The sequence below is a fragment of the Patagioenas fasciata genome, chromosome 14 (assembly GCF_037038585.1).
Source record: "Patagioenas fasciata isolate bPatFas1 chromosome 14, bPatFas1.hap1, whole genome shotgun sequence".
In the NCBI taxonomy this organism is placed as follows: domain Eukaryota; kingdom Metazoa; phylum Chordata; class Aves; order Columbiformes; family Columbidae; genus Patagioenas; species Patagioenas fasciata.
In genome coordinates this window covers 5,889,853-6,010,222 of record NC_092533.1, presented here as the reverse complement: position 1 = coordinate 6,010,222, position 120,370 = coordinate 5,889,853, and the positions used below count along the sequence as shown (strand labels likewise).

General features: G+C 45.1%; 1 protein-coding gene across 1 annotated transcript; it reads left to right on the top strand.

The window, feature by feature from the left end:
- The first annotated feature begins 35,078 nt into the window (after nt 1-35,078).
- Nucleotides 35,079-118,969, top strand: GALNT10 (polypeptide N-acetylgalactosaminyltransferase 10). Its single transcript, XM_065848929.2, has 12 exons — nt 35,079-35,407; nt 73,962-74,064; nt 74,918-75,056; nt 79,118-79,284; nt 95,963-96,148; nt 96,578-96,761; nt 97,640-97,757; nt 106,241-106,348; nt 108,237-108,458; nt 109,100-109,216; nt 111,896-112,045; nt 112,786-118,969. The coding sequence occupies exons 1-12, from the start codon at nt 35,222-35,224 to the stop codon at nt 112,951-112,953; spliced, it is 1,848 nt and encodes a 615-aa protein (XP_065705001.1). The 5' UTR covers nt 35,079-35,221; the 3' UTR covers nt 112,954-118,969.
- Nucleotides 118,970-120,370: the final 1,401 nt, after the last annotated feature.

Sequence of the window (120,370 nt, the reverse complement as noted above, 5' to 3'; positions counted from 1 at the left end):
TGCTAATTGGCTGCAAAGAGCAGATTTCTGTTCAAAATTGCAGCTACTTTTGAACTCCGGACTTGCCTTTAAAATACAATTCCTACGTGGTTTCCCCTTTCCCCTCCTAAACATGGCTTTACTCCTGCTCGCAGCGCTGCCACACAGCACAAGCGGCATCCCGCTCCCATAGCCCTCCCTGGAGGATCGAGGGCAGGTCACACACCCCGCAGGGATCTCACAAGGGCTTTTCTACTCCTTTGCTCATTGCTCTGGGCTCCCCGGCCTCTGGGGCCTCTGGAAATAGAGACCTCTGCAAGCCAGACCATCCCTGGGGAGCATCTCTTGGGCCAAACCTCCAGAAGATGCTGCGGTGTCTCCAGCACTTTGTGCACCATCCTCATGGCTCTGTTCTCCCTGCTCCAGTGGCTGTTTATTCCCCCAACAAGCCTCTTCGATGGCATAAGCGTGGGATAAGACTGTGTGTTGGGTGCTGTGTGAAGCACCTGCATGAGTCACAGCAATAACTGCACTCTGTGTGGGTCCTCCGCCCACACCCCAGCTCAGTCACCTCTGCAATCCAGATTTTTCAGCTCTGCTGAAGCCAGTACCAGTTTGAGCTGCACACGGGGCTGGAGCCTTCCCAGTGCCACACTGCTGGTGGACTCTGGTTTTCCTTCGCTGGGGCCAAATGGGAGCTCTGGGAAAGCCCAAGTGAATCCAGAAGCAGCCTTTGAAGCGTTGCTGAGCTGAGACATCTCCAGGCTCAAAAGGCAGTCTTCTCCAGGGAGACTGGGAAAATCCCATTACAAGACTGGCCCAAGCCCAGGCCCTCAGCACCAGCAGCACAAGGAGGAAGTGGGGAGATGAACAAAACCCCCTGAGCCCTCTTTGGTCATCCCACAGTCTGTGCTAATTAAAACCTGGGTGATGTTCACCTATGCAATGCCAAGGGGGACTTGTAAGGTAAGTAGTTGTGCCAGGGGAGGTTTAGATTGGATATTAGGAAAAAAATTCTTCCTGGAAGGGGTTGTTAGGCATTGGAACAGACTTCCCAGGGCAGTGGTGGAGTCACTGGAGGAGTTTAAAAGATGTTTAGACAAGGTTCTTATGGACATGGTTTAGTGTTAGAGTTCTGTTAGGTTATGGTTGGACTCGATGATCCTGAGGATCTCTTCCAGCTGAAATGATATTATGATTCTAAAGGTCAGTGGGGAGGACAAACGTTTGGGGATGGCGTCTGCACTAACACACACGCACGTGAAACACTTGCCAAGACCCTGTTGCTCAGGAAACAGCCTGAAACTCGCAAGGAGTTACTCGAAAAGCAGAAAAGGTTCATCTCCAGCACATCCTTCACTCAACAGATGTGTTTCAGGTCCTGCTAAGCTGTAAGGAGACTGGCCAAGAGTTCCCAATAGGTGCAGATGAGCTCAGCTCCATTAGCCATCATTAACTGGCCAAAATGTGTTGTCCATCACAAGCCACAAAACCAGCCTGCTGGAGGCAGCCGTGACCAGATCCAGCCCTGCAGTCTGCTGGACACAGGGGAGGAGAAGCTGGACTTGCACAAAAAGTCATGGTGAGAGCACACTCAGTGGGAGCAGCTGAGGCAACTCTTTGGGGTTCCTACATTACTTGATAATTTCAGATCACAGATGGAAATATCCAAGAGAAGCATCTCGTAAATCACATGGTCTGTGGTTTTTCCCTTTTTCCTCGCTATGTTATGATGGAAAATTGCAGCTGGTGTTTCCAAAAGCCATGAAATACCATGCAGGCCCTGGCAAGTTCCCATCCAGCTGAAGCAAACTCCAGCTTGCGGCTTGCCTTTGGAAAGGTCATGGAACCCAACAGCTTCATTTTGCTGAGTGTAATTTGCACCTTTCCCTGAGCTCATCTGGCTGCTCTGACACCTTTCACATCAGCTTTGATTCAACGTTGTTCTCACATGAGCTTTGCACCCCTGGAACACAACTGCAACCAGTGGATTTCTGAAAAGAAACATGGAAAAGGGCATGGGCAAGCAAAAAGGGATTTTTTTATATGATTCTCCAACAAAAAGAGAAAAGACAGGGGCTTTGCTAAAAGTTACCATGCTGTGTCTAGCAAGATGCTTGGGCTAAGAGGACCTTCTCTGCTGCTGCCTCCTTCCGTGACCCGGTGACAGCACAGTGAGCGCTGTGGCAGACACTTCCCAGCACCTGGCATCTCAGCTCCGCCTTCAAAATCACGTTCTCCATCTGCGCTTGGTCTCAGCAGTGCAGAAGTAAATTGTCACCGTCCTTTCCCCAGTGCTGCCCCAGCTGCCCTCACACCCCTCTCTGTGCCTGCGGGCTGCCCCACTTTACCCTCAGGGCTCTTGGCGAGCATTGTTCAGTCAACTGGGAGCAGCAACAGCTTGGTGTTGCAAGCCCAGGGCACGCTGCGGTCCAGGATCTGGCCCCCTGATTACCCTGGAGCTATGCTAATGGCTTTCTATTTTAATTACATGGAAGTCTAAACGTGCTGCAGGGTCTGGGTAATTCTGCACAGCACAGAGGAAGGCCTCTGCATCATCCGGCAGCTTATTTTTTTGCATAATAAATATAAAGTGACACGGGGGACTTGTGCCTTTTATGGTCCGATGTCAGCCATCTGCAGGTCCGGAGAGCTGGAAGCAGGAGGGGAGAGGGGGGAAAGGCAGGCAAAATAAACAGATAAATCCCTGGAACATACGGCTTGTGCTCAGTACCTTTACGCATGAGGCACCCCACTTAATAAAAGTTTAGGATGGAAAAGCCAAACAAAATTGATAATCTGCCCAGGGAGGGTGATTCAGATGAAGTAAGCACATTACAAGGGGGTGACTGATTTACAGTTTTCTTCTATTTGCAGTTTTATGACTATTACAGTTATTCTTGTGAATATAATTCATTACCATGCTATTATTCCCAGAAGTGAAAATCAAAGGTTTATCAGCTGACACCAGGAAGCATAAAATACTGCTCTAACATGCAGCTCTACACTGAAATCAAAACTCCAAACCACCCAAGGAGGCAGGAGCCGAGCGCTCATCTCTCCCCATCCCCAAGTCCCTTCCCGGGATATAAGCAGGGGCAGGCAGCCCAAACCCAGCAGCATCTCCCAACTGGGCAAGGAGGAGATGGTGAACCAAACCCTGAAGCAGCCCCAGCCCAATGGCACAGCCCTCCCCAGCTGTATTCCATGGCCCGTCAGGCTTTGTCACTTTTGCGCAACAGTCTCAGCTGTGAAAACCAAGACAAGTATCTTCCAGCCTCTCTTTGCTCCTCTTTTCAACAAGTTTTTGTCTGAATAACCACCTCCTTCTTTCCCCTGTTTGACTCAATGATGGATCCTCATCCCAAATGCTTCTTTGCAGTGCTCCAGATACTCCTGCCATCCTGCTCCAATGACCACAGATATCAGCTCTTGATTTAAAGAAAAACTCCAGAGGCTAATGGCAAAGAGAGCCCTGCACAGCACAGAGATTCTGCAATAATGCCCTGTAAATAGAGGAGATAGAGCCCAAGATCATAATGTCTGGGTCAGACTAAGGTCCCCTTCAGCCCAGCATCCTAGTACTGGTCCTGGCCAAGAGCAGGTGTAACAGAGAGAGCAGGCGACACCAGGCAGATTTGAGGGACACTTCTCTGGCGCCTACCCATACGGGTCCCAGAGCTTGTCTTGGTACTTAATAGCTTTTGATGGATTTTTTTTTCTTCCTAGAATTTGTCTAATCACTTTCTGAAGCCTTGCAAAGTTTTGGCATTCTCAGTATCTTCTAGTAATAAGTCTCTGGCTGAAGGGCGCGCTGCAGGAGGAGGTTTGTGTGCTTTCAAAGGCTTGGTCCGTGGTGCTGGGATCTAGGTCACGTATGAGGATGTGAAACATGAACTCATAGGCAAAGAGTTTACTGCTCATCTCTACAAAGTGCCACAGTGGGAGCAGAATCTCTGAAGTCTGAATTGCTTAAAAGGAAATAAAACTGTCCCCAGCTGCATTGCCAGAGTCTGTCCTCAGCCCTCTGCTCTGTCTGGGGCTCTAGAAATGGCACATCCCAGAGCAGCCAAAAACAAGCCACCAGGATGAGCTGCAATTGCTGTTTATCAGCTTTAGATCAGGAAAAAAACAAACAACAAAACACATTTAAACAAATGTGCCCATAGCACTGAAGTGAGCTGGGCCTCTGCCCACATTCACAGTGAAGCATGTCTCAGCTCTGATGAGAAAGGGTGGTTCGATGAAGCCAAGAGCTGCAATAGATGGATGTGAACAAACCAGCAAAGGCTCAGCCTAATGACAGCCCCTCCTGCAGCCCCTCAGACCAGCAGAGCCAGCCCAGGACATTCATCCCTATCCCACCACCATGACCAGGCACCAGGCTGGGGCCATCCTCAGCTTCCCCAGTGCTGCCGGCACAGTGGCTTCCAGCCAGTGTTTCGTGAAGCTCCAGCTGGACATGTGCAAAATAAATCCTATTAAGCTGCAAACAGCATGAAATAAAGGCAAATCAGCTGCAGCAATAACCAAGTGCTTTCCCTGCCAGAGTCTGGGGACAAGGGGCAGTGGGGGCCTGAAAGTGCCCCGTGAGGACACAGCTCCAGACTGAGTTAATGGCACATGTGCGGCCGGGAGGCTTTAGCATCACAGTTAATTGTGATGAGGAATAAAATTCCAGCTGGGGATGAAAGTCCCAGTGCCTGCCAATTAGTCCTGGCATCCTGAAGACAGACTGTAATGGGATTATTGAACTGGTCCTATTATGTACTAAAGTGTTCAGGGAACCTCGCCACTGTGCTGCTGCTGAGCTGACGAGAGCGACGTGCACACCAGCACACACTGGGAAGGGCTGTGCAGGGAGCCAGGATGGAAACCAGGCACCCTCCCAGCCCCTACCACAAAAAATCAACAGTTTTCTCACTCCCTGGCTGAAGCACTCATCATGCCAAAGGCGTTTGAGTCGACAAGCAAGCGGTAAAGCTGGGCAGTGACCAAGATTTTGCTGTTTAGGATCAAAATGGATTTGTTTTCTCTCTTGAAAGACAGACTCAAAGAAGCTGCATCAGCCCCCAGCTGAGAATATTTAAAAGCCAGTGCTGATGCAAGAAGCTGTTTGCTTGGCCATCTTACTATAACGGCAGGTATTTGTGATTTGGAGCTTTTTCCTTGGCAGCCCTGCCGAGATTTTGTGTGTAGAACACGACAGGGCGTTTCAAAAAGATGGACCAGATTTCAAATCGGGTCCATAGTTTTGAAACACCCTGCACAATTAAGGGCAGGAGGGTGGGCTCAGCCCACCAAAGGAGCCACTGCCCTCCCAGGCTCACAGGTGACATTTGGAGCCGGAGGGTTCACCATGGCAGACGATGGAGAGAGCATCCTGCAGGCTCCTCCGGGACCTGGGGCCAGGAGCCCAGGCATGGTGGGGACGGTGCCTGCCCCAGGAGAGGACCACAGCCATGGCAGCTTCACAGACAGATGATAGAATTGAATCAGATGCCATTTATTAGGCAATAAAAGGGCAGACTAAGTGGAAAATGGGTGAGGTGGTAGGGGATGGGGTCTGGGCTGTGTCTACAGGAGACATGGCTTACAGGGATGAAAAGCCATTTGATTATTAGAGCAACATTTAGTGGCCATGGCTGCAGGAGAGGAAATGCTGCTGCTTTTCCCCCTGCTCAGCGCAGGGCAGAGCCAGGACTCACCCAGCCGTGCCCGAGGGCTGCAGTGAGGTGGAGGAGAGCAGCCCCCACAGCTGAGGCTGTGCCACAATTCACGGAGAGGTCAGCAAAAGTCCTGCTGCCGAAGCAAGAATGCTCTGCCCACACTGGGCTGCAGTCAGCTTCTCATACAAAAGCATTGCAAATGTCTGAATTATATATCCAATCCATAAAGAGCTTTGCTTTTCTACCTGGGAGCCTGGTGTGAGGTGCCTCAAGGTGGGGATTCATTTCACCTTTATCATCGAGGCAGATGCCCCCAGGCTCTTAGGAAGGCTCTGCCAAGGTGATGCGCACATCTCAGAGCCCAGGGGGTTGTAAGGAAATGCCCTGAGAGCCACCTGGGGCACACAACCTTCCCTGCTGTCCCCAAGAGGCCAAGTGACACAGACAGCAAACAGCCACACTCCGAGTCTACTCTGAACCCATCTTTTCCACTGCATTAATTTCTACTTATTATTGATCACCTTGTAACACACTAGGACCATGCTGTGCTCCACCAACCATGAGTTATGAGCCCATCAATATCTGGCCGTGGTAAATGGTGTGTGTGCCCTTAGGAGCCACCCTCCCCTCACCATATGGAGAGGACAGGCCAGCAGCCAGGATTTATCCTGTGTTAGAAGAGAGCACCTATACACTGCATTCAGTTTGCCTGGGTCCAATTTGCCACTGGTGGGACTCAGACCCACATGCTGGAGCCACTTCTCAGCCTATGTTTGTGTCCCAGAAGCCCTCTCACACCAGCATTGCCCCAGCCACAAGGACTAAAAAGCACACATAAACCTCTGGAGCTCCTTTCATAGATTGGTGCTGTGACCTCTTCCCAAGGATGTGTGTGAGTTATTTACTTTACAAATTTTCCTGCAGTCCCCAAGGCAGGAGAAGGCTCCGGTCAGGCAGAAACAGGAGCAGGAGTTTTGCTGGGAGCAGCGGTTGCAGGGCAGGGGCATCACGAGCAAATGAGCAGGTGCCAGACTGGTCACCATGAGCATCCGGATAAAACCCACTGCTCATTTATCCCGTGGGTGAAGCAGGGGCTTATGACACATGGGAGCACCCTGCAATCCCACTTTGGCACCCAGACGCTGCCTCCAGCCCTGCTCACCCCCAAGTACCCTGTGGGGTCTCCTTACCACGCTCAGCAGCCTTTGCACCTGCTCCCTAATGAGACATGCAGGCAGCAAGGGGAGAGGGGGGAGGCTTGGTGCTGCAGGGTCTCCCAAAAGCAAACAGTACATTGATTTGTTAAAAATTAGATGCTCAAGGGCTCAGCTCACATTTGGGACTTGGATACAAGAGCCATGTGCATGCTGTGAACAAGTGGGCACCTGCAACAGGGGAAAGCACCCTTAGGGCAACCTCTGCAGATACTGGAGGTAGGTGTAATATCAGAAGAGGGGGTTTGCGCCTCATGTTGCAGGGCAGGGGTTGGGTGGCAGCGGAAACTGTGCCCCTCGGCAGCACCTTGTGTGATCAGGTGCATTAAAGGACAGAGCAGCTGCGGCATCAGCTGCTTTGGAGATGCTGGGAAGCAGGGGTGGAGTATTGATCTATTCTCTACTGATGGCTTCTGTGATCAGCAGCAGCAATTCAAGCAACTCCATGGAGGATGTGGAGCCACCATAGAGCACAACCGACAGCAGTAGAGGCAAGACAGGACTTGGTCCGGGTCATGCTGGTGATGCTGCAAGCTCACAGCTTCATGCCCAGGGGATCTGAAGTGTGCACCAGGAGCCCCAGGGCTGTCACTTGTGTCCTGTGGCACCAGGATGGCTCCTGACCCAGAGCAGAGCACACTGGGATGTCATCAGCTCCCTAATGGGGTCCTTGCACTGGGGAGAGGAAGGGAGAGCTGGCGGCCTCCCCCAGGACAGGCAGGAGAGGAGTGGAGGTTGGGCTCGGGACAAGGGCAAGATCAAATTGCTCAAGCAGGCAGTGAGCAGCAGCATTTCCTCCCATTGAATTTGTTCTCATTTGGCTTTGAGTTCCCCTTTCACCCTTTCTCCTGCCCTGAAGGGCTTTATGCACACAGGAGGGAGCTCTTCCCAAAGCCCTTGCCTTGAAATATTGTGTTATTGATCCTCCCAGCATGTCAAGACACCATCTCCCTGCCACACCACAGCAATCGCAAGATCAGCCTGGATTTGAAGAGGGATGGCAAACAATGTCTGAGTGCACAAGGGAGCGAAGGGACATCAGACATGGACAGCCAAAACAGGGACACCCAGGGAGAGAAGGAGCTCGAGTGAGGTCCAGAAAGCATTGGGAATTGCAAAGTTGTCTGCACAGACCATTGGTTTGAGAAGGGTGGATGGGTTTCTTTACCTTACAAGAGCTAACATGCCTTCAGATGACCTGCTGCAAGCTGAGAGATGAGGGATGGGAGGGCTGGGTCTCCTGGCTCTGGGACCAGCACAGCCCCGTAACACTGCTCCTCCTGCCAAGCTCGTACCAGGCTCAGCGGCTGGTCCAGTGCCGGCCAAAGCTGCTCATGCCTCTGGAAACCTGAGCTTATCCTCCAAGAAAGCAGAAATCCCCTGGTGTGGGACACCATGCTGATGGCACGGCTGCACACACCAGCTTCCTATGGGCAATATTAATAATTTTTGTTGTTATGAGCTGCAGATTCAGAAATTCTAGTTTTTTACCTTCGTCAAAAACCAGAGCAGGTCTACATAGATATTAAAACCCAGCACACGTGATTTATCTCAGATCACCTGAACTTCTTTTATCTGCCAGCATCCATCCTGGGGAGCGTTACATAGCTCTGTGTGGACCCCCACTGCATCAGAACCTCGCTGGTTTAGATCAAGTTTCCTCAATAAGACATAAGCTGTTGGAAAAAGAGAGCAAACACGCCACAAAAATGACAGGGAGCCTGTGAGCGCATATGGAGAAAAGGCAAAGCAAGTTTTGGGTTTCCCATCCATGTTCTCTTGAGTGTCCTATTAAATTGCAAACCAACTGGAGGCAGAATGATCCAAAGCCCAGCTGTTTCGCAGCCGTGCAGCGGGAATCGCTTTCAGCCCCATGCTGCAGTTTGTCAAATGACATTTTTATCTTTAGAGGCTCTTAATTAGTCCCTTCATCATTCACTAAAACTCTCTTTGGTTTTGCAGCCTGCACATTGAAATGGAGTGATACTGAGTACAGGATCCCAGCATCCTGGATTATGCTGCCCTATTCCCACAGGAAGTTCCCTCTATAACCTCTATGGAAATGCACAGCAGCACGTCCCTCCAGCCCCCCCAGTATTTTTTTTAAGTAATCTATAAGAAACTTAGAAATAGGCTTAAACCCCTCCTTTTTGGCTCTGTTACTCTAAAACACGAGTGCTATAAACAAACGTCAACAGCCTCAAACCTCTGGGCAGGGGTTCCTCCCTTGGGGGTGACCTCTCCTGAACCAGGCTGCTCCTTGAGGCTGTGATGCTGCTCCCCAAAAAGAGCATGGGGCAACCACAGAGCTCCAGGGGGGCTCAGAGGGGGCTATGTTGTGCCCACATCCTCTGCCAGCCTGTGCAAGGGGGGGACCATGATGTCCCCTTCCCACCAACCTCCAGCTGAGGAGTGAAAGTTCAGAATGAAGCAGGACCTAAAGCATTGTGGGGCTCCTAAGTGACTCGGAGGAGGAGCAGCGAAACAGCGCTCCCTTTATTGATTTATTTATAGAGAATGAGATATTAATGCAAGACCTGTTGTTTGAACTGGTTTCTTCTGGTTGTGCTGCGAGAGAAGCCCTGCAGTGCCCGGGGGTGTGTGTGTGCACGCGTGCAGGCGTGTGCAGTGTGCTAATCCCTGCCCGGTCCCCTCCTTGCTCCATCTGTTCCTTCAGATGATTCGCCTCGACTTCTACACTTCTGTTCCCTTTCCACACCCTGAGCAGGGAGCGGCTGGCAATTAAAATATTAGCAGGGGGGAAACGTTTCATAATGCACATGATTATTCCTTAGTCCAAGGAATTTTAATTAGCTGAAAATACAGAAGAACAAGTTTTGCAGGTTGGACCCTGCAGCCTGGTGGTGAGACCTCACTGGCTGCTTTCTCCTGCCCACAATGTGCCTTAGATGGTCCATTATTACTCGGTCAGAGCTTGTGCCTCCAGATTTTCCTTCAGCTTTATTGTTATTTTTATTACCTGAGTTTTATAATAGACAGGTTTTACAGCAGGGTATATTTTGTGATGGGTTTTTATCTTGGTTTTGGTCTTTGCTCAGTGGCATAATGAGATGATGGGATTTATGGGCAGCTCTGGGTTTTCTGTTACAGCTTTTCTTAGCAACATCATCACTTTTGTCACTACCCTTGCTGGCCTTCCTCTCTGGCTTTGGTGGTCCCCAAGAGACACAGCCCACATTAGTCTCCAGCTGCTGTTCGAGCAACACAAACAGTGATCACACAGGAGTTGTCGTAGCTAAATAAAAAGGGTTTTAAAAATGTTCTGAGATTTTTCTTCTGTCATCCATTAACATCAGCTTGGGCAAAGCCCCAACTTATGGGGGGCAGCAGCAAGAAGTATCATTGCTTGGAAGGCTGAAGACTGATGCAGCAGTCTTGAACGACCCACCAGAGACTGAGAAAGCATTCGAGCGCTGCGGCAAAGCCAGGAGCTATAAACTGGCAAAAGGGTAAAAAACAACTGGGATGTTACTTCTTAACGATGCCGAACTCAGGACCCAGGTGGGGAAGGTGTGAGCCAGCTCCAGCATGTGCCTGAGCTGCTCTAGGACGAGCTGCCTTGTGGCCCAGGAAGCAAAGGCTCTGCCCAGCCACCAGTTTGGGGCTGTGATTTTGAGTGCAGTGGCTGTGAAGCCTGAGAGATCCCCAGAGGGCATAAGCCTTCCTGTGGTTTTGTGATGAAGGGAGAACAAAGATCACCCTTCAGCTGAGATTGTGGTAAGAATTTGGAAAAGCCCCCACTGGGCAGCCAGCAGCCTTTGCAGACTGGTTCTCAATCCAGCCCCATCTCAGAAGCAGGGATCTCAACACACAGCATCGACAGGGTTTTAGCTCAAGTGGGCTAATGAGATTCACTCGTTAAAAAACCCTCCAGCTCACCCACACACCCAGCAAGAGTGTGAGGATAAAGATCCAGCAAAAATCTTCTCCCCCTTGATTTTGTGGGGTTAACACTTGAGTCTTGTGATTTCCTTTAGCTGGTGCCCCAGAGTGGGCACCGAAGGGCAAAGGGATGCTGGTACCACAGGTTTGCTCCTTCAGCATCTCCCAAGGAAGGACAACATCAAAATCACCCTCCTTGCCACTCAAAAATAATTTAAAAGGAGGAATTTCTAGCAGATCTGACGGCAGCATAGAAAGCCTTTCCCATAGCAGGAGCTCTCCTCTCCTCCTCCCTGCAGCAGCCAGGGCATAACAAGGCTGAATCTGCCCTCCGGCAAGATGAGAAATTGCTCATCAGGTGGTGCAAATATTTCAGCCATGTCTCTCCCAAGTATAAGCGCCCAGTCCACTCCTGCAGACTTGCTGCTAATTGCCCGGGGATCTACGCAGAAGTAAAACTGAGCCCCCAGCCCTGAAGTGAATGCAACCAAATTGTCACCAGTTTTCAAGGAAACGTGAAGAAAAGGTGAGTTCGTTCATGCTTTACATGCTCTAAAGCTTGGCCAGGCTGGCTGTGATTTGCTCAGCTCTGCATGAGGCTGAGGCCAAGCTGGGACAAACTGAAGTGAACACAAGCCAGGATGAAATGACTGGCTGAGTGGTACTTTGCTCTGATCCAGCCCCAGAGGCATGGCCAAGGTGATGTGTTCAGACCCTTGATCTGTGCAGCACCAGAGAGACAGACCTTCGGGGACATCATAGACCCATGTCCCTGGGGATGGCCACCATAGACTCTCATGGCTATCCATCATCAGAGGGTGCCTGGGGCTGGCAGCAGCGCAAAGCATCGCCCACATGCTGACCTGTGGGACTTCCCAGTGGCCAAGGGCTGTTAGAAACCACTGCAGGGACACACACAGCCTTGGTGGGCTGGGGACACTTGCCCACAGCCCCTGGGCAGAAGAAAGCCAAAACAGCTCAGCCTGGAACAGAGGAGGTTGAGAGGAGATGCTGGGGTGTGTGTCCCAGCTCCAAGGGTAGTGTAGATGGAGGGGGATCAAGAGTAGGGGAGACCAATACAAATCAGAAATGCCATTCTTAGAGCTGGTCCTGCCCTAGAGATGAGAGAGGATCTAGTGATCCTTTCCTATGCAATCTGCCTGGGAAAAATAAAAATAACAATACTTATCCGAGATTCACCAGTGACACATAACCTACAGCAACAAAGCATTACCACCGCATTAGCAACGCCTCCCTCCTTGGCACTGCCAGGCCAGCAAGACATTTATATTAAGACATCCAATATATTTGGGAATGAGATGAGAATCTTGTATGGCTTCCCTGCAAGAGACATAGCAAATAGGGACCGTTTCTTTGGCAGAGCCGCAGAAGAAGTCAGAGGAGAGGTTGGGCTTTGCAGACACTGGGTGATGTGCGGAGGTGGTGAGGGATGCTGATGGAGCGTGGCCGGGGCCATCTCCTCCCCACGCTGGGCATCTGCGGGACACAGCTGCTGCAGGAGCAGAGCCAGGCTGGGCTGGTGCAACACAACCCCAACCCAATCTGTTAAGCAGGGAGAAATTATATCAGCAAAACGACATTTACAGCTTTAGGAGAGAGAGTGTGTTTGACGGGAGGAGTTAGCAGAGAGATGAGATGCTCAAAGGGGTGCTTGTTATCAGCAAGCAATTAATAAAAAGCGCAGGGGAAAGGATGTGGGATAAAAGCAGAGTTGCAGATGCTGATAAAAGAAATCTTTGTCAGAGGCACAGATCAGTATTCATCTTTCTCAGACTGCTGAAGGACTCGGGCTGACCTGGGCATCTCTATCTCCATCCCACAGGAGACTGGTAGCAGCTCCAGGAGGAACAACGCTTGTCCTCAGCAGCCTGTGGTCAAAATAATAATAAAAAATGGAGGCAGAAGACAAATGAAGCCCAGGAGGGTGAGGTGAATTGAACACCAGGTAGGAATTTCCCAGGAGAACAGTTTGCTGACTGAAACTGCCACTCTCACAAAAATGAAATTTTTTCCTTTGGGAAAAATCTCAAGATTGACGCCAAATTATGAGTTTCTTCTGGGGGAAAGGGTGGGAGAAGCGGAGACATTTGCTTAGTCCCATGTCTGCCTTCAGGGAGAAAACAAAATTAATGGGCACCGGTTGAGCAGTCACGCGTCAAGACAAGAAACCCCACTGAGCTCTCCTAAAGCTTTTTCCACTCATTCTGAATATCTCCTCCTATGTAAAAAAAATAAATCTTATACTGCATTTTGCCCCAATTCAGGTCAAAAAATGGCTTAAAAATCACATTCTTGAGTATGGTATGGGATTTCATTTTCCAGCTGGCAGCAGTGAACCTGCGTCAGCGAAACCTGTGGTCTATGAGGCATGCTCTTCCCGGCCTGCCCCAGTGTCACCAGTTTAATTAGCAGCCATCCCCAGTGCCTGCGGCTCAGCTTAACCTCATGAGACAACTCCGCTGTGCTGGCTGAGCTGGACTCCTGTTTGCACCAGGGAGAAATCAGTGCCTTTCTCCCATTTTTTTTCTCCCGAAAACTTCATACCTGGCAGAAATCAAAACTTGACCTAAGGGAAATGAATCCTTCACCAAGTCTTGATGTACGACTTACCAGGCTGCTGGTGTCTGTCTGGGAGTGGGATTAATACCCATGATGGGCACTCATGGAGGTGAAGAGCATCCTCACCAGATATGGGAGGGTGCAGAGAGAGGCCAGGAGGGCTGTGTGGAGGTAGAAAACACAGACTGGTAAAACTGGGCTTTAGGCTTAAAAAGAGCAGGTTGTAACAAAGCAATAATGGGAAAAGTGATGGCAAGGAAGGTAGGTGTTGGTTCTTCATCCTCTGCTGGGTAGGACAAGGTGTGATGGGATGAAGCATCAGCAAGAACATTTGGGGTTAAACATCAGGGAAACCATTTAAGGGCAGCAATGAATAGTGGGGCAAGCTGGTCAGGGTGAAGACAGACATGCTGTTATGGTGAAGAACACACCAGAGGCACATCTCTCTGGAAAGATGCAGGTGGAGCTCGTCCAACCTGGATGCAGGGCTCTGGGCTGGACGAGGTTTCTGCTGCTCCATTTTCCGCTGGTCCAGCCCAGGGTCTGACCCTGCCTGACTGCCCAGGGGGATCAGTTTACAGCCATTTTTTGTCACTTTAGCACTTGTTTTCCCAAATGAGAGCAGCACCCACCGATGGCTTGGTGGGATGCTATGGAGGGAACTGGATTTACGGAGCTGCAAGGTAAACTGTGCATCCCCATGTGAGCAGAGAGGGCTGGCAGCACTCACAGCTGGACACAGTGAGTGAGGACAAGGACATGGAAAACACCTCGGACAGGTTTGTTGAAGAGAGGTTTTTCTTGGTTGTCTCCATTGACTGGATCAGGAACCTACAACTTGTATCTCAAAGCACTAAAGTTATCACTTGTCCTTTGGATACATGATCAGGGACTTCTCCAAATAGATAGCAGAGGATGGCTGGGATATTTTCTCCCAAAAAGAGAAGCAGTGCCAATGGGCAGGACTGGATTGAACCAGTCTGACCTGCATTGCACCTCACAGCTGTGTCCTGCTGCTTCCCCCATGGCTCAGCCACCAGCTAAGCCATCCATGCCAAAACCATCTCCCCACGGCAATGAGCAGCAGTGCATACAGGGACAGGGTCTCATCTCCCTCTTGGGGTAGAGGAGGGGAGCAGGAGGGATGCACAGGAGGGAGTAACCCTGCTGCTACCGAGTTTACCAGCCTTTTATGGTGCCTGATTTTTGTCATCTGCAAAGCTATCAGCTGAAAACGTCAAATTAGTGCTGTTAGTCCACTGCGTGGCTCTTATCTGCGCCTCTCAGGATGGAAGACACTTCAAGATGATTATTGTTCCCCACTGCTCCTGAAATGAAATCGGCCCTCCTGGAGCACTAAAAGGGGACTGAGAAATTGTTTGCCTGAATTTGCATGAAAAGCCTTGGAGACATAATGGAAGGCGGTGACAGGCCCAGTGTCACCTTCTGTCAGCTAAATGACAGAAGAAAAATTTTCCTTTGCATTTCTGCTTTATTTTAGGGTCTCGATTCCCTCTCCTGGCCCTTTGCCTCACCCACCCCTGAACTCCTCATCCCTGCACATCTGCCCACCCTGTGACCGCCATGGGGGCTGCCTGCTTTGGAGCCTGGGTGATATTTTGCCACCCAAAGAAGGATGTCTGTCCCTCACAGAGACATGAACCCTGTTCCCAGCACCACAACAACGTCTGTGTGCCCAGGGACCAGCTCTCCAACCTTCACCCCAGGGGCAAAGTGGGGTATTCCCTCCTCTGGGACACCCCATCTCGCTCTAATTTTTTCCCAGATTTAGGACATCTGTACACTGGAAAGGGGTGCAGTGACACAAATTCAAGTTCCAGCCACTCCATCATTGCAGCTTGATATTTCTCTTTTGATGCACTCACTTGACTGTGAGTGAGAAATGCTGACACCAGCTCACAGGACAGACAGACATCTGTGTGCTTCCAGGGCTCCTCCTGATTGCCATGGGATCATCAACCCAAACCTGCAGCACCCTGTATGGACCAAGAGCTTAATGACAGGGCTTTCCTGGTGAAACACAGAGGATGCAAAAATCCTCTGCCATGGGGCTGTGTTCAGAGTGTTTAATCCTGGTACCTCACTGGTTGTGGCTTTGTAAGGGACACAGCTGGGTCTGCCAGCCCTCATATGTCCCATTTCCTCACCTCCCTGCCCAGCTGGAATTTATGCCTCAACCTTCCCTTGGGTTTGGGGAGCTCTGAAAGGGTTTTAGAGCACAGCAGCACCTCCCCAACCCCAGTGCAGGGTTTGCAGGGCTGGCCTACGGATGCATTGTGGCAATAAGAGGGATGGGCCAGCACTCGTGTCGCATTGCACTTCTCCTGGGGAAGGGATTCCATCCACAGCAGGGCTCCGAGTGACAAAACACAACGGAGCAGACAGCATGTGCTGGGGCATCCCTGCTGGAGGAGAGCCAATACAGGGTTCTCACCACGGGGACCTCATGGGACATCATCATGTTCATCACTCTCCCACAGCCTGACACATCTGTCCCAGCCCCAGCAGAGCAGCACCATCCCCTTCTCCCAGCTAGACACCTCCCGTGTGCAACATAGGCAGCACCTGTAGCAGACATGAGGTCCCATAGGATGTTTCCTCCAGGTCTCTGCCTGCTTTGGAATCCCTGCGACAGCTTTTGCCTCCCTTCACAGGGACCAGGAGCCCACAGCCCATCTGTGCCGGCAGCATCCCGCCCCACGCAGGGTCACAGGCAGCCTGAGGAGCATCTGCACACAGGAGAAAATACAACCAGAGTCACATAAGTGTCCCCATGCTGCTGCCTGGAGAAACCGTGCTGACACATTCTTCCTCTTCCTTATGTTTTCTGCCTCCAGCAGTGCAGTGGGAGTTTTCTTGCTGTTTCAACTCCCGCAGCCAAATGAAGGTGGGATGTTGTGTAACGGGCACCCCCAGGAAGGGAAACTGAGTCACAGCGTGGGGTTCATGGTCCATCCGTCACTTTGCTGGAAGGAGACAAGGGAGGGCAGTGAGTGAGCCCGCAGCTATAATGGCCAGAGGACCCCCCCCCCCGACACAGTGCTGGAGCACAGCAGCTGCCCCCCGGCAGCAAATCCTGTTGCTATGGCGGGGAATAAACCTGCCTGGGGCGAGAGAGAGGAGAATATGTAAACAGTCATCATATCCCCGGGAAGGCTGATGCGCTGCTGCTGGCTGTGAGAGGAGAAACTCAGATGGAAAAATATACGGCTAGGAATTAAGAGGGAGCTCTCAGAGTCAAACAGAGGGATCAAAAAGCCTGACTACAGAGTCAGAGAAGGAAACGACTAAAACACTGGTGGTTCAACGGTGAAACGAAAGCAGCTATTACAATGGAAAAATATATATGTAGCCGAGGAAAACTAGATAGTGGTTCTTATGGTATGGATGATGTGAAATGTTAAGAATGCAAAAAGCAAGATGAAAATTCCAGGGAAACCCATGCCTGTAAGGGCTAAAGGCAATAAGAAAGGAGGTTTTTTTCATTCTATTTGTATTATTACAGACAAATGCTTAATAGAGATGGCAAAATCGCTAATGATGATACATAACAGGCAGAGACAGGCAGCAAATATTTCTGTTTGGTATTTGGAAATGAGCAGACAGCTATATTTGTCTCACATTAGGCTGCTGAAGCACTTTCTAGTTCATTAATGATGTGGCCTTAATAAATATCATCTACCAGGAATAAACACTGGAGAAGTGGTAGGCCGGGGTGGCTCAGCTCTGTGCCCTGCCCGAGCCGGGTCCTGGGGCAAAGCCCAGAGCCAGAGATGCTGCAGGAGGTAAAGGGGGTGGTAAAGGTGAGTTGACTCTCAGAGAGGGGATGTGGGATGACCCAGATCGGTGCTGCCTGCTCAGCTTTGCCTTTAATCCTAGGCAAAATAAAAGAGAAGCTGATGTAAGATTCAATTAATAAAGAATTAAAGGATAGAAATCTAATTAATGCCAGTCCACGTGGTATATGGAAAACAACATCTTGTCAAACAAAGCTGGTTGGTTCCATGACAGGTGATGAGTCACGTTAGCAGACGTGACCGCATGATGGCTCTGAACCGGCGGGTATCCTGGTCCCCCCAAACTGGTACAATGCCTGTTAGCAAAAGGCACATGGCTGGGATGAAATCTGGGCTATGAGCAGCTCACAGCATCGCAGGGATGCTCGCCCTGCACAGCTGGGACCAGCTTGCAGCTGCAGCAGGCACACAGGGACCCGCTCAGGGACTGCTGCTCTGCCAGCATAAAGGTCAGAATTTCCCATGCTAATTGAGGCAGAATAAGGCTGTCCTGCCTAGTAGGATATACACTTGATGTCCCCCTTGACGGCGAGTGAGACAAAATGACCCCTATCAGCTCCTGCTCTTTGCACAGTCGACCCACCAGCTCATTTCCCACCATTCCTTTTTCTCATTATTCCCATATTGACTGATTCCCCACCCACCTCCACGCTCCTCCCTCACTTTTGTTTAATCAATAGCTTCTTGGGGTCAGGTTTTGGAAGCAAACTAAATATTGTGGGTGCCTCTCTCAGGGGAAGGGGCTGTGTGTATATCAAGGCCAGAAGGATGAGTTCAGCCTTGAGAAAAGAAGGCTTAGGAGAGACCTCGTCACCATGTTCCATTATTTAAAGGGTGGTGACAAGACAGAGACTCGATTTACAAAGAACCACATAGAAAAGATGAGGGGCAATGGGTACAAGTTACTCCTGGGGAGATTTCAATTGGACACGAGAGGGGACATTTTTCATGTCGAGAAAAATCAGCCACTGGAATAATCTCCCTAGGGAACTGATGGATTCGCCAACATTGGGCACTTTCAAGATTCAGCCGGACAGGGGGCTGGGCCAGTTTGTGTGGAATGTGCTTTTGCCAAGTCCCTTCTAATCTGGTGTTCTATGATTCCATGACTTCACAGTTCTACTGCCCCCATTGGGGTGTGCAGAAGGATTTTGGGGTCTGGAGGGGAGCACTCCCTCTCTGCATGAAGAGCTGGGCTGCAGGGATGTGGGCTGTGACACTGGTGGCAGAGACATCTGTCCACAAGCAGCGGTCAGTCCATCCTCTCTCCTTGCCCCACTGACACACGCATCCATTCGCAAGGGACTGCGCATTTCTGGCACTCTGCATGTCACTGTGCTTCACTCTGGAGGAGGAATTATCCTTACAGGAAAATACAAAGATATGCTACACCAGCTGGTCCAAATACAGCTGGCACCTCACCTTGAGGCACAGCACTGGAGGGGGACTGTGAGAGCTGCTTGCAGAGCAGTGCAGGCTAGAAATGTCTCTTTATCAACAGGAAGGGAATGGGGAGAATAGCTTCTGTTCAGGGCATGTGAGCGGAGGAGAAGAGGGAAACATCCTGGAGGTCCCAGTACACCTGGGAGCATCCTGGTACCATGAGCCCAGCCGGCCATGAGCTCTGTGAGACACTGTCCCCATATGCCTGTTGCCTCCCAGGGAGCCATGTCCCCAGTGGGGAGCACAGAGATACATCTGTGTTGGTTTTATCTGCGCTCCAAAGCTCAGCCCATTTCAGCTTCGTTGCGATTCCATGTCCTCATGGCATCTCCTGACACTGGATCATTTACAACGCCCAGGAGGCAAATACAATGACTCATTATTATTAGTTAATGAAGCATCCAAGCACTAAACCCACAGTCTGCCGAACGGATAAAGAGCCCAGGCTGAATCCGATTTACCACACATCTCGCTGGCTGCCCCGGCAGCAGCAGAGGTGTCGCCCGCTGCAGCTCCCCAGCCCCTTCCCCACCGCTGGGGATGTGGGCAGGAACCTGGCACCGACAGGGAGCGGGGCTGGGAGCATCCATCCCGCTGTAGGAGCCGATGAGTGGTGCTGGCTGTCCCCAGTGTGTCACCTTGCAGACCAGGGACCACCAGTAAGGCGCTGGTATCTCACCTCCTGCAGTGCCATGGGCTTACAGGGACAAAGTCCTGACACAGCACTGGGGATAAGGAACCCCAGGGGACAAGGGACCCCAAGGGACAAGGGACGCCACTCTGCATTTCACACCTGCACCAAGGGGGCCAGGGGATAGGGGCAGGGGGAGATGTGAAGGACACAGCACGTCCTTGGCTGGCCACATGGATAACACAGAATCTCTCAGCAGCTTCTCCCTTCCCAGAAGGATAAATATTTGATAATAAATTACTTTGAAGATAATCCACTTAATCCTTTGCCATGTCTCCAGGTTTCACTGTAATTAAAGTGTGATTAATTTTCTAAAGAAAAGCTAAAACCCCATGTGTCTCCTCGCTTCCCCTCCCCAGGGCACAAGGGATGGGCTCAGCTCTGTGACAGTGACGATGGGGTCTTGCCGAGCCCACTGCTGGTAGCCCAACAAAGCCTGGAGTTGGACCCGCACACATTCTGCACAGTTCAGGCCACTCCTTTGCAGCCGGGACATGAGAACCAGTCATTCCTCTGGCATCAGGAAGGGCTGACACAGGCACACAACCCCCAGGACCAACTCACCCACATGTGTCCCTGGACTGGGAAGGCATTTTTGACCCCCTGTCAGCTCCCTCCAAAGTCTTTCCCCAGCCCCTCAGCTCCCTTAGCCCTTGTCCCCTGCCCAGAGCAGCCGATGTCCCACTGGTGTCCCAGTTTTAAGGCTGCGGTCTGTAGAGTTGGTAGGATACCCACTGCATGCTCTTCTGCATCTCCCAAGAGCTGGTGCAGCTCCACACTGGGGGTTTCAGATGCTCAGCCCTTTAACCCCCCCACTTAAGAGAGGCAAAAATGTATCGTTTGCTCGTGGTGGGGAGCTCCTGGTGCAGAGCTGGCGTGGGCCGGGAGTAAGGCAGAGGGGAGGTGTGTGGGTTGTGCCTCGCTGATGGAGCAGCACCACCTTTCCACTCCTTGAGCACCAAACCCAGGGTTGACTCAGCTGATCAAAAATAGAGAGTGAGGGGAGGTGTGAAAGCCAGAAAAAAAAAAGAAAAAAAGAAAAATTCAACTAACCTGACTAAGGCAATTTGCATCAGGTTTCACCTCCTCCAGGGTCCTGGAGCCTGGGGAGGGGGACCTGGCTTGTGTTGGGGTATTTCTGAGCTGAGTGATACATCTGGGGAGCCATGCTGATGCCCCTGGCTGTGGCAGTGCTGGTCCCCATGGCGGTCCCTCTCTCCCAGGAGCATCCCTCGTTCCCAGCTGTGTCTCTTGTCCAGGAGGCAGCAAAACCAGGTTGGATTTTCTGGCTTTTTGCTGGTTGCTGTTAAGTGAAGTGACCCAGGAAGCCTGAGCTTCCCTACAGACCATTGCTGCCCCACATTCGAGCAGTGTCCCTGGGGCAGCCGCAGCCCCATGCGTGTCCTGTGGCCCTGCTGTCCCCTGCCATTGGGGCAGAGCAGAGGAGAGGACAGAGACAGCCCTGACTCCTGGCACTTAAATATTCCCCTTCCCTGCAGCAGAGCAGACTTCCCACCAACACTGGGGGAATGGACCTTGCTGCATGCAACTCGGACTCTTTGTCCTGCATGAGTGGTGTCACCACCTCTCTGTCCCCAGGGAATTTCCCAGGACTGGGCCAACTCCTTTCAGCCCAGGGTTTGAGGCTCGATGCCCGGAATTGTTCCGAGCCCCAACAGAGGCCAAGTGGAGACAGACAAGCAGCCAGGAGGCTAAAGCTGTGGGGGGGTTTTGATGGGAGCTGCCCCTGCTTGGGGACATTACAGCACAACACAAGCATGAAGCCACAACCCCTGGTTCCAGGCAAGCCAAGCTGTCCATGCTAGCCAGGGGAAAGTTAATTTGCTTTGCCCATATATAATGAGGGCATGAATCCTGGCTAAAATTAACACCATGCCTTCATTGCACGCATCCGGGGAAGGGCTTCCCTTATTATCTGTCCCAGGATAGTCGGGTCTTCAGATCAACCCTGTGAAGAGAATCTTTGGAGCTCAAGACAATTTATCTTAGAGTAAAACCCCCCTGAGCACAGGGAGCATGGGAGAGCATCAAAGAGCCGCACTTACCAGATACTTCAGCCCAGCGCCGTCTCTAAGGACACAGGTAAAGCTGCATTATTCATAATATCAGGTTTTGCTATTGAATCCCAATAGCTGGCCAGAGCTTTTGAAGCAGCAGAGTGGACACCTCACTTCAAGTTGGTTGTTGCCCTGGAGCTGCCTCTGCAGCAGGCACGTGTGCATAGACGTGAAAATTTGCTGAAGAGCGGGAGCCAGTTGGCGAAGGCTGCCAAATTGTCAATGAAAAAAGAGTTACACTGCTGAAGGATCAGTTATTCAACAGAGATGGCAGCTTCATTGCTGGGATGAATCAAAGAGCCGTGGCAGCCCGTGGCGGGGGGACTCTGTGCAGCCACTGGGGTATGTGCTGCTGGAGCAGAGAGTTTCTCCAATAACACACCACTAGCTTTTGCATCACGACGTCTGGGGTTTTCATTAAATTATAATATTAAGGAATAAAACTCAGCACATTCCCAGTTTTTCATCACGGTGCAGTCTGCAAGGCAAGCGATCTCTGCGCTGTGGACTTTGCCTTTGCTGTACCCCAGGGAAACCCTGAGGAAGGGAAGGAACAACTGCTTTCACAAGCTTTCCTCCCTTCCTCTTTGCTCCTCCCCTTCCCCCCGTGGAATTCAGATTCCCAAAGAAAACCAGGAAAAGAAGCTCCCACGATGGTCATCCCCTTCCCCGGCCGCAGCAAGGAGCTGTATTTTAGGAGCATCCCGCTGGGCTTTCTGCATGTCTCTCTCGCCTTACAGCACCTGGACAAGCTGTACTGCGAAAGACCATGGGAAAAGGAGATGAAATCACCATCTGCCTCAACCAGCACCTCCGCAAGACACTCAGCAGCACAGGAACCTCAAAAGCCCCTCCCTGGTGACATGCAGGGGACAGGCTGAATGTCCTCGCTGTCCCCTGAGTCCTGGGATGCCCCCGAGGGCTGTGCCCACGCTGAGGCATGTCAGGGTCCACCCGAGGCAATGCCAGCCAGCAAGTTTTGTGTTTATTTCCCTTGAAAACATCTCCTTAACAGGCACTTAACATTATGCTTAAGTGACAACGAATTGCACATTTTATTTAAGAGTAGGCACAGGGAACAGCATAATTCCCTGTAGACTAATGGTGCATTTCTCCTCACAGACAGCCAATTAAATATTTAATCAGCAAAATAGCCAGTTAAGTATTGTATATGGGCATAAATACAACCCAATACATTTCCACGCCACATTAAGCTGAAGCTTGTAGACACTTTTCTCCCCAGCATCAGGCATGACAACTTGGCCAGTGCATCCTTCAAAAGCAGATTCTATTTATTTTCTGTCATATTAAGTAGGCATCATTTCTATCCTGTCCCAGCCAAGCAAATTAACTCTTCAGCAGCACTATATGAATAATCTGCATCAAATTGTGGATTAGAGGAAGACTGCTGCCGTCCTGTTCGGCAGCTATCTGTGAGCTGACTACAAATTTCCACTAATAATTCCTCTTTGGGTCGCATATTGGAGTTGTGGCAGTGGCTGGGGAGCCATTGTGCTCCGCAGTCCTCAGATGCTTTAGAAGAGACAGAAGATTTAGCAATTACAGACACAAGCTAGAGAAAAGAGGAAAAGAAAAGAATTCTGCTTCTTGCCATTCAATGGAGAGGGTTGAGGTTAAAAAGGCATTAAAAATCAGGTTTTCAGAGAGGACATGACTACAAGGAGGGAGGGACAGGGCTTACTGCACCCTGCAGGGACACTCGGGGACTCTCAGCACAGGGTGATGGAGCAGCATGGGCTGCAGCTGTGGGACTAGTGGGGTTTCCCATGAGGAGCACCCCAAGGCCCAAAGAGGAGGCAGCGCTGGATCCATGCATGCAGGGCTATGCCCACTGCAGTGTACAGAGAGAAACACTCCTTCTGTTCTCCCAGATGTATTCATTCCACGAGTGTCTTCTTTAAGCCTTGATTTCTGTTCAGCTTTCTTTCACAGCCTCCACTTCCCAAGCTCTCATAGGCTCGATTATCACTGTAAAAATAAATCTATTTACGGCGCATTGTTGCAAAGTGAATCAATAAACCCGAAGCAAACACAAATCCTCAACAGCTCGAGTGGGCGGCTTTGTGTTGGCTGCACTGGGTGCTGCCTCCCGCGTCCCCCCTGCATTTCTCAGGATCTTTCCCCATACAAAAAGTTAAGCACAATGGATAATTGACAGCTGATTTTCTCTCCTGGCTTCTGAGTGATTTCAGATACGAATCAAAATCCTCTTCTGAGTTCTGCAAGCCATGGTGATCAGTGCTGTTAAAGTACACGGAGCAATATGAGACCCTGCTCATGGAGATAAGCTACTCTTGGAAAAAGGGTCTTTGCTTCATTTCAAGCACATAACACAAGGCATGCAGTGATACAGCACCTAAACACAGCAAAGACTGAACAAGAATGGGATATAGTGTTAGACAGCACCTTCCCTGCTCAGGGCATTTCTAGGGCTTTGCAAAGCACCATGCTGGCAAAACGCTGGTGGTGGAAGCAGATGCCAACTGCCAGCGCTAGGATGGAGCTCCCAAACATCAGAGATCATCTAACTAGAGGGGTACAGGGTAAATCCTGCAATATGTCCACGTAAAAAGGCTTTTCAAGATTTGTAAGTCACATTTGGAGAACTAGAGACTGTGAAAGGGTGGTGTGTAGGGAAAGATTAAACTACAGGAGGAACACCAGTTTTTGTTTAGTTTTTCTCTTAGAGTAGTTTCTATAGAAATCTGTTACATTATGGACAGGTTTTGGGAAAGCGAAGGCTGTGTGTCTTGCCGGAGACCGATGAACAGACTGAGCAGCCCAGGACCAGTCTGGCCCCATAACCAGCACTGGTGGGCTTGGCTGTGCTGAGCAGGTTCACACCTTTCCAGTGAGGTGTTGTGACCAGACAGGGCCATGACTACGGGCTTCATGACCTCACGGTGCTTTAATCTGACATGTTATTCCACCCTTGGCGAGGCTACGAGCATGCTTCTGCCAATTACATCATCTCAGCTGAAGCACAGTAAGGCTTTAAGCCACATGAATGCCCTTGCTTCTGCACCCATTGCCTTAATTACAACCTGTATTCCCTCAAAGGTTAATTTGATCCTAGACCTGGAGAGCAATGGAGCTGGGAATCTGCCTCCAGTATGCCCAGCCACCTCCACTGGCTTCCTACTAATAAATCTCCTCCTATTAGGAAACAATAGGCAAGTGCTAAGGGTGGTTTCCACTTTTCTGTCTCTGTTGCTCTTAGTTCAACCTCTGTAACAGCTGCCAGGAGTCATAAATCTTGTAAAACAAATATCTTCCAGATTTTGTAGTGCCTGATGCAGGTTACAAGCTGTTGGTTGTCAGGTTCTTCCTCTTCTCTTCCATTTATTTCCCAGCCCCACGTCTCTGCTACTTCTTCTCTGCTATATATTTCCTGTTTATTGTTATTTCTTTCCCCCCTTTGTTTTAATAACTCTTTTACTGTGGATTCTTGTAAAAACAGCTGCTCTAGCTAGTAAAAAAAAATATTATAATATCTGGAAACAGATGCCCTGGCATTGCTTCAGCTGTAATCTTCTAGATTTATAATTCCTCTTCAGTTCAATATTGATTCAGAATAAAGCAAGTCAAAACACACTGGCAGCTCACAGCTTTTTGTAGTTGTCTTCTATATTTCTTTTTCTCTGCCGTGACATTTCTTTTCTCTTCCTCCACACAACTAAAACATACAGAGGAATGCAAGCTGATAAGGGACACCCAGGTGCCTATAGAGAACAGGGTTTATGTCTGTGGAAGCTCAAAGGAATGTTGTCAGCTCATTTTTTATTGTTTTAATGTACTTTCCTCTTGTCTGGCACTATCTACCTCCTCTCAGCATCCCCCCTTAAGTCATTCCCCTGTGTTTCAGGGACTCTGTGAGTCCCTAAGGCTCACGGGGAGGTGACGGCAGCCCAGCAGCCCTGGGACAGGACATGGCATCTGCCATAGGATGTGGTTGTGTCCGTCTCCCTCATGTTCTGGGTGAGGGACCCTAGGGGCTTGGTTCTGCGGATCCTTCTCAGCCTGCCTGCTGCTGAATGGCAGTGCAGGGGTTAGCGAGCCCCTCGAAAACACGTAGAAATTGAAATGATAGCATTTCCCTTTGGTAAAGTGCCTCAAGGGCCCTCAGAGAAGAGCAGGAGAAAGTTATTAGCATATTTCTTTTGGGTCTAAAAAACTCATTTGGGGTGCATGCAGTAAATATGTACTCATATCCCCACCAGCAAGCACAGACAGCAGGAATGCCTGCAGCCTGCCTGTAAGTGGCTCGAAGGCCATACCATCCATCCACCACTGTACAGACATCTTCTGACTTACCCTGTGCCGATGAGACTGCACCTGAGTGCAGAGCAAAAGGCTTGTTTGGAGTGTAAAGGAGGAATCTGCTCCTTTGAACATCTTCCCACACGTCAGAGCATGCCATCGCTCTTTTATGTCTCAGTTTCTCTCAGGGCTATCTAGTTTGAAAGGCCGGGGCTATTTATGCCCAGTTCTTTTCTTCCAAGCCCAGTCCCCCATTGCTTTCTCCTGACAAAGACTCTGCCAGCCCTACAAGTGGTGTCTTCCCGGCAGAGCTCTCATTTGGGTACTGTAAATTAGCCTATTGATTTCTCCTTCAGCAGAGGAGGTAGCCTGGGTTCTCTTTAGCTTGCAAAACCCCAGGTGGTCTCCAGTTATCACACCTTGCCCAGACACAGTACCATCTGCACTCTCCGAGGTCAGCATAGCCCTTTTGGTTCCTTCCAGGTCCACCCCCAAACTCTGTCTGCCTTCACCTCTGAGGAGAAGGGACCAGCTCAAGGACAGCACACAAAACCCAGCACCACATATCTCAGTGTTCACCTAAAGCCAGGCACTAAGAGGCACAAATTCAGGAAGTGGAAGTAAAGAATTGGTCCTACGATAGGCTGAGAAACATCACTTCTAGCAGAACTACACTGTTGCGGGGCATTTAATTTGGGGAAACAAGCTCCAGCCCTCTCAGCCAACAGCCAGGCTGGCTGTCTCAGTTAGGAAAGAAGTTCACCGATTCCCTGGGCTCTGCCACGAGTCAGCCAGGAACTGGGAAACCGTCAAGTCATCGTTTACTTTGCTGTGCCCAGAATGGCAGAGATGCTCTGTGAGATGCTCTCAGAGATCCTCCCAGAGGCTCCACATCAGCAGAACAGCTGCTCTTCGTGCTGTGGACTGGGGTGTCCTGTCCTACTCCATGAGGAGTGGGGCAGCATGGAGAGGGTTTGTACACCCCCATAGCTGCCGTGCCAGGAGCTGGCAGACCTGCTGCCAACCGATATGGGGTTGTTCTAACTTGAAACATGATTTCCCAGCTGAGAGCATCTCTCCTCCGGCGCAGGACACATTTACTGTGTGTTGATGAGGTCCTGCTTAATCGGCAGCAGCTAAAACACTCTCCAGAGGAAGGAAGGGCAGATCTCTCCAGCTCTGTGTCAGCAGGAGTGAGCAGTGCTGGGGCTCTGCCAGGAGCTGGCAGGGACCCAGAGTGGCTCTTGAACTTTGGTAAATCACAGCAACTCTTCTCCCTTCTCAGACAGCCCAGCAGCAAAGCAAGATGTGGCTCTCTGAACTCTGGTTCACCTGGTTCTACCCTCACTTGCTCACCTGAGGAGACCCATGTGTCAGGTCCAGGTTGAAAAACAGGAGTTCCAGAACTGAATTTTTTTTGTTGTTTTTTACTTTTTCTTTTTTTTTTTTCCCCGCTTTCCAACAAATTAATCAAGCAAACACCAGATTTGCAGCTGGGTGTGCTGGGGCAGTGCAGACCATGAACGCCTCCCCTTTGCCTCTACCTTCGTAAAAGGGGGACCCTTCCGACCCTGGCCAGCCATGACAGTGACCACACGGCTCAGGCCAAGGGGCTTCTGTGGCTGTTGCTTCCCCTCTGCTCCCTCTCCATGATACAGGCAGGGCTCAGCATCAGGTTTTCCTGGAGAGATGAATTTTCCTGACTCCTCTGAAGCTTTTAGGTGTGTTTCCCAGGAGGGAGAGTCTGAGGGAACCCCAAGGGAAGCGCTTTGTCTTGCAGTGCTATGTACTGCAAGATGATGGTTATTAGCACACTTGAAGAAGCTGCCAGTGATCCTTCATCCTGCTGTATCCCCTGGGAATAAGACAGAAACCTCTGCACAGCACCTCGCTCAATAGGCTCGAGTATTAACCACAGGGCTGCTGAATTACAAATCCTCAGCAACAGTACAGTGATGTGATACAACAGCCATAGCCGGGGATGCCTCTGGTGTCTCACGTCAGCCCTGCAGACTCACCTTCTAAGTAACACAGCTATGGGACATGCAAAGTTTTGCTTCCCAGGCTTCCTCCAAAGGTAGCATCATCCCTCCTCCCTTCCTACCCCCTCCCCAGCCCAGCACTGGTGCCTCCATGTTCTCCTCCCTGCAGAAGGAGCCCAGGCAGCACAGACACATCGCCTGCACTGAGAGCTTGTCACAGCGAGTTTTCCTGATGGCCCCAGGTTAATCCCTGTCTCTCACGCACACAGCCACTCAAGATTGTTCTTTGCTGCCACAGGAGACTTGTGACCAGCTGGACTACATCACAGGGCAGGAGGAGAGGAAGGAGAAGGAGGAGTATGGGAGGGATAGACTGCAGAATGCAGGAAGAGGAGAAAGAAGGATGTTTGGGACCTTCAGGATGAAGGCAGCACTCTGCATGCTGAGCTTCAGCTCTCCAAGTGTGAACGTCTCCAAGTAAGCCACCGTGACATCTTCTGTAGTCAAAAAAGGAAAAAAAACACTTCAAAGGAGCATCTGGCTGTTAGAAATACCTGTCAGGACAGCATCTTCTAGAGAGACGACTGCCTCTTCATTGACATCCAGATAGTCTGTGTGCACTTCCATATATTAGAGTTAAAGAACAATGGGATTTCAGTTGAACTATAAGGTTCAGCTGATGGGAGGGGAGCTGTACAATTCCTTACACAACGCTTTTGTGTGCCTCAGAGGCCAGAAGCACTGAAAGACTCTGAAGCAACAGAAAGGACGAAAGCAACCCTGGGGACACTGGGCAGGAGAAAGGAAACAGGATGGTATCCAAACCTCTGGCTTTATGATATGAGTTCATTTCTAAAAGATAAGAAAATGGGAAAAAACACCAAGTGGCTGAGCAACTCCATCACTCTCCGATGGTTACCTAAAGCCACACAACAGGCTGGAGGGAGGCATGAAGCTCCTTGAAGATGAGGAGGACCATGTCTTTGAGACACAATAGAAGTGCTGACCTGACCTGGTATGGGTGATCCCACGGGCAGGGGCAGCGAGGTCCTGACAGCAGAGAGCTCTCGGCTCTCCTGGTGCATCGCCACAGGTCAGCACTGCAACACCGGCAGACACCTGCCCTCCCAATCTCATCTTCCCCGCCCCATCCCACACTGCGTCTCCCTTGCTTTTCTGTTTCTCAAACACTGGTTTTTCAGCCTTTCATTTTAAAGACAGAAAATAAAGGACAAAGGACCTGGTTTCCTTCTGGCTCTTGAACACAAGAGCCCTTGGAGAGGATGTATTTTAAGAAAGGAGAGCCTTCCCCCCGCTGGAAAAGCAGCTCAGCAAGGGCAGGCTCAGTGCTCTGCCCTCCAGTTGGGCACTTGAGACACCTGCTAGCAGCCACTTCAGCCGCCAGACGCTCATCCAGCAGAAATCAATGTCTGCAAGACGTGCTCCATCAGGATTCATGTGTAAGGTGGGGAGATTCATGTCCTGGGGAGAAGCCCTCCCCGCATCCCCCCTGCACCGGTTCACTGCTCAAGTGACATCAATGTCACCTTCTCCCTGGGGTGGGCACCCCATGGGCCATGGGCAAGGGTACCTGCTGGGTGGTTTGAACCCCTTCCAAGGCTGAACCTCTCATGCTTTCAATCCACGGGGCTGAAAAAGCAGGAGGTTCCTATGAGAAGAGCTGCTCAGGTTCCCCTTGCAGCTGGGATTCATTTTTTTGTTCAGTATGAAAAATCCTGAAGCTTATTTTATGGCTAATGCAGAACACAGGATTCCACAGGGGCCATTTGGCACATCCCACTCTGCGCTTCACCCCAGGCTTGTGCTCCAGGGACACATCTCACCTTGGAAAGCTCTGGTATGACTGCTCCGGCCACTCCCTGTGTTTTTGATTCTCCAATGGTGAAGGTGCTTCTTGACATCTGTTCTGAATTTGATTCTCCTCTACATTTCATAGCCCTTGCACCTCTCCACTTGGTGGAGCTCGAGATGATATTATCTGTATCACTTAAGTTTTTATGGACTTCACTTAAATTTTCTCATAACCAGATTTATTTTTCCCTTTCTCCTGGCTGTCTTCAGCACTAGATATTATAGTGCTAGGTTAAGCATCTTTATCCTTCTTTCCCCTTTCCAAAAGGTTATTTTTCAATCTTACGAGCAGAGTTTATCACACTTAGCAAATACCTTGTTAAAGGAGATCTTGAGCACCTAAGTGTTCTTGATTTGTTGCAGAAGAAGACCTTGGACCCAAGTGGTGCTCCTCTCATCCCAGGCTGCATCTAGCGAGCTGGCAGAAAAGCAGACCTTTCCTCCAGGTTCAGCTTGGTAATGCACAGACTATTCATGTTCATAGCAAAGCTGCAAACCTTCCTCAAAATCAGCTCTACATTGCTCTCATACGTGCATTGGAGAATCTGCTTTAAGTTTTGCCTTGCTAAAACCACGCAAGCTCATGGCAAGCACAATTTGAAAGCTGATACCTGTTCCAAGTGCTAATGGCTGCTATGGGAAACAGTCAGAAACATAAGGCTGAAGGCTAAGGTGTTCAAAGCTGCCTTTATTAGAGCATGAGCTTCCAAACCCCTTGAGAAGAGCAGAAATTGTTGGCCTCAAAATCCATGGTGTGCTCAGACAAGTGGGAGCCAGGGAGTTTTGGGGACATCTTGACTGCAGTCTGCCTGGCTGGCTCCACCGGACTTGGAATCAGTCCGATTCATTGCAGCAGCTCTGAGTTCAGAGCAGAAGGAGCAGACAAGGCTCATTGCCTATTCCAGCCAGAAAGACTGCAACAACATTTGCCATTTTCATTCTTTTTAAGTAAGGTTCCTTGCACAGATGGCCAGCAGTAGCCCCTCTGTCACCTCATCCCCAAACTGAGCCCCGCTGATAATTGAGCGCAAACTATGAGGGCTGCTTCAGGAAAACAGTGCTAGAACTAAGGCATCCTGATGTGGTTTTGTGCAAGGGTTTGCAAGGAGAATTGGGGCCCCTGCTGACCACCAAAGCCCAGAGGGAAGAGCAGGGACCATTCTAACCCTGCAAAGTGCAGCAAGGGCTTTTTCTCCTCAACCACTGATGGTTCTGGCCCAGAGATGGGCTAGGAATTCAGGCTGATCCTTGGGAAGAAGCACATTCCCATGCAAAGTGAATCTCTGGATATGTTGGTGCAACTGCTTACAATGTGGAACGCATGAGGCTCACATCCCTCCTTGCTTCACATTCTGTTCCAGTGTATATCCTCCCAGCAAGCCACCGCTAGCTCGTCCTCCAGGACTGTGCTTCAACTTAGACATCAGCAATTTCCCCTGCCACAGACCATCACTGAAATTACCCACCTGATTTGAGGCCAGGGGAGTTAAGAGAGTGTTACACTCTGGGAAACTCTGCCAACAGCTTGGTTGCTTTTGCACCCCTCCAGGGTACAGACGTACCCAGCTGCTCCTTCCAACTTTGCACCAGGTTGGAGGAGCAACCACCAGCAACGGCACCACTTTCCAAGCAAGGCCCTGAGCATCCTCCACCAGCATCCAACTTCGGCCGCCTTCTCCTACCCCACACTGCTGGGCTCTGCCTGAAGAAAATGCAGGCAGATTTCCCTGTTGACCGTGAGTATTTTGCTTGCTGATGTAGATCCACCGGGAATACCAGCATTTTAATTGTATTTATTTTTCTGCTAAAAACTGTGCATAGCTCTGTCCTATGCAGATAAACTCCCCAGTCAGTCACACCACAAATAACTCCCTGTCTTGCTTTCCAGCCAGGGGACAAGGATTCATAGATGTTGGTGCTGTCTCTCTATCCCTGACAGAGACAAGAACGCGGTTGGATGCCCTCCTGCAGCGCCAGGGCTTGCAATTTCTTTTTAAAAGCCTGTAATCATCCTCATTTCTGTGAGCTATTTAAGCATTTGCATTGTTTCACAGCATCTCGAGTGCCAGTCAGAAGCAGATCCCAGTTTTGGGGGAGCCCAGCAGGATTGCTGGGGGGGCCATGCCAGCAGACACCCCCTGCCAAGCAGCAGAGGAGGGCTGTGCTCCTGCCAACAGGGGAGCCAGGTCCTGGGCATTGCTTTTGATCAGGAAAGAAAAACAGAGGAAAAAAAACCCCAACAAATCAGTTATGTCCACATGATATTTGAGCTGAACTTCGACCAATAAACACTGCAGAATGAAGAAATGCTGTGGAAAAAAAAAAGTTCTGTTGTGACACAGCCACAGCTGAGGCTCATTCATTTTTTAAAGATTGTTCTTGTTTTTCCCCTCCTGGTCAAAAATGAGATTTAGAGAAAAGAGAAAGCATCACCAGCACACACACATCTGTCCAAAAATCCACCCAAAGCGTAAGTGGAGGAGTTGACTTCCCCTATGGGTGCAGCCATCAGACACAGGGCACAGTGTGAACACAGAGACCTGGACCAGAGTTTCCCACTGCATCCCCTGTAGTGGCAACATGTACCTGCAGCATCCACGAACCCAAGATAAACATAACAGGCTCTTGTGTGGTATTTTAGTTCTCATTTCCCCCTTGCTATTAGAGGTAAATATGTCCTCCCTCCAGCCGTATCTTCCCGCCTTGCCAACTCATGTCATGGCACAGCAGCTGGGGGCATGCAAGGCCAGGTCTTGTCTCACTCATGAGCACTTAGCAAAAGAGAGGGGATCCCATAACTGTTCAGCTCTCTTGCAGGAATGGAAAGGACCCACTGCTTTCCATTTCCCACCCCCACAGGAGTCGCAAGGCCAGAGTCTGGTCCTTCTCACAAATCAGCCTTTGCCCTGAGGAGCTGAAGACAGAAGCACCAGAAGGCAGGAGAGCTCTGATTCCCAATGTCTTTTCATGCTGTCGTGCCATCTGTGGGCTTCACCTCAGGAACTCCTGTCACATCCACTCCCGTTAGCATTTTGCAGTGCTCTCTTGCCCTCCTTGGCATCTGCTGACCAAGTGCCCCTGGCCACCCCTGCTCCTCATCCTTCATCCAAGGCTTCATCGCACCGCTACGCACTTTTGCTGCGCTCTGCCCTGCAGCATCTCAACACACGAGCTGCAAACCAGGCAACCCAGCTTTCTAGCAAAGAGAGCTTCCAAGTGGGGATTGAGATGCTATTAATTTATCCTATATTTGTTTTGAAAAAATGCCTGGGAAAGGTACACCATTTCCCTTTCCAGTTAGAGGCTTAACAGCCACAGGCTTTCTTTGTTCTCAGAAACATAAATCCGTATCTATTTTGCATGTACCAAATTAATACCCAAGGCATTGCATCCAACAGGCCAAAATCAGAGCTTCGTCTCCACCAGAACTCTTCAGGAGAAAGAGGAGAGGGAAAACTGCTGGAGCTTTAATAGAAGAAACATTTATTTATGTAGGACTGAGGCAGCTCACGGGGTATAAACGATTTTACTGGGTAACACCAACAGGATTCAATTCATCTTAAAATGTGTAGGAAGGACCTGGAGCATCCATTTCCAGCATGATCACCAAGAAGTAGTTGGGCTTTAATTCCTACAAGGCTCTTCAGAGAGTTTGATTGTTGAGGCTGTTCTCAAATACAAAATACTGATCTACCTGCAGCACCGGCCATATTCTGTTCCCAGTTAAAACTTGTGCACCTCTGCTGAAGTCAATTTACGAGGCAAACATTTAATTTAGCAAGCAGGCTCACAATCCTAAATTTAAACATATGTCAAGCCAGCTAGTAGCTTTGTTTTAATTAACTCTCAAACTTTGTGGCTGTCATTTCTTTGTATAAATGAGGATATTCTGCCAAGAGCAGGCTGTAATCCTATGTGCATACCTACAAAACCTCCTGCTATTTCACAACCACTTCTCAAAGAGCTCTAGCAGAGGCAAGAGGATGTGCATGTTATTATAAGGGTCCATATGGCAGCACGTTGGCACAGCAGTATTAAATCAGAGATATTGTAGCTTTCCAGCCTAGATTCTCACAGTACCAGGTAATGTATATGTAGCTTTATTGTTGTACAATTTTAGTGGCTATGCATTATTCAACAGCGGCCAGAATCTGTGCTGGCAGAGGCGATTCAGGGATGATAAAGGGAGTACGTTTTGCTCTAAAGGCACGAGCAAAGGGATTTCACAGGTCAGTATCTTCTCCACCCACAAAGGAACAATGCGAGCACTAACATTTCTAGTAAATAAATCAGCTGCTGACAAATTCTCATGGATAATTAAAATTAAATGACAAGCTGCCTTAACATGTAGCTAGACATAGGAACTGGAACCTGCTCTCTAAATTAAACGCTTTGCTTGATAATTTGGCTCTGGAAGCCAGCACTGAAATCTGCTGGAAGGTGCCATCTAGTGGGTTATGGAAGTTTATTTAAGTTTAAATTCACTTGCTGATGCGGGGCAAGAGTGGCAACAACTGCGAAAACTAGCATGTGTAATGCTTTTCATAGACGTTCTGTTGTTGTTTTTCTAGGAAATAAAAATTTCCCTGCGGGGGTTTACATTGGAAGAAACCTAATATTTATTTTGCCAGTTTCCCCAGCAGGACACTGGATTGTCACAGCTTTGCTGCTGGCAGTAGCCGAGCTACACGGCTGTTCCGCTGGCAGGGCATCCTCTAATCACTAGGGATATTTGCTCTTCTTTTAAGAAATTAATCCACTCCTCATTTCTTTTTGGAAAAGCTGTACCACCGGTTTTTCCTTCCTAAAAAAGCCAAACCAAACCCCAAAACCAGCAAAAAACAAACACAGTATCTCCTGCCTATAAATCATCTAGTTTATGGTACGGTAGAAACCACTTAATCGGCACCCAAATGAATAACATTCCTTGTTAATGGGACCCATCACTGGGGAATGGATTGGGAACAATCCCACCCGTGGGTAAGACCAGAGGAGATCTATGGCATCTCCATCCACGGGGCCTTGTCCCCCCGGTTGCCGTGTGTCCATGGGGCGAGCTGCAGCCCCTTGGGGAGCATCCACAGCCCTTCACGCTGCTCTGACCCCTATGTCAGTGCCCGAACCCGACCCCGGGTGTCGATCCACTCTCGCCGCTGGTTCCCTGCGGTGCCAGCCCCTCCCAACGTGCTTTGCAAACCGTTGATGTTTTTAGGGAGAACATGAACCAGTGCTGAGGCCCGGGCAGCCCCTACCGCAGAGGCCAGCGCTCAACGGCCGCGGGTGCCGCTGCCGGGCCACTAATTGCCGAGCCGCTAATTGCCGAGCCTCCCCCAAGCAATTAACCACCTGCGTTCTCCCACCGACGGCCGCTTCGGAGCCCGCTCCCTGCCCGCTCCCGCGGCGCCCACCCAGACGCCCGCCGGTGGCACGGCATCCTTCGAGAGCCGTTATTAGAGAGTCATTAAGGGAAACTCATTAGCGGGGAGGGGAAGCGGAGGAGGGGGCGGAGTCGCCCCCCCGGCTGCGGTGGGCGTGGCCGAGAAGGCCCCGCCTCCCCCCTCGCGCGGAGCGGAGCGGAAGTGCCGGAGTTGCCGCCCGGCGCTGCCGCCGAGTGCGGGGGAAAGTTGGGCTCCCTCAGCACGGCGGGGGCGGCCGGGCCGCGCTCCCTCCTTCCCTGCTCCACCGTCTCCTCCTCCCTGGCGGTGGCTCCGATGCGGCGGAAGCAGAAGCGGCTGCTGCAGGCGGTGGGGCTGGCGCTGGCCGCCCTCGTCTTCTTGCCCAACGTGGGGCTCTGGTCCCTTTACCGTGAGCGGCAGCTGGAGGGCGGCGGGGCGGCCGGCGGGGAAGGAGCCGCCGCCGCTGCGGGGCTGCCCGGGGCAGCGGCCGGCGAAGCGCCGGTGAGTAGCGGCGGGGGGGGGCTGCGGGCAGAGGATGTGGATGTTCCCCGTGTGCGTGCGGGGAGCGGGAGGTGCCGCCGTGGCGGGGCCGGAGGGGGTGTCCCTTGCTCCCGTGACACAAGAGCGAAGCCTCGGCGGGGACTGGGGCAGGGGGCGAGAAGCAGCAGTCACCCGGTTACAAAGGAGGACTGGGGGTGGCCTTCTGTGCACCTCTTCTCCGGCGTGTGTTGGGTACAGGGGAAATGCGAGCACTTTCTTGGCAGTTTGCGGATGCAGGGACTGGAGGGGCTGCTTGTCTCTTTTTTTCTTGGCTGAGCTTGGGAAGAGAATGAAGCAAGGTTTTTTGCCCCTTACTCCAAGGAGTAAGGAAGGGGAGCTTGTCCCATCCTTGCAAAGAAACTGACAGTAATTCTGTCTCCCAAGGGTGTGCCTTCTGTGCCATTTCTCTTTACCTGCCTTGGAAAGGTATGGGGAATAAACATCACCCATAACCTCTGGGTATTTGTAGAGCATAAGGCCAGGGCTGGCAGAAGGTACCAGGGTGAGCCTGAAGATTATGTCTGTGTGCTGATCATCCTTTAGGAAAAGAGGAGTGGATAGCTCTCCTGAAGAGAGGCAGAGGATGCCTGCTGGATACGTGGCCTGAAGGGGTTGCAGCACATGACCATGCTCCTTTCTCATCCCACTGGTGTAGTGGTAAACCATCTGGTTACTGTGTGAGACAGGAAGGTTAGATCACCTAAATTAGAAGCTCAGTTTAGCCGTGTTTACTTTTGTCTACATAATTGCTTTATCCCCTTCTGGGTTTGGCTTTGTACCATTAAGAATGATTGGGACTTGAAAGCCTGAAATGTCAGCTGTTGGTTCAGCTGCCATTCTACAAGGCTCTGCTTGTTCAAAACCACTTAAAACTCTTAGTTGTCTAATTCTTTCCCTCCATGGAGACTTGCGGCTATGAATGCACCATAAAGGTGGAGAAATGTACTGTGGTGATTTCTGCTTAGAGGGAGAGAAGGCTCTCAAAAAGAGGTGTAGTCTAAGGCTGAGCTCTTCCTTCCCTGAGGAAATGGGTTTTTTTCAAATTCAAGCATTTAGTGCAAGTCTAGGTGTAAACATGATCGTACCCTTGTAATGTCTCATGCTGGTAGGCAAAGAGGTCAGCTGTTATCTGCCATAACACATACATTTGTAGCAGATGCTTAACCTGCCCAGAAATCCTTTAATATACACAGTGATCGTTACGTGCTTGGAGTTCCTAATGTTCCTGCCTTTTGCTTGTATTTTTCTGTTGGATGCACTGAATCTATTTTCCACGACTGATAAAAATCAAGCCCTTTAGTCCACTGCTCCACAGCTTCACATGGTAGGATGTTATGGTGAAATAAAGACCATGATAAAATCACGTGTCTTTCAGAGGTTATAAGGACAAAGTTGGTGAATATCCTTAGGGTGTTTAGAAGTTCCTTGCTGTAAGGAGTAGTTAATTCTGATTAAATCTATAAAGCATGGAAAAACAGTGACAAGCTGACTTTTAAATTTTGGTCTTCCAAAATTGTCCTTGTTCTGTGAGCTTTGGGTAGCTGTAAGCGAGGTAGTTCCTACAGTGCAGTGCATTACTGCTGATTTTTGTGTATGTTCAGTGTTCTCGGTGTTTAGTTATCCTATATTGCCCGTGTTGTACAAAATGTTGACTCCATTTTCCTTTGTATCTGTTTGAAGTATGGCAGGTGTCAGTAAATTAAGATCTGCTTCTGTTTTGATGCCGTGTTGAGCTGGGCAGGAAACCTCTGTGCAACTTGCAGGAGAATTTGCAATAAAACCTTTCTGCACTTGTGTAAATCAGAGTTACGGGGTTTTAGGCTGAAGGCTTCATTTTCCAGTCTAATTAACGTGGAGTTATGGGACACAGTGGATCTGGGAGTGAAGATATGCCTGTATCATATGCCTATTTTTCTGAAGGATTGAGCACTGAAATGAAAGCTCCTGTTACACTGAGCAAGGGAAAACATACCCTAAAGGACAACTGCCTGTCTTAGTAGAATTAATTTCAGATGAAGCAGAATACAAACCAAATGTTTTTGTGGTGTGTGTGGGGGGGGTTGGTTTTGTGTGTTTGGGAGTGTTTTTTGTCTTATTTTATGTATGTGGTGTTGGTTTTTGTTTGTTTGTGGTTTTTTGTTTGGTTTGTGTTTTACTGTTGTCATAGAGTTACCTGCCAGCTGACTGCAGAGAGTTTTTTGGGCATCCTCACATTCAGTGGTTCCAGCCTCTCTTCCTTGGTCCTCACAAGCATTCATGAATTTTGTACTTAATAATCAATTTCCAGCTTGTAAATGAACATGCTGTTTGTCTGCTTGTTCACAAAGCCATTTGAAAGAGCTAACCTCTTAATACCAAAACTCTGGATGATAGGAGGCTGTATCATGAAAAATTATGTTCGTAGTAGTCAGAAAATACTTCCTTCTGTTTCTGGCTTTAATTTGCCTTTTTGTGCAGGCTAATCTTTGAATTGGGGACATTTCAGATGTGCTGCAGAAATGAGCTTTTCAATGAAACCTCTGTCCAGGCTCATTCTTTCTTTTTAAATGATGCCTGCTGTTTCAATCAGTAATTTTATCTTTCAGAGTAACAGCAAAAAAGGGGAAAAGGGTTTTAAGAAACAGCTGAATTAAAGCTATAAAGCAATTCCTAGAATGGAGAGATGTGATGCTAAAATTTTAAAGTTTAAAACCTACTAGGAGTTTGTTTCATTGTCTGTCTTGTGCTGTGTGTTACCTTTGAAATGGCAATATATCAGTGTAGAAGATTTTGCCTCGTTTAATCTTTCTAGTGCCTGAAACAAATGTGTCAGAAAATTAAGCAATCAGAAACCGTATAAATATATTCTAGGAAAGATTATGCTAAATGATTTTTGCAGAAATGCTTAGGCAGCTAATTGCTTCTGTATTTACACGTTCAGGGGAAACATTACACTAGCAGGAAATGTATTGCTTTAATAAGGTGGATTCGGTCTGTGTTCTTTCCTTCTGCCTTCGGGTTTGTTCTTTTGCAGCTCCATTGGGTGCTTCTTGCTCTGCAGAGGAGGGAATGGCCTAAAGTCATCGAGGTCTTGGCCTCAAGGTCGTGCTGCAGATCTCTTTAGAAAAGCTGATGCACTGAGTTACTCCTCACTACAGCTGCACGCTCACAATTGTCCTTCCTCCCTGTGTGTAGTTGCTCAGCAAATGATATCAACTGGGAAGGCCTTTTTTTGTGCTGTGGCTAACAGGTTTGGCTGGTGTCGTGGCTTTAAATGGGGATGATGGTGTCAAGGTACTGAAGTGTTTCTGTTGGTAGCAAAAGTATTAGCTTAGAAGCTTCTTATACTTCATGATTGTACTTTTTTTGCTCACCAACATGCCTGTTATCTGGATGCTCATGTAATGCACATTGACTTATGCATAGTTTAATCTTTTTCTAACAAGTATTCAATAGGTAAAACCATATGATCTGTAGGTGTGGAAGTAGGAAAAAGCAGGAGAAATGTAGCTATTCCTGTTGTCTCTTGAATCTCTACCGTCTGCCTCGGGGGCTGCTGGGCATCCTCAGCCCAAATGTTTAATTGATGTGTAGTTCTACAGTACGTAAAACACAGATGAGTTAATTTGTGGGCTGGTGGTTTATGCTCGGACTAATGCAAGGATTTGTGTGACTTGTAATGCTCTGCAGAGATACCGCTCTGGAGATCCACACTCTGCTTGATACCTGGTGGCATGGGAATGTAGCGCTTGAACTTGGAGACATACTGAGCTTGAACATGTCTATCTTTGGATTGCTGGCTAGAGACATTGTAGCAAATTAGCTGTCTTACATTGCATGTGTTTCTATCTGATATGATGCATGCTTTATGGAGTCACCCTGTAACTTGTTGTAGTAGTAATTTGTGCTCTATAAATTCACTTGCAAGCATGATGGAAGCATATAAATCACATAGGTGATGGTGTGGTGCCCTCTGCTGCCAGCTGGCTGGAGTGAAGGCGGGGGGGGTTACCTGCTGGTACGTTGAGAATGAGAAACCAACTGCAAACTTGTGATTAAAAAATAGTTTGTTGGAAAGTTTGGGTTTGTAAATGTTGCCTTTAGTGTAATTAAACTTGAAGTTTCCAGCCCCTGTTGCTGAAAATGTAGCCCTAATGGTGAGCTTGAGTGGGCAGCGATCCTGTGCTGCCTTCCAGACCACTGCTTGTGTCTTCCTCAGCAGAGGAAGATGATCGGCTTTGCCATTCTGACCCGGGGGCAGCTCTGAAGCTGTCAAGGATTGTCAGCTTCATGTTGCAGCTGATGAAAGTTAAGAAGGAAGAGGATGGTTTAGCAGCCTCTGTGCTGCCAAGGCTGGGGAGGGAGGAGAAGGGCTTGGGAAAAGCGAGAGGAAAACCTTTCTGCTCTCTGCCAGCTAGAGGTGAATGGAACAACTGACTCACTGTCCTTCCTAGGCCTGGTTCTTCAGCAATTAGGCTGGTTGTGCCCTAGACCTTGCAGCTGCCGTTGAACTCTGGAACCTGTCTCCTTGCAGGCCTCTTGGAGACATCTGTGCTGGCAGTTGTATTTGCTAGTGACTCATCAGCTGGTGGAAATGAAAACTTTGAAAACCTTATTTTGGTAAGCATAGTGTAAACCATTGGCATCTAAGGACTGATGTGCAAGTGCTAGAGCTGAACAAGCCTGTTTTAGTGTAAGAGTGACTGATTTCCAGTCTAGGCTACTCTGAAGTCTGTCACTTCAGTGCGCTTGTGAAACAAGGTTTTCCTGAACTAGATAAGTGTGGACTGCACTCTGATCAGCAAAGTGAGCTGAAGTGAACATGAAGTGGCTGAACCATCTCACAGCTGTGAAATGCGAAGTAAAAATTGGAAAAAGTGTGTCTTAAGGAACTGGAGTTTTCAGAGGTCCTCACTGAGGGCCTCGTTATTCCCTCTGGTGATCTTCACTGGAACAGCAACACGGAGCTGAATGAACAAATGGGCTGTGTTCTAGGTCTCCTATCCTGTGTGAAAATAAAAGGTTTATTATGTTTGCTGTTCTTTAGGGGGGTATCTCTGTTTTCAGACAAGTGATTCTGTGTTTCACCATTCAAACATACTCCGTGTGCAGCTCTTAGCTGCAATGGTACCTTTCTTCACGGAAGGAAGATTTCAGTGGGAAAACTTTTTGGCTCCAGGCATTTAGGCTACTTTTTAGGTCACCAGTGAGAACTATAATCATACAGTGATCTCCAGAGATGTGTGTGTTTTTTCCGGTATGAATATGGATCAAATTCTGGCAGGCAGTGAGATTTAAGAACAACTGTACTTATTGATTTAATGGCAGATAACTGCCATGCATCTGAGTGAACTGAGAAACTAATGGAAAGTTTCTTCCATCAGCGAGGAGCGTTGGTGAAATTGGGCAGAACAATGCTATCTACCAGACTTTGTTATGTTGTATCATCTTCTGTCCCTGTTTAAATACAGTTACAGGTATCGCTATAAAAAGATAAAGAACTGCAGTTAACCTTCCTGTCACTTTTGTGTTTGCTTCCCTGTGGAGCCAACTGTAACCTTGCTTATGTTAGATAAGAACAGACCTTGTCTAACTGAAACTTTGAGGAAATGGTTATCCAGGTGTAAGAGCAATCTGTACTCTGCCTCTGTTCCTTTGCCCCCTTTTCCTACACCAGGTATTGCAGGCAGGGAGCCGTCAGCCTTCTGGAAAGTGAAGAGCTGATGGGGTGTGTTAGGAGTTTGTAGGAGGTATTCCACTGTGTGCTTGAAATATCACTAGGAAAAAAGAATTTTCAGCCTACTGGCTCGATATCATGTTGGCTTTAGCAGAGGAGTGGTTGGCAGGCTTTGATGGAGTGCCACGTGCTGAGTTCCATGGCACTTCAGGATGCTGTAAATGCCATGTAAACGGAGCTGCTGGGGTATTTCCCCTTGGAGGACACTCCTCCTCTCCAGTGTCCATCATGCTTCCTTTTTGCCATCCTGTTAACTCCATAGAGTAACCTCTTGAGTTCTGCTGCCATAAATTGTTTGATAGTAACGTGCATAGTGCATGACACTATGTGGACACAGGGAGAGAGGTGGCTTCAGCGACTTTGTGCATGTGAAATCGTTTAATAGTAAGAGGTACTCTCAGGTTCAGTGACTTGAGCGTATGTGTAGTTTTTCTTCTGGATCACCTTTATTAGAAAACTGGAAAGGGATTTTTTGATGGCTGAATGGATTAAAAACTGGCTATCCTCATTGGACGTTGTGATGGCAAGCAGACATTAATGATTATTTAAATATTATTTAAATGTTACTTCAATCAGACCGAGTTAAGGCTGAGTAGTTGCTTTTTTGGTTAACTTTTCATCTGTCTATTCCTGTTCTGGAATCAAATTTGGAGCAACCTTTTTGCCCTACAGTTGCACTTTGTCTTATCCTGAGCTCATGTCCCCAGACAAAGTTTCAGTCAGTCCTGGTACAGTTTGGCCATCCATGTATTCTTCCTAGATAGAGCTTGGCCTGGAGTTCCTCTGTGTCCAGAGAGGAGTACAAAAGACACTCTGACTTGACTTCAGGTCCTGGGTGGTTTGCAAAACTGATATCTGTTGGGGATTTTTAGTAGTTAACAGAGAGTGTGAATCTGTTTGATTTCACAGACTCCTGAACAGATCCTGATGCTCGAGTCAGTTCCAGCATAACAGCATGATGCTTTATTTCCAAATCCAGGGTTAATAGCCTCACCTTTCTGATTTAAAATTTTTACGTTCTACATTTTGACTGCCTTTCCTCTTGTTCGCGATGAATAGGCTTTCAAATTCCCTGTTATCTCTTTAAAAGTCTGCTTGTGGTTTCAGCTTCACATCTGGCATGCTGCTTATGACTTCTTACAACCCATGGAGTGAGGAAGTGTTGCTGGTCCTGCTTTATTCGACATGAAGCACAACCTCTCAGTGGTAATGGTATCTTTTCTATCAGTGTAACCAACACTCGTGGTCCTTCCTGCGTTTTGTGTTACCCTGGCTAGATGATGGATAACTAACAAGGATGGAAGTGTTTATCTACACAGCTTGGTTAAGGATATAAGCAGTACTGGATATCAAATTATGGCTGACTTGTCAGACTGGGCCTCTTTTGTTAGATTTAAAGGGTCTGGCAAAGGATTGGAGAAAATTACAGATAAGTAAATCAATATGTAGCACAATAAGTTAGCAGTCAGCCCCTCCTGTTCAAATGCCTGGGTAGAAGAGTTACTTCTGCTGTGTCTGAGATCTCCTGGCCTGTGCACTCCCTAAAATATGACAAATATGTCACTTGGCATGTCTTCTTATTGTTCATAAACGTGGTAAAGCTTTAAATCACAGCTCCAAAGAAAGGAGGGCTGCCATTTCTTGGTCCTTAAGTTTGCTTTTCATTCTAAATAACTACCTCTCTTCTCTGCCCTTTTGCAGTTCCTCCATTTTCTCTAATCTTAGCTCCAGGGTTAGAAGAGAACTCTCTAGAGCATGTATCTATAATTAAGGCTTTTTAAGCACAGTTACGGTGGAGTACAAGCAGCGTTCCAGTGGTGCTGTTACCCAGGGAGAAACTTGGTTCAGTGTAAAAGCCGGTGCTGCTGTTGTAACAGAACTCTGTGCTATCGCAGTCATGGAGTTTCCTCTGATGCTTTGTGCCTTCCTGCTCTGATAAGTTATCTTTCTAGGGCTGGTGACCATTAATGGCACATCTTCTGTAGCCCACAAGAATAAAAATATTTATTCTGCCTGGCATTTTCCTGGAAACACAGCCTGCCAGCTATGGTGAGTAGTGTCACTCATGAGTGTATTTAGAAAGCTTGAGGAAATGTCATCCAGCTCATTTCGAAGGTCTGACTTCTTTGGGTGTTTCTGCAACTCTCTCCAGGCATCTGAACTAAAACACAGCTTTCACTGACTGTCCCGATGGTTGGTGGCGTTCAGCAGACTTTCTTCTTTAGAAGGTCATTATATAAACACACGAATGTGTTGCCACTGATGTGAGTCAGGGATGAAATTCCTCACTTAGCCTCTGTGCTCTCAGAGGTCTTACAACTACAGCGGACAAGAACAGACTTAGAGGCAAGTGCTGAACAGTAGCCGATGGCTTAAATTTGCACCCTACAAAACTGGGTTTCTATTACTACATCCTTTGCTTTTCGGTATTATGGAGTTAAACTGTAATGATAAGCAGTTTAAACATATTAAGGGTTTAAAATAGAAACCCTATTTTAGGCAAGTCGGTGTAGCTCTTGTGGGTATTATGATTCTTTCCTTGGCCAGAAATAGAAAGCAAAGGAAGGAGGGTGGAGTTAGTGACTGTTTGACTGTGTAGCACTGCAAACCTGGTAGAGAAATTCACTCTTAATGTTTATTTGGTGACTTCATTTACCAGTCTTAGCTCCTTATTAATTTTTCAGCTGTAATACTTTTTTCTTCCCAATTAGCACAAGTAGCAGAAAACAACTTCTAAAGTCTGTCTTTCAAACCAGGGAATGCTGCCATCCTTCCCTGTTATGCTGAACATTGCCCCTGCAGCGAGGTAACTAATTTTGGTTCAGAGTGTCTCCCCTTAACACTAATACATACTTCTCATGTGTGTGTTGTGTAGCTGATGTAGCGGTGACCTGACGTGTTTCCCTGATGTAGCTTTCAAATATTCCATGTGGTTGTGGTTTGTACGGTGACTGCTGAAGCCAAACTTCCAAAAGACATTGCAGAGTATTTTAATGCACAGAAACTGCAGCTGTTTGCTGCAATAATGATCAACCAGAGGGGTAAATTTCAAGCAAATGTTGAAGGGTGGTTTTCCAGGTGCAAATGTTTCAACTTGTGTCTTAAATTTGGATGTCTGTAAATGAGCTCTGTGTTACTGCTGTAGAGCTACTTGGTCAGAAAAATAAAGGATTTGCAGAATAACAGTAAATCAGTCTGTCTCCTGCAAGAACTTTCTGCATGAATGAAATCGACCATGTTGTTTAACTACTCTCCCTTTCCAAAAATCTGATTAGAGTGATGTTTTGTCTTTGTCAGTCTAAGTCTTGTGATGTTTTAGGCATTTACCAGATCTTACCTGGAACAGTGTCAGCTGTCCCTCCTACACGTAGAACTACTTTGCTTCTGGCCTCTTGAACAACTGTTTCGACAAGATTAAGTTGTTATGAAAAGTTCTGCTCTGCTTTATCTCTAGAGCCTGAAATCATTTGGTTGCAGTTACATGTGCAAGCTAAGGTGACTTTTCAAAGGACAGTTCATCCTCTTCTCCATCTTTGCTTATGATTATTTGGAAGATCTAACATTTAAAACCTGTAGTAGCCAGTCTTGCTTTTTTTCAGTAGAGGATTGCATAGGCTTGTCTTTGTATAAATGACCTTTATCTTTGTTCACGTTCATTTGGGAAGCTACTTTTACCTGGTTCATGGCTCCAGCCACAAACCAGTTTTTCTCCACGATGGAAAAGAGATAGCTTTTGCTTTTTTGAGCTTACGTGACATTTCTCAGTCTTCAGACAAAGCCCAAACAAGAAATTGTCACAGGGATTTGTAAATATGAACTGTTGCTTAATAAATAAAAAAGGTGAAACAGACTTTGAGTGTTTTTAATGTTTAGACCAAAGTTTTCCAACACATTTTAGAGTGTGATGTTCCTTTGAAAAAGAAAAGTCTTAGTGACTTTGACCTAGGGTATGATACAAAAATAACCACATAACCAGCTCTGGCATCCCACAAGCTTTTTTTGATTTTCTCTTTTTTTATATTATTATTATTTTTAAAAGAGTGAGCAACTCCTTCACTTCTGCTCAGATTGGCTTTGATCTTAACTCTGCTTCCTTGAAAGTGGTTCTCTTAGAGGCTGTGCTTCCAGCTCAGAGAAGCACAAGCAAAGTACATTCCTTCACTAAAGAAAATCAGAACCCCAAAAGCTAGATAAATACAGGCGTAACTATGTTGTAAGGGCTTCAGTTCAGCGAGTAAGTTATTTTCTCTAACATTACAGAGGGTCACTTAAATTTAGCCCCACTGTCAGTTCATGTTAGCCACTACATAACAGGATTATTCTGGACCTCAAAAAGAAGTGAACCCTGTGATTATCTTCAGTCTTCTCATTTATCTTCCAGGTGGCCTATTGCCAGGGTTTTGTGTATGATAGCCACGTAATAAAGTATAACCAATTCTTTCCACTCCTGCATATGTTAGTTTTGCTGATCCACCCAATACACTCTGGACTGGCACTTTGATTCTCAGCCTGCAGTTTACTGTGTTGGAATTAGCTAAAGCCCCTGTGGAGGTTTTAATGTTGTGTGGTGCCTTTATTTTTGTGTCTGTTTTGGAATCTGATTCAAGGTACTAATTTAGCCTGGGGGAAGAAAACATTTCTCCCTTTGGAAAACTGGCATCTGTTCCCAGTGGCAAAATTATATTGGTACAATTAAAGTGTTTGGAATGGGACTTCTCAAATTTATTTTGCCTGCTTCTGAGGGCACAGAAGTAAGCTGCAAAACCATCTGCAAAGTATTGGGATTTTGTTATAGAAACGGGCAGAAGGGTGTTTGGATATATGTATGGAGGCCAGAAGACTATCCAAATCGTCATGGTTGCTGTTCCCCTGCTATTGCTGCTGACCTTTCAGAAATGGTTCTTTCCCCATTCTGCCCCGCGTTGTTTCTGATCCTCAGCTGCAGGTTGTGTGCTCCGCGAATGGGAACGTGGAAGATAGGAAAAGTCTTATCTGCAACGTGCAAAGGTCCTACTTGTGTTGTCCTTGATTTTTTTATTGCTTAGTATCTGTGTATAAAATACAATAAGTTTTCTTTCACCGTAGTTGCATATTTTCCACAAACAGGAACTTGAGCCAGCTGATTACAGAAAGAGAGTCCTTGGCAAAGCAATTACAAACTAACAAGACAGTGTCGATCCTCAGGCTGTGCCAAGACTCTTTTCCTCATATTTTGACTGAAGCTGTAGTCAGCATAAAGTTATACTGGTTACCATGGGTGAAAGGCCCAGGCTCTGGAAACAAGTGATGTCTTGTGGCTTCCTTAGTGCTGATATTTTTATAGTAGAAGTGCATCTGAGAAGCTGTGAATTGATGCACATGAGCAGAGAGCGCTGGTGTGGCCAATCGATCAGCTGGGAATTGTCAGTCATGTAAAAGAAATCGCATATTGACTTAACCTGAAGATGTTAAATGAAATCTAAAACTACAGATTTTCCTCTCCGGATATTTGAAAACAATAACAAGTCATCTGAAAACTTGTTTTTTAAAATTATTTCTAGAGGGTATGAGTTTTTGAGCCTGATGCAGTGCGGTCTATTTTTATAGTCCTTGAAAACAAAACCTGACAGAGCATATTTGCCAGCACTTACGTAGCTCTGGTGACAGCGCTTCTTTTAAAGTGTGCCAGAGGAAACGCTCCGTGCTGGAGCATATGGCAGTGATTAGTGGGACCAGTGCTGCGGGATGAAGTGGGAGAAATATGGTTGTGTGTAGAAAAAGCTGAATGGACAGAACATGAGAAATGTATCGGTTTATGGGTTGGTTTTACAGTAGGAATGGAAGAGAGTTATTTTTAGGGTTGCTTGTAACTGAGATGCCGTCTTCCACATCAGTGGAGGTTTAACTGAAAAGACAACTGGTGCCTCTCTATGTATATTTTCCTTAATTTCTTCTTTGTTTCGAAAACTGTTCGCCCTTTGTTTATATAATGCAGGTATTTGCATGGTCTGTTTGTGCCAGAGTGAACTGAAAGCCCTAGGAAGTGAGAGGCTTTGGTACCCGACTCTTTCTGTGGATTTAGGCCTAAGTGGCTTTAAGGGCTCAGGCTGAGGGTGATCCTCGGAAACCGACCGATGCTCTCCACATCTGACATCCTCCGTCCAGGGCTCTGGTCAGTCAAACCCCTGGGGTGCGTGTGCTCATGTTTTGCTTCTAGTATCTCTTGCCACCTCCTTTTCCTCCTTGCTGCCCAGCTGCTGTCCTGAGCATTGACAATCTCTTGTCAAGGATGCAGCTTAGGGACCTGAGTTCTGCACAAGCCGCGTGGGACTCCAGGTATTTGCGTTTGAAAGGTTGGGGTGGAGAAGAGGGGAGCATGGTGTCCTGCTGCCCTTCCACAAGGAGCGTTGATGGCTTTTACTCGAGGGTTGCAGTGCAGTAGCTACATCACTCAGTTGAGTTGGCCTCCCTGCTTGGGCCACACTAAATAATACCCTGTTCCTGTTTTAAAGGAGCAGATCAGGCATCAAAGTGTGCAAACAGGTATGAGTGATTCTTACGGTGGCCACCTTGTATGCAAGGACCGTGTAGCCAAGACCTGGAGAAATCACAGGTCAAAATCCTGCCTTACCCAGTTGTTTTGAATTTGATCCTGAAGGTGCCTACAGAACCTTGCTCAAGGACACAGACCCCACTGTGGGAATCACAAAGCTGGAAGTTGAGCTGTGAGATGCACATCACTGCGATATCAACGTGTCTTGTAGATTTAGCCCCTGACATCATAGGTAGTCATCATTCAAGTGCTGTAAAAGGTGTTCTGCTGCCTTACCCTGTGCTTCATATTTCGTCAATTATGTTGGAGTCTGCCGATTTTTTTTCTATTCAATACAGGCAGGAGCAAAATGAAAATGCCCTGCTCCATTTATCATATTTGATGTCTGTATTTGCCAGTGGTTTTTTATGAAAACTGCTTGTTTTCCCCTCTGAAATCTTCTTGTCAGAGCAGCTCAATACAACTTGGACTAAGGAAAGTCACAAGATGTTAGAGAATCCCTGAAAACTAAGAGGAATGTATCAGACTGCTGCATACCATCACCCTCCTAGTATCAAAATTGGACTGTGATTTTTTTGTAGAGTTGACATTTAGATATATTAATATTTAAAGAAATAATGTAAAAGGCCAAGTTATTTCCAATTAAATCCAAGTTATGAAATCATTGTCTTGAGCTCACTACAGCTGTGACTTGCCTGTTTTATGCTTATTTTTTTGTGTGTAGCATTTTTCCCTCACATTTAAGAGTTTTTAAAGCTATTTTAAGTCTGTTTTTTGCTATCTTTTAAAGTTCTTGCTTTTGCTTAACTCGTGAGATAATTAAGAAGCCAGAATTAAATTCTTTGTGCCCTTTAGGGGAAAGGGATGGCTTCATGAGGACTGATTTGTTTGTATTTCTATGGCATGGAGGAATCCTAGTCAGAAATCTGCAAGGAGAATGGGACAGCTGGATTTTCACTGATGACTGAGTCCGGTGTTTTAAATTCTTGGGCATTTTCAGTCTTTTGTCTCTATAAGTTTTATGGTTGCTTTGTACTCGAGTCTGCTGGCTCAGGCGTGAGACTTCTGGATCCAGCTTCTTCTTCCTTAGCTTGTCAGAGCTGTGAAAGGATCTGACTTTGAAACCTTGATTATTTTAAATATCTTTTTAATTCCTTACAGCTCTTAAAGGTCTAAACATTTAACTCTCTGCGTAACAGTGAATTTCCTGCAAAAGATCTTAATCTTAAGAAATAACTGATACTTGAAAAAGCAGGGAGGGAGAGGCAGCAGTTGCAAGGGTATCCCCTGGTTTCTTGAAGATCCTGAAGTTTTAAGTTTATTCTGTGGTTCAAAGCAATCTTGGCTTTGCCTTACATTGTGAAAATTTCCTCCTTACTAGCCTGCAGAATGGCTTGGACAACCTACAGTGAGTATGGGAGAGATTACTGGGATTTGCAGCCAAAATGGTGGAAGCGTTAAACAACGCTGTTTAGCAAAAGAAGTGTAGATTGGCTTTCCAAAGAGATTTACTGTAGCTCAACCAGTAGCCACAAATTCTGGCTTATGTCCCTGGAATGCTGAATGTTTGAGAAATGGCAGAGTTTGCAGCAGGAGTTAGTCACAATTTAGTTTGGGTATGTCCCTACCCTGTAATGCTGTGGCATCGCTTCAGTCAATCCTGCAGTATTACAGGTTTTAGCTTCTTTGCTGTTGGCTTCTGCTTATTAACACTGACTGTGCTGAGAGGTGACACTGAGGGAACACAAGGAAAGCTGCTGAGCTGGTTATCCTCCGACCGCTGCACACAAGATCTTCGTAATTCATACATTCAGCGTTGAAAGTGTGGGCAGGGAAGGTCGTGTTATTCCTTGAATAGTCAAACTGTTAGTTTTCCTCCTACACCCTTCACGTATGGCTGTGTGCGCAGCCTGAAATGGATGCCGCCTTAGTGATTCTTGTTCTTCATGGCGGTTTATGTTCGAGCCCAACATCAACCAGTAAGAGAACTGATGTAGTTCTTGCTGGTTGCACCTTCCCTGACACAGGAACTGTGACCTGTTCCACCTGCATAGGCTGATGTGGGAATGAGACTGAATGTGCTTCTCTGGAGCAGTGGACTTCAAGAGAAGGTGAAGCAAATGTCCATTTCTTTGTCTTGTCCTCAGACAACATTCTATCCCAAACCCAGCTGGCAGAATGGGCTGCACTGGGCAAAACACTTGGCACTAACTCTGGCAAGGCTGGTGGTTCTGTAGCACTAGGCAGCTGGCATCCCAGCTGTTATGTGACAGCCGACACAGTGCTTGACATAACTATTAATCTATGATAATGAGATTGCCTGAATGGCCTTTATTTTTAATTGTGGAGTCAGCTGGGTGGATGCTTCAAGTCTGTGGGACTGAATATGAGCTGCCGAGGCACCCACCCAGCTCCAGGCTGGGAAGCGTGTTCTGGTGCAGCAGGTTGATGTGCGGCTGCTGCAGGAGCAGCTTACGCCGAAGCAATGGGCTTGGACCTGATGGGACTGTGTGTCCTCTTTGTGTGTCAGAATAGTCCTGCTTTTCCTAGTGGTCTGCAGCTTGAGATTGAAAGGAAATGTCTATTGTGTATATACACTCTTGTTGTATATATACACTGTTGTGTATATACAACAAAGTGTAAATGTTAAGGTGTTTTGGTATCTTGCAGTGTAATGTACCATTTAGAAACAGAGTGCCATTGGTTGGATGGACAGCTTTCAGAAAGAGAAAAAGGTGTCTCTGCTGTGACTTTTGCTGATGCATTTTTGAGTTTCTGTTGCTAGAAGGAGACCCACTGTACTTTGGAAGGGTTATAATTGAAAGAAGTTAAAAACAAGCACCCCAACAGGAGATAATTGCCTCAAAGTAATCTCTTGGGAACTGTGCATACTTGATGGACATTTCAAGGCATAAGCCTTCTCTAAGAGTAAAGGAAAGTTCATTGGTGTCCGGACAAAGACCCTTTAGCCACCTGGACTTGACTTAGATGTTGTGTGCTGCTTGCTTGTGGATGAGGAGCTGCTGTCTGAGCTGTGGATACAAGGTGCTATGCAACGTATTTTAGTAGCATTTAAGCTCCCTTGACCTAATTCTCTTGCTTTTTTACTGGAGCGTGGATTAGCAGTGGCTTGCTAGTGTAAAAGTAAGCAGCAATTAATTCTTGTAAGTCAAGTCCTGTATGACTGTAACTCGGGTAATGCCATCTTTCTGGAAAAAACGGGGCAAACTCCTCAAGTGAATATAATAAAGGATAGGCGGGGGGCTGATCCTGGTGCCAAATATTGACATGACGGGCAAACTGCGTGTTAAAACTTGGATGGTGTTTGCTGCTTCCTACTACTGCTTTCCTTCCCTTAGTCAGGACTGATCTCAGGCCTTGGCCAGCACCAGCTTCCCTGGAGGCCTTAACACATTCCACAGGATTCCAGATTGTTCGGAAAGTACTTTCTAAATGCTGTCTTAATTAAAGATTTCTTTAACTCAGAATTAAGTTATTAAAATGTTTCTAGAAGTCTTTGAAAGCTGACTGTACATTCCTTTCAAAGTTGATTCTCCTGCCTGTTATGGATTACAAAGTAAGATTGTGCTGCTTGTGGGTTACAGATAAGTTCAAGTAAGCATATGATGATTTTTTTTCTTGCAGCAGTTTGCCTTTTTGTGAACTGACGCTGCCATTGAGTTGCTCTTTAGGATTTAGAAATTGTGTAGTTGTGGTCCTTTAGCAGTGATGCAAGAAAATGTCCTGTGTTCTTGCAAGGGCATTTCCAAAATCCCTGCGGGTGTCAGACTAGATAGTGCTGTGTAAGACAATAGACTAACAGCCATCTACAATGCTTTCATTTTGTTTTGCAGAACCTGTGGCTGCTTCTAAAATACTTGGTAATGATATGTGATAGGGTTTGTACTTTACAGAAAAATTGCACTGTGTGGTGGTGTTGGAAGGTCACACGGCTGTGATGCTGCAAGTGTTTAATGTGATGTTTAGGTGATTTGAAGATAACGAGTGCTTAGGGAGATGAGCCTTTAAAGACAAACTGTACTGTCCTGGGTCTGTCCCTACCAAGATCTGTGAGATTCTCTGCCATTAAAATAGTGATTAGAGCCTCAAACTAAACTGTGTGGTACCAACATGTATTGAATGCTTCTGTTGGACTGTGCTGCTGGTTTGCAGTTTTAATTAAAGGTTTAGGATTTTAAAGACACACTTTAACTAGATGTATTCTGTGTATTTAACAGAAAAGGGTGTGTCTTGGAGGGAAGTGAATTTCTGTAGCAGTAAAGCAGTTAGCTTACAAGATGTGTTTGTAAGAGAGCCTTGGGGCTGCCATCTTACCAAATCCATGCTCTGCAGAGGTGATGTTCTTGCATTTTACAGGTAGTTTGGAGCAGCTCGTGGCTTCAGAAGAGTTGTCACCTTTTTGTGGCGCGTGCAGGTCATTTCTGCAGAAGATGATGTTCAATCTCCCCTTATTCAACCAACGTTAGGAAAACTTGGCTGCTGGTTTGAAGGTGCAGTCGGTGCAGAGTTGTCTTTCTGAGCTTGTAGTTGGCCTTTGACATTTTGCCGCTCAGCTCTATAAAGTTGCAAAACGTTTAAAACAATAAAATCACGAAATTGTCAGTTTATGTTGCTTCTGCTGGCACCCATGATCAGCTGTGAAACTACTTATCAAGTTGATGTTCAGATTCTGACTGGAAATTGTAAAAGCATGTCAGACTAGAACTCAGAGCCGAAACAAATGTGTGGTTATAGGCTTGCAATTGTCATGTACGTCATCCCAACACTTTTTTTACAGAAAGTGAAATGTTAATTTCTATTTGCTTTGAAATCTTCTGATGTATCAAAAGCCATGTAATTTTCGATTTTTATTAAAGGTTCTGCCATGGGAATGGATGACTCTGCCTCCATATTTGCTGTGCAATTACTGTTAAGTAAGAGGAAAGCCTGCTAAGCGGTCAATCAGCAAAAGCATTACTGGGAAACTACATGGCTATTGAGCACTTAAAAGCTGAAGATGAATTTTGAAGTGTCTTTTGTATTCTGCAAGAAGGATGGGAGGCAGTTTTTATGAACTTTGCGCTCTGATCAGAGACTCAGCAGCAAAGGCAATAAGTGAGAGCACTAATCTGTGGGGCTGAGAAAAAGCATTTCCTTCCTAAGGGAGATGAACAGCCCCATCATACTTTGTTCTCTTAGGTTTCTCAGGAGATGGGAACCCAAAATATGTTGCGCTCAGCCTCTTCTGTCACTGTACTAGATAATTTCTTTGTAAAGCGTCTTACCCAGAGAGGTCAGTTTTCTAGCACAAGCCTTGCTCCTCTGTCCCTCTTCTGTCCTTGAAAGCACTTTGCAGCTTTGCCCTGTTAGCGAGTGGTCCTTCCTCTGGAGCAGCACGGGTGAAAAGTGATTTAGAGCTGCCTGCATTGAAAGGAGACAGCAATAACATAGTTGTGCGACAGCTGCTTCTGTCTGACCCACAAAACAACATATATTGGGAAGGGTTCACGTAGTTTTTGAACTGCTCCACTGCGATCTGCAGCACAGGTTCTGTGTTTATTCTGGGGGTTTCCACGTGGGGTAAATCACTCTCCCTGTGGTGGATCTGACCAGTGGGCTGTCCTCAGGGTGTTGGGGCTCTTTGCTACCAGACCATGAGATTGTGCTGAACATTTGGAGCTGGACGCACTTGCCTGCCTGTTGAGCAAGTTGTTTCAGTTGGCTCCAGCCTTCCCATACAGGAATGCCTATTTGGGCCATAGCAATAGCTGAAATAGCTGCTTTTCCAGAATGTTTTGCGTGAGCTGTCCCTAAAGCCAAAGCCATGGAAGGGTTCTTAATGCAGTAATTTGGCATGAGCGAATGCAAAGTTAAAGTTGAGCTGGTGGCAACTGAGGGCTTGTACAGAAGTGCTGTGTAAAGAAACGATGAAGCTTTTCAGAGTGGCTGGTTGTGTATGCGGAGCAGGGAACCTTTGCCGGTTGCAATGCTGGGAGTGAATCCACAGCCCAGCAGGTCTCACCTGTCCCTGTGATGCACGCTGCTGTGCTTCTCCAGCCTTAGTGTCTGTGCACTGTATCTCTGCACTGACTTATAGAACCTTTGAAGCAGGAAAACACTCACCTTGTTTGAATGGTGTTAGTTCAGAGGGAGTGAAAAACCTGGGGTGAAACTGAGCTTCTGGCTGGATTAAAACCCCTGCACTCATTCACTTCATTTGGAGCAGTAAGCCACTATTTATTTGAAATGGAGTCTAAATTTAAAAACCACAATGTAAATTACTCAGGGATGTAATTTTGTGCACCTGTGGTGGTGGTAGCTTGGCCAAAACAATCACAGGAAACTTATTTCTGGGAGATATTCTCTGGGCATGGCACTTCTGTGATACCTTCTAGAGCTTATGCCTCTTACCAGAAGTATTTTGGATGTTTGACTCGTACAATGAAAACCAGCTGAACTGTGGGAATTTGAAGGGCTTTTTTTAAAAAAGCATGTTTTAAAAAGCCCAAGAAGTCCAATTAGTAGAATTCAATTCATAGTAGTTTAAAAATTCATGGTAAGTTACCTTATAAAATATAGATCATTTGAGACTAAACTAAGAGCGGGCATATGGTTTTGATTTTTTTTTTCTCTTTTTTTCCCCTCAAACACTGGCACGGTGCACAGTCCAGACAACTTCATTTTTCTGATGCATTATAACCAGCTGCAGATGTTTTAGACATTATCGCTTCTAAATGGGCTTTGACAAATGTCTCCTGGAAGCCAGCAGCTCTAAATAGCCCATGCAGTGTGTTCTGGGGAAATGTCGAAAATAAAGTTTTAGGAATTAAATGTTCAATATCTGAATCAAGAAAATTTACTTTATGCCTTTGTCTCAGGGGATTTCTTAGCTGGAAACATTCTTTTGCAAGACACGCACAGGTGTTAGTTGGGACACGTATGGAGATTGGCATAAATATTGCCATGGATGGTCTTGCCTGGTGTGTTATTTACTGGCCCTCTACCAATAATACTGGAGGGTGGACACTTACTTGATAGGGTACTTCACCATGTATCTAAATGCTGGACTGAAATTTATAACAGATATGCAACTCCTTGGCATTAAGGCAAAAAAATTGAAGTGTGCGTTTAAACATATGGAAACGTTATGTTTTGTTTCAGCATGGCCCTCTACTACAGGAACTTTGGTGATATTTCAGTTACTCTGTTCAGGATTAAAGGTCTTTTTGTGCTTTTTGTCTTGGCTGTGTAGCTTTGAATTGTACATTTGCCCAGAAGGGCATCTTCATATATACATATGACAAAAATGTTGCTGGCATATTCAAATATATGGCTCTGGGGTAAAGAGGGCCTCTGTGATTATTGACATGGGAATTGCATCAGGTGTCCTTGACTTCAAAAACTTAGACAGCTTGATTCATCACTACATAAATCATTCACTCATTTTTCCACATCCTGAGAAAGGCTGGGAAAATACTTGTGCTTTGCTGTAGATGCTTCATTAAAAATGTGATTTAGTGTGCAGCAGCCTGAGTTCTTAGTCTGGTCAATGTGGGAGGAGAGAGGAGATGTCCTGAGAGAATGGGACAGGCTGAAGGCTCAAAACTAGAGAGTAGAAATACCAACTTAGGCAGGGATGTGCAAAACAGGCAATATGTCTGATAAGGATTGTTCATATGTTGGCAGTTCCTCAAGTAACGGTGGTCCTAATTGTGTGAAATTGTTGGGGGTTTGGTCAAAAATATTTGTAGAGAGTTTTAAAGGGAAATAAGGATTCCTTAAGTGTTATCGGTAGCTGCTTGTGCAAGGACTTTGTTGGTAAAAAGGTATTTCAGGACAAGGGATGTGTACCTTCATATATAAAGGTTAACGATGCATCTAATTCGTATCAGGCAGGATAACCAAGAGGAATCTCCTTGCCCGTCTGTATTACCTATAAAGAGCCTTCCTCCAGCTTTGGACCAGTTTAAATATAATCCAGCTCGTGCTTGTTGAAATCCCTGGAGTCTGCCTGGCACTGGGGAGCAATTCCAAGAGAAGATTAGAGGTGGAAGCATCAATGGGGCACTGCTTGAGCAGGACCTGCGTGCTTTGCTGGCAGGGCCATGGCACACTGCCCTGCAGTGGGGAGCCCAATCGAGCAAATGCAGGTCTAATGATTTGGATTTTGCTACTTCACATTAGTGTTTAAAACTGCTTAGATATAATCCTCCTAGTAAATCTCTCCGTGCTTTGAGATGGCGAACATTCACGGCCGCACACTGATTTTTAAGTATGAACTGGTTATACTGAATTCTTGTGCAGCTGAACAAAGGCTCTCACTGATGCCAGGCAAAGAGAAGTTTTCATGTTTGATTCTGTTTGTACAGGAGCATAAAATGGTTCTTTGTATCAGTGGGCTATAACAAATGAAACATTCAGCCAAAGGTTTGGTTTTGATGCTTCCCAGTTGTGTAGTGACTCTGGAAAATGTATACAGCAAATACTTGGGGGGCAGAATTCTGCCAAGTTACTGTAACTACTGGTTGCATGGGTTTAGTTGGGCATGTTTTCTTGTCTTACAAACTACTATGAAAGTTTACTTTAAGTTTGCTGTTCATAGTATCAATCTTTTCTTAGTGGTTGCTCACCTGAGCCACAGAGAATTCTTTTCCCCAGTCACCCAGGATATTTCTGCTGTCTTTAGATTTGCTCTGGTTTCTTGCTGTGATTACATCAGAAAAATCTCCTAGATGGTGTGCGCCCCTCAGCTGCAGCCGTCTTAATGGATTTACTCAGAGATCCCTTGTCTATCCCAAAGCCCTCACACATCTCATTAAAAGACAAGCCACAGTTCGTTTTCTGAAACATCAATCAGAAGCATGCAGTATTTTTATGCTCACTTGGAAGATTGATGAGAATACTTTGAAATCGGTGGTAGCTATGAACTTTGGCTTGTATCTTGTAAAGAAAAGAAAATGATCCTACTTTTAATGGAAAGTAGCAGAAAGTTGGCTTCTATTTAACTTCAAGGAATTTGGGATGGTTTCTCCTCCCTTTGGTTGAAATGGAATATCTTGGCTTGTCTGAAACAACTGCTGCTTTTTGGAAATGCATTTAAAGGAATTGTGGAGGTTAAAGTATTTGGTTTTTCCACATGTACTATAGTTTCTTCATGCTTTCCCTTCTTGGGTGAAGTGTTTAGCTTCCTGTAGTGAGAGCTGCTACGTAAATTGTTCCAGACAGTCAGACTAGTTCTTCCTGAGGATGGAGGATTAAGTGATGAAGGCTTTTAGCTACATAAGCGTTGGATTTTTTGCGTGCAGTGATCTTTCTGAAGGTTGCAGAGATTACTTAAATAGACCAGTGTTGCTGTGAAGTTGTAGTTGTTTAATTGGGATCTTCTTTAGCTGTCACTGGATTAAAATGTTAACATGGGATTGCTGCAGTTCTGAAAACTAAAGCAAGTGCCTGGTAAAAGTTTTATATGGGGAAGATGGGTTTAAATTGCTGCAACCAATTAGATTCACCTGTCTGGAGATGTTAAAACTAGGTGTATTAAGCAGCCAAACCTGTTGAATTTACCACCTGCTAGTAAGAATTTATTGATTCCTGTAAGGCTGGCGCTGAGGTTTCCCTTCATTTTTTACATAAGCAGCTTTTTACTTGGGAAGATTTTAAACTCTTTGGTTCAATAAGCCTGAAATTTGGGGGAAAGCGGAGATTGATGCATGTTCCTGTATAAGAGAGTAGCAATTTGAGTTGATGAGTGGTAGAGATAGCAGGAAGAATAGTAAATAAATTGTCTGAATATGCTCTCCTGCCTGACAAATAAGGATCTGGTAATGATACAGTGTGTGTTACCAAGGGCTTTGACACAAGTCGACTCGGTAATAGAGGCGATTTCATGATCTTGCCCCCGTTTTGCAGCTCCAGTGTGGTGGTGCAGCTCTGGATGGGCACCTACTGGAAACCACATCAATGAGATGAGCTGGGTTTGAAACACAAAGGCTTTTAATCGAGCTTTGCTCCCAAAGATTATGAATATAAAACAGCAGTGTAATTCAGCAAACTATATTTGCAGATCTGTGTAAGGGAAAGAGGCTGTTGTTCTCACCAGTTCAAAGCATTTGCAAGGATTTACTTCAGACCGTGGACAAAAGTGTCAGGATTTATCAGTCTAAGGTTAGTTTTACTTCAAAGTACATAGAGCAACCTTGATTTCATTTGCTTTGTTATGCAAATTGGAAAGCAATTCCACTAAGTTGCATGTATTAAGAATCTTTTGGCAAGATTGACATCTCGTCGTTACCGTAATGTTATGGTCCTTCCTCTTCCTCATGTAATTGGTGAAAATCCAGTCCTACACAGGCTGCTTCTGAGCAGCCGTTCCAAATGGGATTACTGGAGCGGTGACATTTTTCTGAGCTTTTTACTTTTATAATTCATAATAGCCAACTGCTCTGGCTTATGCTTTTAGGGATGGTGAACTTGTCTTGCCTCTCTGCACAGCGGTAAATTTATGGAAATACATAAATATTTCTTAGTCTGGGAGTGTCATATGGACACTTAAATCTCAAATTCTCTTTTCCTGTTACTTCAAGTTTCAAGAGATGTTCTTAGAAGTGGAAAGAACTAGTTCACTTAATGTATGGCCCCTAGAGTGTTTTATAACATGAGGCACAGGAAAATAGGCCTGGTTGGAGGCATCTGTGAAGTGATACTGAGAGAGAAGTAGAAGCTTGAGGAGGGGTGAGAGAATTTCATTGCTCTGTATGTGTTTTGAAGTGAATTCAGATGAATCTGGAAGACCACTCTGCTTGGCAACTTGCTGTGCAATACCAGGCTGACTTTTACTATGTGTTAGATATGAATTATTAAGTGATCCGAGTCCATATTCAGTGTGCATCTCTTAATGGCATAAAATTATTCAAAGCTGAGTTGTTTCCTAGCATTAAATGCCTGGCATGTTTATGATTCTTGTGCCTTTCTAGCAAAGGTGGTGACTTTCACATGTAGCATTTTCAGAAGGCAGCTGCTTTTTTATATTGCCTTAAAATATTTAGCTTGTCTCCCAGCCATCTCACATGTGCCAGCATCCAGAACTAGAACTGTATGTATTTAATGGGTTTAGTTTGGGATTCAGGCTAACATGTTGTGGGGGGAAGCTTGCCATGTAGTGTCATATTCCATGGTCTCATGGAGAGAGATTGCTCGCAGGTTTAGGTGTGGCTGATTTGGGGTTAAATAATCTGCCTACTTTTTACTGCTAGTTTGGGTAAAAAAAACATGATGAGTTTGGTTTTTTTGTTCCCTGAAGCATGACAACCATGTGGTTCCACTTATAAAATCATCTTTCTAACCACAGCCTCTATCTTCTGTGCATCCCTTCCCTAAGCATAGCACCACAGAGATGATGCTTTCCACAACAGGTCAGTTGATCACATGTTACAAATTACAGCTACCTGGAAAGAGTTGCTCTTGTCTTTCATTTCATAGCGCCAAGTTACTCCGTTTTAAGTAAGTGCCAAAACTCTGTGTCTCCCTTTTGTAGAGCTCATTTGATGTGTCTCACCTGTAAATTTGTCATCCCCAAAAGCTCTCTCCTGTATGGTGGGTAGAACAGATGTTTGTACCTCCCAGAAGATGCTTCAGACACTTGCTACAGGAGATGGTCACAGGGCTGTCAAAAGCAATCTTCATGGGCAGGCTGGTCTTTCACAAGGAGATGTGTTTATAGAGCATGAAATCAACAGTTTTGCACGAAGGCAAATAATTACTTACAATGTAGACTTTAGTAGCAGATTTCAAGCTCGAATGGTTATTAGTAAGGTCAGGTGGAGCACATAGTGATGTCCACCTCCTGAGCAAAGTCATTCAGAACTTTTTAGTTGTTCGTTTATGCTGAAAGGTTTTAAGGTGATGTAATGTTCACGCCTTGAGCTTGTCACTTCTGATAAGGACGTGTAACAAGCTGTTTTGCTGTATCTGTGTACGTGGCATGGTTCCTCAAAATCATTCTTGAATGGAAAACCATTTTTTGACTTGCAGAAAGAGGGAGTGAAACCTCATTCCCATTATCTTAGTCTTGAATGATTATCTTGTAGTTCTCTAATGATAGCAGGGTTTTTAAGAGACTTTGCATTAAGTGTCTGTAAAATAGGCCATTGTCACAAACAAGAGGGTTCTGTGAAATCTTTCTGTGCTCAGGATATGAGGCTGAAGGGCAAATAGGTCTCTGGTGGTGCTGGCTGTCCGAACTGCTCTGGTTAATGCTCCTACTCCTCAGGCCAGGGCTTTTTCTTGGGCAGTGATGAAAAACTGTTTCTGAAGAATGGATATTGGCAATATTAATCAGATTGATTCTTCACTTATGACACAGATTAAGTCTTGAACTTCAGTCTTCTATGGTAATAAGACCAGTTCATCATCACTAATTGCATCTCTTCATTCCTGATTTCCTTGGCCTGCTTACTCCCTCAAGGTGACTTCCCCACTCACCAAGTGTGCATGTCTGACAGAACGTGTAAAAACCACTGAGCCTGAAGTAGATGAACTTTTTGTAACAGAAATTCTGTTCCATTGCAGTTAACCACATCACAGAATTTATTAAGTCTGACTAATGTTCAATGTGTCTCGTCAAACCCCACAGTGGAGGCAGTTTTTCCTCTCTGCACACCACTTGTAAATGGTGCTCAAGGCTTGGAGCGCTCAGTCTTCAAAGCATCTGTTGTTCTTCAGGGAGGTGGAAGGACAGACAGGTGTGGAGCTCAGTGTTTCCGCACCATTGCGCAAACTGTGCAGTAGCAGTTTCGCCTGTGCTGTTGTTGCCATGAGATGTTAACACCACGTGCTGTCAGAGGGCAGAATGTTCATACGGTTAATTACTCAGAGGGTCTGTAACAATCCTGCTAATCGCTTGCCCTCTTTGAAATAGTTCTAGCAGTGTAAACTTTTTTCTTGCTGGTTTATAAGACTTGGTGGAACAAACACATAAGCAAATTGGAGGAGTTTGTATTCATCGTTCTGTGCTGTATTTTATGTACGACCATGCATTTTATTTCTTCATTGATTTTTCTTTTTTTGTCAATGCTTAAGCAGTATTCTTTTGATACAAAGTGAGACTCATAAAAATACTGAATATAAGATGTTCAAGTCAAATTGGGTACTTCTTTATTCTGGTACGACAAGCTTGAAAATCTCTTTCAGAGAATGTCCAGCTCTGCAGCAATTTTTCTCAGTCCTATGGAGCTTCATTATAGCGAGGTCAGACTATGTGCCATAGAGAAGAGAATTCATATTTTATCGTAGGGCTAACTGCTGTGTGCTTGTAATGACCCCGAAGGACAGCAAATGCTCCAAATAATTCAGTTTATTTGGAATATAGTTTTGCTGTTTTATAGGAGCTAGAGTAGATCTAGGAAAATAGAAAACATTTTTGTATACTTCAGTGTGATTCCCACTGGATGCTTGTGAGACTGTTCAGATCCCACAGCCCTTGGTTATTTTAAGCTTCCAGAAAGTGGACAGTGAAGATTTCTGCAATTCAATGTTTTCAGTGTGCTCCCAAGGGAGAGACCTCCCTGAGGACCCTTGTGGTAAAGTGAGACTCCTCAAAGTCTAATTGCCTCTTGGCCCAAGATGGAACTTATTAATTTCTCATGCGGTTGAAAAGCCTTTTCCATAATTTCATGTGTTGTGCTTTTAATTTTATGTCTTTTTGTTTTCTTCTTTGCAGCAGCGTGGAAAAGTGTGAGGGCTATTTGTAATACTTGCCCTTCCTTTCTGCCTTGTCATCCCTGGGCTGGTCAGCACCCATTATTTTGCATTTTTCCATGTATGATGTTTCTGTAAATATCTCAGAATGAAGCTTTTTTTCAAACAGTAGGACACAGAAATTATGATAAACCAGCTGCTGAACACCTGCATAAAAAGTCACTCGAGTCTCTCATTTGTACAGTTAATGCCTTCTTTACTCACCCTGTTGAATTGTATCCCAGATTCTGTTGTCAGGACCACTTCTAAATTTTAATCCTGTTCTCCACTTAGCTGGCAACATCAGCAGATTTAACAAGCACGCTTTTCACTGCAGTGTTGAAATCAATAGAATTTGCAAGGTCTAGAAAGATTCCGTTAAAGATCATTTTTACATGATCTGAATGTTTGCATCAAAATGTGAAAGTTTTGATTAGATTTGAGTGAACTGCAATTCGGATATTAACAAGACTTGGTACGCTCAGGTTTGCGTCACTGAGTGGAGCAATGCGTCTTCTCTCCCATGTCTGCCCCGTTGTTACTTGTCTCAGAAGCTGCTTGTTTCTTAGTTTTTTTAATCCTGACACTGCTGTCATTAATAGCACTTTGTCACTTTTAAGGTGACACCTAAAAGTGATTTGTCACCTTGTAGGCATGTATGATGTTTTGCTATCTGCATCCCCAGCCTTGCTTTCCCTCAATTGCCCAGAAGTGTTTGTCATCTTTCAGTTATTGGAAATTTCATGTGTATTCCACAGGTACTTGGAGATAATGACCCTGAGACCATCAACCAACTTCCTCCCAGACCCAACCAATTTATTGTACCAGTTCCTATTTTTCCCTGTTGTACCCTAACCAGGCATAGTGTTCCCTCTTGCTACACCGTCACTACGAGGTAGTTTCTTGCCATACTACAACTTGCAGCTGCCCACATCAAGTGGCGATCACTACTGGACAGTATCCCTAGGAGGGACCAATGTACCTACACAGGATCGAACCTCTAGATTCAGCATTTCAATGTCGATTACTTTATCTCTTCCTGGCCTTGGGTCCTCATCTCAGCCCAGGGTGGAGGCATGGACAATTAAAAACCTTGGGTTGGCATGAAGATGTGTGATGGTGACAGTTTCATGCTGTATTCCAGAGGGGCAGATGTGGACCCATTGAGGAACTTGCTTAGAAGAGGAGTATTAAACCTGGGAAGTGTGACCAGCTGGCACATACGGTGCACACAAGTATGCAGGGAGTTCTGCCAATGCTTCCCTTGTGGAGGGAGGAGTGGTGAAAAACTGGTAGACGCTCTCTTACTGTGTATGTACGCTTGGCACTTCAGCTCTTAGCTGGTGAGAAGTGTCTGTCCATTACTGTGAACACGATAAATTTTTAAGGTTCCAAATGCTTTCCATGGGATAACCTTCCCCATACGGTTCATGGTGGGGTTTTAGTCCTTAGTTGTGTGGTGTGAACATTCTGCAAGTCACCTTTGCAACCCATCTGTGGTGGCTTGGTTTTCTAGAATAGCTTGAAGACTAAAGCTGGGGGGTTTGTGCTTGGCTTTTTGTTCCTGGTGGGGAAAACGCAGCTTGTGCCAAGTCTCAAGGAGAGGCTCATGCTTCCTGGTGAGAACCATAATGACACAGGAGTCTCTTCCAGCTGTTTCCCAGCTGTTGTGTGCTCCTCACCACCAAGGGCAGGAATTGTGCGTGCTGCCTGCTATGCTGGGAGAATCCAGAGGTGCAAACCAAGCACAAATAGATCAAATGAGCTGACAGGGTAAACATGGGGAAATTGAGGTAGCGTGGCTCTGATGTTTTTTTGAGTAGCTGGAGTAGCAGTACGTCTGATCCTGAGAGGAGAGTAATTAATCCTGGCGTAGATCTGTGTGCTTGCTGTTGCTGGGTGCTGTGTACTGCTTGTCTGAGCAGCAGTTAAATAACTTCTTGGGAAGAAGTGACGTGTTAAATGTTGCTTTTTAGTGCTGATGTTTTCACTTTAACATAACACTGTCAAGAAGCATCAAGGCTGATCGGAAGTTAGTAGAGAATTTACTTCAAAAATCCTTAAAATAGCTAAAAGGAGGATAGTGGTATTTCACTGCTGAAGAACAGGAAAATGTGTTTTTGCTGCATCGCTGCTAAGAAAAAGCTGCGCTGAGACTGATGTGAACAGCGTGAACCGGGAATCAAGGCAAAAGGTCGGCTCCTTCAGAGCACCACCTGATGTAATTGTAAATGTCTCATTGAAAACAATGATTTTCGAAAGCTGTCATGGTGATTGTTGTGGGTACTGTTGGTTGCCCAGTGACTGGAAGGCAAGCAAACAGTTTCAGCACTAAAGTACGAAGTGAAAAGTGTGGAAAATAAAATAGAAAAATGCTCGTGATTCTCTTTGCTTTATTGGAGTTAGTGGGAACTATTTCGCTCAAGCAGTGTTTAAGTATTATGTGAGCATGGTATTGTTCCTGGTAAGAGGAGACAACTGGGGGAAAATAACCTCTGAAAATACCTGTAAACCTCTTAAGGTGTCCGTACAATCTTTTTGGGCTGAGTCTTTATTCAGCAGGGGAGCTCCTGCGTCAGCGGCCACGCTGCAGGGACAGATTGTTAAACTGCAGCTGCGATGTGAGCGGGATGAGCTGCCGCAGTGTGGCTGGGGACCGGGTCCTGTGCCACTGGGAGATGATTTGACATCATTAGGTCTGATTTTTTGGCAGGTGACAATGTCCTCCTTAATCAAATTGTGCCTGCTTTCAAACTTCAGATAGGTGAGATTTCATAATTTTATGTGTAGCTTCTAATGATGGATAAGGGCTCAAGAGAAAAGCTAAAATACGGAGGCTTTTTTCTGTATCTTTCAAAACTCATTGGTGAAAAAGCAATTTCTAAGTTTGATATGCAGCTTGCTATGGGAAGCTCTCTGTCTGCTGACATAAAACACAACATCTCAGTACCGGGCACACAACTAAATGGGAATTATGGTTTTTATTTTGGTTTTTGAGTCGTATCTGTCACATAGCTTGTCTATGGATTGTATCTAGTTTTCAGTAGCAGTAAATGTTGTGGGTTTTTTACCTTTTTGGAGCATCTTGGAATAGTGGTATTGACCTTTCTGAAGTCAGTGCTTTTCCAGGCAAAACCCGTATCACTTCTGTTAACTATTACGAACTACAACTCTTGACAAGATTTCAAACTGCCTCGCTCATCTTACCTCAGAAAACGTAATGCAGTCTCTTGTCTTGTGCCTTTCTCTATCACAAAGTGCAAGGCATCCTTGTAGGATAGTTTGTACATTGGAAAGTTCTAAAGTTGAGTGGTTTTCTCTTAATTTGTCAGTCTTATGGAAAATGTTTAGGCTTTTTCCCTGGGGTATCTGGCAGGTGGGTTTTGTCCTGCCCTCAACCCAAAGATTGTTGGAGCATTAGCAGCCATCTCCTATTTTATACCAGTTACACCAGCTTGTACCAGGAGTTACACCAGGGTTTCCCAAGGACCCGGTGCCCATCCAGATATGTTCCATTTTATGGAGCATGCCAATTGTTGTAGGTCTTTCATAATGCAAATCATTACAAGTGCTGTTTGTTTGTCTGGTTTTTGTTTCTTTGTTGATTTTTGGGAACTAAACAAAGTCAAATTTGCAGTCAGACATTTGCCAGGTCCAACTATGTGCAGCACCAAGCTTAGGTGTGATCTTGTCCTGGTTGTCTAAGCGCTGTGAATGTCACTTCTGTGTAGTATTTTTGCATTAAGGATATATGGGATTTTTGTGGTTTGTCGTCAATGAGGTTTCTGAATTTTTGCTGGTATGGCTAGTATTCAAACTATTTGGAAGTTGTGTTCAGCTGAGCAATCCTTGACTGGCTTAGCATTCCTATAATCTGATCAAGAGTTTATAGTTTGAGTAGAGGGAGGTCATGGAAATGATGGAATTACTGGCTTTTGTATCTTGCATTTTTATTAAATCTTAATGCAATTTAGTCAAGTGTTGCTGAATATGCAGCATAATCTGTAAATCTAATTGGTAAATCAGATTTCAGAAATGGTGTTGTGAAGTGTGTCCTTATAGGAAACCACTGCAACTTGTGTGCGTTTGCTCCTGTTAAATGGAGCGTGGATACATGCAGACACCTGGAAGGTTCTGCATTAAATGTCTGTTTCTCAAACTGATCTCCAAATGAGCTTGTTTGCTCTTCTTTCTGTGAATGTAAGGCTGCTTGTACTTAAGACAGGTTCAGATAGCACTGGATGCTGTGGAAAACAATGTCCACCTCTATGGATTTCATCCTCAGAGCTTCCACCAGGAGCTGCGGTCAAAAACCAGCTCTTGGAGCCATGATAAAATGCCACATGTACACTGGTTCCTCAGGAAAGTTCACCTGGTTTTAAGTTTGCAGAAAGTATGTGAAGCAGAAAGGGAAGGTGGAGGGGTGGGAGATCTTTAATCTTGTTTGGAATGGCAGTTCAGACATGACTTTTGCCTACATTTTCCTACTTGATGTATCTGATGTCAAAGCCTCAGTCTGGGTGAGTAACAGGTTGTGTCTCCCATCCCGACCCGAGGGCAGCCCAGGGGGTGATGTCTTGTCTGGGAATTTTATAATGCTTTGCTGTATGTTAAAGCAAGCTCAAAGAAACACACCTGTCGCTTGAGAGGGAGCATGAGGAGGTTTCTGATGCAACTAAATGCCTTCAGGAGCTTATTCCACCGTTTTGTGCAGATCCCTGAGACGCTGCTGTGTGGGAAATGGAGCATTTCTGATGGGAAGGGCTGTGAGCATTTTGGTGAACAGCAAAAATGAGAAAGCTGTTGTGGGCAAATTAAAGCAATGGCTCCTGTCCTGAAGTCTGAAATGAGACCAGCTGGGTTTTTAACAGCTGAAAGAATAGGCGGGAGCTGCTGTGCTATCACAAGGTGTGTGGAAACCCCGGGAAGAACTCACTGCTTGGTGCTTGTGCCAAAACTTTGGAAAGACACTGTGCATTTGAAGGCCTGGATTGAATTAGTCGAACAATAAGTTCAGAATAGCAAACACTGAAAGACCATAATATTATTTCCAAGGGAAAGTGAAGAATAAAGTGTGGGGTGTTTGGTAGAGGTTGATGACCAAGCTGGATGTCATGTTGCTGTCCTCATTTGATGTCTTCAGGCTTTAGTTGGCTGATCTACCAGGACTTTTTGCTAGATAAAATTGTGCTAAGGGTTTTTCAGCAAATGCAGTTGAATTAAACTTGTTAGCTCAAGGAATTTAGAGAGAGGTAGAAAAGTTTCAGTTGAAGCACTGCGCTAGCACTTGATACAAAAAGCTTTCTGCATTAAAAAGCACGGAGCCAGGTAAAATCTCTTAAATGCTTAGGCAATAGGTTGTCCTGTTCACCAAGGAGCTGCGTGCTTGATGTTCTGCAAGGAACGTATTTGTTCAGTCTCTCTACAAGCAGCTGCCAAGTGTCCCTGGGTGTCCTTCAGAAAAGACTCCGCATTGTGTCCGTGCACGCTGCCCTGTTCAGCTGGTTCTGATGTAGCTGTGGTTTATGGTCTGCCACGGGGTGAGGGCTGATCCAGAAGTGCCTACAGTACTTGTGGCTCTTTCTGGAGGAAGCGGGCAGATTACTTCCTTGCCCCAACGTGTGGTTTTCTCAGAAATAAAAGCACAAATCTGAACACATGGATTTCAATGCCACTCGTGTTCCAGGTGGGAAAGAAGAGGATGATGACCAAATGGTAACATCATGGCATTGTGCAGGAGACTTTTAGGTCTGGTTTGAACCTGTTGTTTGGATCTGAGTCACAACACAGCTGTGAAGACATACTTGGCTTTTTTTGTCTTTGAAAGCACTTAATCATTCCACATGATGTGCTGCCATTTAGTCCTGTGTTGCCTTTTAATAGTTCCTGAAATGCTGAAGGTATGGATTATGCTAATGTAGCTTTTAAATTTTTGATGGGCTAAAATAGCTTAAAAAATTAACCTTTTGAAAACATTTGGGTAGATCGCATGGCAAGGCTTTTAGCAGCTTGCTTTTTATAGTAGTACGCTATCTCCTGTTCCAGTAAATGACGTGCTTTGCCCACCCCAGGTTATGCTCATCTTCCTGGCCTGGGTCAAATGCCTCCAGTCGATGTTGGAATACGTTTTATTTTTCATTAGATCATCTGAAAGTCTCAGCTGTTTTCATGTCTGTACGAAGGACGGAGGCTGTTTGCACCGTGTGGGTGTTGTACCAATTTGTTGTTCAACACATGCTAATAGATCTCTGATAAACCAAAAAATATTTCTGTTTCTTCATGGTGCAATAAGACTTGATATCTATTTATTTATGAAGGGGTTACCTACATTTACCATGGATGGTCCCACCATCATTAAAACCTGGGCTTCTTGCTGCAGTGAGAGGGGCGATTCCTCCCAATTTCTGCCAGACCTGGCTTCTCTCACGTGTTCTGCCTTCTAAAACCTCTCGTGCACTAGGTTTTGCAGGGCTGAAGAAAAGCTGGTTATATATGTTTCTTATTTCTGCTTTGCTGTGGCACAGATTGTGACAATGAGGTTGCACCCAAAGTGCACACACTGGAGGCTTCCACTGAGAACACCTAATAAATAGAGGAATGGCTTCTATTTGCTGTGTCTTTTTCTGTTGTTTTTCTGGATTGTTTTGTCATCTTTGGCAACTCACTGTAGGATATAAATGCAAGATATACTTGCTGAGATGCTGGGGTAAATGAAGAGACCTAGGATGGAACAGATGCCCCCTATTTACACTCTCCGAAGACCATAGCTTCTTGGGTCTGATTATAGCTCCTTGGTTTTTGTTGGTTTGGTTTGGTTTTACAGTGTTTGAACAGTGTTTGAAATGTGTACAGCATTATGATTAGTGTGTGCACTTCAGCAAATCTTTTTGACTTGAGTACAGAAAACTCCTGGCTTACATCTCCATCCATTCTTCTTTTATTCAGGCTGGAGCCAGGCGCGCTAAATAGTGATTAAACAAAAGATTAAAACTCCATTTTTGTGCATTTGGCATTTGAATGCTGATCAATTGCTTTGGCGGCGTGTTAAGTAACAGCATGGTAGACAACAGAAGGGGCTTGTTTACAGCAATCTGTCTAAATCTATTTTTGATGTATTGCTTAATATGCCTTTCTACTTTAATTCATTTTCAGTTTTTAAAAAATGAAGGATGGAAACAGACAGGCGATTAGTTTAAGATATTGCTGGGGAAGTAATCACTCCTTAGTGGTAAACAACTTCCAGTTGTTGAGGAAAAGAAACTGTGCGTGAGCTGAAATAGAACTCATGGGCTTGCTGTAGAAGTTAATGGATAAAATTCAACGGCTTGTGCGCTTTCATAGCTTGACTAATCATAATGAACTCTTCATGCTTTGAAATCTCCTTTTGGCATTGTTTTTTACAACTGTCCGTTTCAAAAAGTGAAGACATTTTTGCAAAATGAGAAGCAAAGGTAGAACAAAGCAGAAAATTGCGAAGGCGACAGCCTTGCTGGCCTGTTTTGTAGGGACAGAAATCCAGATCTATAATGCGAATTTACCCTAACGATGCGGCGTTGATAACTGCGCTGTCCAAACAGTGGTCACCATATTCCACAGCTAAAACACAGACAAGGGAGATGCGCTGGTGAGGTTTGGAGAAAAATGTTACGCCTCCTGCTATACAACTAGAATTATTAAGAAATTAGCATTGAAGTGCAAATTGACATGCAGTACAGCATCACAGGTAAGAGGTAGCTCCCCATAAATGAGATGCTTATTTAATAGTTAAAGCAAAAGTCAGTCCTGGGAAATTTGCTGTGTTTGGCAGATTGAGATATCCCAGTCTAGAGCATCTGTTGAAGGGGTATCATCAAGTTAAGCAATTTGCATAATTGAGTCAAATCCCATGCAGCATCCCTGAAGGAAACCACTAAAAAAAGCAACATTCTGGTCCCTGTGTGCTGTGTCTGGGTTTCTAGAGCTCAGACATGTTTTACAAAGAGGGGAAAAAAAAGAAGGGGGGGGAAAAGAAGCTTCCAAACTCACATCAATGTCATCAACCTGCCCATTTTCCAAGCGCTGAGATACGCATCTTCCCTTTGCCCATGGTGGCACGCTGCCCACAAATATACACACTGCTCCGCTAGTAGTGATGACATGAGCATAAAAATTGCAGTCGAGAAGGGGAGGGCAATGCTTTGTCATTCATGCTGACTGTTTTTGGTGGTCTGCTGGAATTACGCTGGTCTTGAGAGTGTGATTCTTAGCAAGAAATACGATGCTAATCAGCCTGCTGCCGCTGCACCTTCCCTTCGGGGCCGTGCAGATCCGGGGTGCTGACAAGGTCACTGAAGCAGAGACACTGATATTAATTTTCTAGCACTGAAAGTCACTTCAAAATTAACATTCAGACATTGTTGTTAGAACCTGTCAGTGACTCAGAGCAGACTTGCCAGATGTGTTTTAATAGCGACCTGCAAAACCAATGTAAGCCTTAAAAGTTTGCTTGCAAGGGATGCAGTTAGAAATACTCAACCCCCTTAACATTTACCCAAGTTGAATTAAGTTTAATGGAACATTTCTGAATTGGATTGACTAATATAATTTCTCTACCAAAGACCAAAAAAGCTCCAGAATGCAGCATGTCTGTCACAACCATCTGCAGCTACATCTAGCCTTCAAGATTTTAAAAACCATTTAAGGAGAGGTATGTCGATCCAACGGAGATTAATGTTGTGCTTATCTTGTGTGAGTCTTGTTTGGTTTTAGTTGTACAGGGCAGTAGCATCACAAGCACTGCAGGCAGAGGAACAGATAATAAGTCACCCTACGCAGTCCTCATTTTATTTTGCCAGTGCAAACATGAAGAAAAGTCGGTCTTTCTAAGTCTCGAGGACTGACAGCTAAGGAAGAGGCTCTTTACAGGACTTAGGGATCAATAACTCTTACTCTGTGTGCATCCGAAGTCCAACACTACAGTTTGGAAAGGTCTGGATAACTGATGCGTGTACTCCATAGTTTCCCCTCTTGCTTAGTTTAAAGTTCACACATGACTGAACTCTCTTTTGATGTGTGTGCTGGGTTCCTGCGTGTAGAGTGGGTGTCGTGAGCCTTTGAGTCCCAATGTGTATGTCTCTTTTTTTACACCTAACCCCTAGACACTCTTACAACACTCATCTTCAGCGCTGGGTGGGATTTCTGCAGTGTTGTAAACAGTTCTGGTGTGCTCATTCGGTCCAGAATGCTATAAACAGGAGACAAGAGAGACTTCAAATACTGAGGTTTCAGATTTGCCAGCTGTTCCTGTGCCCAGTATGACACTTGTGCACAAGCCTAGTGCTCAGAAAGTTGCCAAAACTCTCCTGGCAAGGGGATGCTTGGTCTGCAAGGGTTTTCCAGGACTTTTCCTGGCAGGGGAGTATCCTGGAGAGGAAACTGAAAAATTAGAAACCACTGTGGTGGCCAAATAAGTAGAGGTGTTGGACTGTCACAGCAGCACAGGGTGACTGCTTCGTGGAGCTGAAATTTTGATCCATTTTACATCAAAAATAACAAAGCTACTGCTTCTACTGTCTGTCATGCAGCTGTCAGACCTGCTCACAGAGCTGGAATGAGGTGGCAGAAGTCAGGGTTTGCATAAATTACTCATGCAAGCGTTCGGCCAGAGCCACAGGTGGATGCTGGACTTGGTTCGCGTGCCCCTCGCCCACCCTGTGCCCTGGCTCACCGCACCCAAGGGAGCATCTCAAACCACCGCTGTGCGCACCCGCTATGCAGAAGCAGCAGCAACCCCCTGTGGTGAAGCAAACATGAGCTTTCTGGCTGGTGTTGGCATATCCCTGGTATGTTTTTCAAGGTGCTCTGTGGTCTTATTGCTGACACCACCCTCAGGTTTTCCCCAGAAGTGCTGCTGCCTGCTATGTTCAGTTTGCCCTCCCAGTGCCTTCTTGCACATTTAGTTCCTGGCTCACACACTCATCTTGACACTTAAAAGTACTTTTGCGCTATCAGTGGGTAGAAATTCATATAAGAACAGTGGTGTTTAATGGAATGGCTAGCAAATCACAAGGCAGGATAAGCAATTTAGGCTGGTATTTATATCTGTTGAGTTCAGGGGTGGTCAAGAACCCCTCCAGAGAAGGGGAGAGTGGTTCGTCACCCCAGCTCTGCTGCTTTGGAGCTGAACTTGCCTGTTCCTTCATGATGGGGATCTCAAGACTTTTGCAGGGCCTCTCATGAAACCTCTTTCCCTCAACAACTGCAGGCCTTCAACACATGCGGTCAGAGGTGAACTGAAGACATTGGTTTGCTTGTGGCAATCTTCATTTTATGTCCTAGTTCTTGTAGACTGAAATTCAGGACGGTACCCTGCCAGTTTCCGTACTTGAACAAAAGGTTTCAGAGGAGTTCATGGGCTGAAGGGATAGTAACTAACAACATAAAAATGAGTTATTGCTTTTCATTCATATAACTTCATCAGGGTAGAAAATAAAAGAACAGATAATGAAAAAATTAAGGACTCATGAGGTAAATGAAAGAAATCAAGTACACCATCAAAATATAGCTCTGCTGAGGTTTTTCTTAAAGTAGTCACTTTTTTCCTGGGTCTAACTGTCCTTTCCTGCTAATCAGCCTTTTCTGGAGGTTGTCTGGTTTTCACCACTGTTAATCACATCCCACAGTGTGGTCCTGCCCTTCCCTTGCCACCCTGAGAGTTCTTTCCCCTCCTCCTTCCTACATCGTAAGTATTTTTCAGAGAACATCCTTGTTAGCTGCAGGTGGCACAAATGGAAGTTTGTTAATACTTGTTCCCATCATGAACTAGCTGTGTGACTTGTGGCTGATTTCTTGTCTATCCTGAGCACCCATCAGCTCTCCTTCAGTGAAAATAAAATTACATGGCAGGGGGCAGGAAGGGGAGTGCTCTGAGCATGGATGGTAGTTAATTGAGATGTGGAACTGAGTGTCTGGTTTCGTGGATGAAACTTGACTTCTGCCAGGTACGTTACTATCTGCACAATGCCAAGAAGCCAAGTGTAAATCATTTTATGATCGATGTTTGAAAGGATCTAGATTGATTTAAAATCTCTTATGTAAGAAAATAGTCCAAATAGTTCACAAGGCAGCTTTTAGTCAGATGGAGCTCTAGTAGCTTCAGACCACTGGTTTACACTTTGGCATGGTAGTAACCAGCACAACTGCAGGTTATCATACAGTTCCTTACTGAGGGTCACCACCCATTACAGCATCGGAGCACGTACCTGCGTTCAGCCGCTCTAGTTCAGTTGGACATCTCTCCTGAAACCTGTCGGCACTGATGGTTTTGGAAGGTAAAACACAGGGCTCCCTTCCTGCTGGCTGCTTTAGAAGGGGGTGATGACATGAGGACAACCTGCAAAACCTTCACAGCGAGGTTCACCAGAGCTCACCTGTCAGGCTGCAGCCAACTGTGTCAGCCTGAAGTCTGGTGCCTTGGAATAACAAGTAAAATGTCTGAATGTCCTATTTTCCCAAGACAAATCTAGGCATGAAAATGAGTTTGTAATTTAACTAGTCAGGCAGATGATGTCTGTGTCCCAGATGCTAAAGATGCTTGATGATCTTGCAAGGTTACTATGCCAACCATTGCTTTTTGGTGGTTGTTTGGTTTGATTGACCCGCTACTGAGACTTTAAACGTCTTTCCCTCCAAGGAGAGAAGCTTATTTTTGGTTTCTAGAAAGTTCTAGCCTGTGGAGTTCTCTCTGCAGGTCATGAGGAACTAAAAGGGAAAAACCTCTATATTCTTTGTAATGCTACAAATGACTTGCATTTAAACTCTACCAGCATATTGCAACATAATTGAAAACTCCTTCTCAGAGATGATGTTATTTTCTTGACCCTAAGACCTACTTATATATTTATATTTTTCCTTGGATTTTAGGCATGTCAGTGTTTGAGATGTATGATGGTTTTCTTTCCACACGCTGTAGTCTCTTTGATCCCGAATTCACCTCATCTTTCATTTGCTAGCTTGTTCCCAAAGCACCCATTGCTTTTGAATTTAGGAACAACATCATGAAAAGAGGAGCTCTAATTGGGTTCAGAGCAGACTCATGCCTGTGTAAAATTTGCTTTTAAGTTGAGCAGCAAGAGTCTTAACAAGTGACCTTTTAAATCTTATTTTGATTTTATTCAGGTATAGTAGTGTACTCATTAATAATGATCCTGCAATAAGTCTCCAATTACAGCTTTATTGTTAATTAAATAGGATGTGAGTTGTATTGGATGTTTTCAAAATGAAAATGGGAGGTTTTAATAGATTCCCTGATTAAGAATACTGGTCTGCATACAAGATGGTGCTCTGAAAAATATATCACTTAACAACTATAGATAAAGTACTGTTCTGAGGCAAGCAAACTTTGCTTCCTTCTCACCCCTTCCAGGGTAGAACTACTTGCTTGTCATGGTCTTACCATAAGGAAGATGCTTAATCTCATCTAACAGGAAGGGGAGGATGTTAAGGAAAGGTTTAATGTGTTCTATATTTAATATATCCAATCTTTTGTTTAAAAGGTATCATTCGTGAGGCAAAAGAAAGACCCTTACTTTGGTGATGGACAAAGGATAAAGGACTGGCATAATAAAGAGGCTATAAGGAGGGACTCAGAGCGTGTAGGTACGTAACATTCCTATGAACATGTTTTAATACAGTTGTAATTTACTTGAATTTATTTGGTAGACTGAATGCAGAACAGCGTGTTCAACTTTCAGGGTCAAGATGATGTTCTTGACACGATTGCAGTTATTGTGTGTTAATCCCGATTAAAGCCTTTCCCCTCAAATCCACATTAACCATTTTGGGGTGAAAATGTGTTGGTAACATCTTAGTAATTTTAGAATAGGTGCAGTATTGATATTTTATTTTATTTGGTTTTTAACTTACCAAACCCCACCTACCTGTACCTCTCCCAAGCCCAGGAGATCCAGAGGATAAGAAAAATGTTCTAGACTATAACAAACGTGAAAGTTTTATTCCATAGTTCTGGATTTTTTTTTTTCCCTGAGTCGCATAAAAGGGCTCATTTTGAACATGGCAGCTTTACACTGGTGTGTCTGCAAGGGCTCTACCTCCTCTGTTCAAGAGCTCACATTGTTCAATATACATGTCCATCTGTGCTGAAAAAAGCAACAGTGGTGAGGTGGTCATGTGTATTCAAAACAAAAAATGTTCTATAGGTCCTCCACAGTGTTGCCATAGCCCCTTCATCCATTTCTGATGTTAGAAGGAAGACTTTTAGCTTCTACAATTTACACAGCTGAGCGTTTTGTAGCAAAACTGCTTATCAAATAAAGTTGTTAGGTTGACATGGTTGACCCAGTGCTAAATATGACACAGAGTACAAAACTAATGAAGGGATTTTCAAATGGTTATAAGATGACTGCTCTTCTCCTGATATGTGAATTAGTTTCTGGCCAGTTAAGTACCAATTAGTAGTAATGATGCATGTTTATTTTCTGTCTATCCATAGGAAATGGAGAACAGGGAAAACCTTACCCAATGACTGATGCAGAGCGAGTGGACCAAGCATACAGGGAAAATGGCTTTAATATCTTTGTGAGTGATAAAATTTCTCTGAATCGTTCCCTTCCAGACATCAGACATCCAAAGTGAGTATCTAGTTTGCATTTCTATGAGTGAAAGTTCGCAAGTGCTAAATTACCCCATCTGCAGGAGTGTGCTCTCTTTTTATTAGGGACTCTTGTACCTTTGTTCATCACTCCTTTCACAGCTGGGTCCTGCTGTCTCCTTACTAAAGGACAGTGTATAGTAATTGCAATGGGAAATACAGGAGACTAAAACTGGGGGGGGGGGGGGGGCGGAACAACAACAAAACAAAACAAACTTCTGATTCTGAGACTTAAAATTACCAAAAACTTGCAGCCTTGTGCAGAAGAGATCTTGAACTTACCCCAGAGCCGGCTGCTTCCTTCAGCTCTCCCAATGTGACCGTTCAGTTCCTGAGCCCGCTGACACAGCCAGCAGCTTTGAGCACCTAATGAGGCAGAGCTGGTTCTTTCTGTAGTGGAAAATGATGTAAATGTCTTGTGATGACTGTGTCACTGGACACTCTGTCCAGTTCTCACATGGGCTGCTGGCTGGAAATGACCATGAAATGCTCAGGAGCAGAACAAGATTTGAGGGCCTCCACTCAACTGTGTATGAAGAGTTCTATCAGAAGTCCTTCTGATTTATGGATTAGTTTCTTAGACCCTCTTTCTCATAAAAACTTCATCAGGTTTTACAAGTACAAACTAGTTCCAGTTGAGTGCTGGCTTTTGAGTTCATCTATTGGATATTATCCCTTTGGATGGTGTCAAACTGGATTTTGTGCAAACCAGGAGGTTTTCATTAGCGAAAGTGCTTCAGGTGAGACTTAACCCTTGTTTATGCAAAGCTGAGAGGTTTTTTTAGATACTATTTGTGCAGTTCTTAATCTGAAAGCATCATTAGATACTGGAACAGAAACTTGGTTTGTGTAAAGCCATTTTTCTGACAATTTAGTGAATCTGAATTCAACATCTACTTTATTCATGAGAGATTTCCAGTATTCAGGTTTTATAATTTGTTAGCTGCACATTTGAGAGAATCCCTCTTCAGCTGTCACAGCAAACTAATCAAATACTCTACCTTGACACCTTTTCTCAATATATGCTTATGAACCAGAACAGTGTGTATAGCTCCATAAATATTTTAGGCATGCAGTTGAAATGTTTAAATGTAGAGATAAATCAGGTAACTGAAGATGCTTGTTGATCACCCCATACTCAAGTTCTAGGAAACACAGTTTGAGCTGGCTGACCGAAATTACACCTGGCCTCTATTTGCAGGGGCTGCTGTGGGCGCTGAGAATTTAAACATCAGGCAATGCCAGTATTTCTTTTTAAAGAGTATTTGTTACACCACATTCCCCATTGTTTCCCAAAGTTGCTGGCTCCTCATTGCTAATTCTGCTATGTAAACTTTTTTAAAATGTGAAGCTTCTAACTCCAGTCCCCAGTTAAAATTAATAAGTGTCTGGGTTGTCAACAACTTAAGCTGTGATTAATGATACCACTACAGCTGGTTTGTTTGTTGCTTGACACATCCTTTCCCCCAGTGTAGCGAGTCATAACTGTGGAGGTCTCAAGGAGAGGATAAACAGCGTGTGTATAATAGATGCTGGGATTAACTGGGCAGAGAGTGGAGTTACATATAGTGGAGACTTGCAGTAAAGGAACTCATGGCTCAAAAGGTCTGTTGTTCATTCCTCGTGCCTAGTAAATAAAAATGCTTGAAATGGTATGTTTTTTGTCATTTAGGAGGTTGATGAGGGCAATTTGTAATGAAGTTAGGCTGAGATGAAGACCATGAAGAGCGTTCTAGAAAGGAGCTGTGTTTCAGGGCACTTACTTTACCCAGCCTTTTACATATGGGAGGAGATAGTAGAAATGATGTTGTTTGGAGATGTACCTGCAGACAGCATGGAGTGTAAGGAAAAGGTGAATTGGGGAAAAACACAGCAGCTGTCCTGTCCTAAGCTTTGGGGCTAGAGCTGCAGTTCTCCCCAACAGCTGGCCTGGGTGGGGAAGGATAGAAAAGCTGCCAGTGTGTTTGCTCACTGCTGAGATGGTTTGTGTGGACCTTTATATAGCAAATAGTGTGTCATCTCTGCTTTCTGTTAACTGTGGGAGTCGAGAGGCTGGGGGAGGGCAGGTACTGGATCTGCCTGGTGCACACATACAACACTTTAACAGTCATGTCTTCCCCTGTTAACATTTCTAAGTGCTTCTGGGTTTTTTAATATTAAATACTAATTTTGCAGGTCTTGTAAAGCAATTGTAGATGTGGTAGCTAGAGGGAAACAATTTCTCTCCATGCTTAATGGTTAAACTTAATAGCTAAAGTTTCCTACTTGTTAAAGTTAGTTGTAAAATGAGAATTTCAGTTTAAGAAGACTTAGAAGAGATTTGGGGGCTCTTGTTTCATATTGGAACAGAATTATCGTGGAAGAAGGTTAAGATTGCAATGCCAAGGGCTGGATGAAAGCAGCCCTTGCAGCTTAATTTTGCATCTTGCATCTGTGTGTTGCAGCCAGAGCCTGCAAGCTCTTGGCAGCATCCCAAGACAATTCATTAGACTCAGAATAAGCTACTGTCCTTTCACGCAGGCACCGGAGTAACTTCCTGTAGCCACGGATATATTGAGCTTGTACAACATCTATGCATCCTTCTCCATTCCCTGGGAAAGGTACCAGGAAAAAAACTGCCGCTTTCCGTTCCCATCAGCCCTTCCGGAGAACGGGGGGGAATTAAAGCACATACGTGTGTGTGCTCTGTGCTGTGCACGTAGCGAAAGCCTCACTGGGTGCTGGCAGGAGAGCCTCTGCAAATGGGCTCTGGTGCAGGCTGGGCAAGAGGTTTGGTGTTGGGCAGGGGACGCAGCCTGCCCTGCCCGCAGCATCATCAATGTGTTCTAACAACCTTTCTTCGTGCAGCCGCTTCTGTTCTGCACTGAGTACGCGGGGTTGTAGGAGTAGAATAGATTTTTGCCCAGTGGTGAACAGCTACTGGGTGGTTTTTAGCCACAGTTTGCTGCATGGCCTGAGTTGTTACCTGTTTAACAAGGTTCAAACTCCACTTGGGGCCACACCTGCAGGAAAATAAATACTGCACTTGTTGCTGCAGTTCCTATTTTCTTCACCAAGCTACCTTGAAAACGCACCCACAAAGCAACCGAGCATTAACCCTGCTTCAAAATCAAGGATATTAATGCTGTGGGGAAATACTCTTAAATTCAAGGAGTGTCGATGGGGTGTCTGCAGACCTAACTCCCCAGCTCAATCCATGTTCTGCGGTGCTTTGTGTTCCAAGCCCAACCTTCTTCCCTTCCACCTGCAGAACTGATCTCAGGTGTCCAACCAGTCCTGCTGAAAAAATGAGGAAGACAAGACCAATTGTTTAGGAAAGTCTGGTTTGAATAATTGTCCAGCATGACAAAGGAACCCTTTGGTAGAAGTTGATCTGTTACTGAGACAGGTGCATTTCTTTATTGAGCAGTTCTTACCATGGAATTATCCTGTCTCTTCTGCGTATTTTTCACAATGTCTTGGACTTCTGGGACTGTTTAGGGAAGGTGCTGTCACACAAAATCCTTACTTCCTGCGCCTTTTGTTTAAAAATATTTGGACAACAGTTATACATGTGATTAGAGTGGTTTGCTTCTCTGAAAACTGAGAATAAGTGAGCTAAACCCGTGTATTGATAATGCCTAGATTAGATACATTTAACTTCTGAAACAACTTTGTAGAAAATCCTCTTCCTACTGACCTTTCGGGAATAAGGACAGGGAAAACAAATATTTTAGGGACTTTTGTATCTTAAGCTATGAATGGAGTTTCCTTTAAAAGCGGCTTCAGCATCTAATATATCCCTCTGTCTTCTGTGTTGCTAAGTGTCACTGGCCGTTAAGAGTCCTCCTTTCATTTGGATGTGTGTTTTTTTGCCCAGTAGACCAGATCAGGGAAACACTGACTTAATAAGGCCTGGAAGCTGATGGGTTTTTTTTGTGGGGGGGCACTTTGAATCAGTTTGAGGAGTAAAGAATGAACTAAGTTACTTGATGATAATTAATACAGAAGTGCTGGTGGGTTTGGGGGCACTGCCTTTTGACTTACTCTGTCTATGTCCAGCTGCAAGAATAAGCTGTACCTGGAGAAGCTGCCGAACACGAGCGTGATCATACCGTTCCACAACGAAGGATGGTCCTCTCTCCTCCGGACAGTGCACAGTGTCCTCAACCGCTCCCCTCCCGAGCTGATAGCAGAGATAGTGCTGGTGGATGACTTCAGTGACAGAGGTATGATCATTTCTGTGTAACATCTCCACCATGTTTACCTACCTAAGGCATCAATGAACTTGCAAATATGCACGTAATGACTTTATTATGAAGTTTTTTACTTGCCAACAGCAGAGCTCAGGTGAACCTTGCTCCAGTGCATTTGAAAGGCCAAAAGTCTGGCAGAAAACTCATGTTCCACATTCAGTGTGTGCTGGTTTAGCCGCTGATGGTGTAGGCTGTCCTGCACTTTGGATGACGTGGATAAACAGAAAAGCTGGTTTTAATGTTGTGCTAAGGGCCTGCACAGGCCATTTAACCCCAGGGTTAAATGTTTGACGCTTGGAATACCAAAACAAAAAAAGAGGAGGAAATTGCTCACTCCTCGTGTTCTGCTTTTTTTTTTTTGTTCTAGATACAGAAAATGGTAAAAGAAGCCTTGATAAAAGGTTTCCACCTCAGGCTGCCTATGATTTGGCTTACTCTTCTCCTGTTTGTGCTCCTGAAAAGTAAATCTGCGACATCCAAAGCTTTGACTGCTCTGACTTGCTGACTTGCTTGCAACTACACTCCTCATTTTGTACTGCATTGCCTGGAGTAGCCATCTGGGATTCAGTTCAAGTGCTACACACAAAGATGTGTTGTTGCAGGCATAACGTATCACCACAAATGGAAAAACCTCTAGTAATTGCAGCTGCCGTGTGTAGATGTAGTTGCCGAATTTACTTGCTCTGTGGCAGAAAGGCAAGGGATCTTTTTCTCTGAACCATTTAAATGCTATGTGATATAAATTAAGCTAGAGTTTGTCTTGTAGTTCACACCCTTGCTATAGTGGTAAAGTCTATCAAAGAAAGGAGAAATTAATGTCTTTATCCTGTAGACATTCTATAGCTACAAGGATTACATGGAGAGTCCTCTGGAGTAGCTACTGTTCTCCTGTGTTGAAGAGGGTACAGTGACTTCAATGCGTTACAATCAGATCTAGCAACTCTATTTTCTCCTTCAAAATTACTGAGACTATTTAGCTTTATCAGCTGCAGAGTTCAAGTCGTGCCACTGAAATTACTCAAATGGGGAAAAGAGCTCTCTACACGGGTACTGAAGGATACACCTCCAAAAATCTGACATGTAAGAAGCTCCTAAAATGAATGTGGAAAGAAGCTTGTAGTTAGTGTTCTGACCTATACTGACTTTCAAATTAGCACCATCCAACAACTATAGTATTTGTTCTAAAGTATGCCTTTAATTAGTTTGCAAGCAAGGCATGCCGGTTTGAACAAATCAATATTAAAAGAAATAAGTATTTCTTTAGAGGATTTTTCAAACTAAGCTGGGGAGGATGAAAAAAAACCCACCATCCCAACAAGGTCTCTTTATTGCTTCTCAATATAGAAGTAAATTAGACAAGCTCAGACTGTAACCACAGCTGAACTGTACAAACAAGTTTCTTTTGAGAGAAGTGGAAGTACTGAAATCTGGTTTCCTGTGGATCTGTTTCCTTGTTCTCTAGATGTGCCCTTCTGACCAGGCAAAAGCGAGCGCTGCTGGCTGCCCACCCCGCTCCTCCTCAGTTCCTACACGTGCTGTTTGTCCAGCTCGCTCTTGCTCTGTTCCACCTGCCTCTGATCAGATGCAAGCTCTTCTCCATCAGTCATCCATCTTTCATAGAAAGGTTGCAAGAAGTAGATAAGATTAATTTGTGTGCAGTGTCTATTTATAGATGAATGTAACAGGCTACTGGTGTGGGACAGTGAGCTAAATTGTCAAGGAAGAGAATGACACACAGGCAAAGAGTGCTAATAAATTAAAAAAAAAAAAAAAAAACAAACTGTTTTCTTGCTAGTTCACTTGATCTATGCATCTTAGGACAATTATTGATTGGGGTAAAACATGTTTTCACTGCCATCAGCTCTGTACCTGCGCTATAGCCTTTCCTGTTGGCTGCTGCTTCTTTTCCAGCAGTCAGCATTCATCCTTCACCACACCGGGCTTGGCTTCCACATCCCTCCCTGGGTTTACATAGATCCTCAGTCTTCAGGAGGCTGTTAAGCCCTAAACATTTGATCTTGACTTGAAATGCCGCTGGTTACAAATTTCTGGTTTTAATTTATCCATTGTATGTAATTAAAAAAAGCCCGGTACCTGGGAATTGATCATTTAATGCATCAAACTGAACTGCATGAAGGAATGGGAAGCTCCAGGAAAAATTTTCTTTACATTTTGTGTGTTTGGATTTGGATTGTTAGGCCACTGCTCTGCTTATTTGTTTCTCATTATTAAATTAGGCAGGTAATAAAAGCTCTGTGTCTGAGCTGATGATCATCGAGACTGTGCCACAGAACCAGTGAGCAGTAAAAAGAATGAGGACAGTTTTCTTGTGTTTGTTTTTTTAAATTGTATGTTATTATATTAGTCCTCTGTCTGCAAGGTGACATGTTGTGCTTCTGCTTCAAATGCTAGTCCTGTGAATTTGTAACAGCATCTTCTAAAATCACTGTTGGATGTAGTGATAGTAGAGACCACATCTAAGATCAGAGAGGCATAGTATGAACAGTAAATGTCAGCTTCTTCCCCAAAGAGGTCAGTAAATAGTCGTCATAAACTCCACTGAAAAGCAAAAGATGAAAAGGATAATCGCTCAATAAAAATCTATTATTTTCTTTTATCGAGAGGTTACCCTGACAAGATAAAATATCAGATATATTCCACTATACCTCATGATGGCCTTTCATTGGGGGTTGTCTCAACAGACCTCTAGCACTTTAGTAACTCTTTAAAAAGAGTAACCTTCAAGAACTTGGCTTTCCCTGGCAAGGAAACTGGATCCCTGTTGCTGGCATTTCTTGTGTACTGACCGGTGTGGGGGTTAAACATACTGGGCTTTGCCAAATTCCCCTTGAGGTTCTCTCCGAGTCGTGCTCTCGTTCTGCTGTTGCACTGGTTTCTGTAGATGGTGACGTTTGTGCCAATCTATCAGCTTCTTTCATCCCTGTATCTCATCCGTGGAGGATCTTTGCTTCACATGCAGCAAACAGGACTTTGCTAATAATAAATAGTAAGTCTGGAAACCTGGCAACTGTGCACATCAGTGATTTCTCTGACAGATGTTACTTTCATCTGTTTTTCATCTGTTTTTAAGCTTGAGAAGTAAGAGGTTTTTGATGTGACTATGAAGAGGGCTGAGAAGTTAGATAACAAAGTGACAGGAGAGTGAAGACAGATTTCTGGGTTAGTTGGTGGCTGCTGTGGCCTGCAATGCACCTGAGAGGCAGCTGTGCTGCTTTGCATTGTCGGAGCTCTCGGACAGATGAATCAGCATCTGGAAGTGTCAACTGCCATTTGTTCCTTAATTTGTTTGAGAGAGACAATTCTGTGACCTCTAGCAATAAACGTTTTTCAACCAGAAGGGGCTGTCCTGATGACAGCGAATCTTAACAGTGAGAAGCTGGATTCCACATCAGCCACAGAACTCTGGGAAAGGCATCAGTCTGATGCAGGACAGTGGTGGCATCCAGTTTGCCTTGAGGTGAGGACCATACTGTCACCTCCAGCTGCTGTGACTTAAATCTTTGACACTTGAATCTTTCTTTGTGGGGATTCCCTTGTTAGGCTGGGTTAGCGCAAAAGAAGCTGCTTTCCAGCGTATGCCATTGGTCACAACAGGGTAAATCTTGTAGGGCTGTTTTCCCCTCTCTCTACTAGGTGTCTCTGTTCTCAACATCATGTTCCCATTAAGACTGCTGTCATAGTCTGTGGGGTTTCTTTCCCCACAAACTTAGTTGGAATGTCCATAATATAAGGACTTTCTTCTCCTGACCAGAAGCATTTCAAAGTAATTGTAGGGGTTTAATGTGCAGAAGAACATAGGTTATGTTGAAGAGGGAGGCATCAGTTCAGCAGACTTGTTGGAGAAAAAGAATTAACCTGCCTGGTGTTTTCTGCCCCTTCCTGCATGGTATGGAAAAACTGCTAAAGACCCACAGATGCTACAGATTAACCTCAGCTATTCCAGGGTGGTCTGAAGTAACGCCTACCCCTTTGGATAAGCAGAAATCAGAATGCAATACACGTGAATTATGACCTTAGAATTCCTGATCATAAAAACATTTAGCTGTGGCAGTCCTGTGTGGATTTGTAGCTTCACTTTTAATTTCTATAGCTGTTCTTTAGTTCTGATGTCAGTTAAATTAAGCCTTTTCATATGCTGGCTTGCAGGGTACTAATTATATCCCTCTGAGCTTGTTGTTACCAGAATGGCCCTAAGTAAACTAAAATGCTTTTTTCATGTATATCAGTTTTCTCCTGGGGACTGTCAGATGTGAAATTTGTTTGCTTTTTGATTATTTAATTACAATGCTGCTGAGTGGTGACTGGGTTCTGTTATATTGTAGAAATGGGAGGAGAGGAAGAGCAGTTGAAATGCAGATCAGTCTGTAACACTGCAGGCTTTTGTGTTGGCTCTGATGGCATTTTATTATTGATAGCAGGCAATGAATAACAGGCAGTTCATGATTCTTCAGGACCTGCTTTGGTCCTTAGACCTACAATCTGAATCTGGCTGTGGTTGTTGATCTCTAGTCTGTCTTGTACGAAGTGGATTGTTAGTCTCCATCTAATTCATGTAGCTTGTGGACACCTCTGCTGTCCAGGCTATCTCTATATTTGCATGAACAAATGCAAAACTGTCCTTTGTCTCTTGCTAGGTAAATGAACAGCCTTAAGCCAATGGAACAGAGCGCAGAGAATGGCACATTTTCTTTTTGCAGGCTGCTTGTCTAAATGTTCTTGGCTTTTCACCTGATACATATTTAGTAGCACTGTACAGCAGTGGAACATCAGTATGTTACTGCTGGGTGAAAGGCAGAAGTCAAACTCTCTTCTGTCTGTTTTGGAGAAGAGATCTCTTTGTGTTCCCATCCAGTCTCCACCCCATACAGAATCACAAATGGTTGAGACTGGAAAGGATGCCTGGAGATCATCTAACCTGAGCTTTGAACATTTCCAAGGATGGAGGCTCCATAATGTCTCTGGGGAACCTGTTCTGCTGTGCTTTGTGCTGCTGATTACAACCCTTCGAGCTCAGCCAGTTTTCTGTCCACTTCACCGTCTGCTTATCTGGCCCAGATTTCATCAGTTTGTCCATTAGGATGTTATAGGAGGCAGTGATGAAAGCCAAGATGCCTTTTATAGGTAAGAAAAACTTAAGAATGAGGGAATCCAAACATATTGGAAGAGTAGAACTAATAACATGGTCTGTGCAAGCATCCTGTATGCCCCAGTGCCCTTGTTCCCTTGTTGAGTCACCAAAAGGTGTAACTAGGGAACACTAATACCTCTTAAATGTAAACTAATTGTTTGCGTTTGTATGTTTATCTGGAACAAACCGATATGATGTGTTTTTCAGCCCTTTCTTTACTGTAAAACAGGGTAGGGTTTCTACCTTTTCACCCGTTGCAGCAATTGAAAATTTTGAATTATTCAAGACACTGTAAACTTACTGTGTGCTAGAAGGCTGTGACTTAAGTACCGATTGTCATTTAAAAGAAACATCTTGCCCTGTACTTGGGGCTAGCTCTGTATGGAGAGGAAAACATACATGTCACGCAGGTAGTTCAGAATTACTTTGAGTTTATCTTATTTATGACTTAGCTTGACAGAAATCAGTGATTCTGGCTAGGTGTTTAAATTTTGTATAGAAGTCACATTTCAGCATTCGGTTATTTGCATATTGACTGACAGCCTGTTCTTACACATTTTTGAAACTACTTTTGTCTAAATGACAGTGTTTTAGAACAAGCGTTGTCCCTTGTTGAAGGATGAGGGCCGCAGCATCAGACAGCCCTGAAGCATCTCTTGCATGCAAAGCACTGTGTTGATACAGTAATAAAGTCAAATGTGGCAGCACTGAAAATACTGCAGTCTCCCAACATCAGGATTGTTCTGGAAGCATTAACCCTCATGGCACTGTGTGTCTGTGCAGTGGCAACACATGGAGACTTTACATCCTTCTTACAGTAACCAGTCAAAATCTGCACCTGTGTCCAGGAGGCAGCAACAGGTTCAGCTGAAGTACTTGGATATATTTAACCCAATATGACAATGACATTTGCAAAGTCAACGTTCTGGCTTTTAGATTAAACATGGTATATTTTAGGGTGTGGTTATCCAAGAGACCTGTGTACTCGGCTAGATTTGCTTATAACAATTTTGTCCTCAAAATCAAAGCGTATGGGATCTCATTTTCCCTTGGCAGGTTGTTAGGGAGGTTCTGGATTTTAGCTCCATCTTTCTTCCAGGACTACCCTGTATCCTTTAATTCATGAAAATTTAGGATTCCTGAAATTATTTATTTGTTCAGCCATTTTTGATTTTTTTCACATTCTTTCTCCACTTTTACTCCTTTTCTTAGTTGTCTGTTTTCAGCAGGACTTTGAGCTGCTCTTTGACGTTTGAGAGACTGTGAAACATGATGAGCCCCAACTCAGAGATGAGCAGCAGCCACATGCCAGAAAGACCACATGAGGCTTTTAAGCCTTTTATTAAAGGAGACCAAGGAGTGTTTTCTCCAGGCAGTGTCATCTCAGTCTTTGGTTTTGACCAACTTTGTTGGCCCTTTGTTGTTTGACCAACTTTGTTGACCCTTGACCCTTTGTTTGCCCTCTCCCCTCACAGAGGACCAGTCAGATCCCTTTGTTTTGCACCATTGTGCCATCCCCGCACTGTCCTGTACCTCACTTGAACATTTACTGGCATGGGGGTCTCGGAGCCACTGAATGTCAGAGGGAGCAACAGCCAAATCCTCCTTTTCCCCCTTTAAAGATAAATCCCTATGACTTTTTAAACCTCTCTTTATATTGCAGTACATGTAATTCTGGAGGTAGCCATATGGTGTCATCTGAATGGAAAAACAAATGTGGGTAAGGCCACTTGGCTGAACCACGAGCAGCGTAATTCGGTGAGAAGGGCAGAAGTCGCTAAGTGGTGTGCAAAGGGAGAAGGCGAGGGGTGATTAATGTGTCATTGGTGCAACATCAGGTATGTAGCAAATACAGCTCTGTTCCAGTAACCACATCTGCCAGGCTCTAATTGAAAGAAATCATGTTCTTATTATCTGAAATAGAAAAGGGTTTAATACTTGAAATTTTTGATCTTTAACAGTAAAGGATTTATGCAGCCAAAGAGATGATCTTTTCATCCTCAGGTGCATGCATTGTAAAAGTCTTTTTTCTCTTAAATGTGCTCAAGTGCATCTGGTTAGTACATCTCTGAATATGGAGTGACTGTGCCTAGGACAAAGCGGTGACAGTTTTTCTTACTGAATTTTGAATAAGATTCCTTTAAAGCTTTTTAACTTATTTAAACAAAAAGAGAAAGTCACACTTTTCTGGGGTAAATACGCTTTTCCACAACCTTTTCTCAAACGTTGCTTTCAAGGTCTCGTGTAGAAGTTATGGTAACTGTTGTCTCAACCAACCAATTAAAAGATTATTTTTATAAATAAAGACACAGAACAAAGAGCTTTTTTCTTTGCTGTTAGAATTCTTGTCAGACCATCTCAGATCTGTTCAGACTGTCATGAATAGTGGGCAGCAAGATCTCCCTTTGGGTAAGTGGGAGAAGGTTAATTCTTATAGGTGGAGAGACTTGAAAGTCAGAGAAAACAAATGCACTCTTTGCTTTCAATAGAATGAAATTCTCTGTCACAAAACATACTCATTTTGATGTTTGTATCCCGTTAAATCTCAGGCTCTTGCTGATGCTCAGTTTGTGGGTCTGGTCATCAAGTCACGCTGAGCAGTTCTCAGGCTATGGTCAAGTTCTAAGAATTTCACTATTAAAATGCTTCTGACGGAAGCCAACACCAATGTCATTTTTGGGAGTAGAAAGTGACTTGGCTTTGGTGAATATCACTGATTCCGGTAGTGGCAAAAATATTACAGAGTGAAATAGGCTTCAAAGTCACTTAAGTGGTTGTGACCCACAGTCTAGGTGTGAAGTTTGATACCCAAACTCCAGTGTGACATCCAGGGAGCACAGCAGAACATTTTGACCGGTGTAAGAGTGGAGCAATAAAACAAAACCTGATGCAGGTGTCTGATTTGTGTTTATGAAGACAGTAATTTGTTATTCTCTGTTTCTGGCAGTGTCTTGTGGCTGTGCGATACTTTAGACAACTGTTAGCGGCAGAGCCTGCTTCGGATCTGTGGTGGAATGTGGATGGGGTTCGATTTTGTTTTCCTTTCTTGAGTATTCATTTTTAATCACCATTTTTGTACTTGTGTATTCCCATCATGAAGGGATATCTAAAACCTGCATTGCTCGTTAGGCAATGGCTGGAGAGCATTAAAAGTATATTCTCTAGTGTTTTAAGGGACCTGAGGACCCATTGTAGTTGTTTACTTCAGCTTTTTCTGTGACAGCCTAAATTAACCGGTTTACTTTTCATCATCTTATATTTATTGCTTTAAGAGGAGTTGCTACGGCTGAAGGATCCTTCTAGAAAGGAGATGAGGTGGCTTGAAAAGATCCAGTTTACTGTGACCTTTTTCTAAGCTAATTATTGTGTAGGGAAGGATGTCTGGCAAACTAAAGTTTAAAAAACATAAATAATTGAGGAGCAGAGCTTCTATTACAGCTCATTAAATAAATCTAGCTGCATTGCTTGCTACTAAGAAACCCTATGCATGTAGCATCTATTAGTGGGAGTTTGCAGGAAAACAGCTTTTATTTTATTCTCTTCACCTTGAAGTCTGTGTCATCACCTGCTGGGAGTCAAAAATCGAGATATGTGCCAGCTGCAGTGCAAATCAGCATTTTAATGCTTTACAGCTGCTTCTCTATAGAAGTTAATTAGAAATGTGATCCAAACACCCTCTGCCAGTACTCGTATATACCTATTATTTGTAATCATAGTTTCTGCTGTTTAAGCATGCGTTTTGGGTGCTATTCACAAAGCAGCTATTCTAACATAGGAACTTGGAGAAAGGTGGAAACTTCTTCACTGTGAGAAAATTGGAAGGTAGTGCTGCTGCAATTTAAAAATTGGATAATCTAAAGCATGTTTCTTTTCTATAAGTTTTAATTGCAGTGATATTTTCTTAATAAAGAAATGCCACACTCTCACACCATAGCATCTATTCATAAATGTCGAGGACCACTGTTACCAGTAACTATGTATGCAGTGATGTGTCTACTAGAACATGGTATTTTACCATATTGAATGGTGGAAGCCAAGGCTCAAGACTTAAAAGCAGGGCAGATTGGTACTATCCTCTCCCCTCCATCAACCAACTAAAATGAATGTGTCAGGTGAGAACAGTATTGTCCATGAGAAGTTCTAATTCTGGTATCAGCACAGCTGTGAGCAGTCCTGGATTTGTGCTTCAGGATTGAATAAGATTTATTGGCATTTCTGGCAGGTGTCCGTGACTTGTTGTAATAGTTGCATTTCTTGCCAATAAACTAAATGAGCATTGGGAACTTACAGTGAAGAGTAGAGTGTAAGTTGTAGAATATACTTCTCACATGCCAGAGTATGTTTCTACAAGTCAAATGTGTCTGTGTCCAGCATCTCTATTGGTAACTTTTGTGTTTGCCAAATAGTTCATTTTCTGTTCTCTGACACAGACTACAAGACAAATGTTTTTGCTTTGTCATTCATGGTTATCAACATGTGAGAATTATTATAGGAATGAATGATTATCAGTTGGTTTTCCAATATTGCATTAGGCTGCAACACCAAAGCAAAATTTTTATCAGTCTGTGCTGTTAATTTTAGGCTCCATAGTTGTTCTTCCTCACTTAGATGCTTGAGCTCAAAGCCTTTGGACTCCAAAGGGCTGCATTCCTACCAAGTCAAAGCAACTTCTCCGTGGGTTACATCTTGGGCCTAATGGTGTATTCACTAACAAGGCAAAAGTCCAGAGTAGAATTTTCTGTTAATACATGTATTCTTTCTAGAATCTTTTGGTTTTTGTTGTTTTGCACAGAGCAAATACTTTCAGGCCAAGAAGTTCTTTGTACGTGAATGCTGCTGATGAAGGCAAAACTGAATTTCTGAGGACTAGATTGTTTGGCCTTTTTTAATTTTAATTTTTAATCCGGTCTCTCACGATTTTTAACTCTAGTATGGGAAGCAGAGTGAAAATATGCAGGATCCTGGGCCAGTGTGTGGTGTATCAGCCTCAGAGTGCTAGAGCTGGTGATGCCATTGGTGGAGTTGCTTGGCTTCATGGTTTTCAGTGTTTTCACCTGCCCGTAGTGTTTATCAATGTAGTAGGAGGGTGTTGTTATAGCCTCGAGCGGGAGTGCTGACATTCCCTTTGTTAAACAACTGGATAACCAAAACCACTTATTTGGCCTTAAGATGAGGACACAGATTCCCCGTGTAAAAGGGCAGCATTTGGGACAGTAATACCCTTCCTACCAGTCACCATGGCTACATCAAGCTCGAATGGAATATTAAGTGTGCTGCAAGGAGTTTGCTCCTGTTTCAGCAGCTACAAAGGCCAAAGCCTGCAGCTGTCTAGTCTGTGTGTCAGCAAAGCTTTCTCTCTGATGTTTAAAAGCAACCGGCAAGGAAATGACTGAGAGTCACAAAATCACCTTGTTAGATCAAATGTAGATGTCAGAAGGGGAAAAAAATCTAAATGGGTCCTTTAATCTCAATACATATTTAAAGAAATGGGAAGGGAGAAGAGTAAACTAATGAGAATGACTGTACCCCCTGGGAAAGATGAGTTATGGCCCAGGAGGAAAAATTGATGTTGTTGATTGACCAGGGGGTCAATGCAGGATTTAAGAACTGATGCACACACTACAGGTTGGCCTCAGTGCTCCTTATGAACAAAAGATGCTTACGCTTTACAGCATGAAGAAAGGATGCGTAAATGAATTCTTCTGGATTCCCTCGGGAAGAAGCAGTTGGAACAGACTTTCTTTACAGATGAACTTTCCTGAGAGATTAAGAGGTTATGCTGTAACTAAGGTGATTATTCCCTGTGTATTTCCCTGCTTGGAAATGCAGCCTACTAAACTGTCCCTGGGGTCTGGGTGTATTTACATGCTAATGCCAGTAAATGTGAATTTTCTCATTTGAAGATTACACCTTTGTATTCAGTACTGGTATGTCCTGAAGCTATAAGTGAGTGGGGTTTGGATGTCTGCTGGAGGATGGAGAAAGCTATGAGAAAGTTCCCTTTGCAAGTAATTGATACAGGCAAGGCAGCAGAAGTTTTTGCACTTGAGTTTACAGAAGCGCACAGCACAGGCTCGCCCAGGTGGGCTTTGCCCAGCACCTTGCAGTCTGGCTTGTTTCTTAGGTCACACACTTTGAGTTTTGTGCACTCATTGCACCTAAAATGTAAGCGTGGTTTTAAAACATTTAGAAAGTGAACAAAGTCAATAAGCTTTCCAGAAACCTATTTCTTTTAATATTTGTTGTAATCTAAACAATGATGACTGCTGCATTATTAGCAGCAAGTGGGGTGGTACACTGTCAGCTCTTGTCCAATGCACAGAAACCCTTTTTCCCCCCCAGTTTTAGTTATTAAAGATGTGCTGAGACCCAACACTGATGGAGAATGAGCAGTGGAAGCTGAGCCTCCACTCTTTAAAGAGTCCACCATAGAACTGTAATCAGTGAAGCAACGGATATTAGTTTTCTCCTTTCCCAGGCTGCCTCCTCTTTGTAAGATGATTCAGCCTGGAAGGCTGTGATCAGCTTAATCAGTTTGCTATTATTGGGGCTGGTGTTCACAGTACAACTTATTAAATCAGTTTATTATCCTCCCAACCAACCTCAGTGATCAGAGAGTGAAAACATTGTAAAAAAATTAAAACTAGTGTAAGTGCTGTCTGTTTGGATAACAGCACATTTTGCTATTTAAAAAGATTACTCATCTGCACCAAAACAGGGAGAGATGGTAATTTCAATGATGTAGAGCTTTCTATTTCAGGGAGGCCTGGCTTGCACATTGTGATAGATCCGGGAGAAGTATAATTCATTCTTAAATTGTTAAACAGCCTGTTAGGGCCAAGTGTCTTAAGTAAAGACGAATGGATTCATTTGTAACCTTAAACAAGCACGTCTGCTTGTGGAGGGCAGGGATGAGAGGCTGGGATAACCTGTAAATAAATGCCAGCTGAACAGTTGCACTTCAGGTCCTGGTGGTTGGACATGATCCAAAACAACCTGCAGGGAAGGGAAACCAGCCCTACCTTCTTGAAAGGGAATTCTGCAGATCCTCCCATTCTCTCCTCCTGTACCATCTGCCCTTCAGCAGGAAGGGGAACGATCCCTGAATTTCCAGAGTGCAGCGGCTCTCCCGTCTTCAGGTCATCTTCAACTTTGAGTGTAAACTGGAGCAAAACACCTCAGCAGGAGCCAGGATGCTGTAGGGCAGAGGGAACTTTGGTTTCACTGGTGGCATCTGAGTAACACGGGAAGGTGTCTGTGAGTATTTCTGCAGTGCTGTTCATCCTGGATTGGGTTGATGGTACTCATGAGCAAGGAGACTAGAGTCACAGATGTGCCCACAATTCACTGCACCCCGAGGTAGACGTTGTGTTAATCATCTGAGCTCTGAAGAGTCCCAAAGTGCCACCAGAACATGGGTCTGCTCTAAAAGAGCCCAGTGACTTCTTCAAAACAACCCCCATCTTTGCATCTCAGGAGAGAATGACCTGAGCCATCAGTTCCACATCTTTTAAGCCGCGTCTCGTGCTTAAAAGCAAAACAAACTCTCAGGTTCTCAGCAGACCTGGTGCAACCACTTTTCTTTAACTCACCCAACCCCTGGGAAGCAGCCTGGCATGGGCATCCAGTTTGCCCAGGGAGGGAGGCGCACACTGGTTGCATGTAGCAGTGTCTTTTATAGATGTTTGTGGGGAAGGTGAACCACCCTATACCCAGTTACCTCTTAGCAGGTGCTTCAGGTCTTGGCGTGTGTTTTGGGGGAGAGAAAGGGGCACCAACCAGGCCAGGCTTGAGCTGCGTGCCTCCAGTGGCCTGCGGCTCTGCAAAACTGAGCTGGGCAAGCTCAAGAGGAGGAGGCTCCTCTCTACTGCAGAGCAGCTCTTGAGAGGAATAGCTGTTGAACTTAAAGCAGGCAGGCAAGACATTATTTAAAAACATGTCAGAAACTTGAGAATTGCTGGTTCTCTTCCATCATGGGAATATTACTTAGGTTTGTAGCGTGTTTTGAATGGATTTGGCTCTGACCAGTTGATGATTTTGCAGAAACCTCAGTGAAGATGTGGCAGAGCCGACAGGATGTGAAAGACGGGCAGGGTCTGAGCGGTTTGCAGTGAGGGGATGCATTGAGTGACTTTTGCTTTGACTTCAACAGCCAAGCCCCATGGACCCTGTGACTGCAGCAGTGCCATTTAATCTGCTCTGGCTCTGCAGATCACATCTAAGTTGCCTTGTTTCTTGTGTATTTGTCTCTTTAAGCTCTAAAAAAAAAAAATCCATCCTAGGAATTCAGCCTAGGGATAAAAAAAGTGTTATTTTTTGAAAGATTTGGGATTGCTTATGTTCAGCAGGTCTGCTCTTGAAGCTTCTCTGCTATCTTTACACAGTTTTATTTACAGCTCAAATTAAAGCAAGCAGTAGTTTTTAACTGGTACTGTTAATGTATGAGCTGTATATCAAGTTTATCATGAAGTCTGTTAGCAAGCTACTAGTCTAGTTTTTAATTTGCAGATAATCCTTCTCTCATTTATATGTTTGGGCTCTATTACTTTGGCCAGGGTAGGCGCAGCCATTGGAATCCATCCAGCTCACCTAACAACTTTCATTAAAGAAAATTGCCCTTGTAATAAAGATTACTGAGTGTGACAAGATTCCATAATATATTTTTTAAAGCCTCATAAAATTTTGTAGCAGTTAAGGCCACTTATTTGTTTTCTTTCAGATTTGCTTTTAAAAGCAAAAAATGACTTAATTGTGACAATATTTGCAATAGAGTGAATAAATATTTTCTGTTTGGGTGTGTAGGGGCCAGGGATAAGGAAATAAGAAACCCTTGTCTTTGAAAAGTAGATTTCACTGTGTTTTGTATGTTGTTTGTGAGATTGCGTGGAAATCTGTGATTCTTCAGTAAGGGGAAGGAGATGCAATGAAGTCTGCTCACTTGCAGTTCATGACACATAAGTCTTAACCTTACAAACCGCAGTAATAGAGTGTGGATGTTTCTGCAGCAATTCGGAACAGTGTGTCTTCGCATCATCCCTCCCGGCTGCCAGGACAGCGCTTGGTACGCGTGTCCCTGCGGCAGTGAGAACACCTGGGGGCTGGGGCAGCACCCGTGGCTTTTCCTCACTTCTGTCTGTTTGGCAATAACAGCCCAGAGGAATCGGCTGGGCTGCCTTCAGCTGTCACCACATGTGAAATTGCACGAGAGACCAGGAGAGTTCAGAAAGGTGTATGATGCCAAAATGTAAAAGGACCATCACACAGGTGGAAGACAAACCTCTGGGATCTTTCACAGTCTCGTATTCGTGTTTCTATCAAAATAAATCAGTTACAGAAAGTCTATATGGTTTTTTTTTTTCCATTGTTTTGGAGTGTTTGGGATTTTTTTAAGACTTTCCAGTGCTGTGTAGGTCTGGTTTACATAACATAAGTATTGTGGGGTCTGATCTTGCAAGTGTGTGTGGCTGCTGCTTGGGGAGTCGGACCCAGAGCTTCTGTCTGACAGTCACCTCCTTTATTATAACAAGCAGCCATGCTCATGTTTATCTTGTCTTGGGTAGATTAACTAAGCTGTACCTCCTGCCTTGGGCTTGGCTGATTTGTGCTTGAAGCAAGGATTGATTGTTCTCTTTTCTGATGAACTAATCTTTTGTGATAAACTAACAATGGCAAAGGATGAGCTGTGATGTTAAACAGTGGTGGGTTTTCTTTTCTTCTTTTTCTCCTCTTTTTTGTTGGCTTTTCAAGTCTACCCACTGCCTCGGGAGGAAGGCAGCTGCACTGATAATATATCTAGTCTCTATGGAAGGCCCTTATTTGAAAAATCTGTAATTGAGTGGACGAAATTTCTGGTTGCTTGAGAGGATCTATTCAGAAGAGACTTGAAAAGGATGAGGGAAAAGCGTGCTAGACAGCAAGAAGTACTAAGGGCTCTGTTGAGCAGGGAAACATATGTAGATATTGTGGGACAATTAGACTTGTCAGGCAAAACACTAAAATGCATTTGTGAGCAAAAAATCCTGGGGAATGTTAAATAAAGCTTTGAAAAGGGCATAGTGCTTGCTAGGAATACCTTAAAAGCAAAGAAGTTGGTTTGGGTGATCTTTGAAGGAAGGCAGGTGATGGCTGCTTCAAAGAGAAGGTGCAGAATGTGTTAGTCATAGGGATTTTGCCCTTTTTTTTCCTCCCCTGGCTAAAACCCTGAAGCACAATTGCTGGGTCAGCAGCATGGGGCTGAGTTCATCACTTAGTTAATTTACCCCTATGCTCTTTTTAGACAACTATTCCAATACCCAGCTTCCCTGGTGCCCTGTTCAGGGTACTTTCACACTGGTCACCTTTTCAGCCCCTGCCTTTCCTGCCTGCTTTGGAAGCCAAGGAAGACTCTGCTACACAGAACGCGGTGGATGTGTTCCCGATAGTCAAATCAAATAAACCTATGAGGTTGTTGGTATTTGAGTGACTGCCTCTATTTGAGTTTTGTTGTGTGAGATTTTAAGATCGGTTAATTGCTTAATTTGACAAACCAGCTTTTGTCTAGCGAGGCTTGTTTCCTCAAAGGTTGCCGATGGCGCTGGATCACAGTGCGTTAATGAGCAGTCCCCGGCACGCTCTGAATGGGGTTTGCTGTCAAGTAGGTCAAAATTTCAGATGCCTGAAGATCAACTCGCTAGTGATTAGGCCAGCATCAGCTCTTTGCTTATTTTTAGGTTTTTCTTTGGTGTAAAGACAGCTTTGTGCCCCTCACTCTTTATATAGACCAAGCTTTCTACATTCGTATCTGAACAATCTGTCCACTGTTTTGATCACTGCAGCTCTCCTGTTTGAATTCTTGTTAATCATGGTGACTGCAAGTGTCTGTGCTAATTATTCAGATGTGGCTTCAATCCATATTCAGTAGCACAAATATTTCAGTATTTAATTGCAAATATCTCCTCTGATAAGCATTTAACATAGGCATCCAAACATACACAGTGGCTGTGTCGACCTTGCCAGCTTGAAGGGATGTGTGCCGAGGCTTTTTGCTCTTTTTTATTTAGGTGTGAGTGGATGGTCACATTGTGTGGTTTGAAGAAAACAAACACAAATGCACTGATTGCATTTTACTTCTGAAAGTAAATTGTGCCATGCCTCTTCTGAGCTTCCCCAGTTTTCCACAGAAGTGTCCAAGAATCCCTGCCCTGATTGAGTTCTCCCATAGGTCTGCCAGCTGGCTTTTGATTCCTTCTGCTGCTCCTCTGCTGTTTTCTTCCCTCCTCCATCTTCTCCTAGTTCCTGCTTTTTTATTCTTTCTAAGGTTTTAGAACATCTTCAAAAGTCTTGGTTAAGCAGTTATGTTTAAACCCTGGATATAAAATAAATTGTTCTTGCTTTCTTTTTCCTGTTATTGCATTGGTTAACTGTTCAGGACATACCTCCAAAGCCACCTCCTCCTGGTAAAAAAGGAGCTGTGTTTTTAAGAAACCAGTTGTTACAGTGTTTAAATTTCTCATTTTCATACAGAACACCTGAAGAAACGCCTGGAAGATTACATGGCCCAGTTCCCAAACGTAAGAATCCTCCGAACCAAAAAGAGGGAAGGGCTGATAAGAACGCGGATGCTGGGGGCCTCTGTGGCCATAGGGGACGTCATCACCTTCTTGGATTCCCATTGCGAGGCCAACGTGAACTGGCTGCCTCCTCTGCTGGGTGAGTTTTGGTGCCATACGTGGCTGAGGGCTGAAGGGCTAAGGAGCCGGCAACAGGTGCTGGTGTTGAATTGGTTTTACTTGCACCTGCTGCTCTCCCCTCGTGCTGTAAATGGACAAAAGGAAGATGAAATGTCTTAAAAGGGAAAACAAAGAAAAAACAAACCAAACAAACAAAATAAACAAACATGTGGCTGTGTCCTTCTGTTCTGCTTCTGGTGGTGGTCACTGTCGCATGAGTGCCTGCTGTTTCTATCTCAATAGTTCTAGCTTGAATTAAGATAAATTGGAACAATTGCCGGAAAAGGAATGAATGGAAAGAATGAGTGTCGTTCTTAGACAACTTCACGTTTTGATGCTCTTTTCTGTAATTTCATGGTCAACGAAACCAGCAGGTACAGGTTTTCTAACATGTTTCTCCAATCTTCAGATCGCATCGCCCGAAACCGCAAGACTATCGTTTGCCCTATGATTGATGTTATTGATCACGACCACTTTGGATACGAGACTCAGGCTGGAGACGCAATGCGAGGTGCATTTGACTGGGAGATGTACTACAAGCGGATCCCTATTCCTCCTGAGTTACAGAAACTTGATCCCAGTGATCCCTTTGAGTAAGTTACTGAAATGCAGCACGGTAAAGGCTGGCTGACAAAACACCCTGTTACAGGTTTGGTTTACATCTCAGTGTAGTAAAAGTCAGAAGCTGGTGTTAAGCTACTTGCTTTTTGGCAGCTGTTTGCTTTGTTGGTTTAAAAGAAACGTGTTACGTAGTAGCTGTGAACACTCTCCTTTTCATTGCTATTTTTTGCCACCTTGATTCCTGCAGAAGTTGACATTTCATTTAAAACTGGTATGTAACACTTAATGTGGTCATTTATTACCAAGATCTTTCAGACATAACTTAGTATCCCTAATGCTCTGCTGAAAACAAGAAACCAGTGGCAACTTATATGTCATTCCCAGGTGGCAGAAGAAGAAAACCTAGCAGAATAATTAGAGCAATTTTGATTATTGCAGTGCATTGCAGAAGTAAATCTGTGGTTATGTTCTGCTGTTGCTGTGTTTGCCAACATTGAGACAGTTCTGCTGTCCTTTACTTCTGCAGTGTTCAAAAATAACCCAACAAAACACTTTTTGAGGTCAAGCTCCATGACTTGATCGGACTACTGAGACAGAGCATCCCCTGTGCAGCGTATGGGTCCCTCTGGGAGAGGCTTTGTCCTGTCACCTGATGGTGACTCTTTTTGCCTGTTTGGAGGAGGGACATTGGCTGCTTCTGAAGGGAGCCTAGTCTGATCCTCCTCATTTGCAAGTGGGAAATTAGTAGCTAATGCAAAACCAGCTGTTCAATGCTCAACAGGGCTGCAAACACACTGGGAACACTGGGTGGTGAAAATATTTGTCAAGTCTTGCTTTGTTTTTTAAATGTTTAGCTAGAGATCTGTATCTATGAATGTGTTTGTAATATGGAGTCTGGTTTTTCCTTAAGGTCTCCTGTAATGGCTGGAGGACTGTTTGCAGTCGATAGAAAGTGGTTCTGGGAGCTGGGAGGGTATGATGCAGGTCTGGAGATATGGGGAGGAGAGCAGTATGAAATATCCTTTAAGGTGAGCTATGTTCTCTGGAAATTACTTTTGTTTTGAAAACTAAAAATTGTTCTGAGGAACAGAATGTGAATGATCTATCTTGTCCTTGCTTTTGCGTGTGACTAAAGGTGAAAGAGCTGGGAGTAGTTTGGTAGCACACAGAAGAAACAGCGATGATGTGACCAGTCATTTGTGAGGGTCAGTTTTGGAGCATGATTAGCTGGGGTGTCCCCTGATCTGTGGTCACAGCTTCAGATCCATACGCTCTTCCCAGCAAGGGTAAGTCAGCTTGTGTGCAGCTCTCTGACTGTCAGGCTCCTTAGTCCTCACCCTGACAAGATGATGAAATACTCTCCTGCTTGAAGGAAGGATTCAGGCAGCTCAGTATTTGCTCAGTTGAGTACGTCAGTCCTGAGTTTGAGTTCCCAGAGATGAGAGTAACTTACTGTCTGCAGTCGATCCATCTGACTCCTGGCTGCAAGGAACCGAGACGATTAATTACCCTGCAAGAAATCCTCAACAATTGGAATAATAACGCTGTTGCTGGCAATGACTTCAGATCATTATCTGCCTGGCTTGGGGACAATTCTGTTACTGATTGCGCAAGCTGTTCAGTTGAGGGCTTTAAAATAAGAGTTAGCCAGCCGACCAGAAATGCATACTAATAGTAATGAGTCACTGTGACCTACGAAGATCACTGGTACCTGGGTTATCTCGGAATATGGCAAACTGAAATCGGTTCTAGGAAACCCACTGGCATGTCCCAGACCACTGACAGTTGGTGGTTTGTCTTGTGTTCAGTGGTGGGAATCATTTCCATAGCCTGGAGCAAACTGAGTAAAGATTTCTACATTAAAATCTGTTTGGGCCACCACACAGTTTCTCTTTCAGAGGTTGCGTATTTAATTTTATAGGTGTCTGGATGCCGCTGAACTAAGCCATTTGACCTCAGCACAGGGTGAGAAGATGGTAGTGATGCTAACGTACTGCAGTTTAGCTTCAGCATCTGAAATTCCTCATGTCTCCCCTGATAAACAGGTTATAGATGATCTCTTACAAAACAGATTCCTAAATCTCAATGCCTCTATGCATATAAAACTAGATTCAGCAAGCCATATTACTGTACATACGCACCATGTGCTCCTGTACAGCAAACAATGGAAGAGAAGATGTTGTTTTCAAGACAATGTATTTTCTTCCATTGTTTGCTCACCAAAAACACACACACACACACACACACACACACAAAAAACCACAATCACAAAACCAAAACTAATTATGTCATATTTGAGGTCCCTTATCCTCTGTAATGGTGGCAGGAAGGGGTGGCGGGTCACCCTTTTTGGAGATGCCATTGTGGTTAGAGCTATTTATTTTTGTGTTGCATGTAATGAGATGGTGTAACAACGTCATTCTCTGCAGGAGGGGCAGGGGCTGTGTTTGGCCTCTTTGCCTTGGCCCTTTTAGAAAGCGCTGGTTTCCCAGAGCGATGACAGCGGCTGGGCGAGCCCTTTGTCTCTAATGCCACAGCCGACAGTCGCACTGCTTGATCTGCAGGAAATAAGATGACTGCATTCAGCTGTTTGCTTATCCTCTCTGAAACACACTGTGGTTTATTTCAGTCCAGAGATGGTAATTTATGGAGGGATAAATTTGCTTTAATTAATCTCTGCAAAGACCCCTTTTTTCTTTCATTGTGCAACAGAAAAATGAAGTTTTAACTGAAAGAGGCTCAGTGTATTTTCAGAAATTAAGATAAATTGATACATTCATCTGTGGCTGATAGATTTAATAATTCTGCTGGAACTGCAAGAATAGAAGGTTTGTTCATAGAATTTATGAAGCTATGACATTTCCTGGCGAGCTTAGAGCTGCATTTTTACCTTTAGAAGCAAACTGAGATTTTTGAAGTTAAAGGGGCACTGTCAAATAATTTAAAGTTCTGGTTTGAGATTTGGGATACCTGTTTTCACATAATTTATTATTTAATGGGAATTCAGATTCTAAGTGTGTCAAATGCACAGCCTTTGGCTTTGACAAGGGATCCGTTCCTGTGCCTGGGGCTGTGGGTGCAGGTGCTCTTTGTGCTGCTGGTTTTCATCCATTCCAGCAGATCTGGCCTCCTCAAGCCTCACCAGGAGTAGATATTTTCTTTCATTTTCTTTTTTCCTTAAGCATATTCTTTTTTTGGCCACATATATATGGGCTGTGCTTTACAGTTTTTTTGCCTTTATTTTAAAATCCAGGGCTCTGTTGCTGAGAGACTGGAAGTAAACAAGTTTATTTAGGAGCCTCTTGCCTTTCTGTTTTGAGATGGTGCGTATTTCTGTCATCAGCTGGCTCTGCTTCCTTCTGTGAAGAAACTTCGAAGCGGAAGGCAAGCCAACAGAGAAACCATCAGTGTTTAGCACCTCAGAAAACATTTAGCTGGAGGATCGAACTCTATTAATAGCCTTGCTCCTTGTATAAAAGATGTACACTAAACATCACTAGAAAACATAGCAAGCTGGAGGGACAAAAAATATAGGTGAACTTTAAATTAGAAACAAACTTTCTAACCCAAACTACTGTGTCTGGGTCTTCTCAATCCCTTAAAACAGAAATTTCTAGACTAGAAATGGAGCCAATCTATCCGTTCCATATTGAAACAGAAAACACACGCTGCTTCTTTTTCTTTCTTGTGTATACCCAGAATAGCTCAGCCTGTAACCAAGGACTTCTACAGGTCAGGGATCTTCCTATTTCAGGTCATCATCCGACACCACGGGAAGGTTATGGTCTTGAGTCTGAGTCGCAGGTGTTACGCTTGTTCAAATGAGCCTCGCTGCTTCAGGAACCCTGTTTGCAGAATGCGACGGGCAAACCGCGCTGTGAACCCACGTGGTGTGAGAACCGTGGTGCAAGAACCGTTCTCCTCCCTCTCAGTGGGGGTGCTCACCTCGGAGTGCATTCCTCGGTTTTGGAGAAAGGGTTAACAAGCACACACAGCTGTTTGTGTGTGGCACTTGTTACCGTTCCATTCTGCTGCCCCCAACTACAGCCATAGTTTCTCTGGTCCGTTTTTGTGGGGTTTGGGAGCCACTTCCATACCCCTTCTTTTCTACAGTTTTTTCTGTCTTTTTTATCTTTCTGCAATGATGTGAACAAAACTTAATACTTTACCTGAAGTGACAATGTGTCTTTTCTAACCACAACTTCATAGCTCTGATTTTCTGAATGTTCCTGCATACTCCACAAATACCAACATTCTCCTGCCTCCATAACCTCTTCATTTTCTTTGAGATTAATATATTTAATTTGGAGCATTACATATGAAGCATTTAAACTGTTCCTTTCTGCAAATGCTGCTTTGTACAGCACTTATCTACGCTTGGTTTTATTTGCAATCATGGTGCCTCTTTTCCAGTATTTTTGTGGCTTCTATTCGGTTTGACTTATGTAATCTTCACTAAACTTCTTCAAACCTCTCTTCCATAAATATATAGTCTCTGATTTTTTGGATGTGGGGGAACAGAAGAGGAAAAATTATGTCTCTGACTTGTATAGGCATAAATATAGATGTACTCTGTACCTCAGGTCTTGAGTGGTGTGGTTCTCAGTCTTTTAATTGTACATTGCACTTCAAGAGCAAAGACTGAGAATCTGGAGTGTCTCTCACTAGGTGATAGATCACTTCAGTTTTAGAAATGTTTGTCTTGTAATTTAGAGATTGTGACACCTTCATAAAAATGAAAGGGCTTCGTGCAAACAAGCCATATTGACAGGTGCCCTGAAAAGAACAAGTAATGAAGGGCAAAGGGATGGGTAGTACTCGTGATCTTTACTCCTTGCTTCAGCAATAGGAAACATCCACCGCACTTACTCTGGTGATCGTAGATCACTGCATTATTCCAGATCCTTTTCCCAAAGTATCGACAGGGGTTGCTTCTCCTGATTTCCATAGCTGAAAGCACGTTGCGTGTTTTCCAACAATCCCAAGGGCTCCGTAGCTTCTCTCTGCGTATCTAACGCCTTCATCTCCCTTGCCCACATCGGCAGCAGATTCCTGATTCACATTTTGCCACCGGCCTCCTGGCAGGTGCTCACTTAGGACGCAGCTGCCAAGGGTTCGCTTCTGACAGCGTCCACTGAAGTTAGTGCTGACTGGGAGCCTCCAGTGCTCATTCCAGGCACATCCTCACACCGCTCTCCAGCGGCTCACGTTTGCCCACACTGAAACAGGCCAGGCATTCTGCTGGTTTTTTTGTGGTTTGGTTTTTGGTTTGTTTTATTTTGTTTCTAAGCCAGCACATGCTGCTTAATTCTCAGGCTCTCAGCTGCAGTACAGGGTGGCTTCTTCCTCCTTTCCTATCTGCTGATGCAGATATCAGGTTCAGCCCATTGACTTGGATTTTTGGCCTCTGTTCACGCTGGTGTGCTTGGCTCAGGTTCTGAAATAGCCTCCCACCAAGCAGCAGCAGGAAAGTGAAGCCTGGAATGTGATTTTTTTGGGAAGCGTTATCATTCCTCCGAAGTGCCCCAGACAGTAAGGAGGGGCTGTGCTGGTGTATGTTGTATGAGCGAAGGTGTTGTGCAAACACACAGATCCCAGTGCTTTTTGAGCTACTTTAATCTTTTATAGAGCAGTAAGTCCCAGCTGCAACAGCAGCTGATGCTTACAATACAAAGGATTATTATTTCCCTGAATTATTGGTTGTCCTTGCTTCTATCCTCTCACCTTGTTACGCAGAGAACCCCCTTGACTTCCCCACTGTGTCCTTTTCTTGCCACCTTTCAGTGTGTGCTCAGACAACCAACCAGCTTCTCTCCATTGGTCTAACCCCTGGTCTTTATCTTTGTTGTGGCTTGCAGAACCAGCTTTCTTTTCAAGGTTTGACTCTTTCCTTTGTGTTGTTTTTCTTTTTCCTCTCTTGGGAAGCATTGGCTCAATAAGGTTGCAGTCTTTGGAAACCATAAACCTTGTACACCCAGATAATTTGTGTTCAGACACCAACCACGGTATTGTATTGTGTGTTTGAGAGTAGAGGTTCGGCTATCTTACATGACATTGTTTTCTGAAATAGCAGAGAGGGAATTGGATCAGCATAACATTCCCATGTAGAGAATAGGTGACATATTATCTTGTGCTTTTCTAGCACACTGGCTGAGTCAAAGGCTCTGGAGGTGCTTTATGAATAGGGAGTTACAGGTCTCCATGCCACTGAGAAGATCACCAGTGTTGTTACTTTATTTTTTTTGCATATGGTTTTATTATTAGGATGAGATTATGGCCTTAGAAAAATCTCCCGCGGTATCACTTCAGTGTAGCTGAGATCTGTCAGCTGCTAGGTGCCTTGCTCAAAATGTAGATTGGTAAAATTGTGCCTGAGGAAGAAGAGAAATTTCCTGTTCTCTTGTAATGAGATCTGATTAGATCATTGTATAAAGCACTGCCTGCCTGACCAGCTTTAATTCTTGTTCTCACGGTGTTTTACTAAATGGCTGATTGAAATTAAGCGTGTCAGGCTCAAGCTCTGATGTTTACTGTCATGTCAGGGAGATGAGGCACCGTCTCACCCTTCTGTAAAACAACAAGAAGAAAGTGGCTCTCCACGCCTAAGGAGAACCCAGCAAGTGACAGCCGGTGTTATGTGAAGGCGCGAGGTGCTGCCCCACGAACAGCACCGGTTCAGCTGGTTGACAGCGCTGTATTTTTAGCAGCGTAAGTTCTGGCGTGTCATGCCTGTTAACTGTACCCTTGTTTAAAAACAACCAAGTACTGCTCACTGAGTGGAAGCATTCTCTCAGCTAGCTGGCACACAGCTATTTTGGGTTTGCTTCACTTGCAGTTATTCCTTGACAGACCCTTGGATGTGATTCCCCTGACCTTTAACTTTCTAAAGCTTTTGTTAGCAGTGTTTTACCAATGCATGTCATGCACTTTCCCTCTCCCCCTTCTTCCAGTTTTATAGATAAGGACTGGTAATTGTCTTTATGGAGGTTGTAATGAGTTCTGTCACCACACAAAGCAGCTCACTAATAAAATAAATCAAAGCAGCAATGAATGAAAGGGAAGCATGCTTTTAAAATTAGATTTGTACTGCAAGTGCCACACTGTCACTTGCAGCATGAGACTATTAAAAAGGCGCTGGGTTGGCAAAGTACCTTGACAGGGTCACTGAGCAGGGATTAGGAAGCTTTCCCTTGCCTCCACACAGCACTGGTAATTGAAGCATCGTTTGGGAGTAAATATTTTAAAGTATGATTAGGAATAGAGCCTGCAAAGCTGATCTTAGATTTTTACTTGTTCAGTAAGTCAGTTAAGTAGCTTTTCTTATCATATCATTACATGAGTTTCTGTAAGATCATCTCCTGTGCCTGGAGTCTTGTACCAGCTTGGAGCTCTTGTCCCAGCATATCATCAGTTTTGTCTGGGTCCCCACGCCCCCCATGCAGCACTTGGTAGATCAGTGCTGTCCCCATTGCCACCTTGCAAGCTCCGCAGTGCCAGGACCGCGCTGTCCTCATTTCTTGGGTCATTTAGGAAAGTTGTGTTTTCAGAGGAGACATGTTCACAGAGGCCTGTTCGAAAGCCTTTCCGTAGACATCAGGGCAGGTGAGGCATCCTGTGGGTAGGCAGCAAAAACCTGCTGTTTCATTCAGGCTTGTGTTGCACTAAAATGCAGCTGCTTGTGGACAGACGGGGCTTAGGTGCTGCAGGGTCAGAATTCGGGTTGTTGAGGAGCGTGTGTGCCCTGGCAACTGAGCTCTCAGCTTCTTCAGCTCTTCCTACAGTTTTTTTGTAGTTCCAAGATCTGTGGCAGCTCTCACAGCCTTGCACAAACCGTTTGTGTCATAGAAACACAAAACATCCCCAAATTCTTGTTTTCTCAGCCTACCTGTTAGTTTCCTAGCAGAGAAATCATTCAGTGGCCCTCTGCAGCAAAAAGCACAGCAGCTACGGAATAAGCAGCATTTCTAACTCCACTAGAAACATCACAAGCTGAGTGCCAGTTTCTTTTTCCATCTTCATCTCTTCTGTACCAGCCTCTCAAGACACAGCTGGGACAAAAAGATTGAAATTCTGTGGAAGGAGTGTTTGTCAACTTTCTTCTTGTCTCTCTCACCAAAACGACATGTAATTAAGTACCTTGAACTGTAGAAGTTGCCTGTGAAAAATATTCCTCTAACTGAGAGCAACTAACCTCCATTAAGTTACACGCAGTCAGCAAATGACTGTAATTGTAAGGGCCAGTAGACAGAGCTGAAACTCCAGAGGACTTTCATGTCAGAGCTAATAATTATGCAGCAGCCTTGGCCAAATATTTCTATTCCGAGCTAAGTATTTAATATTGTCGCTGTAGAATATTAATGGAATTGCCTGCTATGTGCGAAGCTGTTGACTAAGCTAATTGTACAGTGAACTGCGGTGGCTCAAATTAGCCACAGTGAATGGAGCGATCAAGAACACTGCAGCAGGCAGCAGCGCCAGCGGAGCTTCTTAAATACTGCTGCCTTTGGGGCGGTAACGTCAGGTCTAGGGACAAAATGAAGGGCAAGACAGTGTCGTGCTTAGAGAACTCAGAAAGTCATTTGTCTTGCATGCTGAAGGATACTTCTGTAAGTATTGATTAGATATATCTGGGAAGCGCGTATGAATCTATTTCTTAAACCTAATGAAGTAGATTGGCTGGTTTGGAAAACATCCCCTTTGGTTTCACTTGGACAAAACTATTACATCCGTGCTATAAATAAAGGATAAAAGAAAGTTGTGGCAGAGTGTTGGCACAAAGTGAAATCTTCCCAGATGGGGAAAGAAACGTCTGGGCCTCATCTCGACATGAACCAAGGCTTGAGGTCTTCAACTAGCAGTGTGTTCCAGTGACTTTCGGAGGGCTTTTTTAGAGCTAATTGTGCTTTCACCAGGCAGGGATTTCTACTGAACTTGTAAGGCTGCAAAAGCAATGAGTGCATGTCAGCAATGAAGGTACATGAGAGCAGTCATAACCACGGGGAAAAAGTAGCAGTTTCTTCTGGTTTTTGGCACTTGAACAGGCTCCTGAGTTCCCTGGAGTGTTTTGTGTCACAGATGACCCGTGCTACAGAGGTGCGTTCCCTTTTACAGCAACATTACACAACCTACACCCAGGTATTTTATGGCAGTGCAGTTTAACTATTGAGGTTACTATTGCTGTAATAACATGTATCAATTTAAAATGTGTCACGTGCTGTTCTCTGGGTGCTTGGATGTTTTCTTTTTTCCCGTTCTTTTCTCTAAAGAAGGCAAAATTGAACTGTTTAGCCATTGGACTTGATAACACTGGTGCTAAATCAAGGCTTGCTGCATGGCTGGAAGTGGGGAGTTATAGGATTTGAGACTAAGGCAAGGAGGGGAGGGTGTTACAGAGGGACTGTACTTTAAAGTAAAAGATCTGGTTTAAATTTTTTCATGACTTGAAAGTATTTCTCTTCTTCGTTTTTCTCCACATAACCAAGAGTGAACCTGTATCTCTGCTGTTCCACAGGTATGGATGTGTGGAGGTCGCATGGAGGACATCCCGTGCTCTAGAGTTGGTCATATCTACAGAAAATATGTTCCATACAAGGTTCCGACAGGAGTCAGCCTGGCAAGAGTAAGTGGCAATGACATTCCACACGACAGATGTCTGAGTGCAATGTGACCATGCTCTTGTCTCCTCTCACCCCACAATGGGAGGCAAATGTAGGCTTTGTAGTCAATAAATTGTACTTGTACAGTGCTCACATGAGCAGTTTTGCAGTGGTGAATGTGTAGCACAAAGTGAAGAGAGCCCAGGGGAGCTGCAGACTCGTGCAAACAGCTGCCGTGCTCCAGACATCAGCCATTCTGGGTGCTGGGAAGGGGCTTTGTGATCAGATGCTGGCTATGGAATCACCAATAAAAACAAGATATGGCTTTATTTGTCCAATACTTCAGTCATTTTATGGCTGTGCTCTCCAAGAGCAGCAGGCTTTGGCATGGTGATTGTGTTTTGGTGATTGAAAGACCTCTCAGCTTCAAGCATCACAGACCACCGAATGAGCGAGCTGTAATTTTCCACAATGTAATGTTCTGTGCCATCTTATTTCTCAATCTAGTGCAGCCGAAAGAGGAAAGAGCTTTTGCCTTTCACGCACTAGCTTTCTCCAGTTAATTTCCAAACTGAGAAGGGATTGCATTGCCCTCTGGTGGGAGAAAAAAATCATAAGAGTAGGAAGGCTGCAAAACTGAAAAAAACAAAACAAAACACAAAAAGTACCCTGCTGTTCTGCAGTCTTATGGCTTGCACAGTGTTAAGATGTTTCCCAGTTTGGTAGCATCACCCTAGTCATAGATTTGGATTTATTACTCAGCCAAACAATGACCTGTCAGAGCGATAGAGTGCTCTCCTATCTCTGCCGTCGCTTCAGGAAAGAGCTTTATTTCTTGTGATTCGGTATTTGGCTCTCACACACTCCCACAGCGCTGGAAGGAGATGGTGAACAGGTGTAGGGAAGGCAGTTACTTGGCATCTAAGTGCAGCACCTTGAGATGAACACCTGCTCTTGTCGTGCGCCAATTGCATTTGAGGCAGGGTCAGCACCCTGCTCATTCTTAACATGTCACTTTCTTTGGTAGTAAATGACCCCTGCTGAACTGACCACCTCTGTGCAAGGTGGGCTGTGCTCCTGAGTCACTGCAGTGGTGACTGCAGGGGACACCTTACTGTGTGACACCAAGAACGTACCTGAAGTTGCCAGAGAACAGTCCAAAGTCTGATGGTCCCTGGAGTGTGCTGGGACAGGCGGTGGGGCGGGTGTCTCCAGAGCAGGCTGTTCTTGGCTGTCTTGGAATTGCACAGTGGATTAAGCTTTACAGTGATAGGTAAAATATACTGCTGCCATGAAGGAAACCCTTTGCTTCTCTTCTGAAAGGTCATCACCTGAAAGTTCTCTATTGCTGTGGTATCTGAGAGTTTCTTTTGAACAGCTTTTTTTAGCCCAAAAAACAGAAAAATAGTGGTAAGAAAGACTATTGTAAGCGGAAGCTTTCCAGAAGGGAGTACTGCAGATCCCATTCCTAGATGGGTATAAAAGATGCAATAAGAAGGATTTAAGAAAGCGGCTTTTTGTCAGGGACCTTTCAATGTCCAGTGGTATTTACCAGCATCATTTTCTGACTAGCTTCTTTGCAGAAGAGGAAAAAAAGGGGGGGAGGTTGGAACCACACAACAACTTTTGATTAATGTTGTTTTTCTTAGCCACAAGGAACTAGATATAATGGCCAAGTGCCAGGATTCTGTTTTGACCTCAACTGAAAATATCTTTCTAAAAGTCCCTTGGAACTGGAGAATAATAAAAATAATCTTTGTCCTAAAGCTGGAGAGAAAGAGTGGATGTGAATGAAAATCCGTTCTGAGCAAAAACATGAGAGCTGTTCTGAATGCTAACGTCGGTAGTTTGTGCAGAGGGTTCTGACGTGTTTTTCTGGCACGTTTTCACATGCGGCTGTTACCCACACAGAACTTGAAGCGTGTGGCCGAGGTGTGGATGGATGAATACGCAGAGTACATATACCAGCGCAGACCGGAGTACCGGCATCTTTCTGCAGGGGACGTCACAGCTCAGAAGGAACTTCGCAACAACCTCAACTGCAAGAGCTTCAAGTGGTTCATGAACGAAGTCGCCTGGGACTTGCCGAAGTTTTACCCACCAGTGGAGCCTCCGGCAGCTGCCTGGGGAGAGGCAAGTTTGTGCTCGAAATCTGCCGTGGGCAAACAGACTGCGGTTTGGTTTTTTAAAGTTGGTTTGCTGTAAGTAAGGTGGGAAAACAGAGTTTAAAGATCCTGTTTGATATGTTTCAGAACACCTCTACCATTATATTGGCCTGATAAAAGGCGCCCACTAGGCAGACGTTGTGAAGTTAGTAGAAGGCAGAACATGCCAGCAGGGAGGACTAGGGAGAGGTGGCAGCTGAGCAGTAGTAGAAATCTTGTCTTTCCAAAGGGCTACACAACTGTGGTGAGCTACTCTGCTCCTTAGCTTTTCCATATGAAAGCCAGGAAAACCATCCCTTGTTTTGAAGTCAGCTGTGTTCTGGGAGAAGAATCGCTCCAGGGCGAAGCCGTGGATTGTTACACACAACAACATAGTGGGTTCTGCGGCCCTGTAGCTAATGGGTTTTTCTGTGTCCTGGAGGTTGTTGTACAGCTGCTGATGGTTCCCATGTTCTTTCCTGGCTGTTGTCTACCAGCTGAGATGCATAGTTTAGTGAGGAATTGTAAAATTGTTTTCAAACGTATAGTGCTGTTACTTGAGGCAGTTTAAGTCTTCTTTTCTGTCACTTGGTAAGGGTAGGAGATTCAGCGACTAATTTACTATTTCAGATACGCAATGTAGGAACTGGACTGTGTGTGGATACTAAGCATGGCGCCCTGGGATCCCCACTGAGGCTGGAAAACTGTGTGAAGGACAGAGGAGAGGCAGCGTGGAACAACGTGCAGGTAACTGTCCCTCGGTAGATCATTGGCCCCTGAATAAATCCGCAGAGGGAGAAGTTATAAGCACAACAGTTTGAGAAGGAAGGCCGCTGCACAACTCTGTCAGGTGAACAGAGGGTGCTGTGCACCGCAAGGCTCGTGTGCTAATTACATTTGATGGGCTTGTAGCAGGATGTGGCTTGTGCTCGTAACGAGGTCTGGAGCCTTGCAGGCTTGGTGCTGAGCTTTTACCTCCTCTTTGAAGTTCTCAGAGCAACAAAAGAAAGCAGAAGAAAACAATGTGCCAAAATAATAAAAGAAACCAGTAACAAGGCAGCTGTAATATGTAACAAAGTGAATATTAACTTCAAAGGTTGTGCTGAAAGAAGTGATGGAGGAACATCATGCATATTAATGAACCTGCAGGAGCATTCAATAACCGCTTACTATCATCCCTGTGACAGGAGGCAAATGCATTATAAACACCCAGCTATTGCTGGAGAGAGATGAAACCGGCCAGGCTATAAATTCACCTTCTCAACATATAAGGTGCCAGAAATGACAGCTTTATTGTAACAGAAGGGAGGGAAATATTAGTTTGTCTAAACTGTAGCAGCTGAGCTGAGAAAAGATCAAGAAAACAATGCCTCTATTACAGAGCCATGCATAACTCTTCAGGGGAATGGCTTCAGTGGTAGGAGACAGAAGGCTGTTGCATATCAATTTTGATGCATGAAAACTAGAAACAAAACCAATTTACTCAGGCACAGTCCAAAACTAAGCCTTTGTTGCATCAGGAGGATCTTGAACAATTAGTGTTGGCTTTACGTTTAGAAGGAGAATGCGTTTTGAACTTCTATGTATCATTGAGCCTAAACGATTGCAGTAATTTCTCTCGCAAGAGAAGTTTAAAAGAGAGACAGGAACAAAGTAGCTTCTTTGTGCAAAAGTTTTTGGCCATGCTACTTCAAATAGTAGCACCCTGCTTGTTACTGGTCTTCCTTACTGTTCCATGAGATCTCTCTGGAGAGAGGACCATTCCTCCCCCTGGGTCCAAAAGGAGTCCCCAGAACAGCCCTTCCCTTTGGGGACTGAGAGGCACATGTGGTGGCTGTAGCCCTGCAGAACCACGCCGGCTAGTGCTGGTCACAGAGGACACTTGCAACCTTGCCAGAGAGGCTGTTCTTGTCAAAGCAGAAAGCAAAAGCTGGACATAAGTGCCTGCCTTTAAACCAGTTTGTGTTCTGTGAGATTTGGTCCTACGGTGCTTAAAACATGTCATAGGCCAAGCTCTGATCATCAGGTTGACAATGCAGCTGGACCACACAACGGTCTCAAGCTGTGGCCGAAACCAAATGCCAAGAGGGCAGGGCAAGGAGCAGAGCATGTGTGTGGTGGTAGTTCCTCCAACTTTTCTACCGTAGTCCAACCCGGTGGCTCAGGGTTTCCAGGCCACATGTGCTCACATCTGGTGGTGTTGTGGTTTAACCCCAACCGGAACCTAAGCACCACGCAGCCGATTGCTCCGTCCCCGTGGGACGAGGGAATCAGAATAGTAAAAGTGAGAAAACTTGTGGGCTGGGATAAGAACAGTTTAACAGGTAAAGCAAAAGCTGTGTGCACAAGCAAAGCAAACCAAGGGATTCATTCACCACTTCCCACGGGCAGGCAAGTGTTCAACCATCCCCAGGAGAGCCAGGCTCCATCACATAAAGGTTGCTTTGGAGGATGAACACCATCACTCTGAATGTCCCCCTGTTCCTCCTTCTTCCCCCAAAATATATACTGAGCATGACATCATGTGATACAGAGCATCCCTTTGGCCAGTTTGGGTCTGCTGTCCCGGCTGTGGCTGCTCCCAGCTTTTTGTGCACTCCCAGCCTTCCCAATGGCAGGGGCCATGTGAGGAGCTGCAAGGTCCTTCACTACTACTAAGCAATAACTAAAACATCAGTGTGTTATCAACATTATTTTCATTCTAGATCAAAAACACAGCGCTCTACCAGCTAGAAGGAAGAAAATTAACTCTATCCCAGCTGAAACCAGGACAGATGGCTTTCATCAAGGCCACAGCATTGTCAGGCATAGGTTGTGCGTGGTTACTAGAGCTAAAATCCTTTCTATTTTTTTTGTAGTATCCTTCCCTTCATTTCACCTGAAAGTACTGAGAAATCACTGCAGGGTCAGTAGGAGGGAGCTCCAAGAAGCATTTCCCCCATGTTTGTCCTTCTGACAAACATGAGTGAGTGGGGTGGGGAGCTGTGGGCTCCTGTCCCAGAGGTGTGGGACAGACTCTTCCCAAGGTGGCTGCAGGTGGACCCATGTGATTACCACTGGCGTTAACTCAGAGCTCCTGTAGCACTCTGCCTTTTTTGCTACCTGTGAAGTGCTGTAATTGGTCAGCTGCTCATTTAATCCACGATGTGTGTCTGCATTGCAGAGACATTCACAGCTGCTATCAGTACCTGAGATAACCAGCACGGCTGTTTGCAGCAGCACACTCATTTAGTGGTGCAGCAATCCATGGAGTAGCTGGTACAGGCTCCCCTGGTCAGCAGTCACTGTCCCCAGAGGTTTTTCTCTAGAAGATGTCATTTCCGTGAAGCCATCCCCACCCTGTGGGCAAAGAAGGGAACGTTGTTCTGCTGGTGAAAGCACCATGTGTGGTGTCAGCCATCCTGAGTGTCCTGTTTGTCCTGGCAGGTGTTCACGTTCAGCTGGAGAGAAGACATCCGTCCTGGGGATCCTCAGCATACCAAGAAGTTTTGTTTTGATGCCATTTCCCACAGCAGTCCTGTGACCCTCTATGACTGTCACGGAATGAAGGGGAACCAGCTCTGGAGATACCGAAAAGTGAGTCTGCGTGTGTGTGCATGCACGTGCGTGTGCTCGTTTAAGGTGCCAAACTGCCTGTAGGCATTCAAGTTTCCTTAAAATGTCACCGCTCACGTTTTATTCCTCTGTTCATGTAGCGGTGCTAGGAGAATCCGCAGGCAGTCTGTTGTCATTGTGCCGTTAATTGCTCTTCCACTGGTTAGAAATGGTGACGACTGCTTCTCCAGGGCTTGCTAAGCAGAAGGACACTCTCCTTGCGGCTCTGTCCGCAGCTGGCACTGAGATGATGCCACACGTTTGCAAAACCTGTTTGCAGAAAGGTGTGGTGTGTCTATTGGTTTGTTCTAAGCACTAGAAGTTATGCCCGAAGTAGATAAGGATTTATTTATCCTCCTCCTAAGCTATCCTTCTGTGGGCAACAGGAAGTAAATTCTTGACTAAATGTCTTGTCCAAGTCCCTGCAATCTGCATGCAGGTGCTGTGGAGTGACTGCAGCAGGATGAGAGCCTGGTGGCTGGAGAACCTGGGTTTAGATGTAGTTTTCCAGCTTCCCCGTGCAGATGGGAGGATTGGGCTGGGTTCTGTTGCAAGGGGTGGGAATGGACCCTGCTACTTGCCAACCAGTGAATTGTGGAACAACTTCACACACATCCCAGTGACAAAACAGCTTGCTTTGTTTTTTAAGACTTCTCTCTGTTGGTTTTAGAACAGCTTTGCTTCTCTGCTTAGCAACCTCACGTCAAATTTCTCTTCTCCAGGACAAGACTCTCTTCCACCCAGTAAGCAGCAGCTGTATGGACTGCAGTGAGAGTGACCGAAAGATCTTTATGAACAGCTGCAATCCTTCATCTCCAACACAGCAGTGGATATTTGAACATACAAACTCAACCGTCTTGGAAAAATTTAACAGAAATCTTGATCTTTAAAAGACTGAGAAAACATATATATTTTACAATTATAGTTTTTACTGGGGAGGGTTACAAAAAATTTTTTTAAGAATACTTTTTTTTAAACAGTTAATGAAGGTAAAAGGGAGAATCTCAGGAGAAGGTTACCTAGCAGGCCAGTCTTTATTGTGAAGATGCTGCATCCTTCTCTTCTGAGGATGGTGAAATTTCAAAGGCTTTGCCAGAGCCACTTCTGTGCTGAGACTGGAGCAGAAACTCTGTTTTTAGAGGAGTCTGAATGTGATTCAAACTGCTTTTTGCTTTTGTTTTTTTTTTCCCACTGTTGTGTTTCCCACCTGGGTCCGATGTTAAATGATTTTCGTATCCAGGAGCCTCCAGGACCTTCTGTAGCTGCTATATCACCCGCTGAAGTGTTCCCACATATGTGTTTTATCTCCCAAAGTCCACATAAGTAAAATCTTGAACATGAGTTTTAGTCCTTTGATAAAAAAAAAGCCATCAAAATGTAAAATGAAGTGGATTTTTTTTTTTTGCCCTAAATCAAGATGTATTTCAAACAGATTGAATATTATTACTTTCCAAATCGTAGCTCTGATAAAGGAATGAGCTCTAGTGGAAGTGCAGCCAAGTGTTGGGAATATCACTGTAGCTGTTAGTGATGAGAAATCTGAGTTTCTGGTCCCTTCACTTTATGGTCAGTTTGTCGCTCACTGTTGACTCTTCAAGGTGAAAGGTGAGCAGAGGGTTTTTAACTAAGCAAGGCTCTTATGGGTGAAGATTTTTGCCAAGAGCCTTTGGATATCAGGTTCTAAATTGACCTCTTATTCAGAATCTTTTTAACACAGACACCTCTAGGGTTTCTCAGAGTTAAATCTGCTACATGAAGGCAACTTCCATTTTTTCCTTTAGAGTTTTAAAGGCTAACTTAATTTACAGTTGGTGTGAGCAGATTAATTCAGGATAATTAAGTCAGGGTTGAGATTAGCCATTGGTCTTTACCCGTTAGTCCATCAGTCTGTAGCTTGTTGCGGTCACGAGTCCTGTGGTCAGTAGTGTTCTAGGCTTGTGGGAATGTGCTGTTAATCTCTCCTTTTTTCCCCAACATCCACAGCACTGTACAGTTTACTGTGACTGGAAATCTGTCTACTTAGGCACAAATGTGGGATTGATGGGCCCATTTCACTGGTGCCCTGTCCCTTGTGTAGTCAGTTAGCAATGCCGAGGTATTACCCTTCTGGTTTGGCTGCAGGATCTGCCAGACGCTGAACCAGAGCTGTATCTGAAAAAAGGTACTGCCACTGAAGAATGAATGGAGGGCCCTTGGTTTTGAATCTATCTGAGCAAGTGTCTAAAAAAGAAAACCCACACTGGTTTAAAATGAAGTTGTTGCAAAAACAGATTTACTAGTTCATCTGACTTAGTCTTAAGGTGAAGGCAGCAGTGGCATTTTTTAGTAAAAGCTGTGAATGATGGTGCAGTTAACCATTTGCAAAGATCCTGCGTAAATCAGTAAAACTGGTCTTTTTTGGCGATTGCCCAGTTCCGCGGTTTGTCCCATTGCCCATGCAGGAGTGTTGCAGGAGTAGGTGGAGTGCAGGCAGCTCTGGGGTGCCAGGCTGAAACACTCTGGGGGGAGCAGGACCCCCCTCTGGTGAGAGCTGGAGCTGTTCAGCCTGGAGAAGAGAAGCTGAGAGGGGATCTTATCAATGCTTACAAGTGTCTCAAGGGTGTGTGTCAAGAGGATGGACCAGGCTCTTTTCAGTGGTGCCCAACGACAGGATGAGGGGCAATGGGCACAGACTGAAGCACAGGAGGTTCCATCTGAATATGAGGAGAAACTTCTTTCCTTTGAGGGTGCCAAAGCCCTGGACCAGGCTGCCCATAGAGGTTGTGGAATCTCCTTCTCTGGAGACATTCAAACCCACCTGGACACATTCCTGTGAGATCTGCTTTGGTGAACCTGCTTTAGCAGGTGGGTTGGACTGGATGATCTCCAGAGGTCCCTTCCCACCCCAGCCACTCTGTGATTCCATGACTCTGGTGTTTTTGAGGATGTGTAGGGCTGTGTCTGTAAACCAGGAGCAGACTGGGACATGACCTCTCAGGTCTGATGTACTGACTATGAAGTTCAAAATCGTTTGCAAGTCGCTCATCCCCACAGCTCAGGCCATGCCTGACCATTTCTGCCAACTTACCTGGCCCATGCAGTCACGAAGCAGAGGAAACACGAGTGCTGTGTTGCAGCTGGGAACCAGGCTTCCCAAATATGTTTGGTGTCTAATATTTTGGGAGTGAAGAAAGAGGAAAAAAAGCTATAGGCTTTGCTTGTGACAGTTTTGCAGCACTATTGCTACAGAAGTGAGACCAGCGTCAAACAGAGTTGACATTTTATGTTCTCTGTACCTACAATATGTCTGTCATTAGGATCCCTTTTCATTCCTATGGGAGGCAGAGCCACCTTCCAGTGTTTTGTGTCTGGCTGTTGCTTTCCTTAAGTTATTAATGCTCTCATTAGCCTAGTAGTGCTGACAGTGGATTGCTTGATGGCCTGACCAGATGTCTTTATGAATGTTTTAATACCTGTGGAACAAGAAGCTGTTTGTCCATGAACAGTGCTAGTTTTGTACAATTGGGACACAATCAACAAATGATATAAATGGACTGTAGGTTGTTCTGCTTGCAGCTTGCAACTTTGTGTGTCTTAGTTTTCTAATGAGAGGATTAACTTCCGTTTCTAAAATGCATGGCTTGCTTTGTACTTGGGCTCACCTTGTGAAGAGAGCCCTCGCTGCTCGGCTTGCTGGACGCTTGCTTCAGAGAGAACCGCAGTAACGAACAGGTCTTTTACCACTTAGTGATCTTAATTTGGAGAGAATGGACGACTCTTAGCAGTTTGTACCAAAAGATAGGTAACGGTTGAGGCGATTCCTGTTTGACAACCAACCACCAGTACATGGAAGCTGGAGTTTTAGTGTGAGTGGTCCTACTGGATCCTTCTCAGTATGGTTGATCTGATCTGTTTTCTGAAGGTCTGGGATCTGAGTGTGGTAAGTGCCCCACAAATTCTGTACACTTCTGACTGGCTCACTGGGCCTTGAGCTATTAGTTTATTTGCATCAATCATACTTTTCAATACCCTAGAGGCTTTGCTGACTAATGAGAAGACTTAATATAGCCAACCATCCACTGATTGAGAAATAGAAGCTGTATTTCATCATCTACATCTTTAATTGAGCCTTTGCTGCGCAATTTGGTTAATTATTCCAATTACTTTTGGTTATTTGTAAGCAAAATTGCTAAAGCATGAATACATAAGCAAATCTTCACATCTGCATGCAAGTCAAGACTGGAGATTAAATACCAGCGATTATCTAATGCAAAATAAATGTTTTCATATTTTTCCCCAAGAATATTCAAACCACCCTTCTCTCTGTGGCTGCATCAATTCTGCTGCTTATAAGTATTAGAATCCCAGACAACAGGGGGATCCCTGGACGTGTGTTATGTGGCAAAATAATACTTTGATTTGCTCGTGAAGCTGTTGTTAATTTATACTGGTGCTAATTTCTAAGGCCTACAGACAGAGTAATAGGTTTGGGGCTCTTCCCTGCTCGTGGTGTCTTTTTTTCATGCCTGGGAAATTAACTTTATTTTCCACACCACAAGAGAAGCGCGGTGAGCCTTACTGAAGGGGGAGTACAGCATCATTAAAATAAAGACGTGCCTTTTTAAATGTAAATGTACAGCAAATGCTTAAACTTGAACCATTTCCTAGTGCCTTGCTGGACAAGAGAGAAGAGGAGAAGGGGTTGGGAGATAAGGATTTGAGAGGAAGCTTGACTTGTGCAGTGTTAGTGTGTGTTTCTTAAAATGTCTAAGTACAAAATTTGTGTGAACAGCTAATTCAGAAGCTCCTGGGTTTCCCGTGTTAAATCAACAGTGTTAATGGCTCTGGGAGGGTGTGTCACTCAAAGGCTGGCAGGTTCCTCCTGGTCCTGTGTAGCAACTAAAGCTGGATCAGAGGATGTCTCTGTCTCCTGTTGCGCGTTTCACCTCATGGTGAAGGCTCCTGCATTTCACTGGCATGCAAGATCCTGCATTTTGCTTTCTAAGTATCCAAATCAGAAATCACAAATAGTCCCAAAGGGATATAAAATCTGCAGCAGCAGTGTCTTGCAGAAAGTCGATGTCTTCCATCACTGGGAAACTACTAAAGGATATGTTCAAATTTCTCATACAGAAGTAGCAAGAAAGCGATTTTTCAGCTCAACTTCAGTCCCAGTTTGTTTTACAACAGCCTGTGCACAGGGCTTTGCTTTACTGGAGAGTTCCAGTCAGCAAACTTTCCTCCTTACTGCTGCATTGAGACATCAATGTATGGAAAGTCAAGCAGGCACCACCAACAACCAGCATTGCAGAACACGGTGCTAGTGTAGGATCATCACAGTAGCTATACTGGCTTGATGTATTGAGGAGAGCAGAGGCATCTCCTACAAGTTATATTGGGCAATCATGTAACCGCTGGGTAAGAAGAGAGAAGCTTTTATTTTATATGGTCTTTCAAGATCTGGGCAGATACTTGAATGGTTTTGACTGGAGAGGACAGCTGCTGGCAGTCAGCCTGTCATGCTTTAAGTCAAAAACTCTTTGGTAAAGTCATGTCTGAAACAGTCTGGCTCTGCTAGGACAAGGGATTCAAGCATACTTTGCATCCCATGTCCACTCCCAGCTGCTGCCCTTCATGTTCCTACTCACCTGCTTGCAACAAAAGAGCCTGGTGGTGCCTCCATCAGTCCTTATCTGACAAGCAGCAACCTAGGTTTCCATTTCAACAGCCATTTAGCATGAAAAGCTTCTTAAATAGTTAGGAAACTGATGCCAAAATGGTGAGTAGGTTAACGTCAGAGTCTGGAGGGGTAGGATTAAAAGATCTTTCACAGGATGCAGAGTGAAGGGGGAGCTGGACCAGGAGTTGGGAGCACTGGGTGCTGCTCCCAGTCTACTAGTGCCCTATTACTTGATCTTGAGGAAGGCAAGTCTGCGTGCTCCAATTTCCCAGCCTGTGTAAGATTTCAAGGGCTTTATTTCTGACCTCATAAGTGTTGAGTCCATATTTAAAAAAAAAAAGCTGCAAATCCTCACCTGATTTGAATGGAGAGGAGAGATGCAGTGGGTGGAGAATGGGAAAGCTGAGATCTGAAGTTTCCATCAGCATTCAACACACAGTTATCAATTCATTTCATATTCCTTGTTAACCAGTCCAATTGATTTATTCGTGTTATAAATTTAAAGCGTAGCTGAAATAAACTCACCTCCTCCTCTGATTGTTCCTTCGTAGTGTCACGCTCTAACTTGGAGGTCTGTGTATGAAGGGAGGCAATGATAGATTATGGAAATCCTAATAAAAATCATGTCTGGTTTTTGACTCTGCCTCTGCCAGCTGAGCGTGTTCCTTTATTTGCTGCATTTGAGCTTTCTTGATGCTTCTGTATGACCCAGAAGGCTTCAATGATTCCAGCAGATGTGAGGGATTTGGGAGTTTTATATAAAGCCACTGGATCTATGTGGTCTTAAATCTACTAGTTCAACTTTAGGAAAAAAATAATCCCAATTAGTGAGCGAGCAAATGTGAACTTCAACACCAAACAAGATAAAAACTGATCAAGCGAATAGACTAAAATGTTATCCTTTATGACAACAATAACAAATAGCTTTAGCCTCTAGGGTGGAGAAGGGAATTGGTTTCAAAATGCGTTCTCCAGGATCTCGGTGATAAGGTCCAAGTTTGTCTGTTCCTGTACTGCATGCATTTTATCTGTAAAACTGGATGGTGCCTCTTGAATCAGTGTGTATTTATTTCTGTGTATATTAGGACCAACAGCCTAATATCTGGGGGTGGTAAAGGACTTGTAGCACTTTAATGTAGTAGCTTTCATAAACTGGGAATCATTGATAGAATGCCTAGTGTTTTTAAAGTTGAATGGACTTCCTTTTATAATATATTTAAAATAAATTTTTAATGTGTTTTCTGAAACTGTGTATGCAGAAATGCCTGTCCCTGCCTGTTTTGCTCCAGTGATTGATTTCCCTTCTCTCCACTTCTTGTAAGAATGAGCTTAGTTTCCCTGGTCTGGTGTTTCCCCGGCAGAGGATTCCTGCTGTGTCAGGCACTGCTCTCCTCCAGCCCCTTGGGAAACATCTTTCTCGGCTGCTCTTGAGAGGCGTTGAGTATAAATTGTGGGGTTTGCTGTGTTCATGCACAAGCAGCTGACAAGCTCACGCCTGAGCGTTGTGTTGGGCCTGTGTGGCAGGTTCAGGCTCTGGGGGCTGCAGAGAATCCTGGGGGCCACGACGGGAGGAGGTACATGAGGAGAAATGTAACGAGATGTCCCCCTTTGCATCTCCTCCAGCTTTGTCCACATGTCCATGCAAAGAGGCACTCCGTGCCCATGACTGCAATCCTGGAGGGCCCATGGCCATGGTGGATGGCTTGTGCTGAGGTAGGACACCCTGGGGGGGTCGCAACCATGGACAATCCTTGTCAACAGGGGACACCAAGAAGCACAGAGGAGCAGAGAAAACCCAGTACGGAAAATTGAAGACAGACCTGCTTGACCCTGACCTCCCACACCGCCCATCACCTTGCAGAATGAAGAAACTGTATGAACCGTGGCAAAGGGGAGGTGAGACTCAGAACAATGGGTGTTTGAATGAAATTTAACCAAAGGAAGGAGGACAAAAAGTGTTTATTTCAGTCTGTGTTTTCTTTTTCTCAATACCCAAATCGGTGATTAGAAGTTTGTGTTAAATGGCAACTGAGTAAGTAAAAATTCCCCAGGTTGGTGCCGTTGCGGATCTGCTGCAGCAACTGCCTGGTGCTCAGGCTGCAGCTTTCCCCAGGGAGGAGCTTTTGCATGTAGTCGGCTGCTGTGTGGTGAGTACTTTGGACGAGGGGCTGGGGTGGGACCCTCAGGCACTCTTTTTCCCATGTCCAAACATGGCGATGCTGTCATGCCTGCATGGTGACCTTCTGCGGTCCCTGGGGCGTGGACCTTGCTGTCCTCAAGAACAGAGCCTTGCGGCTGAGAACCTCCAAGAGCTGACACCTGGGCAGAGGCCACCACACCAGGTTCACTTCCCTCCCTGAGTGTCACCAGCCACAAGTTCAAAGCAACACACAAAGCTTTTCTCAAAGGCAGTTTGTGTGTTTACTTCTGAGATACACAGCCATGAGAATAAAAAGTTAGAACCACCCCGTACGTGCATCTTGTCTGAAATACCTTATCCTGCAGTTTGGGGGAGCTCAGCATCACACAGCTGCTCCCCAGGTTAGGGCAGGGTGAAGGTGTTGCTTTCCTTACTCTGTGTGTCCGCCTTGAGAGCAACTACTGGCAGATCTGTCCTGCTCCTTGGTTTTCAGGGGAGTGTTTTAAAC

Bases quoted from the DNA above. Each gene is read 5' to 3' on its own strand.
- GALNT10 (XM_065848929.2), top strand. From the start codon at position 35,222: ATGCGGCGGAAGCAGAAGCGGCTGCTGCAGGCGGTGGGGCTGGCGCTG. The intron at 106,349-108,236 runs GTAAGTGGCAAT...TTACCCACACAG, and splicing joins CAGGAGTCAGCCTGGCAAGA to AACTTGAAGCGTGTGGCCGA. The intron at 109,217-111,895 runs GTAACTGTCCCT...TTGTCCTGGCAG, and splicing joins CAGCGTGGAACAACGTGCAG to GTGTTCACGTTCAGCTGGAG.